The 144,179-nt window shown below is 41.3% G+C and overlaps 1 protein-coding gene across 2 annotated transcripts; it reads right to left on the reverse strand.

Annotated features, from left to right (window-relative positions):
• Nucleotides 1-11,971: 11,971 nt before the first annotated feature.
• On the reverse strand, nucleotides 11,972-107,443 carry UBE2H (ubiquitin conjugating enzyme E2 H). Of its 2 annotated transcripts, XM_065884021.1 has the most exons (7): nucleotides 106,955-107,443; nucleotides 50,995-51,071; nucleotides 50,336-50,410; nucleotides 33,355-33,394; nucleotides 32,002-32,054; nucleotides 17,158-17,286; nucleotides 11,972-12,217 (listed from the first exon to the last, which is right to left on the reverse strand). In XM_065884021.1, the coding sequence occupies exons 1-7, from the start codon at nucleotides 107,005-107,007 to the stop codon at nucleotides 12,093-12,095; spliced, it is 552 nt and encodes a 183-aa protein (XP_065740093.1). In that variant the 5' UTR covers nucleotides 107,008-107,443; the 3' UTR covers nucleotides 11,972-12,092. The 2 variants fall into 2 exon arrangements, with proteins under 2 accessions (XP_065740093.1, XP_065740094.1); XM_065884022.1 differs by lacking the exons at nucleotides 32,002-32,054; nucleotides 33,355-33,394 and having other exon boundaries at nucleotides 12,093-12,217; nucleotides 106,955-107,007.
• Nucleotides 107,444-144,179: the final 36,736 nt, after the last annotated feature.

Raw genomic sequence — 144,179 nt, forward strand, 5'->3', positions numbered from 1 at the left:
TGGGATATCGCCCCCATCCTCCACCTCCCCAGCTGCCACTCAGCTCGGAAGATGCAGCTCATGTCTCCTCCTCCAAGGAGCCTTCCCTGAGCACCACGGCCCCATGCCGCCCTGCCTGTGTCTCCATCACAGCCCTTTCCGCAGAGTTTATAACTGTCCAGTCCCGTGTCTGTCTTTTCCACCAGGGTATGGAATATAAATATCTACCTTTCCTTAGGTGTTTATCAGGTATTCTACCCTTTCTTTCTTTTTCTTTTACATTTTTCATTTACACCCCTTTTTTTGGTTAAGATACACATAACATAAAATGTACCATTTGAACTGGTTTGTTCTAACTGAAGTGTACTCTTCAGTGGTATTAAGCATATTCACAGTGTTGTACAACCATCACCGCTATCCATTTCCAGATCTCATGCTCCTCTGGTCAGATGGGACTCCTCTCCTTATCAAGTCAGGTCAAGGCCCAGTTCATCCCCGCATCCTCCTCCATGCAGCCCTCCTGCACACCTTGGCCTCACCCTTCTTGCTGAAGGAACACACATGGAAAAATCTGCCACTTATTTATCTCCTACCTCGGAGTGACTACGTGGAATGTGGGTGTCGTTGCATTGGCACTGTCTGCTCAAATAAATTACAAACTGTTTGAGACGAGGGCCTAGGTCTCATACGCCTTCAGTTACACCCCCTTCCTCCCTGACCCATAATGCAAATCTGGGCACACAGAAGGATCCAGTAAATACCAGCCAATAGAAGTGTCTAGCTGGTATCATGGCCTGGAGGGACATCAGATCATAGGACATTTGTGCCATCTCTGCCAGGTAGGAATTGAACTAAGCTGCTAGAACTGGCAGAGACTGCCAGTGTGTCCCCGGAGCTACTCCTTACTAATAGAACTCCAGCGTTTTAGAACCCAAATTTTTAAAATATAAATCACAATACTTTTACCTAATAGCAGAACTTTAAAAAACTTCTATAATGAAACATTTATTATCTACTCAAAAGTAGAGAGGATGGATAATGAACTCCCATGTACCCATCACTCAGCTTCAGCAATTGTTAATACATGGCTAATCCTGTTTCATTTATTACATCCCCACCCACTACTGGGTTATTCTGAAACAAATCCAAACATCATATTATTTCATCCATAAATTCAATATGTATTTTTAAAAGGTAGTCTTTGAACATGTGTATACACACACAATATAAAACAATACCTTTCTCACCTATAAAAAATAAGAATAATTTCTTAATATCATCACATACCACTAATTGTTCAAATTTCCGCAATTGTCTCACAATTTTTTAAATAACTGACTGTTCCAACAGATTCCCAAAACACGAGGTCCACATATTGCATTAGTAGAACCCCAGTTTTATTCAAGGGGGCAATGTGCCCAGCTGAAGAAGTACATTTCCCCCACTTCCCTGTGCCTCAGTTTGGCCAAGGAGGTATAAGTGGAAGCGTGGAAGAGGCTTCCAAGAAGACTCCTTAAAAGGAGTTGTCAGGTGGGAGATAAAGACCTTTTATTCTTCCCTCCTTCCTTCTTCTTGCCTAGAATTTGGAATATGATTTCTGAACCTCTAGCAGCTCTCCTGGACTGTGAGGGGACATGTGCAAAGTGGAAGCCAAAACTAGGATGACAGACAGAGAGTAGGAACCTAACTTCCCACTCCACTGTTATTTCTAGTCTATACTATTGAGTAATTTAATATTAGGTTCAGTTGTAATAAATAGAAAACAAAACAAAAAATTTAAAGCAGTGGCTTAAATATGATAGAAATTATTTTTCTCTCTCCTATAATGTAAGTGTTGAGATTAAGCAGTCTAGGGCTAATATAGTGGTTCCACAAGGTCACAGAGTATTAGATATCTATGGTTGTGTAACTACACCCCAAACTTAGAGGCTTAAAACTACAAACACTGCTTCTCTGTTTCAGTTTCTGAGGGTCGGGAATCTGGGATCCGTGAGGCCTGGGCTGCAGTCTTTCCTAGCTTGACTGGGTCTGGAGAAGCCACTAGTTTAGGGCTTCAATTCCCAGTCATGTGGGTCTCTCCAAAGGGCAGCTCAAAACCCATCAGCTGACTCCCACCCCCTATAGCGAGAGGCCCAAGACAGAAAGAAGGAGCAAGACAGAGGGCGCTCAAGGTGGAGGCTGTGGTCTTCCACTGGGTCTCAGAAGCAATACCCCCTAAGCCTCTCTTATCCTTCCTGCCCCTTTCTCCTGCCCTTGTGCTCCAGACCCCCATTGCTCCTGCCCTGCTGCCCTGCCCCACCTGCCCCTGCATCCTGTGCCATTGTCCCTCCTTGCCCAACCCTCTCACTTCTGCAGAACACTTTGGGCCCCTGTCCACTACTGTCTCTCTCTCTCCTTTTCTGTATTTTTGTTTTGTGCCTCTGATGCCTGACTTGGCCCCAAGCCACCATTCAATCTCCTTTCCCTGCATACCTCCAGGCCAGCTAGAACCCTGAGACTGCCCACCCCCTTCATCTCCCCCCCAGACCCACTCGCACCTCCTTGCACATCCCTGGCCACTCCCTTACCTGGGCTGCCCTGTGCCTTTCTCTCTATATACAACCCCTGCCCTTCCAGCCAGGCCGTGAGCAAACCCCTTCTTCCAGGAAGCCCCCTCGTTGTGGTTTGTGGTTCTTTTGAGAACTTTATTCCTCCCTGCCCAAAAGGTCAGTTGGGGAGGCCAGGTCAGGCGGGGTAAGTTGCCTTTCCCCTTCCGGGAGTAACAGAGGGTTTGTAGAGCGGCGGCCACAGTGGTAGTACGCACATCAACTTTGGCGCCTATATGCTGAATTCCCTTTCTGCTCTGGGGGCTCTTTCCCTAGAGGGAAACCTCACGTTGTAGCGAGGGTCTACATCCCTCGCCTCCGGGTCCCCACCCACTTGCACAGCGTCCTGGCTGCTGCCGCAGGGACTTTTCTGTCTTCAGCACTTGAAGCAGAGAGGAGGGATGGTTAGATTCAGTGGGTGGCCGGGCAGCCTGAGGGGTGGACTTGTTCTGGCCGGGTTGCTCCCGAGGCCGGACTCCGAAGTTCCTCAGCTCCTTTCATTTTCCAAGTCTGGTCTTAGAGCCTTCCAGGAATTCTGGGGCCCCGCCTTGACCTTCCAACAAGCCGCTGCTTACTTAAGCACTGTCATCTGTCGCTGGCCACCAGGAGCCACGGCCAAAGGGGCAGACAGGCTGGGAGGCTCTGGATCCTACTGAGACGGGCAAGGAGGGTCAAGGCCAGGGGAAGGGGGGGCGGGGGGCGGCCTCTGCGGCACTAATGGGGGACCCCGGGTGGGGCCCATGTCTCAGGCTTGTGTTTGCGTGACCTCGTTGGTTTTCCTTCTGGCAACTGCAGGGCACCTCGGCAGGTCCAAGTGGGGTCTCCCGCGTGCGAGACGCCCGGTGGCCTCCGGGTCCCACCCGCGTCGGCTGGGCGGGCGCAGGGGCTGAAGGGCGGGGCCTCCCGGGAGCCAGGGCCGCAGCGCGAGACCCGCGCGCCCCCTGGTGGCGGAGGGGGGGCGCGCTAAGATGGCTGGGGCTGGGCCGCGCCCCTCCGCGCCCGCCCCGGGCCCTTCGCCGCAGCCGGCTCGAGGAAGAGTCCCCAGACTCGTGGAGGAGCCACTTCCGTCCCCACAGGGGACACCTGCGAGCCCCCGGAGGGACTGTAGCGTGAGACCGCGGGCTCTAGCCAGCAGCCCGCGACTGGGCGCACGGTCCAGGTTGCCCTCGCGTCCTGGAAGCCACGCCCCCGGGCCGGGGGGCGTGGCTTGCGGGGCGCACGGGCGGGGTTGCCCTCGCGTCCTGGAAGCCACGCCCCCGGGCCGGGGGGCTGCGGCGGCCGGACCTAGAGGGTGCCCCCCCGCAACCCCGGCCCCGATTCGCCCGCGGCCTGTGGGCTCTGCACGACCCCAGAACATTCCCTGCGGAGGGTGAGGTTATGGGTTCTGCGCCAGATCCCCCATAGAAGTCGCTTTTGTGGTTTATTTGCGTGTCCTAAAAATTCCTGCTCTACCTGGAGGCTTCCAGGGCTGTACCGTCCAGTAGGTGGCCACAACGAGCCACTTGTGGCTCTTGACCCGTGCCAGGTGGTGACTGAGGGACTGAATTTTTCATCTTATTTAATTATAATTAACTTAAAATTTAAAACAAGCAGTGTACATTTTTCTGTAACCCAACTTTGTTTTGGTAGGACTACGTGTTACCTTTAACGTTGAAAATGTAAGCGTCCAAATTGAGATGTGCTGTGTAAAATACACACTGGATTTCAAAGTTAGTACAAAATTGAGAATGCAAAATATCTCATTCATTTTTAAATAGTAATTACACACTGAAATAATATTTTGGATGGATTGAGTTAAATAAAACATTAATTTTGTTTTAAAAGAAACGTAGCTATTAGAAAGTTTTAATTATTTATGTAGATGGCATTCTATTTTTATATTTCTGCTCTAGGGTTCAGTCTTTTATTTTCTGACTCCACTGCAGGGCCCAGAGGGTGGGGTCACTGCTATCAGTGGAAATGGGGATGTGTGTAGGGAAAGGCCCTGACCCTCAAGGACCAAGCCCATAGGGCCTCTAGGCAGGTCAGCCAGGCTCACCCGGTCAACCAGGAGGCATCTCGTAGGAGCCCCAGGTGGCAGGATGAGGCTCACACAGACACAGGTGCCTACAGCCCCAGTTGAGCATGGAAAGAACACTCACCTGTGGTCTGAAGATGTGGGTTCAGCATTGGCTGTGCCACAAACTCTGTGTGCCCAGGTGTATTGGCACCTCACAAGGAGTTAATGTGAAGGGGCCAAGTCCTGGTCCACTTCCAGAGGGGCTCGCAGGGCCAGTGTGAGGATCACAAGGGGAAGGCCTCTCCGGCCACTGCTGATGCTGGTTGTCTGCGGAGGAGGGCACTGTGGAAGACTTGTGATCACAAGTTTCTGGAATGCTGATTTGTTACCAGCACATAATTTTTTGAAATCTGTAGAAGAGCACCTTTTTTTTTTTTTTTTTTTTTGCGGTATGCGGGCCTCTCACGTTGCGGAGCACAGGCTCCGGACGCGCAGGCTCAGCGGCCATGGCTCACGGGCTCAGCCGCTCCGCAGCATGTGGGATCTTCCCGGACCGGGGCACGAACCCGTGTCCCCTGCATCAGCAGGCGGACTCTCAACCACTGCGCCACCAGGGAAGCCCGAAGAGCATCCTTTAAACGCTTTGTTCCACACTTTTACATGCACGTTAGTAGACTGTGGCAGGCACCTGATCCACTGTTTATAGAGCTGGAGAGAACAGAACTTAGGCTGAAGCTTCTCAAAGGGAGCTGCTAGCTCTGTACTGGCTGATTTAGGTGGTAGGAGCCAAGGGAAGGGGAGCTGAGAGAGACCTGAAGGCCAAACCCTACCGGCTGTCCAGCAGCCCCCTCCCAGGTTAATTGTCAATGATGGGGCAGCCAGAAGGGCCAAGTTTGTCTTTTAGGGAGCCCAGGTCTGTTCCTGCCACCCCCGTCATTTGACACCAGAAGCCAAGTTTGAGCCCCAAATAGCTCTGAGGAGCCCTGAGGAGCCCTGGCCCTTTTTCAAAATTAAACATCCTTCATTATAGACATATATGCGTCTACCCCGCCCACCCCCCAACACACACACACAAAGTGAGAGGGGAAACGCCCCTGTGTCTTTTACCTTCAAACATTAAATCCCTAGTAAGGGTAACTCTGCAGTTCTAAGAAGTTCTGGGGGCACAAACCCTACCATGAGGCACTGGAGAGCAGGGTTGGCCCAAGGCAGACTGTCCCAGGCTCACTCGGGCATCTGAGTCCCTGAGAAACCTGTGGGCTCCGCATAAGCAAAGCTGCTCAGTCTGCCAGGTGGCCCCCAGGCCTCCGCAGGTCCAAGGATTGTGGGAGCCAAACAAATCCTCTTTGCCCTCGTTCTAGGTAGGGAGCAGAAAACACCAGGGCCCACTGTCATAGAAATTTATTCCCTGGGGTAGAGAGCAGCCTTCAGAGATAAGAAAAGCTTAAAGTAAGTAAAAGTTCTGGGGCTCTGAGCCCATAACTTTCTGTTCCAGGACAATATGTTTCAGAAACCCTGCATCCCCCTCCTCAGGAAAGGGGCAGTGCCTCAGGCAGGCGGTGGAGAGCCACCTGCTGCTTGGGAAGCAGCTGGACTGAGGCTGAGAGGTAAGAGTGATGTTGGGAGAAATTACTGGTGGGGGAGGGACCCAAGCCCCACTGGATGCACTGAGATTCCTCATGGAATGTTTTTTTTTTTTTAATGAATTTATTTATTTATTTATGGCTTTGTTGGGTGTTCATTGCTGTGCGCAGGCTTTCTCCAGTTGCGGCGAGCAGGGGCTACTCTTCGTTGCGGTGCGCGGGCATCTCATTGCTGTGGCTCCTCTTGTTGCAGAGCATGGACTCTAGGCGCACAGGCTTCAGTAGTTGTGGCGCTCAGGCTCAGTAGTTGTGGTGCACGGGCTTAGTTGCTCCGCAGCATGTGGGATCTTCTCGGAACAGGGCTCGAATCCATGTCCTCTGCATTGGCAGGTGGATTCCCAACCACTGCGCCACCAGGGAAGTCCCCCTCACGGGGTTTTTAAAAGCAGCTGCCTGCGTGAGATCAATAGGATGACTATTCATGTGACCCATAGATCTAATTCTTTCAGCTGGAAAATGGGTGCTCTAAATTCCCAAAGCTCTTTGGGTCCTAAAACTCTAACCTCTGGTCTTGAAACCTTGGTGTTTTTCAGGTTGATATAATATCCTCTCTCAGTATCTCTCAGGATACTGAGTCCTATGGTATGGTTTCATTTCAGAGCCTGTATGGAGTTCTGAGTCACAAAGTGTCAGTCAGAACCTACTAGTTTAGGGACCACATGTTAGAGATGAACCTGAGGCCCACAGAGCTCAAGGCCGTACAGCTCGTTATCAGAAGAGATGGCACCAGGACTCACAGCACTGGTTCCGTCGTTTGGTCCACTGTGACCATGGCTGAGGAGTTAGTGAAGACCAACAGCAAAGCCTTCTGTTGACTGTTTCGCTTCTGAGCATTGGAGGCAGCCAGGGGCGCTTGAGATGTCTGTTGGCAGGATTCCTGGGTGGCCTTATCCTCCTCCTCTCTGGTAGATACAAAGCTGTGCCTACAGTCAACTACATCGGGATGCAGTGAGGAAAAAAAGGAGTGTGGGGGAAATGAATAAGGAGAAGAAAACAGTGGAAGAGAGTTGGGGGAATGAGGGCATGTGACCAAAGGACAACTTTTCCCTTTGTCTAAAGGGTCTTCTAACTAAATCCAGCAAAAGTAAATAGACTAATGAGGCAACATCGCCACCTGGTGGCAGATGAGGACACATGCTTTTAGAAAGGAACTGAAATGTTGGGCTAATGCAGTGATCAGCTTCAGAAGCAACACCCACGGCTTTCCCCCTTCCTTGTTGAGGCAGACCAGCCCCAGCAGGAAGCTGTACTGTCTGTGAACTCCAGACCAAGTGGGTACGCTTTGCTCAGCATTAGTTAACAGGGTCTAGAGGTTTGGGCTGAACGGCAACACAGGAGCCATACCTGTTGATCCACATGGGGAAAGGCGGGGTCCTCCAGGCTACAGGACTTCACAGAACAGATGGCTTTTCAAGGCTCTGGTAGAGAAGCCTCAGAGCCAGCCCTGTTTATAGCCAGCAGTCACCTGCCACTCCAGGCATAGGGGTAGGGCTCTTGTAGGCAGGGCCTCTCAGTTACTACTGCCTACATATGACAATCCCTTCCCAAACTAACCCAGTCACCTGCCTCGTAAGAGAGTCTCAGTTAAAAAAAAAAAAGAAAAAAGGCAAGCCATCGTCTGCTGCTCAGAGGAGCCGGATGAGTAGGGAGGGTGTTCTAAAATATCGGGCTTAGTAATCATGGGGGCTATTATTGATCAAGGTCCAGCCATTTGCCAAGGTATATACACATTTTATTTAAAAAAGTTTACAGTTTTCATTATACACAACTATTAAGAGGTTATAGTCAGAGGAGGCATTTGTCCTGTTGACAGAAGTGCCCACTAGATCATCACAATGCAAGGTAAAAGGTGGAAGGGAGGAGAGGGGGCAAGGAAAAAATAAGTGATAAAAAGCTTAGATTTCAATTAAGGGCTGGTAAGTCCCTTTTATCTCTTCAAGTATCACACAATATGTACCAAATACAATCAGTAAATAATGGCCATTTCTTCCCAAGCCCACGGCCAAGATGAGTATTTGCTGAATTAAGAGTCCTGGCCCTTCCTCAGGTGAGTGGAGAAACTGCATACCTGAGGGTTTACTCTCCCTTCCCCCCAAGGGGCCTCCACTCCATTCAGTCCCTAATGGAATCACCAAGGTGTTCAGTGGCCAGAGAAAATATGAACATGGATTCAGAAGTCCAAAGAAATGCAGGTCTTTGAGCTCAATCAGAAATGATTTCAGTCAACAAGGCTGTGAACCCAGTCAGGAAGTTGGTGAGATGAATAAAACTCTAACTTCTGTTAATGGCTTTCACTTTTCTAATTGAGTCCCTAGAACACAGAAGGGTCACATGCCATTTAAAGTCAAACACTAGTTCCCAGAAAGTTGGTATCTAACAACTTCACCACGGGGCTAGCAGAGGATCTGTCTTTCATGATTCTCAGCCATCCCAACAGGAGGCCTAATAAAAAGCAAGTGTCAGGCCAAGGCCAACTAGGGCTTCAGGGAGCCTTGTGAGGGAAAAAATTCCTTCGAGGGGAGACACTCTTCTGGAGCTTAGATCAGCCAGTTGGCAATTAGAACAGCTTTTGGAGTGGAAGAAAAACGTTAGGTACTGGAGAGATATATGGCAACTTCTGATAATTATCTCACTAGTATAAAACGCTGGTTGAAACTGCACAGCAACCTCAAGGAGCGCGATACGACTGAAGACAAAAGAGCTAACACGCCAGTGTCTAGGTTGGCTACCTTAAAACGCAACCCACGAGGCCCCGGTGCTGGGGCGGCTGGAGGGTAGCGGATTGCAGGCTGCTGTGGTGCAGCCATCTTGCTTGTTGGTGTTTGGCGAGAGCTGGAGCTCAGTCATTTGAACAGGGGCAAAGAATGGCTTGCGCTGGTAAACCACAAAGCAGGATTTCAAAAATGATGGGTACTAAAGAAGGGAAGGGAAGGGAAGGGAAACTGCCAGAAGCAGCTCTGACCTACCACCACCACCTTTAAAAGCAATAATGTGCAGCCTTTCTGAGGGGCTCTGAATGCTTCTCTGAGTGTTATGATGGGACAACGTAGAAAAAGCTTTTGGTGTCATACCACCCCCTGCTCCAGACTCACTCTACCAACTACTACTGGGGGCCCAGAGTCCTCAGAATCACAGCCAGGCCCTCTTCCAGCTTCCTCTCCTACTCCTACCTCTCCCAGGCACAGGGAAGGGACGAAAAGTTAGTGTAAGAAGGGATACTGTTCAACATATCAAAAGTCAATTTCCAAGTGGAGAGGAAAAGCTCCACACAGAGCCAAAAACATGCATGGGATCAAGGTTAGTGCCCAAAAAGGATAGACTTGCACAGAATGAGAGGGTACAGTGTGATCTGGGCAGCAATTTCCAGGAGCTTCCAGTGCTAGCAGAGAAGCCTAGTTACACCTTTATCACACAGACTTGGATGGGCGCGCACACACGTGCATACACACTGTAGCCACACTCAGATCTGCTTCTTAACCCCTGCAACCTCCAACAAATCTTCATTTGGAAATTCTGCACCAACAGATTCCTAGTGCTGGAGTTCTCGATCACAGGCAAGCTGATGTCTTTTGGTTAGAGAAACATGGATTTAGTCAGGGAGCAGAGCTGTGGCACTGCTCCCATACCATCCCTAAACTTGGTTCTACTAGTTTTTGTTTTTGTTTTTTGACAAGATTAAAAGCAATTATTATCTGGACATTATTTTCTTTGAAAGGTAATTAGAACACTATTGTTTATACAATATTGAAAAAATACAGTTTTTTATTGTTTGAACTCAAATCACCACCCAGCACTTTAAGCCTACCCTAAGTCGCACCTACAAATAACGGTTATAGCACAAGCAAACTGCTAATTCAGCAGGTAAGCAAGTTAGACAGTGCCAGCAGAGACCCTCCCTCCCCCAAAGTAATGAGAAGACAACGTGCTAGATAAGAGTTAAAGTACTCCATTACATGTTAAATAGTTAATACTACCCTTCCAACAAGCCACAAATGCTAGATAGATAACTCAGTACGGTTAACTAACCACAGCCCTACATAACTGCACTTTTAATTTTTTTTTTAAAAAGAAAACCTTTTGCTTCATGCCCGTAATTAACATAAAATAAGTAAATTCTTTGTTTTTTATTTAGGAAAATAATCATGCTAAAAACAAGTTGTACTTTATATAGATTTTCAAAGAAAAGATTGTGCTTTTTGAATAAAAAAGATAGGGTATCTTCAATCTCATTGACTCAAATTTTGTGGAATATAGCACTTATAAACTAAAAACACACAGAGAGAAGGATTAAATTATCCCAGTAGGACATTCAAAAATCATCTTGAGAAGATTTCAGGATTGGCTAATTTTGCTATTGTCCTACTGGTTGTGTCAACCACCCCCCACCCCCCTCCACCAGCTAATGTCTGAAGTTCTCCAAATTCAGCAGGCAACACTCAGATCTGAAAGAAACTCTGCCAGCAACCTAGACATATGGTTAGCTGAGTAAACATTTGATTAGCAGGCATTTAAACTGATTTCCTCTTAACACATACAGGAGAGAAAATTCTCTTCCTTCAAAACCTGTTCTACATCGTATTTCTGAATCCTTTCCTCCTATTCAGTCTCACTCTGAAAAAAAAAAAAAAAAGCTGTTTGTTTTTCCCATGTAGAGTCACTTTGGGTACAAGAACCTTTATTTGTTCCAATTATTACTCATTTTAAATTTAGAATGTGAGTTGGGTCTAAAATACCTATTTCCCACTCCCACGAGCAGACGATGATCAGGCTGCTGCCAAGAGCAGCAGCAGAAGGGAAAACAAAATCAAAACCTGAATGAGAGTACCCAGGAGTCACAGCCACCAGAAGGGTCTTCTTCCCAAGTCTAATGGTCCACTGAGTGGCTGTCCAAGGAGGAGGCCATCTCTTGGTAGGTGAAGATTAAATTTGCAACCTAAGCACAATGCACACACACCAAAAAGAAAAGAAAAAAAAAAACCAAACCCCACAACCATCCTCAAATATAAAGCTCTGAGTCCAGGGTAGCAGTCTCACAGTGGCCAACAATAGGATGAGGATGTGACTCTGCACGTGTTGGATGAGAGGAAACATCTTCCCAGTCACTTTTCTCCTCCTGTCCTGTCCTCTCAAAAAACAGGTCTGGATTACAAATTCTACCCCCAAGAAAAAGAATCAGATTCAGAAAACATTTCCAAAAGGTTCTCCAAAGCAAAACACTTGTGGCTGCAGGGCCTGGTAGCGAGAAGGGCAGGAATCTACATATAAAAATGTACTTAAAATCCAAGTCAAAAAAATTGTTTTAAGTTTCAATACTCCAATTAGCTCCCTGTTTTATACTGTTACTCCACAGAAATGGGGCCACCTAGGATGCACAGGAAGAAGCAGCTCTGATTCTGACATGGCTGGCTCTAAATGCTCCCAAGCAGGGCTTTTCCTCCCCAATTTCTTCCTTTCCAGTTTGAAAAAGTACTATTCTATCTTCACATCCAAGAGCTGGTTGGTTTGGTTTGTTTCTTTGGAACCATCAATAAAAGAAGCAACTTTTTCCTGTTATTTTTCCTCATGTCTATCTATCAGAGCGGCTGTTTCTTTTGACAGTTCAGTAGCACACAGGCTGACTTGGCTAAATGGACTTATGAATGCATGCATTCGGACCGCATATTGCTACCAAAATGGAATGTGGGAATATGCTATGCACCTCAGGTTGAGAAATGACCAAGAAATCAAGATCTAAAGGGTGATATATAATATATATATATCAATGCTATTATTCATAAAAACCTTGTTTAGTAATAAAAAAAATTGCTTTGTTTAAATATGAATATTATAGTCTGCTTCTCATGGTTAGGAAATAATAGTCTTTCTGAAAAGCAGGTGCTTTTTCTACTACAACTCCATATCCTGGGCCTCATCTTCCGAAAAGTCAGACATAGAACTCTCCGATGAGCTGTCTCCGGTGCCCTCTTCCTGTTCTTTCAGTGCCTCCTCTGTTGCATATTTCTGGATGTACTCTGCACAGGGGGTTGGGATAAAGAAAACACAAGGATAGTGAGCAGGCAGGCATGTGCTTCAGCGATCCCAAAGCTGGCAAGTCCCAGGGAGGTTCAAGCTTTCCCTATTCGGTTTGGGAAGTAGGGAACAGACAATGACAAAGATGACAGTTATTATAGTCACTGAAGCTAAGGGGAAAATTGTGCAGGGAGGTGTCTTTGGAGTTTATGCATTTCACCCCCTTAGTAAGAGAGGCAAATCTGAACACTTGATTTGCAGGGGAACAGATACACTGCACCGCCATGCTAGATCTTCTTTGGGCCATTATCTCCCACGTGGATGTGTACAAGACAGCCGACCACCCTGGGCCTCGCCTGCAAGGCTCAGGAAGGTCGGCAGACGTCCAGGACAGTGTCTGGGGTTAACCAGGCCCCAGTTTTCCAGCCAGGGCACTCTCACTCTCTCCTTGTTGCCTACTGACATGGCTGCACTCCTCCAAACTTGATGGACTGGGGAAATGTAAACCTCACATTTTCTTTTACTTTCTATGTTAATAAAACTATTCACCCCCCAGATAGAACAAGACTAGTTATGATTCCATAGTAACTTATAAGGAAATCCTCCATCATTTTTAGATTTGCAGTTATGTAATTACAGTCAGCCCAAATCTATTATTTTAGAAATAGATTTTAGTCTAAACAGATCCTGCCTGTCAGGTTTTTGAAGCAGCTGGTGAAGACAGTCTCTCAATCTGCTCAGGAATGAGCTGCTACCTGGGGACCCAGCTAGCCTGAGTGACTTTACCACCTATTAATTTATTTACCTGAAGATTTATGATGCTATAGCCTAGGCTGTATCTGCTAGCTGAAAAAAATGTTAAGAACTGCTGAATACACAATTAAACGTTTTCCTAAAACTCTAGGTGCAGATGGTTTTTCAAGTAAGTAGCCTACACACAATATGAAACGACAGGACAGAATCCTATCCAGAAAAATACATCCTCACGTCTGAATGCTTTGTTTTTCCTCCTATGGAGTTGCAGGGACTAGAAGAGAAGGTATATGGGCCAAGTCTGAATGATGCAGTGCAGGGCCAGCTAAGATTATTTTCTATATTTTCAAAGGGCTGTTAAAAAGGAAGAAAGAAATAAAGAATGAGTATGTGACAGAGACCATATGTGGCCAAATCTGGGCCTTTACAGAAAAAGTTTGCAGGCTTCTGACTTACACCCCTGCAGATTGATTGGAGCAAAATTTTATGCTGAGATAATGAGATTTCAAAAGCCCCTGGCTAGGTAGGAACTTGCCTTCATTTTTTTGAGAGTGAGAGAAATGTTTACTAAAGTCTTAGAAATTGTATTTTTATTCTCTATTGGGTTGGCTACTTTTTCTTCCTTTGTAGAAAGAAGTTGCTGCACTTTGGCACTGCTCTTGGACACTGTAAGTCGATACTATCAGCCTTCTTCAGTATATTCAAGGAGACCAATGTGTCTTAAGTGCTTACTGGGACAAGGCCTTTCAGGAGATAGAAAAATGAAGAGCAAGGTCACTAATGAGCAGGAAACACGGACAAAGATAAAAGCAGTTAGGGGGTTAAGTGCCATCAATGGGAAGCAGAAGGAAGGGACTGTGGCCCCTGAGAGCCAGGAAGGCAGTGTCTGCACTGACCCTTGAAGCAGCTCTGGCAGCTGCAGCATAGGAGACGCCACTCCAGGGGAAAGGCATAGACAGCCTCGCCAAAGCACAGGGGAGAAGGAAGTGGCTGGGATATTAAAACACATTAGGAGAGAACTACATTTGTTGTCTTTCTTTTAAAAAATCTGAAGCAAGTAAGGCAAAATGTACAGGTTTTGCTACAGTTGGATAGTGGATATGTAGTTAAGTCACTCTGTTTTTGTTGAAAACTCTCCCTGAAGAACTAAGGAAGCAGATACAGTTGGGTATCTGAAATTCATCCAATTTGTGTGTTATTGATACATTTAGAGGAGTAAAGGCAAAGATGTAGATCACACACAGTAACAGAGAGCCCTGAATGGCAGGCTAAGATGCCACTCAGGGAAGGTTTTTGAGAAGTGACATATCTTTAGACAGCTCCAACGGTGCCCCATCCTACAGACGGTCCAATATTTTCTTTTTCTTTTTTTTTTTTTTTGCAGTACGCGGGCCTCTCACTGTTGTGGCCTCTCCCATTGCGGAGCACAGGCTCCGGACACTCAGGCTCAGCGGCCATGGCTCACGGGCCCAGCCACTCCGTGGCATGTGGGATCTCCCCGGACCGGGGCACGAACCCGTGTCCCCTGCATCAGCAGGCGGACTCTCAACCACTGCGCCACCAGGGAAGCCCAGACAGTCCAATAATTTACAAGATAAAATAGCACCAACTAAATATGAATCATGTTCACGGTAAGAAAGGTTACATACACTGACCTCAGATGTCAGGCGTGGAAACTGACTACCTGGAGGGGATTATCTAAAGCGGTAAGGGGTGAATTAGCTCCCTAATGGGTGGGGGAGGGAGAGAGGGGCCGAAGGACCCAAATCTTAAGAGAATGATCACGTTTAGGAATGGAACGAGAAAAGTTTTCAGAAAGGTAAGGGGTAAAATACCAAAGCTGCAGAGAGGAAAATGGGTCATGAGAAAAATCCAAATGATTAAGAAGAGAGGAGGACTTTCCTGGTGGTGCAGTCGTTAAGAATCCTCCTGCCGATGCAGGGGACACAGGTTCGAGCCCTGGTCCGGGAAGATCCCACATGCTGCGGAGCAACTAAGCCCCTGCGCCACAACTACTGAGCCTGCGCTCTAGAGCCTGTGAGCCACAACTACTGAGCCCGCACGCCTAGAGCCCGTGCTCCGCAACAGGAGAAGCCCCTGCTCGCCGCAACTAGAGAAAGCCTGCATACAGCAGTGAAAACCCAATGCAGCCACAAAAAAAAAAAAAAAAAAAAAAAAGAGGAGAGAGGAGGGGAAACAAACAGCAGGACTCCTAAAGGAGTCCACAGAAACAGATAAAGGCTTCTGACATGGGGATACCTTTGAGTATGGGGGTGGTGGGTAACCAGGAGGAGAAGGAAGACCAACAGTGCTAGGAGGAAGGATAAATGGAGAACGAGATCATGTTGGTGGGGGGACTGGGTCCGAGAAATAAGATCTCTTATTTCCTGTAGGAAGAAACAAAGAAAAGATTGGCGGGGGCGGGGGGGGGGGGCGGATATATATAAAGGTAGGAAGCTGGGGTGAGCTCAGGTCTGATAGTCATGATCTTCTCAGATTACTAAGGAAGTGATAGCCAACACTAATGTTTCAGAAATCTAGAGCCCCCTAAGCTAGAGCTTGCTGTTCAAAGATAAAAACGTAGTTTAGGTTCCTTTTGTAACTGGGACTATAACAGATATGTACTAAAACAGGAATAGTGTTAAATAGAGGCATAATGAATACAAGAGCTATAGAAATATGCTCTGCACAGAGATATCTGTGGGTTGCAGACACTGTTAAGTGATTCTGATGTCAAAGTAAGACAGTCTCATAACAGAATTTTATCTGGTTAAAAATGAAATACATATTTTCTTGAATTATGTTTCTTTGGCTATGTCTGGTTACATAAATTAGATATTAATTTGCAAAGCACCTGAGACCTAAGTAAGTTAATTAGAGTAGATTTATTTTTACTTTATCTCAACAAAAAGTACCAAACAATACCCTAAGAGACCACACTACTGAGCCTGCGCTCTAGAGCCTGTGAGCCACAACTACTGAGCCCGCACGCCTAGAGAAATGAGAAAAACTACTGTTCAACAAATAGGCCCAGATGCTCCCATCCTGTCTCATACTTTCATATTTAAGAGTGAAGACCTATGCATTCTGGGCCCTTATAAATTATTTCTACTGCCATCTCCTGCAAATGTACTCAGAGGGGCTATACACTTTGCAGAAGCTCATGTTCTGAGCTGCTGGGCAGATGAACGAGTCAAGCTAAAAATTGGGTAAATACCAATGCCTGCCATTTGTTAAAAAGAGCAGGCCTATTTTCATGGACTTTGAACTCCTCTCCTTTCTGGTGGAACTTTATGTATCTAGACTTTCACTATGAAAGTTCTCAAACATACACAGAGGTAAAAGGACAACGTGGTGAATGCTGGTAACCTTGTGTGTAGCTTTAGTTGTTCTTTCACAACCACATTTTCATTTTAATGAAATTCGTGTCCCATTAGCCTGTAAACTGAGAATGGGAAAACAGGATCCTAAATCTTAAAGGATGAGCTAACTAGTGCTACTAACCATTTGCACATTTCTAAACTTTAATAGCACATTTTAAGTTTTAATAGAAAAATCCATAGCACCAGGGCACTGGGGCCAGGTATCTGCAGTAGAAATGTGCCTTAGATGTAAACTTCCCAAAATGTAAGCAAATCAGTATAGGACCAAGAAAAGAAGCCAGTTGGGTAATTTTTATTCAACAGGTAAAATGATATAATAAAACAAAGTCTAAAGATGAATTTGGTAATTATTTCCCAACTCCCAAAGTTAACTGCTGTCCTGAAGGGCCAGGATGATTCCATTTACAAACCAATATGAGACTATGCCTTTCAATTAATACTTTACTCTCCAGTCCAATTTTCTAATTTTCTAAGACAAGAGGAAGCAAATGAAAGCAAAGGTTCTTTCATATAGGGGGTCACAGGGATTTCTGGCAGGGTTATGTCTACTTACCACCCAACTAATAAGTCACCCATTTCCTCATCTTTCCTTTTTTGCTTTCTCTCTCTTCTTTCTTGCTGAAACCTCCAGCTTTCTAAAGGTGTCTCTGACCCTTGAACCTACAGAGGCTAGTGAGCTCTGCTCCGGCCCACAGCTGTCTCTTTTTAGGCCTGAGAAAAATTACGAGTAACTAAGAAGGGCTTTTGATGATCAAAACCTAACAGACTTAAGTTCTTCTGTCTCCAGGCTAAGCTATTTGCCTTACCTTTAATTTTCTGCTTGTATTCTTCTGGTCGATGGAGGTACATAGCTGCAGCGTCACCGTTGAGAGGATCTATGGGGTTGGGATAGGCCAACAACTGGGGCAGGAAGGACTCAAATATATTGGTAAGATCTGAAAAACAAGCAAGAAATATATCATGCATGGAACAAACAAGTTCACCTAAAATTCACTTGAATTCAGTAGTCAACATATTTAACTACACTGATATTTTTTCATAAAACAGTGGTCCATTACATGTGACTTATATATTCCTTTCAATGCCAATTTTTAAATTTAATTTTAATTTGAAGAACCAGGTACACTTGGTATTCTCTTTGAAAGGCAACTGTCCCAATTCGAATTCACTCCACTCTGTAAACTGAGATTTTAGAAATACTACATGGTTTATTAAAACTTGTACCCCAATACTGTACAGCACTCTACATTCTTACAAAGCAAGCAGTTAATTTCTTAACATCGCCATTTTCTACAGCTTTGAAAATCCCCACTCTGAAAGTATTCAAGCACCAGATCTTAAAAGAACTGAATACAATTATATAAGCCTTGACATTTAATTCAATTCTCCTAACTTCTAATGGAGGTAAATATAACCAGTTTTTCAATTATTCTAGGTAATGAGGGTATGAACCACTTAAAATCATAAACAATCATAAGACAGATAAGTACCAATTTACTGCTTTCATTAATAATCATTTTAATAAACATTAACAACTCCCTTCTTACTAGATTCAGCACAAGGTGCTGGGTGTACATCTACATACACAGCAAAAACAACAAAAACCCTGCAGTTACCTAGTGTTTTATAAAGGAAGTAGGGCTTGAAAACCTGTAAAATAAACCACACATCCACATAACTTCAGAGATGCTCTAACTTCCATTCTATTTGCTGCTCAGTTAGCAGACAGTGAACTGTGGAACCTTAGCGCTTCCATCTCTCTGCCCACTCTAGTTACTCATCATGTTTTATAAAAAACATTTCTGTTTCAAGAGGGAATGCTAAAGTATAGTAGCATAGAAACTACTCTTCAATTTATTCTGCTTTTTAATGGATTTTGTTTTAGAGTGAGCGCTCTCATGCAGTATTGTAAGTGAATGTTTTGTCAAGCCATGTCACTTTAGATTAATGATTCTCAGCCAGGGGTGATGTTGCTTCCCAGCGGCCACTTGGCAATGTGTAGAGAAATTTCTGGTTGTCACAACCGGGTGGGGGAAGGTGCAGGGGTGCCACTAGCATCTACTGGACAGAGGCCAGGGATGCTGCTAAACATCCTACAATACAATGCACAGGATAGCCCTTCACAACAAATAATTATCTGGGACCAAAATGTCAATAGTGCTGAGGTTGAGAAAACCTGGTCTAGATAAAAGGGGTCAGCAAACTTTTTCGTAAAGGGCCAGAGTAAATACTAGTTTAGGCTTGGTGGGCCACATTTGGTCTGTCACAGCTACTCAACATTCAGCCCTGTCACTAGCACAGAAGCAGCCACAGATAATAGATAAACAGATGGGTGTGGCTGTGTTCCAATAAAACTATATACAAAATCAGGCAGCCAACGTTTGCTGACCTCTGCTCTAGAAAATCCTATGAGAAGCAGATCATCCTTGTCACTATAAGGTAAAAAAACTGAGCAGTCAAAAAAAACCTAGAGCTGCACTATTCAATAGAACTTTCTGCAATGATGATAATGATCTGTATCTGCTACCAATATGGTAGCCATGTGGCTACTGAGCACGTGAAATATAGCTGGTTTGACTGTGAGGACTAAATCTTTCATCTTTAATTCTAATTAATTTAAATTTAAATAACTACATGTGGCTAGTAGATCCCATATTGGACCACTCAGGTCTACAGAGTGATATATGGACTGTGCTGGCTGTACTTCATGACAGCCAGCACAGTCCTATCCTCATGCACCAGATACTAACACAGAGCAGGTTTACCTTCAACCCCAAGTTAGGGACTTGGTATTACTGATAAGGCCAACTTTCCAAAGAACCACATTAAAGTAAAATTCCCACGTACCAGGAAACAAATGCAGAGATCCTTAATCAAAAAAAGCAAAACAAAAATGATCTTCCAACATAACCCCAACCATCTGTGGCAGGATTTTCACTGCTGTTTTACATATATATTTTAAAGGAAGCAACATGTTTAACAAACCAATAACTATTCATGGTACAAAATCATTGAAACTATTCGTAAAGGCTAAGGGACAGAGAAAAATGCTTATGTTCTAATGCTGAATAGAGAAAGTCTGTAAAATATTATGTTCTCTAGAATTACAATGATGTACACAGTATGATGCATAAAAATATTTTAAAAGTTATGCATAAGAATATTTTAAAAGTTATGTTGGACTTCCCTGGTGCTCCAGTGGTAAAGAATCTGCCTTCCAATGCAGGGAACACAGGTTCAATCCCTGGTCAGGGAACTAAGATCCCACATGCCGTGGGGCAACTAAGCCCGTGCACTGCAACTATCGAGCTTGAATGCCTCAACGAGAGAGCCCGTGTGCTGCAAACTACAGAGCCCATGTGCTCTGGAGCCCACACGCCACAACTAGAGAGAGAAAACCCGCAGGCCACAACTAGAGAGAAGCTCGAGTGCCACAACGAAGAGACCACACACTGTAATGAAGGATCTCACAGGCCTCAATAAAGATCCTGTGTGCCCCAGCTAAGACCTGACATAGTCAAAAAAAAAAAAAAAAGGAAAATAAAAAATTAAAAGTAAATAAAAATTTTTAAAAAGTTATGTCAAAGCAAAAGGCTTGTATTTTCACACTTCAAATGACACTTTACTTTTTTTGCCTTTAAAAATAGCATTTGCATATAAATGTGTCCTTTCTACTTTTGCATATGTTTGAAACATTTAATAAAACATGGAAGTCTGAAAAAACTTTTCCTCTCTTTATCCTTAAGTGGGTGGGTTATCAAGGCAATGGTAGAAAATGCTAAAAGGTAAGCAAATTAAGAAGAAAAAACAAGGGGTGTGAACCCCAAGTTTTACAAACTGAACATGATCCCAAAGCAGAGTTACAGTAACATTAATAATAGTAATAGTAATGGCAGCAAGAGTTTACACTTACACAGCCCTTACTACAAGCCAGGCCCTGTAAACACTTTACATATACACTCTTTTTTTTTTTTTTTTTTTTTTCCGGTACGTGGGCCTCTCCCGTTGCGGAGCACAGGCTCCAGACGCGCAGGCCCAGCGGCCATGGCTCACGGGCCCAGCCGCTCTGCAGCACATGGGATCCTCCTGGACCGGGGCACGAACCCGCGCCCACTGCATCGGCAGGCGGACTCCCAACCACTGCGCCACCAGGGAAGCCCCTATATACACTCTTAATTTCACTACAGCCAATGGGGTAGGTACCATTACTATCTCCATTTTGCATATGGGGAAAATGAGGCACAGAGAGGTTAGGTAACTTGTCCAAGGGGCTGGGTTTCAAACCTGGGCTTATGCACTACACTGCTTCTGTTAGTGGATAAAAGGAACACTGTCTCAACCATGATGGCAAAAGCTCCCCACATCTCTGCATCAAACTGTATACCCTCAGAAATGGCCACCCTCCTCCCCAAAGTTTTTCTTTCTCACATGTTCAAGGCCAACAGGATGGTCTCTAAGCAGAGAATGTTCAGGAGTAAACTGGGGGCCTCTCCTGCCACATCAGCATTATTGGTGCTGCCCCCAAAAGATTAACAGCTGAATGTTCCTATCAAACAACAAAAAACTTGAAAAAAAAAATAAAGTGCAGGTTTTAAGTTCAGAAGCACTTTAGGACTTGAGAAATATTGCAGACAACATGTCTCATAACTAGGTGTTTCATGTGTTCCAGGAAAAGATTTTATACCCCTCACCATTACTTTTAAGTTTTTCAAGCTACCAATAAGTGGCTTTGCCTATGTATTTGTTCCAAACAAATAAAAGAACCCTCAATTAAAAAAAAAAAAAAAAAAACCCTCAATTATTGGTTTCTCCTTCCTGTGTCTACTGTCTTCCGACATCAACATACTTTTGATCCATTTTACAGATGTGCTGAGTCACACCTCTAAAACAGAAGAGCAGGAAAGGAAAAGTACGCAGCCCAGTTTTGGGTAAAGATGACAGCTTTTGAAGGCCAGGATGCTGTTGCCATGGCCATTTTAAAGCAGTAAAGTATTCCTGAAAGTGGCTAACAGAATGACTACCATTGAGAGGTTCCTCCCCAAAGAAATATCTCTCAAACATGCAGATGTGCACAAAATCTTCTTTCAAGATAAATATTCTAGCAGAAGAGACATAAATCATAAACCAAGAATGAAATAAAGATACTCATCTTTGGAAAAATCCATCATAATAAAATTTTTTCCCCCTAGAATTGTTAATAATATAAAACATCTATCAGTTCCAAAGTCTTTTAAAAAACACTGACCTTCCACTTTTCGGAAGGGAGAGAACCAGACACGGATCGCACAATCTAGAGATTACAGTCAGGTGCCCCCATTACTGGATACCTTAATTTTTTTTTTTTTTTTTGCGGTACGCGGGCCTCTCACTGTTGTGGCCTCTCCCGTTGCAGAGCACAGGCTCCGGACGAGCAGGCTCAGCGGCCATGGCTCACGGGCCCAGCCGCTCCGCGGCACGTGGGATCTTCCTGGACCGGGGCACGAACCCGTGTCCCCTGCATCGGCAGGCGGACTCTCAACCACTGCACCACCAGGGAAGCCCCGGATACCTTAATTTTTAAAGAAAGTCCCAAGAACTCTGATAAGTATGGTTTACCATGAGCAAACAGCTCTTACTTTTGCCTTGGACTAAATCAGCACTTAACCAAAATGCAGTCCATTAGGACTGATTCTTCAACCTGATCTTACAGTATTAATGTTAACAATATTACAACACTCATAGTTCAGCTTAGGCACATAAACTAATGATTTATATCCATATTTAATTTTTAAAAACACTCAAATTATACTTATCTCTCATCAAAAGCAGCATTTACCCCACTCAGTCTACAGCAATGGTTCTTGGGCAAGTCTAGGTCCTGGTTGTTCGTCCATTAAAATTACCCACCGGGTTTTTTCAAAATATGCATACCTACCCCAGGGATTCTGATTTAGGATTGGTTAGCATCTGCATGTTTGTGATACGTGTGCAGAAATGTACTACCTACTCTACACACTCCTAACCCCAGAGACCAAATGGGAAGAGCTATGTGCTTGTGGGTTCTCTAGCTCAAGAAAATGTTTAGGTCTTGGCAGCTAAGCTGCTGAAGAGGCTCTAATTTAGTAGCCCTCCCTGACCCTTTCACTGTCCTTTTTCTGCACACTGCTGTCACCATCATTCCCTCCAGGTGGAGGTATTCCAAACTATAGGTAGGAAAGCAGGTCTCTTCCTCTCTGCATCTCAGTTTCTTCATCTGCAAAAAGAGAATACTGCAGCTCCTTACAAGAAGAAATACACATTTCTAAAAATGACTATAAAATAGGCTTCAAACTACATCAAAGGACTAAAATATTAATACAAATATGCCATCTTCTCAGAAGAAATTTCAGCTACCTGTATCCCTCAAGGAATACTTATTAATAATTAAAATGAGTCACCCACACAAAAATGCACCAATTCTTTTTTTTTTTCTTTTTTTGGTCTGTGTCGGGTCTTCGTTGCTGTGCGCGGGCTTTCTCTAGTTGTGGCAAGCGGGGGTCTACTCTTCATTGCAGCGCGCGGGCTTCTCACTGCAGTGGCTTCTCTCATTGTGGAGCATGGGCTCTAGGCATGTGGGCTTCAGTAGTTGTGGCACTCGGGCTCAGTAGTTGTGGCTTGTGGGCTCTAGAACGCAGGCTCAGTAGTTGTGGCGCACGGGCTTAGTTGCTCCGTGGCATGTGGGATCTTCCCGGACCAGGGATCGAACCTGTGTCCCCTGCACTGGCAGGCAGATTCTCAACCACTGCGCCACAAAGGACGCCCCGCACCAATTCCTAAAGTAAAGCCACCCTACTCCAGGTGACTCACAAAAAGATGGGTACATGGCTTAAAAGAGAAGACACTCAGGAAGGGATGAATCACATATCTCATGTTTTATTCTTGGCTGTTTATGAACCAGTGACCATAAGTTATTTCTTCTTCCTCTATTTCCTTTGAACATTAAAATGGAAACCTTTGTAAAGCATACTGCTATCTTCAGGTTAAAACCCTGTGGATGCCAAAGCGTGACTTGGTCAGCCTCATCAGGAACCACAATTACCAAGCCGGCAGTCCTCTCAGAGACTTGAACTTGCATAATCTTTGTTTGTTTTTCAGATTTAATACCCCAAATGCTGTGACTCAGAAAACACCACCATGGTACAGCACAGTCACGGCCAGGTAGCATCTGCATGTTTGTGATACGTGTGCAGAAATGTACTACCTACTCTACACACTCCTAACCCCAGAGACCAAATGGGAAGAGCTATGTGCTTGTGGGTTCTCTAGCTCAAGAAAATGTTTAGGTCTTGGCAGCCATCATAGCCCTCCTCCCTTCTCCAATGCCACCTATCCTTCCCCCTTTTCTCACCCTACTCCTTGTTCCCCAGATGTCCGAGGCCCTGGGTTCCTTCTTTTTAAAGCCAAACAAACAAAAAACATACAGAAAAACTTGTTTGGAAAGACATCAGCCACTTGCTCAGCAATGTGAATTCTGTGGTCTTTGTATTAATACAAAGAGTGTATTTTATGCTCTTACTCCAGGAAGCTCATCATCTCACAATTTTAAAGAAATAAGTCTATGCTGATAATTAGCAAATCCTTCTAATTGGTCCTTTACATTTCTGGTCTTAAACATGCCTAAAATTATTTCCCTGAAAACCTATTCCTTTCTCCTAAAACCTAGATCGACGGCTCCAAACCTCCGGAAGGACCTTGGTTAGGCCTTCCTCCTTTATTCCATGTACTCAGTCAATTTCCCAGACTCACTATTAATCCTAGTGAAATGCCTCTAGTTCCTCTTCTGTTTCCACTGGCATGTAACTACATCAAGCCCAATGTATCTTTCTAGACCTGGATTAGGACAACCATCTCTGGATGGCCTTCCAGCCTCCAAACTCTTACCGTTGGAAGCAGAGAACACGTCCTTAAAACACTCAGGTCATTTCCCATCAAGAGCAAGTTCCTTTTCTTTTCCTACAAAACTTCATACTCCAGAAGCATGCTATCCAAACAAACTTACATTTTACTGACCTTCTCCCTCCTGGAGGACTCCTGGCTTCCAAAGCTCAGAATCACTGAGTTAGCCACGACTCCTTAAGGTATTTAACTGTTTTGTAATTCAATAGGGAGCAGGGCTAAAAGGAGAGGAAGAAAGGAAAAGTCCTGCTCACAATCAGAGAGGTAAAAAGCTGGGTAAAAACCCACAAGAAGTAGATTCTAGTGAACCAGAACCAATGACTGCGACCTCCTCTTTCCATGGCTTTTGGCCATTATAGTTGAAGCTGATGGCTAAATAAGTTGAGATCACCTGGGAATTAAAACCATGTTATCCAGGGCTTCCCTGGTGGTACAGTGGTTGAGAATCCGCCTGCCAATGCAGGGGACACAGGTTTGATCCCTAGTCCAGGAAGATCCCACATGCCGCGGAGCAACTCAGCTTGTGCGCCACAACTACTGAGCCTGTGCTCTAGAGCCCGTGAACCACAACTACTGAGCCCACGTGACGCAACTACTGAAGCCTGCGCGCCTAGAGCCCGTGCTCCATAACAAGAGAAGCCACCGCAATGAGAAGCCCGCGCACCGCAACAAAGAGTGGCCCCTGCTCACCGCAACTAGAGAAAGCCCGCGCGCAGCAACCAAGACTCAACTCAGCCAAAAATACAATAATTTTAAAAAACCAAACAAACCCATGCTATCCTTGATTTGCTAGAGAAAATCATCAGCTGACCTTTCAAAATCCCATTGATTGACTTTGCTCATCTTATAAGGAACTGTAATTAATTCATCATATTGCTAAGCAAGCCATGAATTTATAGTTACATGTTCAAAATAAAAACAATCATAAAATTCCATTTCATTTGCTCAGTTTTTTTTTTTTGTCCTTTTTTTTGGGGGGGTGGTATCTAACTATATGTATGAAAACACACTGACATATATGTGGTCAAAGTTTACAAGACTGAAAGAGGACAAATAAAAATTCCAGATTTCTTCAGGTTATCTAAGAATTTTGGGTTAATTAATAGATCTTAACTTTTCTACTCTTGTCAGCTCTTAAGAAGTTGCACTATTAATGATGAATTTGAGTCTTTTACTTTAATTTTCTTCTGCTTGTAGTCTGTGAATACTAAAAACAGTGAAATTCTACCCCCTAAAAGGAGGAGGAGCCAGAAACCTATACCTCTCTTCAGCTGGAGGATCAGCATTGCATATAGTCAAGCAGCTGTTATGTATGAAAGACTGAGTAAGCAGTGGGCCCTAAAAGGTGACAGACATCCCCTAGAGGAAAACCTCAATAAAGCCAATTAGGAGGAATGCCTTCAGACAGGCAGGTAGATTTGAAAAAAGAAATGGCCTTGAGATTAAATATTCTCTTACTAGCTGCTTGAGGGCACACATGTGGCAAGCTGAAGCAGACCACCACAAAGACTTGTGTGGTGCTGTGACACAGAACCAGCTGGCCACTGAATGCTAACATGCTTTAATGGAATAATACATACAGCAAACCAGTATCCCAGATGATATATTCAAGAATGTGTCCAATCACTTAACTGAGAGGGTCTTCTGTGTGGATAAAATATACAAAGGGTGTGAAACTCATTAGATGTACACGTGATCTCATGTTAGTCCATGCGGATCTTTTAAAGATAGAACAAAGTCTCATGAAGAGGGTCATGCATGCAAAAAACAAAACTCTTCTCTCCTCACACCTCTTAAAAAAGAGAGGGAGCAATCAGCAGGAATTAATAAGAATCAGCAAACACTTGAAGAATTTTTGCAATATTCCTGAGAGATATACTTAATCTCACTACACTACCATTACACTTTTTTAAGTATTCCAAGCTAAAAACAGGTATTCCTGTTATATGTGGGAAAGAGCAATGTCAAAGACATAGGGTACTAATTAAAACTTGGTGGAATACCAGATATATCCTGCTAAGTGCCAGATCACCAGGTCACCAACCAGAGGTGTGTAGTTTTATAACATGGAACGTTTTAAAGCATTCCACTGTCTTAGAAAATCATCTTCCATCCATTGCCTAATTCCAACTCCTTCTCCACAATGTATTTAAACCGTAGAGATCTGCAGAAGGAAATGAGTGCTACTACATAGATCAGAATGAAGAAAACATACTTTTGTTCACCAAAAAACATTCCCCTTGTTGCCATGTCGATCTCAAAACACTTCCCACCTTACTTAGGTGTTCTTGAGAGGTCAGTTCATCCTGGTTTAAACCTGGTATGACCCTGCTTACCTTAAAAGATTGCAAGCTAAAACACGGTAGTAGGATTTCTTATTACCCTTCTAGAAATGAGGGCAGTTAATGTATAATTAGCTAGTTGGGTATTCTTACAGTCATACTAAAACTCATTATTAAAGTTTTAAATTACTAGACAATAATTTAGTTTGTCTTTAATGTCAGAAAAGAACAAGATAACTTCATGCAATTATAAGATAAATGACCATGCATGGGGAAAGACTTTACCTAGACACAGTGATCACAAGCAAATGAAGAGAAAACAAATCCATAAAATCACAATGGAGCCCTGAAGCTACAGCCCCAAAGAAAGAAAAACATGGCTGTGGCTGTCTTTCAGGACCATAGCCTGGCTCATATCCCACGATCCACAAAGCCTGGACCACTCCATGGTTCTAATGCTGACTGTCAGTGAATGTGAACGTGGTGTTTTTAATGAATTTCTGCTAGGTTATTCAACCCAAGAAAGCCCCATTTTTCTATGTATAGCTAATTAAACTCTTGGGGCACATGCCAACACCAAATCTAAATATTTACAAGCAGACAAAGGAGGTGGATCATGGAGCTAGCATTGTGGAAACCATCAAATCCAGAACTCAGCATATTTCTTCTTTATCTACTATAGCTGACCTTTCTCCATAGTACTAGAAAGAAACTACTCTACCTGGGTCTGTCTAGGAGACTCATAATGACATCCAGCTGTTCCAAAAGCAGGATGATGTTTGTGATTCTAACATGGATGGATCAATACTGAGTTCTCAAGCCTGTTGAAACAGTGGTTGCTGGCCACTCAATTATCCATGCAGATAGATAAATGTATCTCTTATCTCTGCAACTATACTAAAATGTCTAGAAACATAGCTAGCAAACACTCATGCAGCATAAAGCATTATTTTAAGATAAAGTTACCCTCAGCCAAAATCTGAATTGTTTGGAAAGACTCACAGGCTACCTGACTGAAAAGAGGTATGTAATAACAATGTATTTCCAACATGAAAAGGCTTAAATTCATTTAGCCGCTTAAAATCATTAGGTTACAGCATAGTACTATTAAGTAAATTTATGATTTAAAAATTTTCTAAATGCCTAGCAAAAGAAGCACTGTTTCTCCTAATTCTAATCCCAAAGTTCCTGAAGCATTCCTTTTGTTGTAGTCAAACTCATTTGTCTGTTATTGACCACCCCCCCAAATGACTCTAGGGGAAATAATTTCCCAAATGTTGATTTTTCTCACCAGCAAAATAAGAGGACTATCCAGTCCATTGGCTAGCAACCCTAAAGGTGAGAATAAAATTATAAACTGCCCAATTTTATATGAAAATTGTCTTCTACATTACTTTGTCCACAACTTAATCCACAAATAAGTAATTTACCAAGTCAGTCGAGAAATGAGTAAAACGAAAGTCGGAGAGAGAAACACAATTTACGAGGATCAAGTATGCATGGCTCAGAATGGCGGGAGGGAAACTGAAGCTGTACCGCAGTGAAGGTACCTGAGCTTCCAGGAGTGTGGGGTGAAAACACAACTATGGATAAAATATATTTGAGTAAAAAGGAAAACAGAAAACAAGCTACCTATGGCTTAATGAACTTTCCTTTCATCAGTCTTTAAAATTACAGTTGTTTTTGAAATTGAAATCCAGATCCCCTTGGCTGAATTTTAAGTTTTCCAGAGCTTTTATCATTCCTGTCTGGAAGAGCACGAAGGGATGTAAAAAAAAAAAAAGATGCCATCATACAGGAAGTCAAAATGAATCAATTTTGTGATGGCATCTGCTACTTTCCTTTTAATGTCACAAAGAGTAACAATAGTAACTTCAAACTCAATAGATAGCTTCATATTGATGACAAGCTTCTTTACAAAATTAACCACTATAATATGCTCTTTCAAGATTAAATATAAAATTTTAAATTACTGGGTGATTAAGCTACAATTATACCAATTTTGAGCTTCTGAATGAACAAACTGCATGTACACTTGGCAAAGGAAAACAGGAGGAGAACAGAGGCAAGGAGTCAAGGCTGCCAGAAATCAATTTTCTTTTGTGGAGTTGGTGAGGGGTGGTGGAGGAATAAACATAAACATTGTTTATTATCAGGTTATGATGAGTATAAATCTGAATTTCATCTGGGAATTGCTGTTATAATAAAAATACGTATATCTACTGCACAGTACGTGCATGCCCTGGGGCAAAGTTAATTGCAGGAAATTTCACAAGTAACTCCCTGCTCCTTACCATATTATACAGTAGAGTTGAAACAAGTTTTGGTTACCAAGCTAAGCCTTTTGCTTTTCAGTTGAATATCTGTGTTAACTTGCCAACTTTCTCCTATTAGTTGTTTCGTACTAAGTTAGATTTGCTTTTGTCCTTTGAACTAAAATTCAAGAATCACAGCAGGAAATTGAGTGATTCAAAATTCACCAATGACGAAACTAACCTTCAATGCCGGAGGGTTTAGCAGCTTGTAATAAAAATTCAGTTTAGATCTCAAGATCAGATAAGTCTAAAAGAAACTTCAAGGTCATCTAAACCAACCCTTTCTACCAGTACTTTCATATAGATTGTATTTACCTGCTCCTAAATCTTTCCATGAAAGAAATGTTGAATTTTCTTGAGGAATAGTTTGGACTTGAGAAAAATGTCAAAACAGTTTTCCCGTGCTGAGTATAATTTTGACTATACTATAAAAATATTTTCTTCCTGCTTTCCTACACTTACCTTTTAGTGTGTTCATGTTCTTGTATTATGGAACACTTAATGGTAACTTGTACACATGTAATACAGAAATCGAAATTCACTTTCATCAATGTGGTTTAATTCTTGTTACTTACTAAATGTTTTGCAAGGTAATACAAGAACATATTCTAACATTTTATAGATGTGATGAAACCTTAGTCATGTTGGCCTGTTGCTTGAAAGTCTATTCTGAACTTCATACACCTGCTGGCAGGAATGTTAACATGGTACCACCTGGGAAAATAGTTCCTCAAATGGTTAAACAAAGTCACCATATCTCCGAGCAATTCTACCCCCAGGTACATACCCAAGAGAAATGAAAAACGTATGTCCACAGAGAAACCTGTGCACAAATATTTATAGAGGCATTATTCATAATAGCTAAAAGGTGTAAACAACCCAAATGTCTATCATCTGACAAATAAAAATGATATCTGTAGACTAGAGTATTATTTGGCCATAAAATGGAATGAAGTACCGATACATGCTACAACATAGATGAATCTTGAAAACATTATATGAAGTAAAAAAGTTAGTTACAAAACACCACATATCGTATAATTCCATTTACAAGAAATGTCCAGAATAGGCAAATCTATACAAACAAGAAGGTTGGTTATTGCCTAGGGCTGGGGGCTGGGGCTGGGAAATGAGGGGATGATAGCTAAAGGGTACAGGGTTTCCTTTTGAGGTGATAAAAATATTCTATGATAAAAATGTGGGAATGGTTGTAAATAACTGTGAATATACTAAAAACTATCATCAAATTACACTTTTTAAATGGGTGTATTTTATGTATGTGAGTTATAATTCAATAAAACTTATTTTAAAAAAATCTGTTCTGAGATGTGAGGTACTTGACAATCAGCAAACCTCTTCCACAAAACTCTTCTGGTCAGTAGTAAAAGAATTAGTTAAACTAAAGTCCAATTTACTTTATTGTCATTGGAACCAGCTTGCAGCATTTAGTTATGTATATTTCTACAATGTGAATGCAGTTTAAGAAAATACATTATTACATCAGATATTCCAGGCAACCTGCCACAAGACATTTTTACTGAAAAACCATCTTAAAAGGAATCCCTTTAACCAACCTCAGTATATATGTCCTTTCTTGTTGCCTCATCTCCTTATAAGCTGCTGTTTCCCTAAAACTCTCATGTCAAACAGTACTGGGCATGATTAATTCACTTATTAATTCAACAAATATGTGAACCCTCATTGTACACGGACTACTGCTTTAGGCACTTGTATATATGTACACGCACACATGCACACACATGAGACAAAGTCCCTGATCTTGTGGAGCTTACAATCTGACAGGACAAGATAAACAATAAATAAATTTTAAGGTTTTTAAAAGAGGGTGCTGTGCTATGGAGGGGCGTTATTTCAGATCAAGTGGCCAGAAAATGAGGCTTCTCTAAGGAAGCATGTTTGAGATGATAAAAGAAGGTGCCAGCTACACAAAGATCAGGGAGGATAACTCCAGGCAGAGGAAGTAACTCTTGAAGGAATTAGGAGGAGGAAAAAAAAAGGATTAACTGTGTGCTGCTGGTGACCAACCTCTGTGATTCTTATCACCATTCTAGTGCAAACAAGGTGACTTGCAGATGGTGGCTGGAATAAGGGGTCTTATGTACCTTAAGACCACTAAAAGGTCTCACAACCCTCCAACAAGGGGAGGCCGTCTCTAGGTAACCCCAGCCTGAAGTGATCTTTCCCGCTCTGCACCTCTCAGCAAGTGTTTGTTGTCTGTACCACTCATTCTCACAAACACATTGGTATGAGGCACCGTGCTAGGAGTGCCAGGACTTAAACACAAATCAGACCAGCACCCTGAAAGCCCTTAGGGCAGGAAATAATCCAGTAGCACAGAAAATGTAGGCACGGACAACAAACACAAGGTAGAAAGTAAAAGCAGGCCACAAAAAAAGAGCTATAAAATTTAGGCATGTCCAGAGATTACTTCCAGCTGGAGCATCAGGGGAAGCTTCACAAGGTGGGTGCACGAGAAGAGGGAGAGTCTGTGAAGCCTGAGAACTTGGACATGTGGGGAGAACAGACTGATTTGTTGTATCCCTAATAAACTTTAAATATATTTAGAAATACTTTTAGCTCCCCAAGCAAGTTACAAGGCCTGATAAGGCTTCTCTCTCTCTGCGATCTCAATTTACATGCTGATTCACTGTAAGAGATCATATGTCAATTTCAGCACTGAAGGTAAGGCTAAATTATTCTTTGCTTCATAACAAAGTTTTCACCTTTGAAACAGATGATGATCCCCCAAACCTCTTAATACACCATCTCATTTCAAAGGGACATTCCTAAGAGTTTTTCCAAAACAGATAAACATGTATACAATGTGCTTCAGAATAACACATACATAAAATGTCTGTGTTAAGTATTTGTGTGGCTGCATATGTGTAACACTGTACATTAATTTCAGAATCTTACAAGATAATTTCAAACTTCCACTGCTAAACCAAAGTCTGTACTCATGAGAAAACGTTTTTTTCACTGATTAAACTTTCCCACCGGCTTTCAAAATCCTTTCCCATTCCCAACAAAACATTTCAAACCAGAGAAGAAAATCCAAACAACATTTTTTTAGGCAGTGTCTCAACATCTCTAAAAAATATTCCATGGCCAAACTCACCATACAGAGCTGTCCAAGTTTGATTAATTACATCTAGACACACAGTTCCTGACCTGAAACAGATGGAAAGAATGGCATTTTTTAAAAAATTAGAAAGTTAGCTGCATGTATTTGGCAACTAGTTTAATCATCAGGAAAAATATTTTTAATAGATTAAAAAAAAAAAACCAAAGAATCCCAATTGGGGAAAACATGATGAGGAGCAGAATATACACAGTCTTGTGTCTACTTACAGACTGAAAGGGAAAACCAGTAACTATACAATGGAGAAACCAGACAACACCTTAACCATGTGATGAGAATTACCATTGGTTATCAGGGCAGACAAACTTGTGTGCCTCCAAAAAGGATACCCTGAGGAGGACACAATCTCACTTTTTGGTTTTCTGGCCTTAAGAGCATACTCTGAACCTAATTATAAGGAAAAATCAGACAAACCCAAACTAAGGGACAGTATGAAATAACTGGTCTTTATTCCTTAAAAATGTCAATTTTATAAAAAGCTAAGGAATGATTTCAGATTGAAGTAGTTTAAAGAAACATGACAACTAAATGCAGTAGATGATACTGGACTGGATCCTTTAATGAATAAAAAAAAAAAGTGCTAAAAAGTCCATTACCAGAATATGGCAGTAGATGAAAAAGTACTGCATTAATATGCAATTCCCGAATCTGACAACTATACTGCAGTTACATAAGAGAACATCCTTGTTAAGATGACTGATACATGAAAGCATTAAAGGACCATGGGGCATGATGTATATATATATACATACAACCTCTCAGAGTTCAGAATACTTCATATGTATGCACGTGTGTGTAATATCAAAATTTAGTGCCATGACAAGGAAAAACTGCAGGACAAACAGTATTCTAAATAGCACTGGAAGTATAAAATAGGAGGCACTGATATCACATTTTAAAATATCACTAATAAAATATTAGAAGGAAAGAAAGGGATAATTAAGATTCATTAACTGTTTGTTTTACTCTCAAGGACTGAGAAATACTTTAAGGGCTGAAAATAATATAATCTGTACACTGAAGACAGATCTCTGGACAGTGTCTATACAAAGAGAACAGAGATATGGAATATTACAAATGTTAGCTGGATATCAAGGGAAATGAAAGACCCATTCATGACAGTGGAAAAAACCAAGCAGTCCAATAGTGGACCCTGAACTAAGGTGGAATATCATAGTCCTGGATTCTATAATGGAAGTGACCATTCTTACAGTCCGATCTGTTGTTAAAATCCAAAAAGATAATTGAGGTTTTTTTAATAACAGAGAGATGAACTCTAACCAAGAGCAGCTGCTGCTAAGATTTAAACATTTTTAAACAGTTACTTACGCTTCATCAATGTTGGGATGGAAAATTTTATTCATGAATCCTGTAAAAAGAGATGTTAATTAGCAGCAAAAAGTATCCAGAGAACAATTAGTTTAAAAGTATTTCAGTACTGGAAACAATTTCAGTATTAGGATAACTCATTACTTTCAATCTTAGATCTTTGGTTACTGGTAAGACTATATTCTCCTGACTGTGTCAATTACTTAAAATACATCAGAGTTCTACTAATCAAATGAGCAAACTTTGAGAGCAATGCAGCTTCTATACAAAATAATCATTACAAGAAATTATTTTCTGAGCTATGAAGGTACTTGCCAAGAAAATTTATAGTACTAAATGGTTTATTAACTAGTGCCATGATAAAAGTTAAGAAAGCTACTCTGACTTTCCTCCCCAAAGTTTTATTGTTCAATCACTAAATGTGGAGGTTCTGCATTTGAACTTCTCCTTCCGAAGCTCAGTTACTCGTATCATTGTGCTACACCGTGTGCGGAACGTGAATGAAGCTGCTGAAATGCTAAAGGAGTACTGCTTCCAAACCGCAAAGGATTTCATAAGAACAGTGACCAAAGTATTTCCTTTAACTTTAGTCTACTCATTCCAGGAAACCCAGTTTTGATTAAAATTGGGGCAACCAAGAAATTAGGCAAGGTGTTTAAAAAAATTCTGTAAGATGGCTGTATCTGTCAGGGATTCAAATTTTTTGATTTATTCCTAGAAAAACAAGTTTGTATAGACTTTTAAACAAATATATTGATATTTAAATTCCAAAAAGAAATTATTTTCTAACTCAAAACCAGTGAGTTAATCAGTTTGTATACAAGCAAATGACAGTATTCTAAAGCAGAGATCCACTGTCAAAGCCCTCATTTTGTCATCCTTATCGCCTTACTTCCTTTTTTAAATTTAATTTTATTTATTTATTTTTTGGCCATGCCACACGGCATGCGGGATCTTAGTTCCCTGACTAGGGACTGAACCCGTGCCCTCTGCGATGCAAGCACGGAGTCTTAAGCACTGGACCGCCAGGGAAGTCCCCTTACTTCCTTTTTAGACTTCCTTATTCCGTACCCTCCTCTCAATAAATTGAAGTACCTTATTAAGTGGCTATCACCACGTCCCAATCCCACCCTCCCTCACCCCAACCCCACCTTACATGTTCTCTTTCATTCATTCAAAATATATTTGGTCAACGTCTATGTGTCAGGCACTGTGCTTAGTTAGGGTACAAAACCAAATAAAGACAGTACTCTATTCTCAAGGAGGTCACTGGAGCAATGGGACAAGACACACAAAGAAATAACTGCAGTGTGCAAAAAGGTGACAGGGGGCTTCCCTGGTGGCGCAGTGGTTGAGAATCTTGCCTGCTAATGCAGGGGACACGGGTTCGAGCCCTGGCCTGGGAAGATCCCACATGCCGCGGGGCAACTAGGCCCGTGAGCCACAACTACTGAGCCTGCGCGTCTGGAGCCTGTGCTCCGCAAGAAGAGAGGCCGCAACAGTGAGAGGCCTGCGCACCACGATGAAGAGTGGCCCCCGCTTGCCACAACGAGAGAAAGCCCTCGCACGGAAATGAAGACCCAACACAGCCAAAAAAAAAAGCCAAGCATTTGAAGCCCTTTAAAAAAAAAAAAGAGGTGACAGGGGAAGCATGTATAAGGAGAGGAAGATGTCAGGAAAGATGCAGACAAGTGACATCAAAGGAAGATCCTCAAGGATGAGGTGTGACAGAGGTCATCTCCGAAAAGCTAAGAAACTTCTCTAGATTTAGAAAACGGGGATGAGACTATATGAAATCCCAGACATTCCAATCCTCACGTGCTCTAGCCACTCCAAGTACTAATCATGCTTCCAATTTTTGTTTTTTAATCTTTTGTGTTGAAATAGCTTAATGTTTTATTTATTACTATCAAGAGAGCCCATGCAATGTTTAAATTACTCTGACGCAAAAAGATTTGTGTCCAATTACCATTTCACATTCATTTTTCATTCAAGATGTTTCAAAGTCTAGATGTACAAGGTATGTGTTTATGAGGCGATTATACTAAGCCAATGGAAATGTTCATGCCTTAATGTTAAGAGAAGGAAAAGCAGAATAAAAATTCTATCGAACCTCAGAAAAACACTAATACATGTGTCCAAGAAGGCCTAAGAGGATATCTGTTGCAGCAGTGTTTATAAAAGCCAAGAACCAAGTTCAACCCCATCAACGAGGGATGGGAGAGACTGTAGTACATCCTTATACTGGGAGTCCTATACAGCCAAGGTAGTGAACTAGGTCAGTATGTATAGAGCCAAAGCTGAGGGGAAACAAAAAAGTTGCAGGATGATATAGTTACAGCATGATACCATTTACATAAACTAAAACAAAGCAACACTACATATTCTCTATGGTAACGAGTACAGAAAACTGTATTGGACCAACATATACCAAATTTATAAGAGTATTTTAGTGAGGGTGCAGGGCCAAGGTCATGGTGGGAATAGGTAACAGAATGAGGAATGGTGATTAAAGATGAATTTATCTGTAAAACTATATTCCTTTAAAAAGAGCTAGCTCTTGCTTTGGCAGCACACATACTAAAAAGATATATGTGCTTGTATATTATTTGCATATTATTTGCCCTGGTATTTTAAAAAGTGTGCACATAGATAAAAAACTGGAAACAAATATGTACAAATATCAACTGTGCTTAGTTCTTAGTGGTGGGGATATTTTCTCCGTTATCCTTTTTAAACCACCCCCACCCCACACCAGAAGTAGGATTGCAGCAATGGAAAAGGGTTAGAAGGAATGAAGCTTCAGAAAACTAAAAAGAGAATCACCATATGATCCAGCAATCCCACTCCTGAGCATACACCCAGACAAAACTATACTTCAAAACGATACATGCACCCCTATGTTCACAGCAGCACTATTCACAAGTCAAGACATGGCAACAACCTAAATGTCCACCGACAGATGAATGAATAAAGATGTAGTACATGTATACAATAGAATACTACTCAGCCATAAAAAAGAACAAAATAATGCCATTTGCATCAACGTGAATCCAACTAGAGATTATCATACTAAGTGAAGTAAGTCTGAAAGAAAGAATACAATACAAATGAACCCATCTACGAAGCAGAAACAGAATCATGGATGTAGAGAACAAGCTGGTGGCTGCCGAGGGGGTTGGGGAAGGGATGGAGTGGGAGGTTGGGGTGAGCAGATGTAAGCTATTACATACAGGATGGATAAACAACAAGGTCCTACTGTATAGCACAGGTAACTATAGTCAATATCCTATGATAAACCATAATGGAAAAGAATATGAAAAAAGAATGTATATACGTATAACTCAATCACTTTGCTGTAGAGCAGAAATTAACACAACACTGTAAATCAACTATACTTCAACAAAAATTAAAAAAATAAAAGAATGAAGCTTCAATAATTTGATGTCACAGGGAACCTCAAAGGTATAAGTCAAGGAAAAAGCTATGGTGAAAAAAGCTTTAAATGTTTATCAAAACTGTCTCTGAAAGATTAAGGTTCCTGCCTCCCTCCTTGTACAAGGTCTGGAGATTACATTTGGAATCAATATAGTTTCCACACTGTTTTCAATTTAATCTAGATTTTGGCTTGGTTGAGTCCAAGACTATATAAGAAAGAGGGCCAAAAAGGGCTTAGTAAACATATTCTTTAGTAATAAATGGGTTGGAGCCCAGTCCCCAGTGCCCCTGATAAATATAAAACCCCATCTGAGCTCTGAGGTGGAGAGCAGAATCGGACTGGAAAGAGAAAAGTACTAATAGGGATTTGGCTTCTAGTCCCAACTCTGCTATTAACTGCAGGCCTTGATCAGGTCACTATACTTCTGTGGGTCTGCTTCTTTACCTGCAAAGAGAAACAGCTGGGCTACATGATCTCCAAAACCTCCACTCTTATTCTGTTTGTAAAAGGACCATCAGCTCTAAAATCTGGGATTTAATAACAATGGCCAGCCCTCTGAGAACAGAGGACTTAAGGGGAAATGGCCAATGGTTAAGTCCATAAAGGAAATTAATTCTGTGAGGCACATTTTTAGGTACATAAGTGTTCTGGAGAATGTAATACAAAGTTACTAACATGCTAAAATACCACAAAGAGACACAAAATCCACTGACTATTCCAAAGTAGGCAGAAATGGAGTTTATAAACTTGCCATTGAGCAACAAGCACAACCAGACCATTTCTACTAAAAAACAATTTCCACACTACAATCGTCTCTTCCTATACCAGGCTTTTTCTATTGTTAGAAAAATACCCAAGCAAATAAATGGAAAGGGGTAATTTATCTATATCTGTGTGTGTGTGTATATATATATCCTTTACATTTGTCCTTGGACAAGCTGTGGGCAGCATTTCTGGCAAAGCTATTTACATTCTGGATAATGATGGCAACAATGGAACTTCTGCACAAGGAGGGGAGGAGAAAGAACAGGCTAGGAATTCAGAGAAGGAACATTCTCAGGACTGAGTGTGTTTGCCCTGGCATGTTTTCCTTCCTTTTGGCAATGCTATCACCACATTAATGAATTTGTCTGCAACAAGAGAATTTTCCCAACACTTGTTTCCATTTGACCAGGAACTATTTTGAAGATATTTTAAGAGAACATATTTTGAAAACTGCTTTTATGGAAACATGATAAGTGGAAGCAGCAAGTCACATTTAATCCATATGATTTAAGATTTTATTCACTACCAGGCATTTTCTAATGATAACATTTCAGTGATTTGATCAGATAAAATTCAGAACTCCTTTGTTTAAATTTTTTGGACAATTATTCTCTGGCATGGCTCAAGCATTTATAAAAAAGGGGACAACAGGTACAAAGGTTTGGCTAAAAATCTTACCACCTCTGTCCTCTGTCTTTTATCAGAAGGGAATCAGGAGATTTATAATTCTGGAGAAGGAATCCAAACCATGCTTAGTTGATGAAAAACTACATATCTTAGAAAACAAAAGCACAGATTATTAAAATAGAAAAATATGCCATGCTTTTGCTTGTTCCACTCCAATACTCAATTGCTCTAGAATAACAAATCTCTTGACCCATAGGCTAATAAAGAGAGAAAGTAAATAACACTGTGCCGAGTCATGCTGAAAACTGTTTTTTATTTCAGACTGTTTCTGTGTCCAATCCCAGGAGGGGATCTATACAAAGTTGTACACGTTCGAATAACTGATATTGGGGTCAATATGTACATGAAAGAGACAAAAATTAATTATACTTCCGTCTTTGTTCCATTTACAAGTGGGGATATTTTTAGTGATCAAATTTGTGGATAGAATGAAATACCTAAGGGCCAGTCATCTATCCAGAAATTTCATCCAGAATAATCTTGAAGAAATCAGGTCAAACAAGGTGACTCATGAAACAAGGTAAATCCACCCTAAGGTAATAGGGTGAAAAGCACAAAAGGCAAAAATGAAAACTTTATCCCAGAGATAAAATGAACCTGGACTGCAGATGGTTGAGGCAGCTATGGCTGATATGATTTAATTATAAGCTTATGAATTCCTGTGAGAAAACAGTAAATAAATATATTTAATTACTCTGATATTCTATCTTCAGGACAAATACCCACATAAAGTAGACCATTCAGAATGAAACTGATTAATTCTCTATTTTTAAAGTAGATATAATTATTTAAAATATATTTATTAAAGATTAAATCCTATCTCCCCTAGAAGTATCTCACACTATAAATTTTTTAAGGGCAATAACTTGGATCTCCATTCCAAGCATGCAGGAGGTGATCAGAGTTAGGGTGTTCCAGATAAAAAAGGGGTGGGGATGCTGCCAGCTTCACTGGTGACAGCTATACTGCCAGCTTTGTGCATTAGTGCACCCTCAGACAGATTTTCATCTTACCTCAGACAGCCAGGCCCAGCCCGTGGCAGCCTGCACCCAGGCAGAAGTCTCTTCCGAGAGCTGAGCCTTTCCTACTCAGGAGAGATGGACCTGGGCCGGTCTCTTCTTGGGTGAGGAACCAAGCAAGGAGCTCACTCTCATTGCCCTGTGTCATGGGAACTTCTGAACTGATCCTGTGTGTGTTCAGGAGATCTAAACTCAACAAGGGGTCCTCTTTTCTGTTTCTTCCTTTCTCTCTGATAATATGGAGTCTGAGGAATGGGCTGGATGGATAAGAAAAGTTCATTTATTCATTTATAACTAAGAAAAGGTGAAGTGTTATCCTTCAACAGCGTAACTCTTCTACCAACCTAGCAGATTACCAAAGCCTGCAGCCTTAAATCTACTCTCCTGCACATCCAGTTTTGGAAGACTGTAATCTCTTTCCTATCTCCATAGTTTATCTTTCACTCTCCTGGTCATTCATATAACCACACTGTCTGAATCAGGCAGGATTTATTTTCATGGTCAGAGGCAGCAGAGTATGGACAGAACACACTGGACTTGAAATTTCGAGACCTAATTTCAAGTCTCTGCCACTGTTACTACACAAAGTCGTGGTTAAAAGATCAGGCTCCAGTCAGACTGCCTAAGTTCCACTTAGACCTACTGTATCTCTTTGCCTTTCTGTCTCCTTATTCATAAAGCTGGGTTAAATAATGGTATCCACATATCACAGGACTGTCACCAAGTTTTAATGAATATATGCACAGCATGTGACCAGTAACTCATGAGCTCAGGCAAGTAATTTCATCTCACTTTTCTCATCCTAAAAATGAAAATATCCCCTACATACCCATCTCTTAATCCTTTAGCAATTGTCAAGAGCATTAGAAGGTATTTTGGTTATGGGATATTAGGGTTTTTTTTATAACCCTATCACACTGGAAATGGCAAATACAGTTACTCTAATATTTACTATTAAAAAGATTGTTCTGATTGTATTTGGCATATGGAAAAAACACTGGACTGGAAGCTAGAAGGCAGACTCTGCAACTAATTAGTAGTAATATATCTCCGCCTTCCTGAGTCTCATTTTTACAATCCTTCAAATAACGGAACAGGATGATATAATCTCCAAAGTTCCTTCTAGCAATATGGTTTTCACCAACACCAAGAATATGAACAAATCTTGAACTGTGTGAACAAGTTTTTCCAAGGGAACTAAGATATTACTCTTACTTGTTTTTAAAAGAATTTCAGTTTAACTAAAGAAAAATGAAGCTAAGAATATATGTTTTCATTATAACACCAATCCTAAAGGGAAAATGAATTTTATGCCCAGAAGATGTCAGAATAACCAACCAGCTCAAAAGCTAGAGGAACTAAAGTTCAAGTAGGAACTAACCTAAACAGCAAGTTAGGTGGAACTTTTATACAGCAAATGGAAAGATTATATAATAATGAATTGCCAAAGGCAGAATTAAAACTGATATAAGCCAGCTTCAAGAAGGAAATGCACAAACCTTCTCACAGAAGCAAGCATGTGCAAAAGCAAGGTTACCCCTTAGAGGTGGCCTGGGGAAGGGAAATCAAAGCCGACTATTATTTTTACTCTGGCTATACAGCAAGATGAAGCTGAATAAATTTAGATATTACAAACTGCTAACAACAGGTTTTTCATTGACAGGGCCAATTTGACTACTGACTTCTTCCATCATTGAGAACTTCAGCACCTAAGCCAAGTCTCTCCCCCACCAACTCCTGTCATTTTTAGTGACATTATTACCTACACAGACCACCCTCCTCACACCCTGGGGCCTCTCAGTTATCTAATTTTCTTCTTAATGATCTTTCCTTGGCTCTATCTCATTCACACTCCCAGGACATGCCTTGAAGTCTGGCATCCCTACAAGTAGCTTCACTTCCAAAATCACAAATTCAGACATCCCCTCTCCCACTACGGTCTCCTATCCTTGTCAAAGAGCTTCCCACCCCATGGACAATTCTTTCACCTGTGAACTCTAATCCACTCACCCTCCCTCTTTATTCCTACCTACCACACTCTTATTTTCATGTCTTCCCCTAACTAGGTTTAAGAGCTATCACCATCATCACTCTCTGGCAATTCTCTGCAAATCCCCTGCCCTCTCCCCTCCAAAATACTCATCTACAACTGGAGAAAACCAATCATTCACAATTCTTACTTGGACTTGAGGATGTCTCTAAATAGGCATTCACTCATTATTCACTAACTCACTCAACAGATATTCTTCTGCAGAACAGGCAATGTATAAAGCCTAGAGGTGGGGAGACGGATTTTTAGTAAAACAGACCCAGGAACTGCCTTCATGGAGTTTATATCTATTGGGTTGGCAGGGAGGAGAGATGTAAGTAAACAAATGTATCAATTTTAAAAAGTATGCTCTATAACAACTTTTGTGGATTCAACATCCCCTATAATTTTCCTCTCTTCTTTCTCTAGTAGCTTGCTCCCCCATTCTCCAATGACTTGGACATTTTACCATTATTCTGCAAATCTCCCATTCCCTTTGCCCCTCCATTTCTCACTTTGACTTAATAGCCCTGCCCATTTTTTTTGGAAAACAGGTGCCAATTGGCAGGATCCCTCATCATCCCCAACAAAATCCACCCCCCCACATGCTAAGTTTTCCTGCCTCAACAGCTTGCTCAAATGTTCATGTTCACGGTCTTCTCAAGTACCAGTCTTCTATTTGTGTTCTGATCTTGTCCCTTCCTACAGTGTCAAAGGCATTGCTCCTTTAATTCTCCTCCTGACGTCCAACATCACCAAGCTTTCCCTCTCTTCTAGACAACTCCCTGCAAGGAGCAAAATCTCCTATTCAAGAAATAAAAAGTAAAGCCTTCCTTTTATCTTCCTCTAGGTAACAGCCTCATTTGTATGCTTTCCTCTATATAGATAGATTTCTTCAAGTAATGTGTATCTATTGGGTTGGCCAAAAAGTTCATTCGGTTAGTGAATAATTGTTCAATAAAATTATTGGTGAAAATAAAAAATGTGTCTTTTATTTTTACTTAAAACCGAACAAATTTTTTGGCCAACCCAATACACCAGAGTTTTCAACCTTGGCACCTTGATCCAAACCACCAGTATCTCTACTCTTTCCCCACAACAGCAGAGTGATCACTGAACCTGTTTAAAACGCTGCAATGATTTTTTTCCATTACATTAAGAATATAACTCAACCATTTAACCTGGCCAGCAAAGCTCTACAGGACCTTGCCCTGCCTACCACTTGGACCGCTTCTCATATCTCACACTCTCGACCCAGCCTCCCAGCCTCATCTCTCTTCCCTGAGCATGCAAAGCTCCTGCCTCAGGGTCTTTGTCTTCACAATTTCTTCTGCCTAAAATGCTCTCAATCCCTGACCTTGGAGGATCAGGGCTGGCTTTTTTCCCCTTTTCATTTAAACCTCAGCTTAAATTTCCTTTGTCAGAGAAGCCCTTCCTGAATACCTAATATAGGATAGCTATCATGTCAATTCTATCACATCAGTTCTCTGCATAAAGCTATCAGACATTTAAAATTTTATCTCCCCCTCCCATCATCACAAAAGGATTTAAGGGTGAAGGGAGCAATTTGTTCACTTCTGTATCCCTAGCACCTAGAATAATGCCCTGCACACAACTGGTATCTGATAAATTTGTGGAGCTGATTAGAAGACATGATGCAAGATGTATCCATTTTATGAGAAAGTAGGTTCTGCCTCAGCTGCTAGACATAATCTTTTCAAAAATCTATCCTGAAAAATTTCATTTTCAGAACTCCAGTAAAAGGAGAGCTTTTAACAATGGCTTACATTCTCATAGCATTATCTAAAAAAATTTTTTTAGGAAACTTCTACTAGAATGTAACTGAAACAGGAACTAAATTCAAACCCAAGGTTGCAAAAGTAGAGAAGTATATAGGTGATCTTAATGGAATTTGCTTCCTCAGTCTAAGAATTCATTCTATTTGTGGAAATATAGTGGTTCAAGTAGTCTTTGTTAAATGACTGACCCCAAACCTCTCATGCATGACACACTCCTCTCTACTCCCAATCCTGGTCTACTCCTGACTAAGCAGGGCTCAGTTAAGTTACTCACAATAGTTCCTGAGGGAGTAATTGTACAATGTTTCCAGCTAGGAAGACACAAAGTAAATGGTAAATATTCTAAACTCTACAGTTAGTCATACCATATGTTATAAAACTCCATTCCAAAAATACTGTGAGGTAATTTCTGGCCATAGTGAAATAAAAAATGTATTATGCCAGAAGAGTCTGTGAATCTGCCAATGAAAAAGGTGAAAACATTTCCTTTAATCACTGGCACAAGTAAAAAGAATATGGTGCACTGAATATCAGAATATCTTTTAATTAAAAACTGGTGGCAGATTGGGAAATTTAGAAGGAACTCAGACAGGCTACCTAGTCTAGTTTCCTTTGGAAAAGAATGACCTAAAACCATTCTATTTAGATGACAGTCTGACCTAATTGTAAAGGCCACTGGTATAGCTCAAAATAGCATTCTAATTTTTGTTATTGTCCATGACTCTTTCATTTTGTTTCTATTTACTCAAATGGACTTGGCTAGCTCTTGCCATATGCTATTGACATCAATTACACTGAAGAATGAGCTTGGGTTTTTCCCTGGCCATTCTATCAACATTCGGCAAACACATTACGTGGTCTCTCCAGAATCTTGTTCTCAACCATTCCTCTTACACAGTCAGCTTTGGTATCATCAAATTACAGTTCAGACACACATAGCATATAGCCTGCTCCTGAGAGGGTCCTCCTCACTGTTAATATGGAGATACACACAGGTAGTATTTCAAAAGTGAGTTTCTAGACTTGTTAGCTGGCTCTTACAAAAGAGTTTTCTATTTTAAAAAAGTATAAATGGTGACAGAGTTCCCAGGCTGGTCTTAAGGCTATCTACAGAAGATTCTAAAATACTCTATAGTTCTATCTGAAATTAGTAGAATACATGTCTATTAATATACTAGTCAGTAGACATTTAAAATTAAGATTAAATGACAACTTTAAAATTTTCTGTTGAATGCTAGTGTTTAAGTAAAATAGGTAGATCTGATGGAGACTACTGTAGATCTTGAAGGGAACTTTTCAAGGTACTTTCAAGACCTTTAGAGCAGGGGTCCCCAACACCCCTGCCATGGACTGCTAGTGGCCTGTTAGGAACTGGGCCATACAGCAAGAGGTGAGCGGCGGGCGAGTGAGCGAAGCTTCAGCTGCCACTCCCCATCGCCTGCGTTACCGCCTGAACCACCCAAGCCCCCACGCCCCCCGCGGAAAAATTGTCTTCCACAGATCCAGTCCCTGGTGCCAAAAACGTTGGGGACCGCTGCTTTAGAGGCTGAAAAGCTTAAATTTAATATTGTATGTTGTATTTTATCAGAAGACATAATTTTGCCCTCTTGGGTGAGGTTTATCCAAAGTATTACTGTTATTGGACTTCCCTGGTGGTGCAGTGGTTAAGCATCCACCTGCCAATGCAGGGGACACAGGTTCGATCCCTGGTCCGGGAAGATCCCACATGCCACGGAGCAACTAAGCCTGTGCGCCACAACTACTGACCCTGCGCTCTAGAGCCCGCGAGCCACAACTATTGGAGCCCGTGAGCCACAACTACTGAAGCCCGTGTGCCTAGAGCCCGTGCTCCACAACAAGAGAAGCCACTGCAATGAGAAGCCCACGCACCACAATGAAGAGCAGCCCCTGCGTGCCTCAATGAAGACCCAACGCAGCCAAAAAATAAATAAAATTTAAAAAATAAAAATAAATAAAAATAAGAGGCTTAATTCTGCCTGTTGAAAATAAGAGAACAGATTCTCCCCTCCCCTTCTGTTAAAAAAAAAAAGTATTACTGTTATTATTAGCTGTAAACGGGAGCCTTCTTGGTTCATATGAAGAGAAAAATGGAACAAAGGGAAACACAAGTGGAGGAGTCAGACTGAAAAAAGAAGCAGATAAGAATTGCTCAAGTAACAAGGGAAGGGAAAAGGGAAAGGAAGAAAAGGAGTGTAGAATAGCTATACTTAAAGGTTTATTCCAAGATGGAGTAAACTAAACTGTAAGCAGAGAAACAAAGGAAATAGTAGGTACACTTACACGCACAAATAATTAAAACTGAAGGTAAAAAAGAAAGGAGGGTGGTGGGAAACATGGGGGCCAGCAGGCCCTTAGCAAGCTACCAGGTAAGAATTCTGGCCAAGGATTGCTTGGTGGCTTACTAGAACAAAACACAGGAAAAGCATAGACTCAGACAAAGATGTAGACAGAACACTCAAAAGACATGCACTTGCCATATGTTTTTAAATATTTACTTTTATAATAAAAGGGAACTTACTGTAGAATATTTGGGAATTACAGAAAAATGGTTTTAATTCCCTTAACAGCCATGGATAACTATAAGCAGTATTTGGCATTCATACTTGGAATTTGCATGGAAAAAATTATTGTTACACTATATAATGTTATACATTTTCCTGTGTGTTCCATTATTTATTTATTTATTCATTCATTCATTCACTCATTTATTTTTGGCCGCACTGCACGTGTGACTTACAAAATCTTAGTTCCCTGACCAGGGATTGAACCCAGGTCCCTAGAAGCGACAGTGCCAAGTCCTAACCACTGGTTGGCCAGGGAATTCCCTCCTATGTGTTCCTTTAAAGATGGTGTTAAAATATGAGTAATGGTTGTGAAACATTTTGTCCATTAAAATGTACCACAATTTAACTACTTTATTATCAACTGGGTGATTTAGGTTGCTTCCAACTTTTAAGTTTTAGAAATAACACTGCAATTTACATACTCTTGTATATTAATCTTAGTGTACACCTCTGGGTATTTCCTTATTTTAAGTAAAATCACTCAAAGGATACAAAATTTTATCAATATATACTGTTAGGTTGGCTACATCATAATAACTTTGCCAACAATGTTTAACCTGCCAATTTGATAAGTCATATATTCTCTTATTTTTTTAATCTGCATTCTTTGGATTAGACACAAAACCATTTGTATCCTATGCTTATCGATTATTTTTAATTTTTATAAAAAATTGCTCCATGTGACCTCTGTATATATGAGATCACTCATTTTTATTTCCCCACACAGCAACTGCAAGTCTTATCTTTGACGGATAAAAGCTCTTCCTTAGTAGATGAGCACACGTGTAACGACTGAAAACTGTGAATCTGGAGAAGTATGGAATATGGCAGTCTCTGTAGAAACTCCTCTGCATATAACATAATCTTCATGGGCCGGGCATTACTTCGGTTTTGAAAGAGTATTTGTAAAGTCCTTACGTTCACCTTCACATCTCTGAAGCTTTGTAAAGACTATTCTCAATATGTGAAATACAATTCTTGTAAAAGCCTATCTCCTCCATATACTCTTTCTTCCTCAACTGAGCTGCTAATTCACACTTCTCCTAAAAAGCAAGGAAATGCTGTCACTAAAGCAAATGCAGTATTTTATATGTGTTGACTTTTTCCTCCCAACTAGTGAAAGCCTTACACAGCCTTCCTAACTATTGGGTAGAATGCCATATATCATGTATTCTGAGTATTTAATACATTGGTCAATATCAAACATGCAGAGTTCATTTAATTCCATTATCTCATTTTCTAGAAGAGGAAACAACAGTTCTGATAAGTATCATTCTCACAGTCAAGGAGAATCAGGGCCAGAACCATTCTTTCCCACTCTTTCCTGAACCAGTCCACTGACCAATCACATTCGCCTAACTACACAGTGACACACCCAGCAGCACTGCTAGCATTCTAGGAATGTTTCTGAATGAAAAAGATAAAAGTCTGTACTTTCAAATAAATCAGAACTTAAAGATTCAAATATAATTTACATCAAAGCAGTCTCTCTGGAAAACGATGCAAATATTTCTATGACATTACAATTGATTAAAGGAGTTTTATAAGTTCCTTTTGAAAGAGCCCATAGGGCCAGTTTAAAAGAAAATCATAATCCTTAAACTTAAGTCACTTTCACAACCATATATCATTTTAGATTTCAACTGATGTTACTTTGTTTTTCAATTCATCTTATTCTCTAGAATTAAATGACCTTTAGCCATTTCAAAAATTTATATCCAGCTTCAAAGCATCAAGATTTGCCATCACTCATGATATTCAAAGAGAATGTAAAATTCCAAAAGATGAGCTTAAGATGTTTGGAACAATGATGGCATTGTAAGAGTAACCTCATAACTTCCCCAGGAGTCTGTTTATATTCCTTCTCTTTCCACAGAGGAGTTGAGGGAGTTTATTGCTATTTGGGGGTAAAAACTTAAAGACGTAAACTGTTTCTGAAAGGACTTTTGTGTAGTTATACCTCATGCAATCATGTAACTACTGAAAACTCTCTAAAACTGTATTTGGAGTATATACCAAAGATGAGTCTGTCAAATTACATTGCATATACACTTATATATGCATAGAAAAATGTTTTAAAGTACATTTTTATGCACTTTATTCAAATAATGATATCTATTGAGGGATAGGATTATAAGACATTTTAATTTTTCTTTACTTTTGCTCACCTGGACCTTCTTACATTCCTACTATGGATATGGAGCATTTATACAATTTAAAAAATACATAGTAATATTAAACAAAAAAGTATATACATATACATTTTAAAATTCCAAGAGCTAAACATTAAAATACTTAATCTAAATTTGCACATCTCAAAATTTGGCTCAGAAAGAAGGGTATGCCTGCCTAGATACTATAGAGGCAGGGTTTAAAAAGAGCAGTGAAGTTGGATTTATCTTATCTCCTTACCCTTCTGTATAATTCTGCAACTATCTATACAATTCAAAAAGGAATCTTTGCCTATTCTACATGAGCCACTACCTCTCAAATGTTTAACGCACATTCTAACAGTAATTACATTGTTGACCTGAAAATGGGTCACCCCACACAACTGATTAAAACTCTCTTATGCAATCTTCCTTTGGAGGAAACAAGGACAGCTTGTACAAATATTTCAACTAGATCTACTTCCCTAAGAGAATATGGTACACATTTGTAGGTATTACCAAGTTCTAAAAGCACACAGAAAGGCAAAGGAAAAATTATAAAGAAGTTAAATTTGCCTAGTCATTTGTCCTAACCAATTTCATGTTACATCATTAATTTAAGAAAGTACAGAGGTTTCTGTTGTGTCATTAGTTAATAAACAATGTCTGAAGTTTAGATATTTACACTTTGAAAGTTATGATGAAATAATTATATTACCTGGAAATATATGTTAAGACAAGACTTGAGAAAAAAACTACATTTCTACAGGATATGTAATTGCATTTCTATAGGTTCATTGTTAGTTTCAACAAGCTATACTGTTTCCTTTCTGACTAGGAATCTAGGGTAACAAAACTAGATTTACCAAGCCAATTTTTAGTCTTTAAGTAAATAGGTATGTATGAAATATATTTGAATGAATTTACATGGTTTGGACATTCTGTTTGTAAAGGTTTAAAGATCATACCACTCAACTACATAAAAGTTTAAATGCCTATATAGAAAGAAACACCCTAAAGTTAAAAGACAAATGGGGGATAGGGAACCAATGTGACACAAAAGCCCTCCCGAACTGAGTGAAACCTACATTCCACCACACTGGAATGGAACTGAGAAAGGGCTGGTGTCCCAAGTATGCTAAGGTATTAAGTCAGATACATTCAGGGATTGTCTCAAAGATTCAGCACCTCACAGCACTCTTCCTATATCACCAGCTGATAACTCTAAAACTTGGAGGCCCTTATAGTAATTCAATTATCCATAAAGTATCTTCTCAATTACTGAGTTTAAAAACTCAACTTTAAGGCCCTTAAGAGGAAATCACCAGTTTATTCTTAAAATGAGCACTAAGAATCCCAGCCTAAGAAGAGATTATAGATGCTCTGTAGTGTTTTTATAGCATGAAATTCTAAAACATATAAAGTAGCTAGATGTCAGGGGGCTAGGCCATTGCTTCTGACTGGGAATTAGCCTGTGACTATTCTAATGTTCCTGCATTATTTATCTGAGACAGAAATGTGGGGGCCTAGAATCAAAACATATAGCTCAGAATGTCTTTGGTCCACCTCTTTAAAAAAACCCTTTTGGGGTGGTGGGGCAGTCTAAAATTCCAAGAGTTCTGGCATTAGCTCTGAAGACAAGCCCACAGCAGTAGCAAGATATCTGAAACTAACAATTCTGAACATGCGGTTCAGTGTGACAGAGAATGCTCTAATCTATTCCAATTTTATTTTCTTCTTCCTTCTTAAAATTGGTCAATATTTTATAACATTTTAAAATCATCTACAGAATGAAATTTTTAAAAGTGGGCTTAAGTTAGCTAAGTTACTACCATTCTACAGTCTCAAAATATTTAAAGGTTATCAATCTTCAATCAAATATACCTCTATAGCATCTGATGCTAAAATACCTAAACTGTCACTAAATGCCTTAATAGGGGTAATAGGTTAATACCAACAATTAGGGCAGAAGATGAAGGTGAGGAAAAAAATACCCTTTATACAACCCCACTGAGGTTTCTTCTCTACTTTCTTTAGCTGTTTAGAGGGCTAAAAAGATTAGGAATGTAGAGAATGGAAAAGGGTACCCAGAGTTGGAGTGAACAAAAGTAAAGTAGGATATACACAGGATTTTTAAATGGCAGAATTAGAATAGGCACTGTAAAATATTAATTCCAACAATCTGGCATTTAAAATGAGATTTAAGATGTTTATTATTTTACTGCTAATAGCCTGAATGGACAGTGGGTCTTAAAATTGTTTAATCTGACCCTAACAGACAGAAAAATCTAGAGCTATAGTCATTACAAGCATGCAAAGGGTATATTTAAACATCTTCTATCACACTATGGAAGTACCCCCCCCAAATTACTAATTAACCTAAGCCAAAAAAGGAAAAAATTCAGTTAAGTTAATATTTCTGGAATTAATGATCTCCCATAAAACGTAGGATTTTTTTTTTTTTCCACGTCAAAACTCTCTAAGGAGAGAAACTGGGTAGTTACATACCTATAGATGGAGATTTGAAAGGGTATTTATCAGGAAGATCCACTCTAACTTTCCATACTCCACCTTCATATGGTGCTGAAATAAAAGCAAAAAAGTTAAACTTAGGATTGTGCCTCCAAATCAGAAGATAAATCTGAATGTAAGTTAAACATTAAATCCTAACCTGTTTTGAGAACCTTGCAAATTAATTCCTTCAAGAGTCAGGGAACTCTTATAACTAACTAACTACTATAACTAGTAGGTACTCTATGTTCAATTATAATACTCTTCTTTAAAAAATCTAGAGTTAGCAAAGGTTCATTTTCTCCCCCAAATTTACTTGATTCTTTAAAGTATCAAACACTGTTCAGTTATTTGGTAAGTAATAGCCTACTGTCTCAATCTATACCATGCTCACCCCACCCCCAAAAAACAACAAAAAACATTTCCACAAAACCCAGAATTCACAATTCATGTTTAATACTGTCACACAGAGGTAAAAGAGAAAAGCATATAAAGTAATTATGATAAGAGCAAGATTTCCTCACTGCTTCTAGAATTAAATTAAATTTACTTTTCAAAAACTACACATATCACCATCTCCCTTGATATTCTCACTGTCTATTAAGGAATAGAGTAAAAGATTGTAATAAAAAACACATACCAACACATATACTTACTTCCTTGTGGTCCATAAAACTTCACTACAAATTCATTGAGTCCTCCTAGGATCGTAACCTCATGCTTACTCTCGATGCTAAGGTGGAAGGTAAAGGAAATTACACAGGCTTTATATTACCCAGAAGAACTAAAGATGGCTTCCTCAAGATACGCCATTTTAAGTGTTACCAACATTTTATAATGAAAGCAATGAAATATAAAACATGAATAATAATTCTTGTAATTTAAAAGGCAATATACGCTCTTGTGAAAAGAATATGAATGAGCTTTAGATTCAGAGAAGCTGGGGTTCAAATCCTAGAACTGCCATATACTGAATTTGAGCCTAGACAAAATAATGTAAACTCACTCCCTGAGCCTTTTGTTCTCCTTTGCAAATCAGGAAAACACCACTTTACAGACCTCTGTGAAGATTAAATGGGTTAAGTATGTAAAATGTGTAAGACCACATTGTATATATAAGTAAATGAAAAATAGGCACTTAATTTTAGTTTTTCTCCCCTCTGTACTGTCCCCACCCCATCCTATCCCCAATGACCCTTTAACATAGATCCAGCATTCCCTTTAGTCAAATTCAAGCACTCAGCAAAACACAGATTCTCCTGAACTGGAAATGCTGTGCTCCTAAAATTACACATTTACTAAAGAAGTCCCCATAATTTTCTCCCTGGCTTAGAGAATAATCAAAATAACTACTGATATAACCTTGCTATAAGTAGCATTGTCAAATGCAAAAGACAAGCAAAAAAAAAAAAATTTTTTTTTAAAATCTTATCTGTAGTATTTATTTTCACCTACTCTTTTCCTCCCTCTTTTCCATCCCCTTGAGACTGGCCTCTAGGTTCTTATGTGCTCGGGGTTGGAATCACAGAGCGCTAACACTTCTGTGTTCCCTTCCTCAAAAATTTACTTGTCCCGAGACCCACCCCTTTAAGGTACTAAGATTCGATTATAGAAACCAAACCAACCCACATCAGCAGAAGAGAGGGCTACTGGCTTAATATCTGTTTTGTCTCTGCTTTGTGGTCTAACCCAATAATGACTCTACTGAGAAAAATTTTAGATGGTGGGGGCTTTCGGGAGCTCCCAAATCCCACTGTAACCTTAAAAAAAACCACCACCAACAACCAGATATGACAGACTGGTCTCATCTTTCTCAACCACCAGTGCAAATTACATTTTAATTATGTGTACTATTATACAAAAGAAAAAAAGCCAAAGAAATTTTAAGTGATCTTTTTTTTTTTTTAAGTGATCTCTTAAATAGAGAAAAATGTTAGTTTTAAAGGCTTGAAATTAAGTATTTGGCATTTGGCTCTCCAATCCTTTGTCCTGTAGGCCACAGAACAGAGGCCAGGTGTATTTTTGGCAAAGTCCTTGCTCAAGAGCAATGAACAGTATCCACTAGAGATATTAAATAATAAGATAATTCAGCCTATTTGATCTCATTCTTTTTGAAAACTATCTTAATAACATGAACACTGAAAGGATTCAAATAGTATCCACATTGGAAAATTGCCTTCATTTCTCATGGTCAAATAAAACATGCATGCATGCTTTGGTGTACTAAATTCTTCCTGGCACCTCCTTACAAAATATTCCAAAGCTAATGCTAATGTAATAAATTAAAGTACATGTTTAAATTGTTTTAAAACAAAAACAACCAAAAAAGCTCCCTTGTGTTAGTAAAAGTCAAATCTAGTTACAATAAACAAAGTTAATTACAAATAACTAAGTTCTCAAAAAAACAAACAAAAAAAACCTTGGGGATAAAAGGCTTTCTTAAGAATGACACCAAAGCCAGAAACCACAGAGGGAAAAATCAGCAGATGCAAGCACACACACATATTTAAAACTTCTATATTATAAAAAATAAAGTTAGGACAAAGGACAAACTAAAAAGAAAAGACCAGGAGAGCCAAGTTGAGAAAACTGAAATTAAGCCATAAAAAGTCCAACTCATTAGTTTAAAAATGAGATATTTCCCACTATTAATTGATAAAGATGAAAGAGCTACATAAAACCCAGTGTTCAGTGGAGTATAAATTGGTATTCCTGAAGACAAATTTAGCACTATACTCTACTACTTAAAATGAATTTACTCTTTTACTCAAATTTCACTTCTTTCAAGTTATTTTAAAAAAAAACAAAAGACAGACACTGCTGGTGGGAGTGTGATACGGTTTCAACCACTTTGGAAAACTGTTGGCATGGTAAAGCTGCACACATGCATGTCCCACACTCATCAGCACTATTCCCAGTAGACAGGAATAACTATGTTCACCAAAACACATTTAAGAATGTTCGTATAGCACTACTTGTAATATCCAAAAATTAGGTTACAACCCAAAAGTTCATCAACAGTAAAAAGGATAAATTATGGTACAGTCACCCAACAGAATATTACACAGCAATAAAAAATTAACTGTACATGTAAATGGATGAGTGTCAGAGATACTACAGTAAGTGAAAGAAAGCAGATACCAAAGACCACATACAATATGATTCCATCTACACACATTTCAAACAGGCTAAATGAATCAAGGCGTTAGAAATCAGGATAGTGGTCACCCTCTAGTGGGGCCTGGTCATTGGAAAGGGGTTTGAGAGGGACTTCTAGAGTGCCAATTACACTTTTATTTACAGTTCCATTTATCAATGAGCTACAAAAATGATTTGTGCACTTTTTGTACATGTTACTATTTAATAAAAGAAGTTTACTAAATATAAGACTATCTGATACATGTACAGATATTTTTTATTTAAATTTTTAAAATGAAAATAATTTAAGTATTTATCAATAGGAAAAAGAATTATAAGCCATTTATGCAACAGGCTGCTACTAGTGTCTATTATTGTTTACTAGCGTCTTCTCCCCACCCAGAGCTCCTCTAATGTATGTTTCTGCTTAACTTGGGGTATCCAGAAGTAGTCAAAATGAATACACTGTAGTACCACATATAAAGATATCTCAGATATTAAACTAAATAAATTTGCAAGGATAATAATGAAGTAAGGTAGAGGATTAAATGAGTTTAACAAAAGAAGTCAAACTAATTTTACAATATAAGAATCTGTAAAAGCAGCATTCCCTATCAATCAGACCTAACTTGCTATGAATGACACTAATCTACAGCAATTACTCTTAATTAATCATTTAAAATTATAAGTTATCCACATGAATGTCCCCTCTAGAAAACTGAAGATATCTTTTCTATCTTTTATGTAGATGCAGTTAAGTCTGGGTTTCTTCCATTTTGTGATGTTTGGGATTTAGTCCATGCTGTTACCTACTTTTCAAAGAAGATTCTCCTTTCGAAAAGGTCATGTGAAAATGAGATTAGAAATTAATGCTCCAAACCTCCTCTTTCCCATGATCCCTGGTATAACCCACATTCCAGATACACTGTGTCTGTCTTAAATTACACATTATACTGTAAATTAAAGTGTTATTATAGTCCATTTCACATGAAAAGCTAAAAGTAAACTGAATGAAACCTTTAAAAACTTCTACCAAGTTGGTAAAATGAAGAAGCTGTACTAAATTTATGCTGCCTTGGAGTGGTACAGACACTAAATCAGATGGAAAAAAAAGAATTTAAGTTTAGTTGAAAGAAAAACACTGCATTAAAAATAAGCCATTCCATCATCATGAATGAATGACTTACCCACAAAAAATATAAAATTACTTGACTACTGTTACCATGTATATTTATGGTAGAGGCCATGAGTTTCTTTCTGCTCCCTGCTGCAAAGTCAAGGGCAAGGAAGGCAAATGAGAAGGCAGGTTACAATGACAGGTTACAATGATCTATTTCTGAGATGTGCTGGTCAGGCTAGTAGCCTGGTGGGAACTCACTAGAAGGTTCCTTCATTACTTTCTCACTTTCAAAGCTTGAAAATATAAAATATCCTTCAGATACCGTTCTGGTAAAAATATGTTAAATAAACCCATAAAAATCACATTTTACTCACCTCTAAGTTATTTGTAAAATACTGCTTTTTACTTACTTAGCATTTCACTATTAAGGAATGTCAGCATTTTCAGTAGAATAATGATTAACATTCCCAGGAACCCAAGTTCATTTCACTTTTAAAATGCCAGCCACCCACCAACTTATTTTCCCTGAATGGCATTATGATTACACAACGTAATATTTAAAGTTAATGCCAAGCCGTCAAGAGATAACTGACATTCTTGGCAAAACGTGTCTGTCGGGATTTTAGAAATGATTTTTATATACTTCTGGGATTTTCCAGAAAGGGAGCCAAGGGCTAAGCCTGTTAACAGGTCAAGGATTCAGACAGCATCGTTTCCTAAATTTGCTGATAGTGAGTTTGTAAGATAAAGGAAGGTGGCCTCCCTGAGCTGTGCCCATGGCAGTAAGGGACTAGGATAAAGAACGGTTGCTTCTGTGCAGAAGGTAAAAGCAATTTGCGTGGGCTTTCTATCCACATGTTCAGACCAGTCCGCTTAAACTCTCCTTGAGATTAATCACATCACGAAAGTTGAAGAAACTGGGCAACCTTCACTACCTAGTTTTGATAAAAATATGGTATGTCTACTAATCCACTAATGAACAAAATATCACAAAAATAATACTGTGAGGGTTATGTTTATAAAGAATCCTTCTCCTTTAGAGATATAAATTGAAACATTTACTAATTAAAATGTATGTCCAGGATTTACTTCAAAATAATCCAGTGTGGGAAGAGTTAGGAGAGAGAGGTACAGAAGATAGGACAGTGGCCATGAGTCAACAATTACTGAATCTGAGTGATGGGTACATGGGGTTTTCATTATATTTTTCTCTCTAGTTTGAATTTTTTCATAATAAAAGTTCTGAAAAATTAATGTAGTCAGTTATCAGAACTTTAGCATTTAACAAGCATGACAATTTAGAAGAACTTAGCTACTGCAGCTCTCTTAAGAGCTTATGAGGAAAAAAAAAAAAAAAAAGCTTATGAGGGACCTTCTCTGGTGGCACAGTGGTTAAGAATCCACCTGCCAATGTAGGGCACGCAGGTTTCAGCCCTGGTCCGGGAAGATCCCACATGCGGCATGCAACTAAGCCCATGCACCACAACTACCGAGCCTGTGCTCTAGAGCCGGCGAGCCACAACTACTGAAGCCCGCGCGCCAATAGGATTGTCTATTTTGTTCACTGCCATTTCCTATTGCCTAGAAGAATACCTGGCACACAGTCGGCACCCAATCAATATGTATAAAATGAACATATGAATGAAGCTGTAAGGCAGGCATAGACTGAAGCTGCCAGTCTGAGATCTAAGGATAGATTTAGGCTTGTCAGAGAGATGAGGTGATACTATTAAGGGCAAAGTGGAACAAAGATGCTAAGTTCAGTTCTGAACATGCTAAATCTGAAGTATAAATGGACGAACCAAGAGGCAATAGACTGTAAGCAGCTTGGGAAACTTGCGATTTAAAAGGAGTCACCTTGTAAACTGCTTAACTCGGAGTTTGTTTCTTAATCTCTAAAAAAAGGGGGGCTTTACTTTGGGGAGGGGTTACTACCTCACAAACAGAATTGTTGAAGATGAAATGAACTATCTACAAAGGTATCTACCTGGCTCAGCGTCAGACAGAACCAGGAGTTCAATTTTTTTAACATAAAATAAATATACAAACTGACTAATTTCCACGTGACTAAAATTTACTTAAGCAACACTTTTTTTTTTTACAATATCTAAAAAAATTAAGTTTCCTTCTATATCCTTAAGCCTTTCTTTTCTTTTCTTTTCTTTTGTGGTACACGGGCCTCTCACTGCTGTGGCCTCTCCCGTTGCGGAGCACAGGCTCCGGAAGCGCAGGCTCAGCGGCCATGGCTCATGGGCCCAGCCACTCCGCGGCATGTGGGATCTTCCTGGACCGGGGCACGAACCCACGTCCCCTGCATCGGCAGGCGGACTCTCAACCACTGCGCCACGAGGGAAGCCCCTTAAGCCTTTGTTGATGTTAAGTCATCATTATGAATAATAGTTGCTATACAGTACTACAAAATACAATGATGCCCTTAGGAACCGTAAGGGATATACTTATTTCCTGAAGTAGAAATTTCCCATACTGTTAGGCTGAAGGGATTGGCAGGTTCTTTTCCTAGTTTCTCTTCCTTCTTTAGCTGCGTTTGAGAGCCGTCACTGGGCTACCATTCCTTCAAATGTATCTATGGTAGGATGCAAAAATCAGATAACCAAAGTTCATGGAATTTTTTTTTTTAAAAGGGTAAATAATTCTAAGCAAGACATTCTCCAGTAAATAAAATACATAATTTTTAGCTGTATGTTTTCAGGTTTACAACTAAACTAAACAACTTGAGAGTGAGGAAGTTATCACTTATTTAAAAATAGCCTCTTCAAAATAAATATGTATTGTCCAGAAGTAAGTAAAGCAAACAATTTGACAACTTACTATGATATACTGAACACTTAAGACTCACTAAGGGGTAAAAAGTAGCATGCACGTATTTCTTAAATTTTACAAAGATAGTGCAAGAATCAAGTTAAACAGCAAGCATGTTCATTACCACCCAGCAGACTGTAAATCATACTAGACTTTGGAGTTTGGGGGCTTTTTTTTTTTTCTCTTCTCAAGTTTATGCTTTCATTTAAAGCTTCCATGTCAGAAACCAAAGTAAACACTGACAAGATCTAAGTAAATGTTAAATGGGAAAATCATTATAACTTAGCTCTTCCCTAGATGCATTAATCTGCTACCAGATTCCCAAATAATAAAGTAAAAAACTCAAAAGAAAAATTAAGAGTCATAAGTTATGGAAAATAATTTTTTCAAATAGGTTTTAGAAAAAAGAAGTGTATCAGAGAGATACATAAGAAATCTAAGCCCCATTCGACCCCAACAAAATGTTTTATACAGCAGATTTACAAAGTCAGATAGTCAGAAATGACCCAGTTGCAGAAGAAGTGAGAGAGAGAGAGAAAAGCAAAGGGAAATATGGAAAAACAATGAGGCCATCTTGAGACCAAGAAAATACAGTCAAAACAGAAATAAGATTTACATTTTCTAAAAAGTTCAAATTCCTATTAAACACCTCAAAATATTTAGAAGGCTATTGATAAAATAGAAACATACAAACTTTTCTTTTTTTTTGATCTTTATTTCAAGTTGGACAACTGCAGCCCAGGACCTCCTTTTTTCATTTTAGTTATTTATTTTTGGCTGCATTGGGTCTTTTTTGCTGCATGTGGGCTTTCTCTAGTTGCGGCAAGAGGAGGCTACTCTTTGTTGCGGTGCGCGGGCTTCTTACTGCAGTGGCTTCTCTTGTTGTGGAGCACGGGCTCTAGAGCACAGGCTCAGTAGCTGTGGTGCACGGGCTTAGTTGCTCCGCAGCATGTGGGATCTTCCTGGACCAGGGCTCGAACCCGTGTTCCCTGCATCGGCAGGCAATTCCTAACCACTGCACCACCAGGGATGTCCCTAATATACTCTGATGCTTTGCTATTTTATGGCAACAAAGCATTGCTTATTTTTAACTAAAAATGTACAAATCCATGTACATAAATTAACAGTGTATTACTTAAACAGTATTATTACTCTTAAATAACTCATAAAAGGTTAATGAAAAGCTTATTTTTCAGAATTCGGTTTGTTACAGCTTGATTCACAGTACGTTAAAAATAAATCACCTTCCCCCAAAACTGCTTATTTTCTTTTTTTTTTTTTTTTTTTTTTTCCGGTATGCGGGCCTCTCACTGTTGTGGCCTCTCCCGTTGCGGAGCACAGGCTCCGGACCGCAGGCTCAGCGGCCACGGCTCACGGGCCCAGCTGCTCCGCGGCATGTGGGATCTTCCCGGACTGGGGCACGAACCCGTGTCCCCTGCATCGGCAGGCGGACTCTCAACCACTGCGCCACCAGGGAAGCCCTAAAACTGCTTATTTTCTTAAGTGTGATAATGTCATTATATTTATTTAAGAAAACGTTCACATTTTTAAGAGGGGCCTACTGATATATGTAGGTGTTAAATGACAAAAATGTCTGGGATTTGCCCTAAAATATTTCATAAAGAAGATAAACAGATGTGAGAGAAAATACTGATAACTGCAAAATTTTAATTTGGATAATGGGGATTCATTAATTTTTTTTTTTTTTTTTTTGCGGTACATTGGCGTCTCACTGTTGTGTCCTCTCCCGTTGCGGAGCACAGGCTCCGGACACGCAGGCTCAACGGCCATGGCTCACGAGCCTAGCTGCTCCGCGGCATGTGGGATCTTCCCGGACCGGGGCACGAACCCGTGTCCCCTGCATTGGCAGGTGGACTCTCAACCACTGCGCCACCAGGGAAGCCCTAAAGTAATCTTTAATCTTGTGTACACTTGAAAATTTTAATGACATTATTTCTTTTTATTTAATTTCCAATACTTATCATTTCTTTTTTTTAAAATCAGAAGACTGTATATATTTAACTACACTCTACTTATGTGGATAGGGGACACTCACTGCTAAAGAACTATCAGCTGGTCAAACACCCAGTTTAAATCTGTAAACTTGGAATACAACTTTGAACTGCAGAGAAAAAATAAAGACTTGCAAAATTCTCAAGATGCAGGATACCCCAGAGACATCAAGTTGACAATGAAAATCAAACCAATGATCTAGAAAATCTGTTAAAAATTTTTTTAGAAGATAGGACATATTAAAAGAAAGAACGCTGTCATTCCAAAGGCAGACTACCTAATCACAGAAGGCTGGAGAAGAAAAACACATGAATCACAACCTTATAGATGACAATAGCACTTGAAAACTTCGAAGTCCCAGGCAACGTATAATTTCCCCAGAGATGAATTCCCCACAGTCAGGTGGCCATCTGCAAAATCCTAACGGAAATGTCTATTTAAAACACATTCTACCTCCCCTTCTGGGCTACTTCACCAAGCCATCCACAGTGCAGAGCAAAGTGCATCATGAAGCAGCTTCTCAGTAAGAAGCTAATACTGCTTTATGGAATATCTATGCAGTGTATTTGTAATCATGTTTCCAGTGTTCTTCTCTTCCCAGAAAATCCTTGAGAACTTTACTTCTTTTATTCATTTTAAATATAGCAGACCAGTTTTTACCCTAACACCTGACATGCAGACTACAATGCCACTCAATGAAAATAGAATTAAGCTAAGTGTTTGATAATCCCTATCCACAGATATTCTAATCAAGGCATATGTGAGTCTTTCACAGTAAGCAGTGACATTTTAAAGGAAATATTTTCTTTGGCAGTCTCCAAGTGAAATATAGTACATTACAAATGCAAGGTGATGTATGAAAATTAATAAATACCATGAAAATTAACAAATACCAAGCAGTGGTACCCATTTAGTAGATGAAGATTATGGAAGAGTAAAAAACAGTGGATCACAGAAATGAGAAGGAGATCTTAGATACATGGTCATACTCTTAAAAAAAAAAAAAAAAAAGAACAATCAACACACCTTGAAGTCATGGAACTACTGATGCAAAGACCCAGGTCTGCAACCCAGGCCATGGCTCTTCTTCCTTTCCTTCTCTGCACTGGCTAATTACGAGTTTGTGTCTCTAGAGACCAATGATTCCTCATCGTAATTTTATGACTTCAATAATCTCAAGGAAAATTTCTTAAAGCAAGCTCTTTAAAATTCAAATATAAATGCCTGTAAACCCAGAACAAAGGGGGAAAGATAACAATTGGCTTGCCCTTATAAATCACTGCTCTATAAGCCCTGGTCTCAGTGCCTCCTCACTCCCTAGTTCTTTCCCAGAACATGAATGACCAATGCCTGCCGTTCCCTTTACTACTCCATGTTCATTAGGCAGAGTAGATGTCAAATGTTAATAACAACCCTGATTTCATAAAAAGTATAAGGGGGAAGTGAGCAGCACAGACTCAGGCTTTTTTAAAGCAATACATGTCCAAAGGAATAAGTGGCAGGTTCAAGATCACTGTCAAGATTTTATACTGAAAAAAGCACAACTACAGATGAATACACTGGATAGGTTGCTAAATTAAAGCACAATCCACCATGTAGAGAACTCTGCATTCCACAACAAACAAATATGCTTTTATTCAATTGGGCCCAGTTTCTATTACCCATTTGGAAGACTTATGAGAGGTAACATAGCAAGTATCTGTTGGAAATTTAATAAAGGCTTGGCTAAACAGTATAAAAAAAGGATTAAAAAGTAATCTAAAGTGATACAGAAAATAGCAGTGTCTTCTTGACTGAAATTCTGCTTAAAAACTATATCCAAGGGTAGTTGGTAGGCAAATACTCTATCTGATATGTTCAAGTAGCCATTATAAGCTGCCTTCATTTATTACCTTTATAAATAATTAGGATAAAAAAATGGGATAAAAAATTACCAGAAACTTTAAATGTTGCTTAAAAAAAAAAAAGTCCATAAGGAAAATAAGCGAAAGAAATAAAATTTTAAAATAGAAAAAAAAAGTTTCTTTTAAAGAAACAGCCTACCCTAAGAAAAAGAACCCCAATGTGACTGAGTTAAGTAGAAAACCCTGGAAAGTCAAGAGATGTGGGGTGAAAGTGGACTGTAAACTAGGTGTGCAATGTGATACAACAAGGGAGGTTGCAGCTATTTTAAGCATCATACAAGTTAACAGGTGACAGAGCTGAGAAAGGAAGCTTTCTTTCTATGTTAGTAAACTTGCTAGCTCAAGACCAACAGAAATGATGAATACATACTAAGAAATGGGTTGTCAGGTACAATTAAGAGACATGGGAGTGATAAATATGTGATAAGCTAGCCTAATAATTTAAAGTAAACAGAAGTCTGAGGTTTAAATATACACACACAATAAAGTGAATAAAGGCTGTATTGTTATGAGTTATGGTTAAGAAGTTAAAAAATCAAGGTTCTCACTAGGAGTATTTCCTGAATAATTAAACAATGAGGGGAAAAAAACTGGTTATTTAGCAAAACAAGAGAATATAAACCTAGACATACACAACAGTGGGTATATATATAGTAAGAAAATTTGGCATTGAAAAGGTGACAAAACTATTAGGTTTCCCTCTCCCATGTCTGTACCACGGGGAGAAGTGGGATTGATAGGCTCAGGTGCCACTAAGTGAGACAAACAGTTTGCTGGCGGCACAGTCACAGGGCAAGAGTGCAGTTCTGAGAACGCCTTACAGTACAGCTAAATAACCTCATCTGGTGAAGCACTGAGTTCTAGGTTTTTAAAAAATTGTCTTTTAAAATGTGTGTGGGGCATAAAGCAGCCTCCCCATTCCCTTAACGCTCTAATCCCACTGCCCAGATATTACTATTGTCTATATTAATGTTTATATATACACACATTAACATCATCATGTACACCCAGACACACAGGTGTAAACTCTTCTGTAAACACCTTTCTTCAGGTTATATATGGAGGACCTCTTTATTAGCACACATAGATCTAAGCTCCCGTTAAAAAAAAATGCCTGTGCAATATCCATGTACCATAAGTTAAATAACTAAGCATCCATTAGTGAGCAGGTAGGTTGCTGTTACATGGTTACAATGAACATCTCAGTATGTGTATCTTGCTGTACTTTTTTTTTTTTTTTTTTTTGCGCGGTACGCGGGCCTCTCACTGTTGTGGCCTCTCCCGTTGCGGAGCACAGGCTCCGGACGCGCAGGCTCAGCGGCCATGGCTCACGGGCCCAGCCGCTCCACGGCATGTGGGATCCTCCCAGACCAGGGCATTGGCAGGCGGACTCTCTACCACTGCGCCACCAGGGAAGCCCCTTGCTGTACTTTTGATAGTGCCTAAATGTCTTTCAAAAAGGGTGCATACAGTCACTTTCTAACCACTGTCATATGAGCCAATCTGTTTTCCTCATACTCTCAACAATATTGGCATTAAAGCTTTTCCACTCTGCTGACCTTCCTTCTTGCCTCTCCAACACACCACCTGATTGTGAAGGTGGCCCTCCAAGATTCATGAACAAAAACACACTAGGATATGAAGCACCTTTCACTAACTATCTGAAAGACAAAGCTAGCCAATTAAATCTCACTTAACTCATCGAATAGGTTAACTCCAGAACCTGGACAGAAAAAGCTGAAAACAAGGAAAGTTTAGTCTGACATGGCATCACTCAATTAAATGACAGGAGTAGTATCTTACCTACTTCTCTAAATGCTTAAATCTTTTATACGTCTAAACTTATGCCCCAACTAGGATGTGAAGTTAATTTCTTATTTCTTGGGTGAATCTGATATTTTAAATAGTTCTCTTTAGACCAAACTACTTTTGCTGTTACAGCATACAAAATAATGAATTCTCACAAAAGAGTTAGATTTGAATACTTCAACAACAGATATTTAACATTTAAAGAAATACATTAGTCTCCAACTTACTAAAAGCCACACAGTTTACCCCTGACTATTTAAAACAAATGAGAGATCTTGTAGTAATGACCATGTAAATATTATTCACTGCCGAGCCATACAGTACTATAAGATTTTTTCTTTTCAGTATTTTTTCTCAAGGAAATAATCACTGCCTTAAATAACTAAGCAAACAAGAAACCAATGTATCTATCATTATTTGTCCCTCAACTCTGACAGAACTGTCTCTTGATGTTTAAACCCATCAAGATGAATATCTGTATTTGAATGTTTCCCCTCGTAAATTTACCTGCCTCACTCTTTGGCTTGATCAGGTACCGTGCATTCCCCAAGCTGACACTGGCTGGACAGCCAAGGAAGGTGACTCATGAACATCCCAGCTGACAGAAGGAAGCCAGACAGGGATCAATACCTGACCACACTCTGCCCAAGAGTAATTAAGAATTTTTCTGCTAAAACCACTAACATCACTTTAAAAGAAACAGAATATCCAACATCAGCATTATTTACAGAGTAAAATCCAGGACTGCAGGGGCACATGCTGGAGACTGACAGGACGGCAAAGAAGTCCTACCTACCTCTGCCACTCAGTTTTACCAGATCACCCAGTTGCAGAGTACCACTTCCCCAAAGGAAGACGGCTCTTTCCCAGGAACAGAGATCTCACAGTAAGTCTGGAATTCTAGTGGTTAGAGAGTGGGCTCATTAGGTTGAATCTCAAGATGCCATATGGGTCTTGGGCAGACCATTTAACCTCTCTGTGCCTTGGTTTTCCTCAATGTATAAAGGGAGTAATAGTAAATACATCATAGATTAAGGAAAGGCTCAGTATTTGCTATTATCATTAATACTTCCAAAACAATAACCTCAGATTTAACAAGGTACATCTATTAGTCTAATCTACCTTAGTTACTAACCTACAAAGCTGAAATTACAGCTCTTCAATTTTGAGAAGAGTTAAGTACACAATGACTTTTTACCTTTAATATGCCTAGGTCCTTAATATATTGACGTTAGCAATTGCCAATGAGGGGATTATTAACCTATAATTTGTTCCAAAGATAGCATTCAGCCCAACTTCTATGCTGGTGCAGCCCCTTCCCAATTTTAAAAATTGCTACTTCCCCTTTAGTCACCAATATTAACAACAGCTACCCTTTCAGCAGTTACAATGCACTGAACACCATTCTAAGCCTTCTGTACTAACTTATAACCCTTACAACAGCCCAGGGAGACATGCTATTATTACAAAGACAGGCTAAGTAACCTGCTCAGGCTCACACAGCCAGTAAGTTGTAGAGCTAGGGATGAAACCCAGGCAGGCTAGTTCAAGTCTGTGCTTTTAGCCATCCAGCACTGTCTACAGAGACCAGAGCTTTTGGAGAGGGGTGTAGCATGCTCAGACTTGTCTTGATTTAGGAAGACTAACTCCAGAGAGACTGCGGAACAGTCTGGGAGACCATGATGGGAGGAAGGCCAGCTGGGACCTGATGAGCAAGAACAGGTAAGAGCTGACAGGGAGCAGGGGGCTGGAGAGGAAGCCACATTTCAACAAGATTCTGAGAACTGAAAGAACTTCATGACTAATTATACGTGAGGGGAGAGAGGACTCAAGAGTATCTGTTGAGGTAGATGACACTGTTCTAACAAAAATAAAAGGGAAGGCAGGAAGAGGAGCAGATTGGGGGTGGGGTAAGAGCAATATGGGACATTTAAGTGTAAGGTGATGAGACACCAAATAATTGTCCAATAGACAATATGAAGTAATATTTCCCCATTTTTAATCTAGCCCTACACTTCTTTAAAAAGGGGATACAGCACATTAAACATTCTAAGTAAATGCTGAACTCATGAATAAAATACAACTTCAGATTCTCACTAGTCTAAGAAATTATTAAATAACCAACTTACAGGTCCCTCAATAAAACTCTTGTTCCACTGGTGAGAGACTTAGGGAAGTTCTCTGGATGGTGGAAGGCTTTGGAATAGAGCAAACCTGGGTTTCAGGCCCAGCTCCACCACTTTCCAGGTAAGTAGCCTAGGGTCTAACTACTCAAACTTGTTAGAAATGCAGAAACTGGGTCCCATTCCAGACTAACTGAACTGGTATCTGCACTTTTAAAATATTTGCCATTAATTTGTGTGCACATAAAAGTTTGAGAAGCACCAGCCTAGAGCAAGTGAATGTTCTCTAAGGCTTGCTTTTCCCGCCTGTACAAAAGTGGAGATAATCATATTTATGCACAGGGTAGTTGAAGATTCATAGGTGCCAAATACTTACCAAGCCTCTACCAAGAGATGTTAGCGTCATACATATATTACTTCATTTAATCCTCTCAATGCCTATCATGCAGGTACTTCTTCCACTATAAAGATGAAGGTATGTCCAGTCTGTGACGCCTTCCAACGTAAGATTGTTGGTGAGTGGTAGAGCTGCTACTCATTGTCTATCTACTCAGGATTCTGCTCCCCATTAAGCCCAATAATGCTTAAGCAATCTGGGCAGAGAAAGGCACAAAATGGATGAGAAGGGAAGGAAAGTAGTCTTGCACCTACCAAAAATCCAAACAATAGTTTTTAAAAATATATAGTTTTTAAAAATATAGATTTATTTGTTTATGGCTGCACTGGGTCTTTGTTGCTGTGTGTGGGCTTTCTCAGGCTGCGGCGAGCCGGGGCTACTCTTCGTCACGGTGCACGGGCTTCTCATTGTGGTGGCTTCTCTTGTTGCAGAGCATGGGCTCTAGACATGCGGGTTTCAGTAGTTGTGGCACGTGGGCTCAGTAGTTGTGGCACGTGGGCTCAAGAGCGCAGGCTCAGCAGTTGTGACGCACGGGCTTAGTTCTTCCGTGGCATGTGGGATCTTCCCGGACCAGGGCTCAAACCCATATCCCCTGCATTGGCAGGCAGATTCTTAACCACTGCGCCACCAGGGAAGCCCCAAAATATAGTTTTTTAAATAGTATTTTAAAGTGACCTCAATCATTATAATTCAAAATTCATGAGTACAAAACAAAATGTACTCATACAAGTTTAAATCAGCTATGCTTATCCTGAATTGGTTTTCAGATGAGGATATCATATTAAATTAATAATATTTATCTCAAGAGTTGTGCTGAAATAGCAGATCAACCAGCAGAAAATAATGATAGTAAGACTAAGTGAAAATGCTCAGTATGATATAGAAGGCTGATCTGGCTGCACTATAGGTTCCCTAGGGATAGAAAGTTAGGCATTAAAAGGAACTTCCTATGAGTGTTTGGCCAATTGTAGGCTATGTTTCACAGAAGACTGAAATTCTCAGTTCTCTTTCAATCATTATTTGTGAAAATTCACTTTCCAGAAAGGAATATGCAAAAAGAAAACTTAGAATCACAAGTTCTAACAAATAACCAAGTTCTAGATCCAAACAAATCTTGACCTATGTGAATCACTGTATCAACAGTTGTCTTATTCCACTCATCCGAGCCCATAATATGACCGACACAGTACATTCATGGCCCATTCTTCCTCTGTTTCTAGCTACACTGGTCTTTCATTTCCTGAAACACAAGCTCTTGCCCTCCTCAGGGCCTTTGCAATGGCTACTTCTGGCTAGCCCTGACTTCTCTACTTCTACAAATAGCTTGCTTCTTCTTATCCTTTATGGTGTGTCTTAAATGCCACTTCCTCAGCAATCTTTCTTATCACCTGAAGTACATACCCCAACAGACCCCCAACTAGTCTCTACTTCAGCCCACTGTCTGTTTCCTTGTATGTCTTACCACAGTACTATTTTGTCTGTTTACATCCTCCCTCACCTCCAGAAAATCTAAGTTCCAAGATGGCAGGGAACCTTATCTGACTTATTCTTTGTCTGGCTTATGGTCGGTGCTCAACAAACACTGGTTAAAGTGAATTATGTAAATGGGTGCCAGGCACCACGCTAGACAGTGGGATCGGCCCTCGGACAGCTCAAGTTCTTATGGGGAAACAGACAGGCAACCAACTACCAAACGGTGAAATAAATGAGTGTTATGATAAGGGCTACCCAGAGGTGCTAAGGAGGTATACAGAGGATGCTCCAAACCCAGGAGGGTGGGGAAGGGAGAGGGTGTTTTCAGGAGGTAACGTTGCCAGCTGAACCCAAGGGGAGATTAGCCTTTTGCTCTCAGCAGCTACAATGAAGTTTTTCTCCAAACACAAGAAATAAGAAGGCCCTCAAACTTCAACTGAAGATCAACACATAATGACTAGTAAGAGAGGGGTGCAAGCCATCTAAAAGAGAAAGCCTGGTTTGCCACAAAACAAGATTCAAGCAGAGCCAGAAAGAATGTATTCATACATGTAAAGAAACAAGGTATTCAACAGCAATGGTCTCCCCTGCAAGCACTGAAGAAGAATTAAAAAAGAGAAAGGCTGGCAGGGGCCAGTGAAGCAACTAGGCAGGAGAGGAGGAGCCTTTGCTCATAGATGAGTTTTTTTGGTCACAAGGGATCTCCCTGTTATGAGACGGTGGTATCATCTGATCGTGACAAGCCATTAAACATTTGATTTAGCTTTTGTTCTGATTCCTTCTCAGATAACCTTCTCTAATTATGGTATGGGCTCCTGGCTATGTCTAGGAGAGAACACACTGAAAATTATATACTAGCTTTCCAATTTCAGACTCATGAGCTTGGTTAATCTGAAGCCAGGGAAGTGGATCTGCTCTTAGTTCACCAATTAAAGACTTGGGGGGTGGGGAAGTCACCCTCCCAACAAAGTATGAGGTTAGCCTGACTTCAAACAGAGTTAAGGAAAAGGATTTAAGGGAAATGTTTGAGGTGAATCTGACTGATACGGAAGGTGAGGGAAGAGGGACATGCCAAGGATGATTCCAAGGTTTTAGGCTTCAGTTATTTGGGGATGGTGATACCATTCAGCAAGAGAGCATCAGCAGTAAGAGAGGGCATTAGACTTGTAGAAGATGTCCCATTTAGGACATGTTGAATCTGTGGTCTCTGAAGGCCAGGTAATTGGAGATATCCAGTAGGCATCTGCCTATCCAAGACTGGAACTCAAGAGATATGAAATTTTTAAAATTTGGAGACACTTGTATTTGGGCACTAATAGATGAAATCACCCAAGAAAGGCATGGCAGCTACCAAAAGATGAGGAACCTGAGTAAATCCATTATTTAAAGGATGGAAGAAAAGAAACCGGCAAGGTAGGCTGTGAAATAGAGAAAGGCACCTATAATTGTCCTAAATATTTGTTAGGTTATCTTTCAATGTCAGATTTCTACAAAGCACATCTGCACAGAGAAAGTAAAAGAAAAAGAAAAACAATCTTATAGTAAAGTTACTGAAAAAGACACAAAAGTTCTTTCAGAATACCATAATATGGCTTCCTGGAACAGGAAGGAAATCAATGAGATACACCCTACTGACTTCTTACTAGGACTCCAAAAAGTGAAATAAAGCTGGTTGAAAGGAACAAAGAATTTTCTTTTGGGATCTACTTTAAATGTTTAAATCTTGCCAAAAGTTCAAAGTCCATGATGCTAACCACCTTTGGATGAATGTTCAAGGCAGATATAAAAGCTCCATTGTGCATTTTAATGACTAACACTGGTTTTGAGAGACTTTACTGGCCATTTATAAATTTATCCTCTGTGACAAACCAAACTTTCATCCCCTAAGAGATCTATGATATAGCACAGTACTCTTCTCCCCAACAGTGTCACTGAGTTGGTAGCTGATTTGGAAGAGCCACTGAAAAGGTTACTGTCATCAAGAACCATTTATTGGGCTTCCCTGGTGGCACAGTGGTTAAGAATCCACCCTGCCAAAGCAGGGAACACAGGTTCGAGCCCTGGTCTGGGAAGATCCCACACGCCGCGGAGCAACTAAGCCCGTGCACCACAACCACTGGGCCTGCGCTCTAGAGCCCGCGTGCCACAACAATTGAAGCCGGCGCGCCTAGAGCGCATGCTCTGCAACAAAGAGAAGCCACCACAATGAGAAGCCTGCACACCACAACACAGCCACAACTAGAGAAAGCCTGCGTGCAGTAACGAAGACCCAACACAGCCAAAAATAAATAAATTAAAAAAAGAACCGCTTATTAAGTCTTTTTTTTTTTAAACAAAGCCACGTGCTAAAAATTGAGCTATACGACATTTTCTACCAAAGTTTACAACTTTGCTAGGGAAGACCAAATTACTCCATAAAAAACCTGGAACTTCAATATAAGTTGCAAAGTTAAGTGCCGAACAGTGGTACAATAGGTCAGATGAGGGAGTAATCACTAAAAACTTGATTGTATAAGAAGAAAATGGGATGTGAGCCAGATCTGCGGAAAGGCAAGACAGTCAAGAGAAGAAGCAATGTGAGGTTACAGTAGTGTTGCAAGCAGGGTACAGATACGAGCAGAGGGACAGATACAGGAACTGTGTCAGAAACCAGCTGAACAGTTTTTGTTTTGTTTTGTTTTTTAATAAGAGATTCACATAGCCAAGCCGTAGCAAACAAGGCCAGAGAAGCCAACAAGAGGCAAGACGGTTGAGCGCCAGGCTACGGAATTCTGCACTTTATCGTATGAACAGTATATGGCACAGGTGAGCGGTGGATGCAAAGCAAGATCTGGGGAAATCCATCTGGCGACTGCACGCAGAAGAGGCAATAGGTGTCAAGACTGTGGCAGGGCACACATTCGTCAAAACTCATCAAGCTGTACATCTGAAACTGCTACATTTTGTTGTGCGTAAGTTATACATCCATAAGGCTAGTTTTTAGAAAATAAAGGACAAAAGTACAGTCAGGAATGAGACAAGTATTAAAAGTACAGGCTGTAAGATTTTAAACATTTAGTGGCTGAGGTGAATTCAGCAGTGCGCTGAAGCCAACTGATTATATGCATCTCTTCCCAACTTCAAGTTCAGTGACCTCACCATCTGTAGTCTGAAATCAGGCATGGTGGAGTATTTATACCTCAAAAATCAGTAAATGCTACAAATCAGGGCTTTATCCCCCCATAGGTGGTTGTTCAGCATTCACCAGCACACCACTGTGTCATTTCTACACAAGGTCTCGTATGAATATGGCACTAAATGAAGTGACAACATTTTCTTCTAATTCAAAATAATGACATAGTTCTGAAGCACCAATTCTTAATCTTAACCATCGACAGATGGTTACTAAAAAAGTATAAGATTTAAGAGCCTAACATTTACTTCGTTTCAAGAACTAAAGCATGCCTATGAATAAGAAACCTTTGTCTGCATCTCTCAATCAAGGTTTTCTAGCTATTATGCGGTTCCCCTGGGACTAACATCAATTGATGATAATAATACACAAAAAAATTCCAGCATCCACTCCATTATAGTAAAGGCTAATTGCATGGGCCTATTATTGGAATATGCTTTCCTAGTTCAAACTAGCTGCATTTCAATAGAGTAAAGAGGGTTTTCTGGAGAAACCCTACTGTGAAAAGATGAACTTTGTCTTAACAACTTTAGTTTCAAAAACTATTCACTTATAGATGCCTATTTCACATCTCTGAAGCAAAATGGCTCATTTGTTATGTAGATTACTAAGCAGTCACTTAAGAATAAAGAGCTTTCTTCTTTAGAGGCTCCAGCTAACTATCTGCATAAACTCAATCTCAAAACCAGTAAAGTGTACTCTAAATATGACAGCAAATAATTGTTTGAACCTTTCTGATTTGACTGCAGAGAAATACAAATGTGCACCTCCTCCCCATTTTCCAACCCACCTTCCAGAGGGGCCAACTTGGAGTTCCTCCCAAGAAATGCTGCCTTTATAGAACTTCTAGGTCACTATCTGCAAAGCTAAGAAATCGGGGTACTAAAGGAGGGGGGGGTACAGCAAAGGGTACAAGATGATGTTAACTTCACCACAGCAGGTAAGCCCTTAGCTAACAGACTTAAGTTTTGTTTCAAAATTTCTTAAAACTCAGAATGTAATTTCTCACAAATAAAAGCCAATTTAACTCATATCTGAAGTACACTATTTTATTTGGATTGTTAATCCTCATCTATATCAATATTTCTATTAGAAAGTACCAATGCATCCAGAGTTGTACACTGAGATGCTAACATCATCATCATTTGAACTTCGCTGCATCTAGAGCCCCTCTCTCAGAAGAAGGGAAATAAGACATTAGAAGAATCATCATGAAGAACTCTGAAATGGAAGGAGCAGGGAGAAAATGTCAGTGGGAGAAATGACTGGAAATGCAAAGAAGAAATATACATGTAGAAGAATCAACAGGACATGAACATCCGCTGCCCCTACTGCTAACTGGGTGGGGATAGTGGGCAGTAGGTATTCATCAGACATGCATACATTCTTTGAAGCACCACTGCTCTAGGGAGTGAGCTGGCAGGCCATGAAGAACATGTAAGGGGACAGTTCTAAGCTCCAGGCCTGTCCACTGTGCATTCTTTGTACCACAGACCCTAGCCCAAGGATCTTTTCCTTTTGCCACTTTCCTTAGGCTTCTTAATTCTCCTGGAAGAGCAGAAATAAGAACCCCCCCCAAAAGGAAAGAAAAATGTACATGTGTCCCCACCTCTTTATTAATGAATATTTACCACTCTTCAAAATGTCCAAACCCAGATGTACAAGAAGCTAGGGGCAAAGGCATAAAAGATTCAGGATCTATCCTCCAAGGGGCAGCTTGAAAGAGGTGGGAGTTGGAGCCACAAGCACAGCTGATAATAAAGTGGTAATGGCTCATCTGAGGGGAAAATAAAGGGTGCTATTAAAATAGGTAGAAGGCAGGAAAAGCATCTAAGGCAAATATGGAGATGGGGTGTTTCACCTTCAGCCTAAGGTGAAAACTAAAGAATAAACCAAAGCTAGCCAGAAGAAGAGAAAGGAACTATGTAGAACAGTTAGGAACTGTCCTCTGAGAAGGCTGGCGTACTGCAGGGTGGGTGCAGCACCACATCTCAGACTGTCAAGTAAGGAAGCAATACCTCTCTATTGAACTGACTTTTATACTAAGGTTAGGCTTTAAACCACAGAGACTAAAGAACAACTGAGGGGTTTTAAGCAGGAAGTGGCATGATCAAATGTACTAAAAACAGGATCACTCTAGCAGCAAAATGAGAGGCAGACTGGAAGGAGACAGAGGCTAGACATAGGGAGCTCTGAAGTTGTGAGATGATTTGCAACAGTCCACGTATATGATGAGTGCCTGAATAAAGAAGTGGTGGTAGGGATGTAGAGAAGGGGAGAGAGTAGAGATTTCAAGGGGGCAGAATAAAGAGGATGAGGGAGGAGTTAAGGGAATATCTATGTTTCCCACTTGGGTAACAGATGAGTGAACACATAAAAAGACTACAGTCTGATTTTGAAGGCTACAGTACTAAAATCAGTATCAGACATGTTAAGGGGCTTGTTGGGATATTCTTGGAGAGAAGTTGGAAGGCAGGCAGCTATACTAATTTAGAGATTGGGAAACAATTCAACTGAAGATGTGTACATATGAATCATTTTATGGTAAAGGAAGTGTTATGTGAAAAGAAGAATGAGGATAAAGCCCATGGGAAAACCAACCTTTAATAAATCTACATTAGCCTACAGAGAGAGATGTAGGACCAAGGTAGGGCTTTACAATGATATAGAACTGAATATGTTTCTTTAGTGCAGGGGTGCACAAACTATGGCCCATCGTCTGTTATTATAAATACAATTTTATTGTACCATGCCAAGCCCGTCCATTTGTGAATTGTTGATGGTGGCTTCTGTGCTGCAATAGCAGAGTTGGGCAGAGCTGCAAAAAAGACTGTGTGGCCCACAAAGCCTAAAATATTTACTTTTTGGTCCTTGGACAAAAGTCCATCCCTACTTCCTACCTCAGTTTCTCCACTTGAAAAACAAAAAGTCCATTTTATTTATATTTAAATGCAACAAAAACTTAAAAGGCTCATGAAAGTTGTTAGTATCAAAGCCTTTCATCAACCAATGTATTTCCAATGAAAATCAAGGTTTTAAAGTATACAAAAATTTACAACATATAATTTGAGAACACTGTAGTATTTAAATTACGAGGCAATTTACTGATTTACATGACTACAAAATAAAGGGAATCCCAAACTTTACCTTATACCCAATTCAGAATGTTACACCACAGTCTACTCCAGAAAGTATTCACCACTACAAAAACCTTTGGTAACAGAAGAGATGGCCCATGAAGGAGAATAAATCATCACCATCTCCGTCACCGCTGCCATCATTTCCAGAACACCTTCCATGTCCAGATACTATGCTGAGCACCTAATGCTTTGTCTCATTCTAGCCCTACAATTACAGTACTCATCCATTTTACAGATGAGGAAACTCAGCCTTAGAAAGGTTAAGGCTTATCTCAGGTCACCTAGTAGAGAGTGGGTGGGAGAACCAGTAACTAGTGCAGTCACAATCAGAACCAGGTCTGACCTCAGAGGCTCCACACTTATCCTCAACCCCATACTTTATAGTTTGTTACCTACACCAAGGGAGATAACATCTGTAAAGGGACAAACGGAACCTGGAAACAACTAGGAACACATATCTGCTTCTCTTACTCCCTTGGAACTCAAAGCAGGTCTTAGAACCCAGGTTGGTATCACAGCGTAAAGAAGGTGAAGCATATCGATTGTCCCAAGGGGCTCTGGCCTTGGAACCATAACCAGATACAACACTTGTTGCCAGCAGACAATGTATTCTGAGTTCCAAACCACCACCTCACAAATGAACTTTTTAAACAACTCCCTCTCTAAACTGAGGGCAGCCAACACAAGAAATAAAAAGATCTTAGTAAATCAGATATTACAGTAATGTACTCTAAGAGGTAATACAATACACTTAGTGGAAAGAACACGGGTGTTCACTTCAAACCGACCCAGGTTTGAATTCTGGTTTCAACACCAGCCTTATGACAGTAAATTGCGTATCTTCTCTGAGTCCACTCCCTCCGGGAAATAAGACCACCCCCTCCTTGCCACGTGGTCTGGGGAAATACCAGTACTACAGTGTGAGCTTAGTGGCTCAGAGTCAGAGAGCCTGAGTTTATCACCCAGCTCTGCAACTTAGTTGGCATGAGACTGGAGCCTAAACCTCAGGTTTCTCATCTGTGAAACAGGAAAAATGACAATAGGATCTACTTATTGGGGTTTTTTGAGGATTAAGCAAGATATCCAAAGTGCCAAAAGCACAAGGCCTGGCACACAGTAAACACTCAAAAAACCTTTTTATCAGTTTAAGTTACAGACCAAATGACAAGTCAGCTTCCAACCCTCCTAGAACAGATCTTTAAGGGAAGCAACATCTTTCCCTGAGGATATGAAATTAACTTTTACAGCTTTACAGGAGTAGTAGTAGAAAAACATTCCCTCCACCCGGAAAAAAAAAAATGGTGGCTTGGCTCCATTTTGTTAAATGTCGGGAAGTTTTCTTCATCTCTTGCCTCAAACCTTAAAATAAATATTAAATAATACTATTGGTGCTTTCAGGCAGGCAACGCCCTTAACCTTTAAACAGAACAAGACTCTTTCCCCCCACATATGGTTTTCAGAAAGCCAGGAAGAAACACTGGAAAGGCATCTGTTTAGAAGCAGAACTTTAACTCTTTGTAAAACAGCCTGCCTGAACCTGTGGCCAAAGCAGAAGCAAACAGGCTAAGTGGCCCACGACCCAAGTCTGCCTGTCTTTCAAAAGAACTCCCCCTGCCCCCAACACGCAGTCACCTTTAAGTCCCACCCCCAACTCAAAAGCCATAATAGTACTGAGTTCCACAGATTTTTCTTTCAATCATTAGCTCAAGATACAGAAATAGATCACAGGCAATGCAAAGACATTCTATAATAAAAAAAATTCCTTGTCCTTTACAAGCCTTGTAAGTCCATCCAACTAAAATGTGTCTTTCACACCAAGTTCAATTATTAATGACAAGAAATCCATAAAACACTGACTCTCAGAAAGCTTTCTCAAATGCACTTTACATTTTCAAATGGCTTATATTCCTGCACCTGTTCATTTTTCTTCAAATGACTTTAGCGATTCTTTTATAGGCAGATAATCACATTTATTTAGTCCAGAACTCTCATACTCTAAACACAAAGTTTCGATGGGCACTATAGCTGGCTTAACATAGAAATCCTCTGCCATTAAATATATCCAGTTCCAAAGGGATCTAAAAAAAACAGGAAAACAGTCTTCAGATATGACACTGGCTTTATCTACTACAGAAATCAACATGCTCAGCTTGGGCTTCCCTGGTGGCGCAGTGGTTGAGAATCCACCTGCCAATGCAGGGGACACGGGTTCGAGCCCTGGTCCGGGAAGATCCCATATGCTGCAGAGCAACTAAGCCCACGCGCCACAACTACTGAGCCTCTGCTCTAGAGCTCGCAAGCCACAACTACTGAGCCTGCATGCCACAACTACTGAGCCTGCATGCCACAACTACTGAAGCCCGCGTGCCTAGAGCCTGCGCACCACAACAAGAGAAGCCACTGCAACGAGAAGCCCGCGCACCACAACGAAGAGCAGCCCCCGCTCACCGCAACTAGAGAAAGCCCGCGTGCAACAATGAAGACCAAATGCAGCCATAAATAAATAAACAAATTTATTAAAAAAAGAAAATGCTCAGCTTATACAGACCTCAACAGATTTGGTTTAAATTTCTCAGCCATCTGCTATAGAATATGCACAGTGATCAATGTCCTGGGCTTTCCTCTCATTTTTTCAAAACCATTTATCTATGTTCAGCTTCTAACAGAATTTTTTAAAAAGGGAAATCCTCACCAAAAATCAAACCCAGGAACAGAGCCATCCTCTCCAGCACTATGCAAAAGTCTAGTTCAGATTATAAACTTCACTTTTGTTTTGAAAGCTAAGGAGAAGTAGCTTTTCTGTTTTAGATTTCATTCCTGGGGAAATGGAAATAGATGCAAGTCTTCAAGGTTATACAGTACACACAGAGAACATCCTATCCACTTGCCTAACATACTCCTAGCATGCTCACAGTTAATGGCCAAACCACCTGCAAAAGTCTCATTTGCTCAGTCTCACATGTTGCCCACGAATTCAAGATTATGCTGTTTCATTTTGTTTATTTTAGAACAGTCACCTTGTATCCAAATGACCCAGCCTACTTCTGCTGCCAAGATGTTAACATGTATTACATTTGCTAAAGGCGGTAAGTAAATACAACAGACCTAGCTCCTACCTCGAGGACAGACCCTCATATCCCTACTCCTTCCCCACCTGTAACTGTGTGTGTATGTGTGTTGGAGGCTGGGTGGGTGATTAAGAGATGATGAGGCTGAGAGAATCAACACTGCGGGAGGTTCTGAGAGGAAAGGACACAGGCAGGATGACTGGGCAACACAAACTTCTAGTTCTTTTAATCCCAGGCATGGTCCTCTCCATTAGAGCTCTCCCTGGATTAAGTCCTATACTAATAAAAAGCCCATTTAGAGATCTCATGGAGGGAACTGGGTATTTTTAGGGTATCAAGCAGCTAGGAAAGACAACTAAGACTTTGAACTGTAAGGCTTAGAAAAGTTCGTTTAAGAATCTACTTGCAAATGATTTTCCTAAATTAAAAATAATATCTATGCAGTACTCAGTGTTGCCCCAGCAACTCAATGAACATACCTCTGAACACTCTCCTTAAAACTAACACAAGTGTGAGATCTGTTACAAGTGCTGACTGTTCTGTGCTAGATGTTTAACATTTATTCTTTTAAGGCAGGGAGTTTTTCAAAATACTGTAACTCTCTCCAACCTGGTCTCTAAAATCGCTTCCATTTAAATTAGGTGCTGGGAGGCCTCAACTTCCATGCCTGAAAGCAAGACAAATACTCCCATGAAAAAGAACTGGCAGCCAAGGAATGCCAAAAGCGGCAAGGACCCCCAAAAGACCTCTCGGATCACCTATACACACACACACACACACACAGAGCTGGCTGACAAAAAGCATTCAAGCTTCCTAAAGAAGTTCTTTCAACTATATAATATTTGCTATGATGTAGCGAGAGACATGAAGACTGAAAATTCCTTACAAAAGGCATTGTCCAAAACCACAAATTCTTAAAATTACCATCTCTGTGCAAACCTATACCTATTTGATAACAGAAATAAAATACTGTGAAGACCATCTGCTGTCCCACTTAAAACCAAGGAGCATGGATGAGAGCAAATGCATCATGTGCTACGCTATAATTATTTCTATTTTGGAAGCAAGTGACCAACTCCAGTTCGAAGGAAAAAATATCAATTTCTATCATCTTTCTGTTTCAAATGGGCAATAATAAATAAGAGACAAGCTAGAGCATGAGGGGGTGGAGCCTCAGGCACTCCAGGATCATGACGAGTTGCAGCAGGGACAGGGGAGGATGGGGGCGTCGGTTGCTTCTTCTAGACACTAGGGAATGCAGCTGGACCTGGATCCAAAGCAGGCTCTCCATATCGACTAGGGCTGGAGGACAACACCTGGCTGGAAGACTGAGCAGAGTGCAGAAGGCTGGCCACCCTGTGTCGTTGGATTGGAGAATTTAACCCATTTACACATAAGCCACGTGGCTGACAGGGTCTTGGTGCTCCAGCCGGGTGTGAGGCCTGAGCCTCTGAGGTGGGAGAGCCAAGTTCAGGACACTGGACCACCAGAGACCTCCTGGCCCCATGTAATATCAATCGATGGGAACTTTCCCAGAGATCTCTGTCTCAATGCTAAGACCCAGTGCCACTCACTGACCAGCAAGTCCACTGCTGGACACCTCATGACAAACAACTAGCAAGACAGGCACACAACCGCACCCATTAGCAGAGAGGCTGCCTAAAATCATAATAAGTTCACAGACACCCCAAAACACACCACCAGACGCAGTCCTGCCCACCACAAAGATCCAGGCTCAACCACCAGAACACAGGCACCAGTCCCCTCCACCAGGAAGCCTACACAACCCGGTGAAGCAACCTTACCCACTGGGGGCGGACACCAAAAACAACAGAACTACGAACCTGCAGCCTGCAAAAAGGAGACCCCAAACACAGTAAGTTAAGCAAAATGAGAAGACAGAGAAATACACAGCAGATGAAGGAGCAAGGTAAAAACCCACCAGACCAAACAAATGAAGAGGAAATAGGCAGTCTACCTGAAAAAGAATTCAGAGTAATGATAGTAAAGATGATCCAAAATCTTGGAAATAGAATGGAGAAAATACAAGAAACGTTTAACAAGGACCTAGAAGAACTCAGGAGCAAACAAACAATGATGAACAACACAATAAATGAAATTAAAAATTCTCCAGAAGCAGTCAACAGCAGAATAACTAAGGCAGAAGAATGGATAAATGACCTGGAAGATAAAATATGGAAATAACTACCACAGAGCAGAATAAAGAAAAAAGAATGAAAAGAAATGAGGACAGTCCCAGAGACCTCTGGGAAAACATTAAATGCACCAACATTCCAATTATAGGGGTCCCAGAAGAAGAAGAGAAAAAGAAAGGGATTGAGAAAATATTTGAAGAGATTATACTTGAAAACTTCCCTAATACAGGAAAGGAAATAGTCAGTCAAGTCCAGAAAGCACAGAGAGCCCCACACAGGATAAATCCAAGGAGAAACACGCCAAGACACATATTAATCAAACTATCAAAAATTAAATACAAAGAAAAAATATTAAAAGCAGCAAGGGAAAAGCAACAAATAACATACAAGGGAATCCCCATAAGGTTAACAGCTGATCTTTCAGCAGAAACTCTGCAAGCCAGAAGGGAGTGGCAGGACATATTTAAAGTGATGAAAGGGAAAAACCTACATCAAAGATTACTCTACCCAGCAAGGATCTCATTCAGATTCGATGGAGAAATTGAAACCTTTAGAGACAAGCAAAAGCTAAGAGAATCCAGCACCACCAAACCAGCTTTACAACAAATGCTAAAGCAACTTCTCTAGGCAGGAAACACAAGAGAAGGAAAAGACCTACAATAACAAACCCAAAACAATTAAGAAAATGGTAATAGGAACATACATATCGATAATTACCTTAAATGTAAAAGGATTAAACGCTCCAAACAAAGGACACAGACTGGCTGAATGGATACAAAAACAAAACCTGTGTATATGCTGTCTACAAGAGACCCACTTCAGACCTAGGGACACATAAAGATTCAAAGTGAGGGGATGGAAAAAGATATTCCATGCAAATGGAAATCAAAAGAAAGCTGGAGTAGCAATTCTCATATCAAACACAATAGACTTTAAAATAAAGACTATTACAAGAGACAAAGAAGAACACTACATAATGATCAATCCAAGAAGAAGATATAACAATTGGAAATATTTATGCGCCAACATAGGAGCACCTCAATACATAAGGCAAATGCTAACAACCATAAAAGGGGAAATCAACAGTAACACAATAGTAGGGGACTTTAACACCCCACTTTCACCAATGGACAGATCATCCAAAATGAAAATAAATAAGGAAACACAAGCTTTAAATGACACATTAAACAACATGGACTTGACTGATATTTATAGGACATTCCATCCCAAAACAACAGAATACACTTTCTTCTCAAGTGCTCATGGGAACATTCCCCAGGACAGATCATATCCTGGGTCACAAATCAAGCCTTGGTAAATTTAAGAAAACTGAAATCATATCAAGCATCTTTTCCAACCACGACACTATGAGACTAGAAATCAATTACAGGAAAAAAACTGTAAAAGATACAAACACATGGAGGCTAAACAATACACTACTAAATAACCAGGAGATCACTGAAGAAATCAAAGAGGAAATCAAAAAATACCTAGAAACAAATGACAATGAAAACACAACACAAAACCTATGGGATGCAGCAAAAGCAGTTCTAAGTGGGAAGTTTATAGCAATACAATCCTACCTCAAGAAACAAGAAAAATCTCAAATAAACAACCTAAACTTACACCTAAAGCAATCAGAGAAAGAAGAACCAAAAAACCCCAAAGTTAGCAGAAGGAAAGAAATCATAAAGATCAGATCAGAAATAAATGAAAAAGAAATGAAGGAAACAATAGCAAAGATCAAGAAAACTAAAAGCTGGTTCTTTGAGAAGATAAACAAAATTGATAAACCATTAGCCAGACTCACCAAGAAAAAAAGGGAGAAGACTCAAATCAACAGAATTAGAAATGAAAAAGGAGAAGTAACAAATGACACTGCAGAAATACAAAGGATCATGACATTACTACAAGCAACTATATGCCAATAAAATGGACAACCTGGAAGAAATGGACAAATTCTTAGAAAAGCACAACCTTCCAAGACCGAACCAGGAAGAAATAGAAAATATAAACAGACCAATCACAAGCACTGAAATTGAAACTGTGATTAAAAATCTTCCAACAAACAAAAGCCTCAGACCAGATGGCTTCACAGGTGAACTCTATCAAACATTTAGAGAAGAGTTAACACTTAATCCTTCTCAAACTCTTCCAAAATACAGCAGAGGGAGGAACACTCCCAAACTCATTCTACGAGGCGACCATCACCCTGGTATCAAAACCAGACCAAGACGCCACAAAAAAAGAAAACTACAGGCCAATATCACTGATGAACACAGATGCAAAAATCCTCAACAAAATACTAGCAAACAGAATCCAACAGCACATTAAAAGGACCATACACCGTGATAAAGTGGGGTTTATCCCAGGAATGCAAGGATTCTTCAATATATACAAATCAATCAACGTAATACACCACATTAACAAACTGAAGGAGAAAAACCATATGATCATCTCAACAGATGCAGAAAAATCTTTTGACAAAATTCAACACCCATTTATGATAAAAAACCCTCCAGAAAGCAGGCATAGAGGGAACTTTCCTCAACATAATAAAGGCCACATATGACAAACCCACAGCTAACATCGTTCTCAATGGTGAAAAACTGAAACCATTTCTGCTAAGATCAGGAACAAGACAAGGTTGCCCACTCTCACCACTCTTATTCAACATAGTTTTAGACGTTTTAGCCACAGCAATCAAAGAAGAAAAAGAAATAAAAGGAATCCAAATCGGAAAAGAAGTAAAGCTGTCACTGTTTGCAGATGACATGATACTATATACATAGAGAATCCTAAAGATGCTACCAGAAAACTACTAGAGCTAATCAATGAATTTGGTAAAGAAGCAGGATACAAAATTAATGCACAGAAATCTCTTGCATTCCTATACACTAAGGATGAAAAATCTCAAAGAGAAACTAAGGAAACACTCCCATTTACCACTGCAACAAAAAGAATAAAATACCTAGGAATAAACCTACCTAAGGAGACAAAAGACCTGTATGCAGAAAACTATAAGACACTGATGAAAGAAATCAAAGATGATACAAACAGATGGAGAGATATACCATGTTCTTGGATTGGAAGAATCAACACTGTGAAAATGACTCTACTACCCAAAGCAATCTACATATTCAATGCAATCCCTATCAAACTACCACTGGCATTTTTCACAGAACTAGAGCAAAAAATTTCACAATTTGTATGGAAACACAAAAGACCCCAAATAGCCAAAGCAATCCTGAGAAAGAAAAACGGAGCTGGAGGAATCAGGCTCCCTGACTTCAGACTATACTACAAAGCTACAGTAATCAAGACAGTATGGTACTGGCACAAAAACAGAAATATAGATCAATGGAACAGGAGAGAAAGCCCAGAGATAAACCCACACACATATGGTCACCTTATCTTTGAGAAAGGAGGCAAGAATATACAATGAAGAAAAGATAGCCTCTTCAGTAAGTGGTGCTGCGAAAACTGGACAGCTACATGTAAAAGAAATGAAATTAGAACACTCCCTAACACCATACACAAAAATAAACTCAAAATGGATTAAAGACCTAAATGTAAGGCCAGACACTTTCAAACTCTTAGAGGAAAACATAGGCAGAACACCCCATGACATAAATCACAGCAAGATCCTTTCTGACCCACCTCCTAGAGAAATGGAAATAAAAACAAAATCAAACAAATGGGACCTAATGAAACTAAAAGCTTTTGCACAGCAAAGGAAACCATAAATAAGACAAAAAGACAACCCTCAGAATGGGAGAAAATATTTGCAAACGAAGCAACTGACAAAGGATTAATCTCCAAAACATACAAGCAGCTCATGCAGCTCAGTATCCAAAAAAAAAAAAAACCCAATCCAAAAACAGGTAGAAGACCTAAACAGACATTTCTCCAAAGAAGACATACAGATTGCCAACAAACACATGAAAGGATGCTCAACATCACTCATCATTAGAGAAATGCAAACCAAAACTACAATGAGATTATCACCTCACACCGGTCAGAATGGCCATCATCAAAAAAATCTACAAACAATAAATGCTGGAGAGGGTGTGGAGAAAAGGGAACCCTCTTGCACTGTGGGTGGGAATGTAAATTGATACAGCCACTATGGAGAACAGCATGCAAGTTCCTTAAAAAACTAAAAATAGAACTACCATATGACCCAGCAATCCCACTACTGGGCATATACCCTGAGAAAACCATAATTCAAAAGGAGTCATGTACCACAATGTTCATTGCAGCACTATTTACAATAGCCAGGACATGGAAGCAACCTAAGTGTCCATCGACACATGAATGGATAAAGAAGGTGGGGCACAAATATATACAATGGAACTTTACTCAGCCATAAAAAGAAACGAAATTGAGTTATCTGTAGTGAGATGGATGGACCTAGAGTCTGTCATACAGAATGAAGTAAGTCAGAAAGAGAAAAACAAATACCGTATGCTTACACATATATATGGAATCTAAAAAAAAAATGTGGTTCTGGAGAACCTAAGGGCAGGACAGGAGAACCCAAAGGGCAGGACAGGAATAAAGGCACAGACGTAGAGAATGGACTTGAGGACACAGGGAGGGGGAAGGGTAAGCTGGGAAGAAGTAAGAGAGTGGCATAGACATATATACACCACCAAATGTAAAATAGATAGCTAGTGGGAAGCAGCCACATAGCACAGGGAGATCAGCTCCGTGCTCTGTGACCACCTAGAGGGGTAGGATAAGGAGGGTGGGAGGGAGACGCAAGAGGGAGGGGTTATGGGGATATATGTATACATATTGCTGATTCATTTTGTTATACAGCAGAAACTAACACAACATTGTAAAGCAAGTATACTCCAATAAAGATCTTAAAAAAAGAGACAAGCTAATGAGTTTGAAACTGAAATTAAAACAAAAACTAGATTAACTTTTAAAATACACAACTTCATTTCTAGACTTAAAAAAATCTCCTGCTAATACCCTACGCTTAAAACTTTCACCAGTGACTGTGGATGCCTGCAGTACTCAACTCCTTCAGCCTGCCCATACGTCTGCAGATTCTCCTCTGCCTCTCCCTTGGCCTCCCAATGCTGGGACTCTACGCACAGTCATTAACACTAAGTTCTTTGAATGATGTGGTTTTACAGCTCTGTGCCTTTGCCTAGTTCCCTCCTCTCCACGTGTAATGTCCTTCAACTGTTATGTGCTGTCTGAAAATGCCTACTCACCTTTCAAGACCAAGGTCAAGCTTCATCTCTCGCAACAAAAATACCCAAGTGGGCTGCAAACTGCCCCTTCCTCTGTGTCCCTCTGCTACTCATAGATTGACAAAGTTCACCTCTCTCTCCTAGAACAGAGAAGCCATGTCTCACTTGTCTTGGTAGCATCTTTCCTGCTTTGCAGAAGGTCTGACAGAGAAAAGGCACTCAAAATATTTGATTAGAAACAGGTTGAGAAAACATTAGGATACCATATCACATTCATTAGACTGGCAAACATTAGAAAGCTAGACAAGTGCTGGTGTGGATATGAGTAAACACAAAGTCTCACATGCTGCTGAAACGTAAAGCCTGGTACGACCACTTCGAAGAGTAATTTTTTCATCTCTAGCAAAGCTGAAGATATGCACCATTAAGACCAGCAATTCTACTTCAGGTTAAATACACTGGGCGATTATTTGTCAAAAGTAGAGCATGATTAGCATTTTTTCAGAGAGATATCTCAAGGGTGTATGCCTAAACATTTTTTCAGAGTAAATATTATTATAAAAGTAAAATTTCTGTGTGTGTGTATATATATATATATATGGTGTGTTGTGTGTGTGTGTATATATATATATATATATATATATATATATGCTGTGTCTCACTGTAAAGTATATTTCTTATTGTGTCCAATGAACAAAAAAGCCTAAAAACACTGTCGTAGAGAAACACATATGCGCTCAAAAAGACATTCATAAATGTTCTTTACAGCACTATATATAATGGTGAAAATCAGGAAATAACCTAAATGAAAATTAACAAAATGGATAAGTAAAATATGGTATATGCATGTAACTTTTACAAACGAATTAAAAATGAGTTACAAATGGAGACCACCAGAGATGCATGGCTCCCCTGGACCATCACGACAGCAATAAGAGTACCAACGAGAATGATGACTAGTAATAAATGGTATAATGGAAAAAAAAATGAGTTACAAATGAAGTAGATCTACTTCTATCAACATCAAATCTCAAAAGTAATACTGAACTAAAATGTATGCTATCATTTATTTAAACATGCAAAACAATGCTACATATTTATGTATATGTACATATATAAGAAAGTCTTTTAAAATGATTGGGAAGATAACTCAACATAGTAGCTACCTCTATTTCATAAGAGAGGGAGGGAAGTAGAATCTGGGAGTATTTCACAGGGGGATTCAATGTAACTTCAGGTCTTACTTCTTTTTAAAAATGAATTCTCTGAAGCAAATAAGGCAAAATGTTAAGACCTGACAAAACCTCTTTTACTATCATTATCTTATTCCTCATATTTGTTGTGGTGCTCAAAATAATTCGTCATTTTAAAAACAGTCTAAATGAGCAAATAACTAGAATAAATCAAAAGAAAAACAAAGTAATCTTGCAAATGTCCTGGTGTCTATAGCTCCAAATCAATATGTACACATTTTTCTTTAAAGCTAACATTTGAAATGCTTACATATCAGACACTGTGTTAAGCTCTAGGCACACAGTCTCACTTAATTGATTCAACAGCCTCTGTGGCAGCCACTATCATTTTTCTATTAGGATGACTATATCACTGCCTCTGGTCTTTAATCTTGAGGGTCCAATTGTATTTACCATTCCACATTTTCTGAGGGCAGAAAAATGGATTAATCTCTTTTTAAAAGATTTTAATATAAATTCAAATCAAAAGGGTTTCTTCTGCTCAATTTTCAGTTAATCCAAAGAATCTATTCCAAAATAACATCCAGCTGAAATTTTACTAAAACGTATCCTACCTTTGCAGTTTGTGTGAAAAATAAATACATATACAATGAATGCTAATCTAGGCTCCATTTGGTCACCTTGCTTTAAAAAATCAATTCAATGAATATGGGGGTACACTTCAAGTTAATTCTATGTAAACTGCTAAATTTTTTTTTTAATTTATTTATTTTACTTTTGGCTGTGTTGGGTCTTCATTGCTGCATGCGGGCTTTCTCTAGTTGTGGCGAGCAGGGGCTACTCTTTGCTGAGGTGCGCGGGCTTCTCATTGCAGTGGCTTCTCTTGTTGCAGAGCCTGGGCTCTAGGCATGTAGGCTTCAGTAGTTGTGGCGCACGGGCTTAGCTGCTCTGCGGCATGTGGGATCTTCCCGGACCAGGGCTCGAACTCGCGTCCCCTGCATCGGCAGATGGATTCTTAACCACTGCGCCACCAGGGAAGCCCTAAGTGCTAAATTTTTAAAAGATGTGCAGCTGTAACAGCTAATTTAAACTCTAATTTAAAAGCTGAGCTTAGGGGCTTCCCTGGTGGCGCAGTGGTTGAGAGTCCACCTGCCGATGCAGGGGACACGAGCTCATGCCTCGATCTGGGAAGATCCCACATGCCACGGAGCGGCTAGGCCCGTGAGCCATGGCCGCTGAGCCTGCGCATCCGGAGCCTGTGCTCCACAACGGGAGAGGCCACAACAGTGAGAGGCCTGCGTACCACGAAAAGAAAAAAAAAAAGTATATGCATTTCAAAATACTATCTTAATCATTCTTATATAACTTGCCATAAAATCCATGTATTCCCTTCTACTAACACCATTAAAATCCTGCCAATCCACAACCAGATTTCAACAACCTATATGAGTAAATTCTTTACCAAGAGTCCTTCTTTGGTTGACTAAAGATGAGAGATCATACCTCCAGCAAGTAACAGGTGTGGCCCTACTGGTTCCAGAGTGTCCATTAGATGATAAAAAGCAACAAGACTCAGCCTGTTCACCTTACAGCAACCCACATAATCATGGTCACACACACTGCACTCTAGTACATACATACTTACAGTGACAAATAATTTACAACCTCTGATCCTTTCATCAGTCTAAGCCACCAACCACCTGCCATCCCCACAGATACCTTTTTGCTTACTTACCTCCTGTCTCTATGAAATTCAGCTTCCTCCAGAAGCCTTCTTGAATAGACTCAACTCCTTACTTTTCCAAGCTCCTACCCTCTTTTTAAACTTTTTTTTTTTAAATTAATTTATTTTTGGCTGCATTGGGTCTTCGTTGCTACGTGCAGGCCTTCTCTAGTTGCAGTGAGTGAGGGCTGCTCTTCGTTGTGGTGCGTGGGCTTCTCATTGTGGTGGCTTCTCTTGTTGAGGAGCATGGGCTCTAGGCACGTAGGTTTCAGTAGCTGTGGCACGCGGGCTCAGTAGTTGTGGCTTGCGGGCTCTAGAGCGCAGGCTCAGTAGTTGTGGTGCATGGGCTTAGTTGCTCCGTGGCACGTGGGATCTTCCCGGACCAGGGCTCGAACCCGTGTCCCCTGCACTGGCAGGCGGATTCTTAACCACTGCACCATCAGGGAAGCCTTAAACTTATTTTTAAGGATGGCTTTGTTATTTATTTGTACAGTATCTTTTAATCTTCGTATTATGGTCCTATTCTTTTTTTATAGAATTAAACAGAGGCACAAGGTTAATAATAGAACCCAGTAACTTATCATTTACTAGACCTATTCAAGAGAACAGAAAAAGCTCTAAAGATGAAGAAATGAGCATCTGTACCTCCCAGGTCCTGATAAAACCATGCAGAATAAATATTAACAGCGTTCAGATTCAGAATAACAGACGCCAAAAGTGAACTTGTGAATTCCTCAAGCTTCAGTAAAGTATTAATAGATTAAAAATTTTTTTAATCAAAAGAATTAAAAAAAATTTAATTCTGCTACTCTTCTTCATTCATTTTCTAAGAGCTACACAGTAAAACCTTCCAAAGCCTGCTTTACAACAGAAATGGGAATAACTCAATACTCACCATTATGGTCCATCAACAATATGATTAAATAGAAAAACAAAAAACTTTACATATAAAAAAACCCAAAATTTATATCATGTTCTACGTTTTATCTTAAAAGCCTGAATTCCAGCATTAGAGTCTAGTCTTCCAGCTTGGAATAAAGATAACTGCTTTATGAATGGAATATCCTGACAATGGGCCCACTGTCAACTGCCCATAGTCAACTCAGTGCCTGACAAAAACATTTAATGCAGCATATACTGTAGCCCAAGAAGTAAACTGCTATCCAATGTGTTTCCTCCTCATCTCCACACAAGAAGCACTACCTCATTTCATCACATCTACGACACACCAAGAAAGAAAACAGCTGATATTCAAACCGACTCACGACCAATTCTAAGACTTCTCAGTTTCGAAGACGTTGCGGGAAAAAATGTCTTAGAATCTGTGAAATACAATGTAAACCTGACATTCTTTACTAACATAAAATCACTTGCCATCTTCACACATCAATTTTCCTTCTTGGCTAAATACGTATTTACATGGTTTACTGTACAATTCAATCTGATTCAAATATGTTATTAGAGAACCTACTATTTTGCCAACACTATGCTATATACAAATAAAGCGCATCCTAGACTTCATAACAACATGACAACATCTCAACTGACACACATTTGTTAGAGTAGCAGTTCTCGAACTTTTTGGTCTTAGCACCCTTTTCACTTATAAAATTGATGACCCCAAAGAGCTTCTTTATGTGGAAATATCTATTGATATTTACCACTTAAAAATTTTTAAACATTAATTCACTTAAAAGTACTAATAAGGGACTTCCCTGGTGGTCCAGCGGTTAAGAATCTGCACTCCCAATGCAGGGGGCCCAGGTTTGACCCCTGGTCAGGGAACTAGATCCCGCATGCCGTGACTAAAAGATCCTGTGCGGGCTTCCCTGGTGGTGCAGTGGTTGAGAGTCCGCCTGCCGATGCATGGGACGCGGGTTCGTGCCCCGGTCCGGGAAGATCCCACATGCCGCGGAGCGGCTGGGCCCGTGAGCCATGGCCGCTGAGCCTGTGCGTCCGGAGCCTGCGCTCCGCAACGGGAGAGGCCACAACAGTGAGAGGCCCACGTACCGCTAAAAAAAAAAAAAAAAAAAAAGATCCTGTGCGCCGCAACAAAGATCCTTCCTGCCACAACTACGAATCGGCAGAGCCAAATAAGTAAAGAAATAAATATTTTTACAAAGTACTAATAAATCTTACGCATGTTAACATATCATCTTTATGAAAAAAATAACTAATTTCCAAAAGAAAAAACAGTTTCACAAATCTCTTTGATGTCTGGCTTAATAGAAGTGAGCTGGATTCTCAAATTTGCTTCTGCATTCAATCTGGTACAATATGTTTTGAATGTAGTTAGGAAAGAGAAGAGTACTTCAATAGACTTTTCAGAAAATTCTGGACGTTCTTCACTGATATTACACCAAAACTTGGCAAGTGGTAGATTCCTAAAAGCTAACTGCAGTGTGGCATCTGAAATAGTACCAATGAAATTTTCATATTGTTACATTAAAATCCACTAGTCCACCTTGTATTTTAAACAGATCTTTTACCCAAGCATGATTTTTCTATCATGCATTAGCTGTTCAGAAAATACTGGTTCACTGACTTATACAGATCTTCCAAACATTGGCACATTTCATCACACAATATCAAAAAGTTATGTTAATATTACCACTGATCTCATCAGAAATGTCTAAGTATTAGACAACTGTCAAGCATGTGGTGGCAGATACAAGTTTTCCCAAATTCTGACTTTCACTTTAAAGTCTCTATATTATCATCAGCAACACACACTATCAGTTTTCCTTAAAGTGATGGGCTCACTTTGTTCCCTTCTGAGAAAATGTCTGACAAACATCCAAGTCTGAATAACCATAGTTTGTCAGTCAGTCATACTTTCAAGTTCAAATGGCATTCAATTAAAAACAAACAAACAGCTGGTCGCCCTAAGTGCTTTTTCTGGAAACCACCACCATACTTTCAGTATGCAGGAAAGGTGCGCCCCATTTCAACACACAGAAGAGTAAAGAGACGCACTTGAGGGTCAAAAGTTATTAATTGTCATTACTCCTTATCAAGAGCATGTTCAAGTGAAACTGCCTTTTTAAAAAACTCTACATGTGTTGTGATGAAGAATGACTATTAATAAGGTTTTGGTGTGCTAAGGCTTTGAGAGTTCTGTGTGTGTGTGGTTTTTTTTTTTCTGGCCACAAGGCATGCAGGATCTTAGTTCCTTGCCCCCTGCAGTAGAAGTGTGGAGTCTTAACTACTGGACCGCCAGAGAACTCCCAAAGCTTTGATAGTTTTATCCATTGTTGGTTTTGGCCTTTGCACCATCAGTACAAATGTCACTACAGAATAAACAAAAAAGGCAAAAAAATTAATTAATGTAGCTATGAAACAAGTTTTGACCTTACCGTCTCCCTGAAAGTATCCTGGGGATCCCCAGTGGTCTGCAGGCAACTTTGGAACCTCTGTGTTAGAGGGTTCAAATGACTGAAGAACTTACCAAAAACCTAAGGAGCAAAAATTTGTTCTTCCCTAAGAGCCTGTGCACGCACACAGAAAGAAAAAAAGTATACTCATGTGTCTATACAGTTTAAATATATCACTAAACCTCAAGTTTTGCATCTGTAAAATGAGATTTTAAATATCTCACTGTTACAAAGACATGGAAGCAACCTAAATGTCCAATGACAGATGAATGGATAAAGAGGATGTGGTACATATATACAATAGAATACTACTCAGCCATTAAAAAGAATGAAATAATGCCATCTGCAACAACATGGATGGACCTAGAGATTATACTAAGTGAAGTAAGTCAGAAAGACAAATACATGATATCACTTATATGTGGGATCTAAAATGTGACACAAATGAATTTATCTACAAAACAGAAACAGACTCACAGACATAGAAAACAAGGTTACCAAAGGGGAAAGGGGGTGGGGAAGGGATAAATTAGGAGTTGGGGATTAGCTATTATATATAGAATGGATAAACAACAAGGTCCTGTATAGCAACTGGGAACTGTATTCAATATCCTATAACAAACCATAATGGAAAAGAATCTGAAAAAGAATATACATATATACATATATATGTGTGTGTGTATATATATATATGTAACTGAATCACTTTGCTGTATACCAGAAAATAACACAACATTGTAAATCAACTATACTTCAATTAAAAAAAATTATTTTTAAATATCTGGCTATTACATTTCCCCCATTATTCTGAGTAACTAAAAATAGACTGCATATAATTTTTATAGCAGGTGTGAGCTGTTAAAGCATTTCTTAAATCTCCTTTCCTCACAGAGTATGGGTAAAAGGTAAAAATAAACACAAAATAAAGTAAGGTCCTCAATAAAATCCTATACAAACCAAGAAGTTCATAGTATCAAATATTAAGCTAGTAAAAGTCACCTTTAGAACCACTAATTTGTAAGGGGGAACCTGAGACACTTTACAAAGTACAAAATAGAGTACTAGTAAGCTAAATGATTTGATGAGTTTAAGGTATTCTATTTTACAAGTGAAGTAACAAAAGTTTCAGCTGTTTCTTTCCCCAATCCCCAATCTTAATAATTTCCTTTGATCTTAAAACCAGCAATCAAGGAATCTTTAAAAAGAACTCCTCTGAAAATGGCATTTGATAAACTGAAGTATTAGCATTTAGGACAAGTTCAGAACACAAATACACGTCACATGTGGAAAAATGAACAGGGTATATGAAATGGCAAATGGCATCTGCACATAAAAGAACTGAAGTTCTTATAAGGAAGATCTGCCTCTCTCCTGTGAGGTTTCCATATTGTTTCTATACAGAAACAAAGTTCAGTCTAAAACTGATCCAAAGACTTGGTGGAAACCTGTGGTATATTATTTATCAAAATTCATTTAACAGGTGTTTCCTGAACACCTACTTCATATGCAAAGATAAATATGTGCTAGAAGGGACAAAAGCATGAGAAACTCTCATAGGCTCCAGACCCATCACAAGGAGGACTTAACTCTGTGATCTCAGCACTTTCAACCAATCTCTGTAACTCAGGTTTCTTATTTACATAAAGTGAGTCGTAATATCTCAAAGCAAGGATTGTACCAGAATAAATGTGAAATATATTAGAATGAGAAGTAGCACATTACAGAACAAGTATAATGGGATAAGAAAGGTAGAATTGACGACAGAATGGGGCAGCAGTATAAAATTCAGCTACTTGCTACTAAGAGATTTTTTTTTTAAGTACAAAGGCTAATCTGGAAAAATGAGAAACCATTAAAAGAGTTATTAGCTCTGTTCACAAAAAAATGGCTCACCAAGGTGAATGGATAAACAAACTGTGGTACATCCAGACAATGGAGTATTATTCACCTCTAAAAAGAAATGAGCCAAAAAAAAAGACAGGAAGGAAATTTAAATGCAAATTACTAAGTGAAAGAAGCCAATCTGAAAAGGTCACAAACTGTATGATTCTGAAAAGGTAAAACTATGGAGACAGTAAAAAGATCAGTACTTGCCAGGGGGTGGGGTGAGGAGGAATGAATAGGTAGAGCACAGAGAATTTTTAGGGCAGTGAAAATACTCTGTATGATACCATAATGATGGACACATGTCATTACACATATGTCCAAACCCACAGATGTACAACACTAAGAGTGCATCCTAATGTGAACTGTGGACTCTGGGTGATAATGATGTGTCAGTGTAGGTCCATCATCTGTAACAAACACCCTACTCTGGTGGGGGATACTGATAATGGGGGAGGCTGTTCATGAGTGGGGCAAGGGGATATAGGAAATCTTTGTACCTTTCCTTCAATTTTGCTGTGAACCTAAAACTGCTCTAAAAAAACAGTCTTAATTTTAAAAAAGCCATCCAGGGCACTCAAACTTAAGAAAGTGAGCAAAGGAAACAGGGGTACAAAAGAACCAGCTGAACATCTGCAAGATGGCACTAAGTGCCACACTATTGACTCTTAGCACTGACATGACATCCAGGTGCTGGCATTATTTAAGGTCAAAGGTCTAAAAATGCACCACCAGGGTCACTAAACCAGTAAACAGCTGGTTACAAACACTTGACTCACATACCACACAAAAACCCAGGTGTCCCCATGAGTTGATAAATACTGAACTATTCATAAATTCTGAACTATTCTCTACAGTCTTAAAGAATATATTACTACTAGCAAGATAGTAATTCTTGCTACCACAATTTCCTCACTATTTTCAAGGACTCCCCGAGACATAAATACTTTGGCTTAAGTTTTTAGCCTAGAAACCAAATGGGTTTGGCCAAATTTTAATCTCTCACTAATATTTTTTCAGAGGTCACTTACCCAATAACCTCAACTATAAATATACTCTGCTCAAGAAAACAATGTTTTATATATACTTTAAGACTTTCATCATATGAAAATCAGTTAGTGTTATCCCAGGGAGAAAGGAGAAAAAAATCAGCCAAAATAAAAACACACCAAAAACTGTCAAAGTAAACAAGTTTTCTCATTTAAAGGAGTAAGCTTCAATTGCTTAGAAAATTCTGAAGAAAAAGTGAAGTTCTACACAGTTAATCTTCCCATAATAATTGAATTTCTGGTTAATATCGCCAACTACAATTATGTCAAGGTTTTCACTGAAACTACAAACAGAACTGCAAAAAACAAACAAAAAACAACCAGATATCAAAATGGTGAAAAATATGCTCCTTTAAGATAGAATAAAACGTGTCTATGGGCCAAAATAATGACCCTTTGCTAAAATTCACAGCTAATAACATATTCTTCTAAGTCAACCATATAACTAGTTAAGAAGGCATACAGAACGTAATGGCATTTTATCACTACCCCATTGCCAAATTCTTTCTGATCTAAAACTCTTCAAGATGATAGAATTCCTTGAGTTATAAGGCTTTTAACTAATATTTTTGCAACTCATCCTCAGTTTATCTTCATTTTCACATGTTATTATAGATCTAAAAACAGCCAAATGCTGAAAGTTAAATTTGCATGCAAACTGCTAAATAAACAAACCCATCAAATCTGTGTGCTCCTAGACCACATCCTCATATTTTTACATCCCATTTTATTTCAAAAAAGGCAGTACCAATTTACACTTCATTCAAAATCAAGTGTAAGTTCTGTACAAAATCCATTAATAACTAAGATTAATGCACTATTACGTTATGATCAGAAGTCAAAAACAATTACTCCCTCCAGGAGGTGGAGCCTAACTCCTCTGGCCCCCTTGAGTGTCAGGTACACTTAGTGACTACCTTCCAAAGAATAGAATACAGAAGGGAAAAATAGTAACTTTACAGTGGAGAAACTTGGCAAGTGCCACCTAAACCAAGTGGATCAAAGTTAACATCACCAGTAACGTCATGAGGACACAGGTACCCCCCCACACACACACCCGACTTGTGATAAGAAGAGCGCCTCACCTCTGCAGTATTCTTTCCAAAACCCACAATGAGTCTGGCTAAATTTTTTTTGGCTGCGTTGGGTCTTCGTTGCCGCGCACAGGCTTTTCTCTAGTTGCAGCGAGCAGGGGCTACTGTTCGTTGCGGTGCGCGGGCTTCTCACTGCGGTGGCTTCTCTTGTTGAGGAGCACAGGCTCTAGGTGCACAGGCTTCAGCAGCTGTGGCACGCAGGCTCAGTAGTTGTGGCTCACAGGCTCTAGAGCACAGGCTCAGTAGTTGTGGCGCACGGGCTTAGTTGCTCCGTGGCATGTGGGATCTTCCCGGACCAGGGCTCGAACCTGTGTCTCCTGCAGGCAGATTCGTAACCACTGCACTACCAGGGAAGTCCCTTGGCTAAATTTTAATACCTCACTATTATGAGGTCTAATCATGAGGGGAAAAAAATCAGATAAACTGAAACTGAACACTCCAAAAAATACCCGACCAGTACTCCAAAACTGTCAATGTCATGCAAAACAAGGAAAGAGTGAGACACTGACACAGACTAGAGAAAGCTAAGGAGACATGACCACTAACTAATGTGTTATCCTACATGGAAGCCTGGAACAGAAAAAAAAACACATTCATGGAAAAACTGGTGAAACCTGAACAAAGCCTGGAGTTTAGTTTATAGTAACATACCAATGTTGGTTTCTTAGTTTTGAAACACGTGTCAGTAATATAAATAACAGGGGTGACCAGAACTGGGTGGGGTACAAGAACTCTATCGTCTTTGCAACGTCTCTGTAAATCTAAAATTAAAAGTTTACCTAAAAAAAGTAAAAAGCTATCAAAATATTAAGGTAAAAACAGTAGAAAAAAGGCAGGGCAGCTTATATCCCAAGCCTTCTGTTATAAAAATCATCCCAACTTTTAAGAAACTAAGCATCTAAAGTACATGTTTGGCTGTCTTGAGACTAATAATTAAAATTACCATAACACAAAGCAAAACTGATCCACTAGAGACACTCAGTTTAAATATCAATAAAAATGTAGGCAACTAAATTTTCTTCAAAAGATATATTTTAAATATCTGGAGAGTATTAAAAGATATAAGGTATCTATAAGCACTATTATTTCCACTTCATGACTTTGCAGAATGCAAGATATTTTAGTAATGCATTTGTGGCATTATAACAGAAATATCTCTATGTCAAAATTTAAAATATGATCTGGGGGAAAAAAAGGACAAAGGTAAAAAATATTTAGATGCTTAAGTACCAAACTGTTTCAAACTCTGATGGGATCCTTCCCTGGTTCTGGGCATATTCTTTTACTCAATTATACTCACATTCCCTAACTTTACCTTTTAAAAACCAAAATATAATTTAGGTAATTAAATACATAAAATTTTGAAAGAACAGCATGCTGCCATTCTATCCTGATAAAAGCTTTCATAAATCAGGCACTTTTACAAGGCTTACTTTATTTAAAAATTATTGACAGGGCATATATAATTCAGACATCTCAAGAATACCAAATGCAATGCCATCTAATCTACTGTTGTAAAGAGATAACGTAACATTTATATTAAAACCTATTAAAGTCATTTTTATTTTTTCTTTATGACACATTCATAAATAGAATTAACTAAAGCATTAGGCTATATACTGCTTTTATTCTATTTTTCACATAACAAATGTGATTACTAAGAAGTAAAACTGATTTTATAAGTCACAGATGAAAAGCAGACTCCTTATTTCAACTTTGGCTTCTATTTTTTCTATCAATAATGAAAACAAAGTTACCAGAGTTTACTCTCCTAATCTGAAGCAGCACAGCCAAGCATTAGTATTTCTCAAACTGTTACTTAAGGCCACAAACGATATTGCCTAAAAAGAATACAATTATTAATTTCAACTCAAGGAGCCCTTATATTCAGAAAGCAACCATTGCTTTATAATACTATTATCTGCATTCCAGGTTTTCTCCAAGTAGAAAAACATGCTAAAAATCTATGAAAGTGTAATACCTACTAAAATTTAACTTCAAATAATAAATTGTCATCAGAACTTCAACAGAGCTGACAAAACACTATAGGAATGACATTTAAGAAATAAACTAGCCAGAACTGACAGACTAAAGCCATTACGCTTTACCCAATTCTTTCAAATGAGTAAGAAGCCCTGATTTAAAAGCATAAATCATACACTAACTTTGGATTCTATAAAAAATAGGATTTCTAACTCTATTTTTCACTAAGCAAATAGAAAGATAAGACATGTATCTCTGTCAATTAAGATAATCTAGTTCAAAGGCTTGAGCATATATACCAGATCACCCCGCAAAATGGAGAGTAAGCACAAGTAGATGTGGTATTTCGTTAGTCATTCTTTGAATTACAAGATGCAAAGGGGGGGACTCCCTGGCGGTCCATTGGTTGGGACTCCACACTTCCACTGCAGAGGGCACGGGCTTGATCTCTGTTTGGGCAAATAAGGTCCTGCATGCCATGCAGCGCGGCCAAAAGAAAAGAAAAAGAGGCAAAGGGGCTACAACTTAATCCCAGGAATAAGCTCCCATGGGGCAGGGGACTGCTCCTATCTACCTTGCCTGAAGAGCACAGGAGAATGCTGAGCGAGAGAGACCTCTAGATTTCCTACCTTGAAGACTTAAATACAGTCAGTTAGCAGCTCCTGAATCTCAGAAACACTGGCTAGACTGTATAAATTTAGCTTAGAAAAACATAATTCTTCGGAGGCAATGAGAGACAAGGGCCTTTAAAGTGTAAGAATGCAAGATTCAGGTGCCAAGTTCCATCACTTCAGTGAAGTCTCACTTCACTGAACAGAGAGTTAAGACAAATCTAAGGTATAGCCTATTTTTACATTCAGAGAATGGATACCAAAGTTGTAAGCTACTATACATTTTTAGCATAAGTAAGTTCAAGTTTGATATATAATTGCCAAATTGCACAAAGTGAAATAGGCCAAGTATAGTCTGATTTTCAAACTTCTAGGAAAAAGAACCGGACCTCACTACTACTTTTAATTAAGGAAACACTTTCTCTCCAAAGGTTTATTTGTGTACTTTCCTGCCAGTAATTTTAACTCTCTTGTTTGATTTCTACAAATTAGTCAAAGTATAAGCTAGGCACACTAATAGAAAAAAGACATACAGACTGAAATATATGAAAAGAAATTAGTCTTTATGAGCCACCAATATAGTCTTCCTGATATATAACTGTTAACATGTTACAAAACTCTTAGCTAAGTCTCAAAGGAAAAGCCACATTAATTACTCAAAGACAGATAGAATCTGGTACCTAATAACTATTCTAACCCAAGAGCCTGTAGAAAGAGAAAAGCAAGTTAAGTATTCACAAAAAGGTGAATGACTCAATATAGGTATACTCAAATATATGTCATTTGATAATCAAAGACAGCATTCAAGAGCAGCAATCCAGATAATGAGACTAAAGAACACACACACTACCAAATGTAAAACAGATAGCTAGTGGGAAGCAGCTGCATAGCACAGGGAGATCAGTCGGTGCTTTGTGACCACCTGGAGGGGTGGGATAGGGAGGGTGGGAGGAAGGCACAAGAGGGAGGGGATATGGGGATATATGTATACGTATAGCTGATTCACTTTGTTATACAGCACTGTAAAGCAATTATACTCCAATAAAGTTGTTAAAAAAAAAAAAACACACTCAAAGGTGTACTTCCTCTCCTTCTTCCACTCATAAAACAAACCTGATTTAAAAGTACTTTGTTTTTGTTTTTTTTTAGTCTCTAAGGATACAAATGAATAGAAAGGCAAAATGCAGGGTTTTTTGGTTTTTTTTTTCTTATTATCATCAAGATGGCAGCTCTGGTGAATTGAATGAATTAGTTGGCAAAATCAACAGATGCTAATAATGTCAAAATTGTGTTGCCAAGATCAGTAATTCTGTGATCAAATATACATTATGTTCTATATTTTAATATACTTACTTAAATATACTCTAAAGCAACATTGAGATCAGCGACCAAATTAAGATAAACAGTTAAAACTCCTCTTGTCAGAAAATGCCACAAGCATTTAAAATGCATTTCCCTCCTGTGTTCATCCATTTCAATGTGAATATAATTTGTAATAAAGATCCAAAATGTCCAAGAAATCATCATGGGATGATTTCATTGTAGGAGCCTTAGTTTCGATTAGTGAACTGACCAAGTACCAATTCCCAGCTGTGAGACTCTTAAGGTGACCATTTGTTAATGAAAAAAAGCCAATCCAGTTTCTTTCCTTTGGAGTGAAACAAAAAGTGTGATCTAGTTTCAAGCTTTGTTGCCAAGGAGACTTACTAATTTATTTACAGATTTAGATAAATAGATTAGCAAAAGGGTACTAAACATTCAGTAGTCTATAAGACCATAAAACAATATATCTAACTATATTACGCCTGGTGATCTCTTATGAACACAATTCTAACCGACTCAACGTTCTACAGATAGACACTACAATGGAAATGTTTACCCGAATTTTTGAATTAATCAACCTTTCAAAACTGTCTACACAGTAGAAAGTCAACTGATTAAAAAGCAATATTCAGATAACCAAAGTTATACTGGACCATTTGAACAAAACAACTAAATCTATATTCACTAAGCTGAGTAGTAACCCAATTGCTTATGAAGTAACAAGAACCAGGCACACACTGTATCTAATTTTCTATTTATATTACATCAACTAAGATTTCATAATCCAAGAAACCTTGAAAAGTGTGCATGATAAAAACATAATACATGAAAAAAGAAATACTTTGCCTAAGACTAAAAAGAAAATGCATAATTTACAACATTAATAACAATTTCACATGTAGGGAATATCTCTTACTTTGATACATAATGCCTCCATGAATCTGAACAAAAGACATAAAGATTCCATTCCCTGATCCCTAAATATGGTCCCTCCAAGTGCTACAGCCCAGGTACCTTTTGTGAACCCAAAGACAGACCCACCAGCCATGCCTGTCCTGATGATGACAAAGTCCAGTCAAGCCTCTCCACTTCACATGGGTTTCCTACTCCTCCCTGACTTCACTGCAGGTCCAGGTCAAAAGAGCAGTTGCACCTATTCAAACCACCTACCCAATGCCCTAGACACCTAAAATGCACCGGAAGGCGGAAAGGATCCTTCACCCCTCATGTGCACAGAACTGCCCTGTGGGGCTTTCCACAGGCTCTTGAGGATTTGGGTTCTGCCAGGCTTGGGCAGGTGCCCCCACAAGCACCAGTCTGCAAACAACCAGCCACCTTTCCCAAGCATCTGATGAGGTACAAGAAGAAACTTTAATAACCTTAGCACCCCCATAAAAGTATAACAATTCTTCTCATACCCCACCTGAGAATCACTAAAGTGACAACAGCCTCTCAAAAGTACATAGTGACTTCTCTGTGTTTTCAAAGACTTCTACATTGCACTTGAATTACACTTCGGCAATCTGGAAATAATACACTCTAATATATATATGCTCAGAGCACCATCCTCGTGTTTGAGGACTGAACCAAAGTCTACCCACCGAATAAACTGTCACTGACTCCAACATTAAACAGGTTGTCTTTCTTCTTGTTAGCCAAGCTAAAAATTCCAGTTGTCAGTAATAAGATGTTAACTTTTTAAGCAACATGCATGTAAACTCCTAACTTTTTAAGCAACATGTATGTAAACTCCTATATCTAAATTCAAATGTTTGTAATTTATAAGAATGTGACAGTAACAAGTTTTACAAAGCAATGTCTAATTTTTCATTATGGCAATGTCTAATAATTAACTTATAAAATAATTTACATAGGATGCCAAAAAGTAAAAAAGCAAAACAAAAAGCCCCACCATTTTGTTAAATATTAACTTTAAAAAAGATTCCAGGAAAACATATTAAGGGATGCCCTCTTAGAATCTGTTTCCAGTTCTGCCACTGAGTTGCGGTGGGTTCCTTTTACCTGAGTTTAGTCCACATGGAAATTGAAGATACTATTCAGACCTTAACAGAGTCCTATGTAAATATTTGTAAACTGCTGCAAATGTAACTAGAGGTGCTAAGTAAAACTAATGTTAAAAAAGTCTTATCAATACTCTACAAAAAGCAAGAAAAGGGTACCATCAACAAAAAGTGTGCTTACCTTTCCATGAAAGTATAGTCTTACTAGCAAATGCAAAAATAAAAGTTATTTGTGACCATAATTCTTGAAGTACTACTTCAAAGGGCCACAAAACAAAAATATTTCACAATGAAAATTTAATTCAGTAATTTTGAATGGGGGAAATGGAAGAGCATCCACAAAACTAGCTTTGACAGTTAGGTTAGAAATCAGTGCTTAGGATCATGCTATTTAATGGGATTCCTTTAAAACACACAATTGAAACAGGAATTCAATGTCACAACATAATTGTGCTTGAAATAGAGGCCATCATCAGTAAAAGTTAAATTCAAGCTACCTGTTAAAAAGTTAAACCTATACCTATCACATGATCCAGCTATTCCACTCCTATATATTTACCCAAAAGAAAAGAAAGCATATATCCACAGCAGCTTTATTTGTAATAGCCCCAAACAGAAAATAACCCAAATGTCCACAGAAGTGAATGTATAAACAAATCGTGGTACAGCCATACAATGAAATACTACTCAGCAGTAAAATAGGAAAGAACTACATGGTAACAACATGGGTGGATCTAAAAAATTCACACAAAGGAAAGAATTCACACACAAAGAGTATATACTGTATGATTCCATTTATATAAAATTCTAGAAAATGCAAAATAATCTACAGTGACAAAAATCAGATCACTGATCTGATGGGGGCGGGTGTAGGGAAAGACTACCTAGGGGCAAGAGAAACTTCGGGAAAATGAATATGTTCACTATCTTGATTGTAGTGATAGGCTTCATGGGTGCTACTTATGTCAAAACGTACCAAATTATACTTCAATAAAAGACAAAAGCAAAAAAAAAAAAAAAAAATCAAGTCACCAAAACTAATTCTACAGCTCTTGCCAGTCAGATCTATCTGCTTATGAATGCATTATGTCTAACCTACCAACTCACAGTAGGCACTCTGAGAAGTACAAAAGTATCCCTAATTCAAAAATCACTATTATCACAAAAAAACATGAAAATTTAAATAGAGATCAGAACTCATCTTTCATCACCATGCCAGGCTGACTGCTTCAGTGTTGAAATGACCAACTAAAACACAAGAGAACAAAGTGAGAGCCCATTGAGTGTGGGGCCCCAAGATTTTTAATTAAATATTTTAATTCAAAGGCTTACCTTCTTTGATCTAGAATCCCATTTCTGGGAAATAGAAATAATCCAAAAAGACAAGAAAAGCCTTATGCACAAGATGTTAATTTCAATCTTATTTATCACAGAAAAATGGCAAAGAATTAAATCAATGGCACAGGCATGGAATGGCATATTACATGAGCTATTTATTAAATCTGATATTTTTAAATGGGAAAAATAGTTGCAAAAATATTAAGCAAAAACAGGGCACATACAGTATGATTAACAGGTTGACAATAATACATCCTGGGGGGAACCTATATTTGTAACTTATATTTTCCTCAATTATCTTACTGCTTGTATAATCCAATTAAGTTTTTCATTAAAGTACTTTACTAAAATGTACACTGTAGGTCTACAGTTAAAAAGCTATTACACTGTAAGCACTTTTGCAGGTCTGAATTGCATGCCTAAAACTCCAATGATTCTTGGAACCATCAAATCCGGTAAGACTGAGTTAAGATAAATTATATATATAATTATATATACATTTAATATATAGATATAACATGCAGGTCAAGGTGCTGGGGAAACTGCACAATACTAGAAAACCAACAAATCCAGGTTCTTCTAAAACACACACACACAAACAGGGTAAGGGATTTTTATGGGTCACATCTGCAAAGATTGTTTTCCCCTAAAAGCTGAATTTTTAGGCTTGTGTGTAATTTACTAGAACTGTACTGCAGGAATCAGATGTTCTGAACCTGTGAACGCTTACTCATGTAGGTTCCTGCTTAACCAAAATAAGTACCAGTATGTTATATTTGTCACCAAAATCTAGGCAGAGAAGACAAATTCAGAACACTGGGAGTTGCCAAAGCTTTAACTTTTAGCTTGAAGACCATAAAACTGTTCTACCTTCCATCTCATCATCTCAGTAAAACAGAGACCACAGGAAATAAAAGGCAAACCACAGGTTCCCAATTGACACTGGAGCTAGTTAAAAGATAACAGAACAGTCTACACTTTGAGCACAAATTAAAGAGCAACAAAGACTACTAATTTAGGGGTAGTTACTAAACTACTGATTAACAGCAAAATACCAAAGCTGAAGTCAAAGACAAATGGCTACACTTTTTAATGTTTGTTTTTGTTTCAGTTTTTAACATCAATCTTTTAAATAACAGAAATATAGATCCCCATACATCCCATCAACATAAAAGTCACTTGAAACTTTCTATTTCTTGAAGTCAATTCTGAAAGTAAATACAAGTTATTCAAAAGGCAAGGTGATACATACAGTGCTCACCTGCTGTAAACACAGTCTGTACTCTGATTTTTTCAAAAATTGTTTAACTAGTTACATAAGCACACACCAAATTTTTCACTACTAAACTCCCAGCATCTAGCCCCAAGCCTGGCACAAAGAGGGCACGGAAACGTCTGAGGGGATGAACTTACTACTGAAAGCTTCTGAAACCCTAAGGCAGACAACCAGCATTCTGTAAGATTCACTAACGCTGTTAATGAATTTAGTATAAGACACTGCCCTTTCCTGACCATTAAAGCCTTTGTAAGGGAAGCTGACATTTCTACCATACTTTTGAATCCCTCCAGGAGTCAGTTAAATAAATTTAAATTGGTAGCCATCCAGGTTTAAGTTACCACACTCCCTCTGAAAAAGGGACTCTTTGAAAACTCTTGGTATTATAAAAATAAGTTCCAATATCTCACACCAATAACAAATACAGTGTATGCCAAGTCCCCATTACTATCAGATCCACTTTTCTGATTTAACCTCGAACATTTCTTGTACTCTAACAGGTCAGGTTTTCCCCTCCTCTTTTTACCCCTTGAAAACACACTTGATCCTGTAACACCACTCACAAGGCCTCCCCAGCCCCTGCTTCTTTTGTATATAAACACACTCTGGTCACACACTCCATCAGCTGTTTGGTAGCTCCGCCCCTCCTCCTTTTCCGGGTAGTAACAGAGCAGCCAATGAGCTGTGAGGAGCTGTGCCTGCGGCCTTTTGCCTGCATACGCTTTTCCAAAACAAGCAGCTCCAGCCTTCAGCAGGGGCCACTGGTTCACAGATAAAAGGATCACCAGGCTGTGCAACAGGGTGAGACGAGTAACCCCCACCAACAAGGAAACCCGTGTAATCTGAGCTGTTTGTTCCTCCACCCCGGAGAACTTAAACCGATATTCCTTTAGGGCAAATCACGCTTTAAGGTCACCAGAGTCCCAGTTCTCAGACAATCTAAATAATCAGCCTGGTTCTAGATGGAAACCCCAAAGCTTGCCAGGGTGGGAACAGCACAGTTATCACCAATCTACCTCACTCTGCAAACAAATGGCAACACTATTCAACCACCATTCCACAGGATTTGGGCTCACTGCAAGTTTCTTGATTGGGACACATTCCTGCAGGGCCCAAGTCATGTACATCAGTTTGAGGTTTGCACAACCCTCAGCAAAGGATCAGAAGAGAAACAATGAATGAGTCAGAGTTTCAGAACATATTCGCCCAGCAGATTATTAAGTGCATCGGTGCAAAACACTCCCTCCCTCCATAACTTGGAAGTCAGCTCTCCTCCTACCAACCCGTCACAAAAGAAATATCACCGACTCCAAACAACAACCAGAGACCAAAAGAACCTAACGAGGTGGTGGAAGGCGCTGGCCAATTAGTTACACATCCTCTTTTCTCCCTACCCCCCACACCACTACCTTCCTACTATACAGGTTCCCTGCCAGGCTGTAAATCGTGGTGGCATAATTACACTCAGGAGACATCCAAAAATGGGCTGAAACAGGAGACTGCAAGGAAACCAGCTATCAGCCTCCACACCAAAGAAATCAAGGGGCACTGAGGGGCAAAAAGCAGGTACATTCCTTCAGACCTTTCCTACTTCCTCTACACCTTCCTTCATTTTCAACCCTCAGCCCTTTCACACCATTGTATTCATTTTAGTAGCGTGTTGCTTAAATTCTGTGGTAAGTGTACCTTGCTCAAAAATTGTTGTCTCCATTTGGGCCTACTAATGTGAATTCAACAGAGAAAGGAGGCCAGAAAATCTCTCACGCCCACAACACACATGCACACACAAAAGGAAATACAAAAAATTGAACTTAGACAAGAAAATAACAAACACGAAACAAAGATAACCCCTGGCTTTTAAATCCCGAGACTGTTGCCCTCCTACCTCAGACATCTATGATTTTAAAGCGCCTCTGCTTTCTTTTGTCAGAAAGGAGGAAGGTGGGGAAAGCACAGAAGGCCAATGCATCTATGCCTTTCTTCATCTTCTACTAAAAATAAGCTATGAAATAAGCCACTTAGGGAAAGAAAAAAAAGAGAGACACCCTGCTGTTCTTTGTCTGTTTTCCTCTCCCTCTCCACCCCCCCCACCCCGACTCCTAAATACGGTAATCATTCTAGATGCCTCAACTACAAAATGAACAAAAGGCACTGTATGGAAAAGGCATCAGGTCAAGTTAGGCCTCACCCTTTATCCTCAGTCTTCTAAAAAATATATAGGTCTACAATTTGAGAACCTGACATTGATCAAAGACAGCTGGAATTCTCTCCCAGCCCCATCCCAATTAAACATTAGATAGAAATTTGCATTAGGTGTGACAGCAAGTCTCAATTCAAGATAAAAATAACTCAGATTCTGCCACCATGTCATTTCCTAGTTTCTAAACAAAAATAAAACCCGATATTGCTTTGTGTAAACTATACACACAGCCATAGTTACAAGTTATCCTGCCACCTTTATGAAAAGCCAACGTTACTGGTATCATTCACACATTGACAAAACTCAATCACAGCCACAAACAGCTCATAAAGAGTCAATTTCACTTGTGCCTAGACATATATTTGGTACATAATATATACTTTATTACTTGCTCCTCTCTCTAATCCCCACTCCCACCTCCCCAAAATTCTCAACTTCAAACCCTAAAACTTAGAAGTTCATCTACTGTTCCTAATTTCTAATCAAGTTTTGCTGAGTGAGGAGAAAAACACCTTATTCCTGAAAAGATTATGGTGGGAAAAAAAAAAAAAAAATCACTTGCCCAGGCAACTTCCCTCCCATCCCCCACTTCCAAACCAAATGCAAAATCTACTTTTTAAAAACTTCAGCGAATTCCATAACTGAGTATCTAACAATAATCACTGATCTCTACAAACAGGTAAAACATCCAATCAAAAACAGCAACAATAAAAGGAATAAAGAAGGAATTCACCTGAAGAATCTAGCCAAACAACTTGAGTTATATAAACAAAACCCTGCAACAGGGGGAAATGGTGGGGGGATGGGGGTGAGGGAGAGACAGAAGCAGGAGACAGGACTTTTTAACTGAGTTTCACACACTACCACTCCCCACCCCCGGGTCCACCTCTCCCCGGGGATTAGTTGTTCAGAACACTGGGCTCATTTCCTCTCTCCCCCCACTCTCTAAATTACCCCTCCAAAAATGTCTCGATTTGTCACAGGAACCTTCGCGAATTTCTCAAGCTGGTCATGAAATAATCAGCCTGGACTCCAACCAAAACCACTGCCTGACGGACTCTTATCAGTTATAGCTTTCCCACTGCTACCTTCAAAGTACATAAAGTTGGGGAGGGGGGGCGGGGGAGGAGTAGAAAAATAGAGGGTGTCACTTGGCAAGATCAGGGCAATTATTCCCCAAGAACCTTATTCTCATATGGCGAGTTTGCTTAAGTGGCCAGTACAGGGGCTATATGGTCAAGGAGATCCTCTTTCTCTCCTTCCCCCTCAGCTGTCATAGCCACAATATGGAGGGTGGCTTGCTGGAGGGACTGGGGGTCCTCACCATATACAACTATGGGTGGGATAGGCTTTGTCGGTAGGAAGAAAAACAGTGGGGTTCTTCTAAGGACCAGAAAGCTTAATAGGGGTCTCTGGTTTAAAACATTCAGAGCTCTTTATTACAAGAGGGGGCACTGAGCAGACTACTCTCTTCCTAATATAGAAAGGAATTAGGGATAAAGGAGGTCACTTGAGTTACCCCAGTTCAAGAAGCATTGTGAGTGGAGGGAGTGGAGGCATCTCAAGAAAAGGAGAAAGGGAATTCTTCGCTCTCGGGAATTTCTACCTCGAGTCCCTAAATCCAGAGCGAGCAAACAGGAAAAAGAAGGTGGGCTCGGTGGTGAAGAGAGGCGGCTGGTCCTGGGGGGTGGGGGGGGGGTGGGGAAAGGCCTACTTGGGAGTCCAAACGTCGTGAAGAAAAGTCACGGGCACTGGGGGTGAGGAAAGAGCGTGGAACAACGCACATTTCGGGGTGCTGCAGATAAAGGGGGAGCTGAGAAGGCTCTCGGCTCCTGGGAGGTGCCAAGGAGCCTCCGTAGGCACTAGGGGGAGGGAGATGGGGGAGGGAGCCTCGGACAGTGGCCTGGAGTGCCCCTGGGCCCCTGCTTAGGTTTCAGGGGGTGCCCTGGGCATCCCCAAACCGCCCCCCACGTACAGCCCGAATTCCCAGTCCACGAAGGATACAGCTTGACCACGTCCGTGTCCATCCGCCTCTTTCCCGGACTAGGGGATGACATGGTTTCGCCGCTGCCTCCCCGTCGCCTGCGCCGCCGCCGCCTCTCTCCCTTCCTCGGCCCGTCTGTCACGGGCCCCGGGCCCCGGCTCTGAGGAGCCCGCGGCCGCGCCGGCTCCTCGGTGGAGGTGGCAACACCCCCGCGGTCCTGTCCGGTCCCGTCAGCCGCCGCCGCCGCCGCCCCCCGCACGGGGGAACACCGGGCACCGTCCGGCCGAGTGGGGGTGGGGACCCCGCGGCGCCCGGCTCGGGCTGCCCCTCTTTGGCTGTGAGTCTCCGCTGCCCGGCCCCGGCGCTCCTCTGCGCCGCGCGACTCTCCCTCCTGCCTGCGCTAGTTCACTCCCCTGCTCGCCCGCTCACCCTCTCGCCGGCTCCCTAGCAGCCCCCACGACAAGCGGACGACTCCAGCTCAGTCGGCCTCTCTACCCCAGCCTCGCTCTGGGCGCCGTGACGTCACCTCTGTGACGTCATCGGAGGGGCGGGCCCAGCTGTCGAAAGGGGTGGGCCGCCGCGGCCGTAGCGTGGGCTTTTCTCGAGGGATTCTGGGAGTTGTAGTTCCTCTTTCTCCTGCCCTCCCAGCTCTCTGCCCCCGCCTCCAACTCCCCCACTCATTTAATAGCTCAACTGCCAGTGTTGTTATCATCATCATAAACGATAATGGTTAAAGAATGGAAGTATTATTATATTCATGTGTTTTAGGGTAGGAGATTCTGATTCAGAAGGTCTGGGGTGGGCCTTGGACATCCAAGTCTTTAACAAGCTCCCCAGATGATTCTGATGCAGGCCAAAGTTTGAGAACCACTGCTGGAAGATTCCAGTAGGCATCAGCACTTTCAAAACACCTGCCTGACCGCTCCAGGTGGGTCCTGTGCTTCCATAATGTCCTATGAAAATAAGGACGTTTCCTCCCCACCTGAGACCAAGGTAGCAAACTTAAAGGATCTGAAGCTATTTTTTCCAGAACAGAAAGAGCTGGTCAAGGATGGGACACTTGAGAAAGAAGGGCATAGGGTGGATATAGAGATTTTCCCGTGATGCTTTAATCTTCACAGATGTTATGATGCTGTGGTGTAAGTACTAAGCAAAAATCATCAGAGGAGTGTTTAGTTAGAGAGACTTCTTCTGGACCACACTGGGGAAGGTGAGGCTGCTTTATTTAAGAATGCCATGGTGATTTAGCCTCTGAGCAGTCATTGAAAAGGAATCACCCTTCCTAGTAAGTATCTTAGCCCTGGGTTACTTAGGACAAACCTGCCCCTCCCCAGCTCTTAATTATGCCTCAGTTAATTGCTTATATCCTCCCAAGCCTCAGTTTTCTCATCTGTAAAATGTGGCTTATAATGCCCTACCCACTCGAGTGGGTTGATGGAATAAATGGAAAAGATGAATGTGAAAGCCCCTTGTAAACTATAAATTGCTTTTTATGAAGACAACGTGAAGTGTTGATTACAAGGTGTGATGATATTACTGATGGTATTATTAATATTAATCCCCCATTTGCCCCACCCCTTATACACTATATGTCATTTAAGAAGAAGAGCATTCACTTTTTTGGGGGAGGGTATTTTTAATTTAATTTTTTTTTTTTGGCTGCACCACACGACATGCAGGATCTCAGTTCCCCCAACCAGTGATCGAACCTGTGCCCCCTGCAGTGGAAGCGCAGAGTCCTAACCACTGGACCACCAGGGAATTCCCATTTTTGGTATTTTTTTAAAGACGTCACAGTGTCGATCTTTGTGGTGAAGGTATGTTCACATTTTTACCAGACACTTTTCCCTCTGGGCATTTCGACATCTGCTCCTTCATAAATCCACCTCCCTTATTATGACTTCCTACCCCTTTCCTCCTCTTTCCAGAGTTTCAGAGGACTCCTGAACCTGCCCTTGACCAGGTAGGTTCAAAAAGTGGCTCCAAAGTGGTGCCAAATGACAGTCTTGGTTTGACTTATTTTTTGCTTATGGACCTGGAGCTTCCCTTGAGCAGAGTCAGTTTGTGCTCACCTTTCCCCCCAGTGTCTCAGCCACTCAGTATGTCAATAATTTGCTCTAAAACAACACCGGGACCTGGGAGTGTCTGTTTATATGTGTGCACACAAGGCAGTACCCTGGAATGAGCCATGTTCTTCCTTATCGGGGACAACCAGGGGCGCTGTGAGGGAACAGCTGTCCAGCCTTGCCTGACGTGTCAGTGTTGCAATCTGGGAAATGTATTCGGGCCTGTTTATCTCTCCCCAGGGCAGGGCCAAGCTTGACCAATGGAGCCTCTGATCTCAGGAGCAGCTTCTCAAAGGCAAGAAAACAAGTTTGCAGAGAATATATTGCTTTGAGCAAGGCACTAAGAGGGAGTAAGATGAAACCCATCATTCGGTGGAGTGAGTCGAAGAGCCCAGCCCAGAAGCTGCTCTATCTCTGAAAGGTCCCTATTAACCCAATGGCTCTAAAACTAAAGTGAATTTATCAGTATCCCCGCCAAATGTGAAAGTCCCCCAAATAAGGCTTCCTGATTCCATTTGACTATTTCTGTTGAGAAATAGGTTCATTTTAAATCCGGAGCTCTTGGTATCTGAGATCACAGGTCCAGACCCCTCAAGAGGGCAATAATATCAACAGTTTCCTTGCTGCCAAGAAATAAAAGCTTAAAACTCATTTCAAGTCATCTCCATGTAACCCGGTTATAATTTTTCCCCATAGAAGCAGTCAGTGGGGCGCAAGAACAGCCAGCAGCAGAAAGGATGGAAAGATTGTACAGAAAGGATGGAAAGATTGTATCTCCCTCACTGCTACCATTCCCATGGGATTCTTTGTTTGCTCCCTCTGGCAGCTGGCCCCCTGGGGAAGCACCAACCTCCCCCAAACAAGTGTGATTCAATGAGAGTGTGGAACTTAGAGACAGATGCCCCCTCATAGTCCCTGATCTGCTACCTGTTATTGTTGTAACTTGGGCAAGTAACCTAACCTTTGTGTCCCAGTTTACTCATCTGTAAAATGGGATGATAGCACCTACATTACCCTTGCTTAGATCAAATAGGAGAAGAGATGTTGCAATTTCTAAAGATCTAGTCATGGATAAGATATTATCATGTCCCCCTTACACACGTGCATGCACACACACACACACACACACACACACACATACCCTAATGCCAAGGCTCAAGGAGAGAGCAAGGCTGGGGAAATTTTTCACACCTACATTATTCGTCGGGGCCAGCACCCCTGTTTGGAACCCTTGTTTTGCCAGTCGTGGTTTCCTGCTTCCTCATTTCCGTGATCTGGAAATGCTAGAGGCTCCAGGCTCAGTCTCCAGGCCTCTGTTCTTCTTTATCTACATTTAATTCCTAAGTGATCTCATCCAGTCTCAGAGCTTTAACTGCCCTCTATGCTCTGACTCCCTAATATACATTGCTGACTGGGGCCTTGCTCCTGAACTCCAGACACGTATATACAGCTGACTATTCAACATCTTCTCGTGACCAAAAATAAACTTCTGATAATCTCCCCACCTCTTCCTCACATAGTTTTCCCCTTCTCAGAAAATGGCCACTATTAAGTTAGAATATATGAAATAACCTTTTTTTTTTTTTTTTTTTTTAAGGTCAAGAACAGTCAAGTATCAGCAACATCATTTGGTTCAACCAAATACATCCTTCCAGCTGCTCAGGCCAAAGGCCTTAGACTTTACAATCCTTGACCTCTCTCTCTAATTCTGTACCTTGAATCTATCAGGAAATCCTGTTGGCTCTACTATCAAATATATCCACAATCATTTCCCCACCACCTCTACTAAGCCATTATCATTACTATATACAATCACTTTCCAACAGGCCTCCTCTCTTTAATCCTTGAATTCACTCAGATAGAAACCAGTGATCCTTTTAAACCATAAATCAGATCCCCACTATTCAAAACTCTCTAAGGACTTCCCATTTCACTCTATGTTAAAGCCAAAGCCATTGCGGGCTTCCCAGGCCCTATAGGAGCTGCCCCTACCCTCTTCCCTGACTCACAGCTTTCTAGCCACACTGGCCTTCTAGCTGTTCCTCAGATATACCAAGTACGCTCCTGCCCCAGGGCCTTTGTACTTGCCACTCAGTCTGAAACATTCTTCACTTAGATTAAAAACATGGCTTCCTCCCTTCTCTCCTTTAGGTCTTTGCAGAGATGTCACCTTCTCTGTAGAGCCTTCTCTGGGCACCCGATTTAAAATTGAAATCCCAGGGACTTCCCTGGTGGTCCAATGGGTAAGACTCCGCACTCCCAATGCACGGGGACTGGGTTCGATCCCTGGTCGGGGAGCTAGATCCCACATGCATGCCACAACTAAGAGTCCACATGCCACGACTAAAAGATCCCGCATGCCGTAACGAAGACCCAGCGCAGCCAAAATAAATAATAAATAAATAAATATTTTTTAAAAATTGCAGTCCCGGCTCCACCGCAGTGCCTCCTCTTCCCCTCCCCTGTTTTGCTTTTCTCCCTAAGACTTATCACCATCTCATATATTACATGCTGTATATTACTTAGCTATGTTTGTCTTCTCCCTTCACCAGAATGTAAACACTATGAAGGCAGAGGTTTTGTCTGTTTCATTCACTGCAATACATCCAATGCCTAGAACTGCACGTGGTACACAGTAAATGCTCAAATACCATACGACTAAAAGGAAGAAAGGACGACTCTAGCTGAAAAGGCAACAAAAGATAAACAGCTTAAAGCAGTACTTTGGATGCTCAGAAAGTTAACCCACATGAAAACCTTAATTTGTTGACACTGATGAACTTATTTTGAAGGCCCAACCCCAATTCCAGCTCCTCCATGACCACAAAGACTTCCAGGCCATTCTAAACCAAACTAATGTTCCTCTGGAAAGGAAAAGCCTGTGCCTCCCCTCCAGAGTTCCCTGTCTCAGCAAATGGCGCCACCATTTGGCCAGATGCTCAGACTGTCCTTGGAGTCTCCTTTGACTGTTTTTTCCCCTCATTCCCACACCCAGTCCATCAACAAACTCCGTGAGAACTCCCCTTCTGGGACATATTTGCCAAAACTAAGCCCTTCTCCCTGTGCCATCACCTAATCTGTGACGCCACGCTCTCTGCAATAAATCCTATTTATCAGCCTCTCTGTTTCCACTCTTGTCCACTATGACTCCCACCCTCACCTCACAGCCTATTCTCTACCCAGGAACCAGAGAGATGTTTTAAAATATAATTTGACCCAAGTAACTCTCCACTCATGGTCCTTTAGTAGGTCATCCTTAAACTAAAATCTTAATTCTATGATGCTGTGTAATCTGGATTTAGGCTACCTTTTCAACCTCATCTCCTGCCTCCCTCACATCACCTCAGCCTCTCTCAGTGCTTGTGTCCAGGGATACACCAAGCCCATTTCCACTTCAGGGCCCCTGAGATGGCTGTTCCCTCTTCCTGGAATGCCCTTCCCCTGGGTCCTCATGGCCAACTCCCTCCTTCCTGCATTTATTCAAATGTCCTGCCTTCAGAGGCCTTCCCCGACTACCTTGTTTTAAAAGATACGCCACTTACTTTTATGTCCTTACCTTGCTTTGTAATTTTTTTAGATTTTTATTTTGGAAATGTTCAAATATGCTGAAAATTTGAGAAAATAGTACAATGACCACCCAAATACCCACCATCCAGATTTAACAACTGTTAACGTTTTGCCATATTTGTTTTACTTGCATGTAGTCAAGTGTGTACCTTTTTTTTTTTTTTTTGCTAAATTTTTGAAAATAACCTTCAGACACCATGACACTTCAACCCTACATACTTCTTCAGCATGCATACCCTGCAAATCAGGACATTTTCCTTTATAACCATATCATTAGCACACGTATGAAAATGAGCAATGATTCCCTAATGTCATCTAATTTCCAGTCCACAATCAGATGTTTTAACTGTCCCCTCTACAGCTTTTTTTTTTGAGCCAGAATCCACTGAAGATTCACCTAATGTATTTTGATTTTATATCTCTTCAGTCAGAGGACAGTTGGTGAATTATATTTATAGTTCTTTGGGTCTCGGCCCTCCTACATCCTTTCCCTCACCCCTACACCTATCACTGTGCTATATACACAAGAGGCAGTTAATAAATAATTGATAAGGACTAACTGGAAAGTCCTACTCCTCCATATAAAAACTTGTACACGAACGTTTATAAGCACCATTATTCATGATGCCAAGTGGAAACAACCCAAATGTCCATCAACTGATGAATGGATAAATAAAATGTGGTGTAACCGTACAGTGAGATATTATTTAGCAGTGAAGAGAAATGAAATATTGATTCACCCTGGGTGAACCTTGAAAATATTATGCAAAGAGAAATAAGCCAGTCACAAAAGACCACATTGTATGATTTCTTTTATGTCAAATGTGCAGAATAGAACTATGTATAGAGACAGAAAGTAAATCGGTAGTAGTTGTCTAGGGCTGGGGGAATAGGCAGAGTGGGGGGCGGGGTTACCACTAAGGGGCACAGGTGTCTTTTCAAGGTGATGGAAATGTTCTAAAATTGTGGTGATGGTTGCACAACTCTGTGAATATACTAAAAAACATTGAATTGTGCACTTAGAGTGGATTGTATGGTATATGAATTATAGCTCAATAAAGGTATTATTAAAAAAAAAGTCCTACTCTTCCTTGTTGCTCCGAGTCACAGCAGGAACAACTGTTGACCAAACATCCTCTTCCCTCCTCTCCCATCTTTTCGCACCCTCTGTTCTCTCCTCTCCTTGAAGAGCCACAACTTTTCTTTTCACTAAATGTCTTACTTTACCCTCTCTGGGGCAGACACCCCATTTTGCCCCAACAAATGTGGGGCTAGCCCTTTCCTCCAGCTTGTGGGGCTGTAGCACGTCCAGGTCCCCTTCAAGGGCAGACGCAGCTGCCCATCTGAGGCCACCTGCTGGAGTCACAGGCAGGCTTGCCAGGGCCCATGTGTACCCAGCACTTCTATTTCACGTGTGTCACGTGGTTGGAGTGGCTACTTGTTTCTGGGGCAGCTTCCCTACTGCCCTGTGGGTAGGAGCTGTCTTATTCCTCTTTGATTTTTCTGTGCCTAAAACAGACATTTGCTCTTAAAAAAGGCAGAATGTGTGGAGTCAAGGCTTCCACACTCAGCGCCCCGATCTGGCTCTCTGGGAAGGGAGGGAGAGGCTCTGGCCCTAAGGCAGATGGCCTCAAAATCTGGGGTTCTGAATTCCAATCCCAGCTCTCATGGGGCACCTGGGGAACTCATCAGCTCGCCCCCAATAGACTGTGGGGAAAACTGCCTGATACCAGGAAGGTTACACATGGGATACTTTACATTGAGTCAGGACCTTAAAAAATTTTTGGTTAAGTCTGAAAAGACTTAGCCATTTTTTTCTTATTCCTCTCAATGCCTGCCAAGTCTCTTTTGCTATGCAGGGGGAGAAATGAAGAAGTTGCATTAGGGGAAAGTGAGGTGTATGAATTTGCTTAGTTGAGCAAAGAAAAAGAAAAAAGTGAGCAAATGGGACTCCTGTTCCCTTTTCCTTTCTAAATATCCCTCCTCTGACTTTCTCCCAATGTCTCAGGAAGCAGTTTGGTTTTCCCTAGGGCGCTCTGGCTGCCTTGGCCTTACTCCAGTGGTCAAATGGCAAAGGGTCCAGGAAATGTGCCCTCAGCTGACTGGCCCACAATGGCAGAAGGTGGGGAGGGATGTTACCAAACTCTACCATGATAGCTTTGATTCAATCACATTCTTCTTGGTTAAAATGAACATTTCAAAATATATACATATATCAAATCACTATGTTGTACATCTGAAGTGAATATAGTGCTATGTCAATTATAACTCAGTTTTAAACAGTACACATTGATATATACATACATAAAGTAATAAAAAGATATGCATCGACATATGTTTTTTGATTTAAAAGTTTTGTACTTCAAAGGACATATCAAGAAAGCGAAAGGACAACCCAGAGAGTGGAGAAAGTATTTGCAAACATATCTGACATAAACACTATCCAGAATATATAAATAATTCTTACAATTCAACAATACATAGACAAATAACCCAATTTAAGAATGGGAAAATGATTTTTTTTAACTTTTTGTTTTATACTGGAGTATAGTTGATTAACAATGTTGTGTTAGTTTCAGGTGTACAGCAAAAAATGGGAAAATGATTTGAACAGAAATTTCTCCATGGCCACTAAGCACGTGAAGAGATGTTCGATATTGTTTGTCATTAAGAAAATGCAAATCAAAACCACAGTGCGGTATCACTTCTCACACACTTGGGTGGCTATCATCAAAAAGACAGGCAAGGGCTTCCCTGGTGGCACAGTGGTTGAGAGTCTGCCTGCCGATGCAGGGGACACGGGTTCGTGCCCCGGTCCGGGAAGATCCCACATGCCGCGGAGCAGCTAGGCCAGTGAGTCATGGCCGCTGAGCCTGCGCATCCGGAGCCTGTGCTCCGCAACGGGAGAGGTCACAACAGTGAGAGGCCCGCGTACTGCAAAAAAAAAGACAACCAATAAGTATTGGTGAGGATATGTAGAAATTAGAAGCCTCAGAGATTGCCGGTTGGAAAGTAAAATGGTACAACCACTTGGAAAACAGTCTGGCAGTTCCTCAAAAAGTTCAACATGTAGTTAATGTATGACCCAGCAATTCCATTTTTAGGTATGTACCCATGAGAAATTAAAACACAAAAAGCTTGTGTATGCATGTTCATAGCAGCATTACTCATAACAGCCAAAAAGTGTAAACAACCTAAAGGTCCATTAATTGAAAAGCGGAAAAATAAATGTGACATATCCATACAGTGGACTATTAATCAGCCATCAAAAAGGACTGAAGTTCTGATACATGCCACAACATGGATGAACCTTGAAAACAGGCTGAACAAAAGAGGCCAGTCACAACAGGCCACATATTGTGTGATTCCACTCATATGAAACATACAGAATAGGCAAATTCACAGAGAAAGAAAGTCAGTTAGTGATTTCCTGCGGGAAATGGGAAATGGAAAGTGACTGCTAATGGGTATGGGATTTCTTTTGGGGTTAATGGTAATGTTCTAAAATTAATTGTGCTGCTGGTTGCAAAATCTTGTGAATGATCTAAAACCACTGAACTGTATATTTTAAAAGAATTAATTTTAGGGGCTTCCCTGGTGGCGCAGTGGTTAAGAATCCGTCTGCCAATGCAGGGGACATGGGTTCGAGCCCTGGTCCAGGAAGATCCCACATGCTGTGGAGCAACTCAGCCTATGCGCCACAACTACTGAGCCCGTGTGCCACAACTACTGAGCCCGTGTGCCACAACTACTGAGCCCATGTGCCACAACTACTGAAGCCCACACATCTAGAGCCCGTGCTCTGCAACAAGAGAAGCCACTGCAATGAGAAGCCTGCGCACTGCAACCAAGAGTAGCCCCTGCTCGCTGCAACTAGAGAAAACCCGCGTGCAGCAGCAAAGAACCAACGCAGCCAAAAAATAAACAAACAAACAAAAAGTCTCCCAACATCATTAAAAAAAAGAATTAATTTTAAAGTACGTGAATTATATCTAAAAATATAATAAAACCATATATAGCTTGAGAAAAATAAGTAAGTTAAAATTGATGCTGCTCCATCCCACATGCCACGGAGCAACTAAGACTGTGTACCACACAACTACTGAAGCCCGCGTGCCTAGAGCCCGTGCTCTGCAGCAAGAGAAGCCACTGCAGTGAGAAGCCTGTGCACCGCAGCGAAGAGTAGCCCCGCTTGCCGCAGCTAGAGAAAGCCCACGCACAGCAACGAAGACACAACACACATAAAAAAATAAAACTGATGCTGTTCCAATGCCATGTTTTTGGCTGTCAGGTCAGCGATTAGAACAATGGTCCAGGCTTCTCTGGGGTTGCAGGCCCAGCTCAAATTTGCAAGGCCTCTGGGCCCTTGCAGACAGTTGCATCATTTCATCATGAGGAGAGAGCACATCCTTTTTTTCAACCAGCGCTTACCAAAGCTGCAGTCAAAAGACATCTGACTGCCCAGAGCATCAAGGGCCTGAGCAATTTCAGAATCAAAGACAGTTTTTTCCTAAGTTACTGTCTGGACCCAGTTTATATACCTTCCTAGATTGGCTAAGTCCCACCTTTTCTTCAGTCTCATCTTGCCTCGTCTTGCCCTGCCTCCCAGCTAGAGAGGTGCTGGCTTCTTTCTGCGGCCCTGCAGTCACAGCTGCTGTCCTTGTGCTGTCCTGTCAGGTGTGACCTCAACTGCCCCAAGGGAGCCAGGGCACAGCATCCAAGTCCAACCCAGCTGGCTTCCAGGAACCTCTGGCTTCCCAGCAGCTGCTTAGAGGGGCTCACACGGCCCAGACATGGGGAGTTAACCCCCAGGGGGTAAACTTTGACCAAAAAGGGAGATGAGACTGGGAGGGGCCGACAGTTGCTCACTCTGCTTCTTTCTCTCCAACTGACTCTTCCAATCCCTGGAGACATCCCAAGTGAGTGAGTGAGCAACTCTGTGTATTTTCTTGTGGGCCCGTAGCCAGTTTGATAATGCACAACCTTGTGTTTGCTTCCCCTCCTTCCCAGCCTCACCTCTTTTCCTCACTCTTGCTGCTCTGGGCTTGCAACCTCTCCACAGAAACATTAACCCTTAGGCTTTGTCCCAAGCTCTGTTTTCCAGGAAGCCTAGTCAAACTCTGCATTTACTTGAGGGTAAAGTGTTTATAAACCCTCAAAGGCTCTTTGAGCTGTTTTCATCAGCCTGCATTCCTACCTTGCCCCATTAAATAGAAACTTCTGCTGGCTTCTCTGGGAGGGAATGGTACTGGAAAAATAACTTGAATTCTCGAGACCTCCCGCACTCCATGGGGTAAGCAGCCAGTCTTGGCAGGAAGGATGGGGGTGTTTGCCCTGCAGTAATCCAGCTGCTTTGCTGAAGACTGTGTGGGTAAGTTTAAATCTGGGTAGAAAAAATAGGAAGCCCGTTTGGATGTAGGTACCAGCCACATTTTCCAATCCAGCTTTATCAGAAATAAAGCTATGTTTTCATCTCAATTTTTCTCATTCCTCAGCCTTGTTCTCATTTGGTTCAGAACCTGTCGTGGTTGGAAAGGATATTCCTATGAATATTACAGTAATGATAATGAGCCCTCATACTTCCCCCCATGTTAGAGCAGACATCTAGAGACCACCCGGGCTCTTTCCAGCTCTCTCCAGGGACTTCAACATCATATTACAATGTCCTTGGGACTTCCCTGGTAGTCCAGTGGGTAAGACCCTGCGTTTCCAATGCAGGGGGCACGGGTTTGATCCCTGGTCTGGGAACTAGATCCCACACGCATGCCACAGCTAAGAGTCCCCATGCCGCGGCTAAACACGCTGCAACGAAGATCCCGTGCGCTGCAATGAAGACCCAGCGCAGCCAAAATAAATACATAAATAAATATTTTTTAAATAAAATGTCCTTGTTTTGCTTTGGGCATAAATTTAAAATGTGCTCACAATACTTAAGACATGTAGTTTAGGTCTTTGCAGTGTCGCTGACAGACATGACTTCCATTTATTAATTCTAAGCGTTTTTGTTTTTTAGTGGCTGGGCTCCAAGTGTCAGATTGGGGGTTCCCAATAGTGTGGCAACATGTGGGTTACAGGTGTGTGGAGGAGATGAACCCTCACAACCCTGGAGCAGCTGGCGCCTGGTGACAGCGTCCAGCCTCACACAGTTTATCCTTCATGTCACATAAATATTACAGTTTACCGTGATGTGTGCCATGATGTGAAAAAGTCTGGCAAGCACTGAGATACATCACGCTTTAATAAGGGCTGTTTTGCCTTTCCTGAAGTGGCCTGCTAATTGGAAATGTTTGGGAATTATTGATGGAAGAAGCAGGTCAGAGAAATACGTGTTGAATGAATCTGAGAGTCAGTGACACAACATGAAGACAACTTGTGTCTTCTCATGGTCCCTTCTGGGGAAATAAACCCAATTTACCTGCACGGGGAGATCATTTGGCAAAGGGCAACAAGGGAGAATGAGAGCACATGCTAGAGGAAGGACAGCAGGGTGTCCAGAGTTTCCCCTTCAGGCCTTTCCACTCCAGCCCCTAAGAGATCTTTCTCCTTCCCTTCATTATTTGCATCTCCTTGATGTATAAGTAACTCTGTCTCCCGTGAAGTTAGTGGTAGACTTTCTGGTCCCCTGAGGCCAGTTTCCTTTTCCTCCCACCTCTAAATAGAATATCCCAGTTTTCCCAGGAGGCCCCAGTCCTCACCTTCCTCCTCCTGCCCTCAGTTGTTGTCTGTGCCTTTGTTTGCAGCCCTGTTCATCCCTGGGCTACTTGAATTTTGAACTCCTGAAAAGGAAACCTTCTGATATTCACTGGCACTGATTAAAGACAGGAAACATTCTTGTACTGTGGAAGGATCCTAGTATGTGCTACATTGTCTAAACTGTCTCCTGGCCCAGGATTTTTGACCAGTACTAAAACAGGGGTTAAACCTCCTACATCCTTTACCCAGGAGCTTCTAAAACACACTAAAGGTCTCAGAACCACAGGCCTGGCCTCTTCCTAACAATGAGGCTGGTTACCAGTTACCAGTGATTACCAGTTGGGTACAACACTTCACCCAGCCCAGACTCAGCCAGGGTTTATCTATCATCCTTGATATTTCCCTTGTTCCATTCCTGATTTCTAGGTTACCCCAAATTAGCAAATACTCCTTCCCTACCTTGAAAGGGAGGAAAAGGAGCACAGTCAGTAGCTGGTGGGAATGCCTGTCTTTAGCACAGGGAAGGTGCCAGGCAAAGTCCCCAGAGCCACCTCTGCTTCTCCCACCCCAGAGACTTCATTGCCCTGCCTCAGCTAACCTCCCTCTCCCCCTCCCCTTCCCTCTCCCCATCCCCTTCCTTCTCCCCCTCCCCTTCCCTCTCCCCCTCCCCTTCCCTCTCCCTCTTCCCCTTCCCTCTCCCCCTCCCCTCCCCTTCCCTCTCCCTCTTCCCCTTTCCTCTCCCCCTCCCCTTCCCTCTCCCTCTTCCCCTTCCCTCTCCCTCTTCCCCTCCCCTTCCCTCTCCCTCTTCCCCTCCCCTTCCCTCTCCCTCTTCCCCTTCCCTCTCCCTGTCCCCTTCCTTCTCCCCCTCCCCTTTCCTCTCCCCCTCCCCTTCCCTCTCCCCCTCCCCTTCCTTCTCCCCCTCCCCTTCCCTCTCCCAATCCCCCTCCCTCTCCCCTTCCCCTTCCCTCTCCCCCTCCCCTTCCCTTCCCTCTCCCTCTTCCCCTTTCCTCTCCCCCTCCCCTTCCCTCTCCCCCTTCCCCTGCTAGTCACAGAACTATTTGCCCCGCCCCTGTGGTGTATGGAGTCACCTGCTCTCCTCCCTGGGAGGGAAGCCAAGACCTGGGGATTGCTATTTTCAAGGAGTGCCAGGAGGCCCCTCAAAACTTACTGAACCAAATGCTCACCCGCACCTTGCCAGCCCTTAGTTCCTTAAATGGAAACAAAGGGAAGAGGGAGGAAGCAGGAAAATGGAAGAAAAACTTAGAATTCAAAACTCAGCCTCAGCTGCTTATAGGCCTGAAATTATTGTTTTTCATTTGTAATAACCCTTTTCTGATTTTAAAAGTGATTTTTTCCCAGTGGGAAAAGCTTAGAACGTGTAAAAAAAAGTAACAGTCATCCCAATCTGATTTCCCAGAGCAAGCTGCCTTAATATTTGGCATATTTTTGTTTCTATGTTCACATATTTTTACACAGTTGAAGTATCTTGTATATATGAGTTTGTATCAACTTTTTTTCACTTACTACATCATGAGTACCTGCTCCTATTGTTTTTAGCTGTTGCAAACTTTTCCATCATAAGGATGTGTTTAACTGTTGATAGGTTCATGGATACTCATATCCCTTTTTCTTGTCGTTGTTATAATTAACACTGCAAGCTTGTGCAACTAATTTTTAAGAATTTCTTAGGTTATATTCCAAATAAAGTGGAACTCCTGGGAAAAACTCTGTAAGATTCTTTTTTTTTTTTTTTTTTTTTTTTATTTATTTTTGGCTGCGTTGGGTCTTCCTTGCTGCTTGCGGGCTTTCTCTAGTTGCGGCGAGCGGGGGCTACTCTTCGTTGCGGTGCGCAAGCTTCTCATTGTGGTGGCTTCTCTTGTTGCGGAGCATGGGCTCTAGGCACACAGGCTTCAGTAGTTGTGGCATGCAGGCTCAGTAGTTGTGGCTTGCAGGCTCAGTAGCTGTGGCTCGTGGGCTTAGTTGCTCTGCAGCATGTGGGATCTTCCCGGACCAGGGCTCGAACCCATGTCACCTGCATTGGCAGGCGGATTCTTAAACACTGCGCCACCAGGGAAGCCCTGTAAGATTCTTGATTTTCAGAAAGGTTGGACAGCCAACTGCCAGAATATTTAAATAAATAATGACACCCCCTTCCATCCCAAATGAGCTTAATTTTGTTCATTAACAGTTTGCCTCTGTAGGACGTTGAGGTAAGAAAGATATCCTCTGAGATCTACAGGATGTTGTGTTCGAGCTGAATATGTCTTTGGCCGTAGCTGGAGAATACAGCTGGTGTGACAAAGGCAAGGCCCTGGTCAGTACCAGGAGACTAGAATATTTGTGAAATGCCAAAGTTCATGATTGTCGTCGTGGAATTAATTGACTGATGTCCATCTCTCTCACAGTACTAGAAGCTCCATGAGGGTGAAAACCAGATCTCTCTTACAATACATTCCTGGTGCCCAGCAGAGTCACTGGCATATATAATCAGGTGCTCAATAATGATTTGGTTTTTTAAAAATATCTTTTATTTTATTTTTTTCTATTTGTATTTATTTATTTTTTAAACATCTTTATTGGAGTATAATTGCTTACAATGGTGTGTTAGTTTCTGCTTTATAACAAAGTGAATCAGTTATACATATACATATGTTCCCATATCTCTTCCCTCTTGCGTCTCGCTCCCACACTCCCTATCCCACCCCTCTAAGTGGTCACAAAGCACCTAGTTGATCTCCCTGTGCTATGCGGCTGCTTCCCACTAGCTATCTATTTTACGTTTGGTAGTGTATATATGTCCATGCCACTCTCTCACTTTGTCACAGCTTACCCTTTTCCCTCCCCATGTCCTCAAGTCCATTCTCTAGTAGGTCTGTCTTTATTCCCATCTTGCCCTTAGGTACTTCAAGACCTTTTTTTTTTTTAGATTCCATATATATGTGTTAGTTAGTATTTGTTTTTCTCTTTCTGACTTACTTCACCCTGTATGACAGACTCTAGGTCCATCCACCTCACTACAAATAACTCTGTTTCATTCCTTTTTATGGCTGAGTAATATTCCATTGTATATATGTGCCACATCTTCTTTATCCATTCATCTGTCGATGGACATTTAGGTTGCTTCCATGTCCTGGCTATTGTAAATAGAGCTGCAATGAACATTTTGGTACATAACTCTTTTTGAATTATGGTTTTCTCAGGGTATATGCCCAGTAGTGGGATTGCTGGGTCGTATGGTAGTTCTATATTTAGTTTTTTAAGGAACCTCCATACTGTTCCCCATAGTGGCAGTATCAATTTACATTCCCACCAACAGTGCAGGAGGGTTCCCTTTTTTCCACACCCTCTCCAGCATTTATTGTTTGTAGATTTTTTGATGATGGCCATTCTGACTGGTGTGAGATGATATCTCATGGTAGTTTTGATGTGCATTTCTCTAGTGATTATGATGTTGAGTATTCTTTCATGTGTTTGTTGGCATTCTGTATATCTTCTTTGGAGAAATGTCTATTTAGGTCTTCTGCCCATTTTTGGATTGGGTTGTTTGTTTTTTTGATATTGAGCTGCATGTGTTGCTTGTATGCTTTGGAGATTAAGCCTTTGTCAGTTGCTTCATTGGCAAATATTTTCTCCCATTCTGAGGGTTGTCTTTTTGTCTTGTTTATGGTTTCCTTTGCCGTGAAAAAGCTTTTAAGTTTCATTAGGTCCCATTTGTTTATTTTTGTTTTTCTTTTCATTTCTCTAGGAGGTGGGTCAGAAAGGATCTTGCTGTGATTTATGCCATAGAGTGTTCTGCCTGTGTTTTCCTCTAAGAGTTTGATGGTGTCTGGCCTTACATTTAGGTCTTTAATCATTTTGAGTTTATTTTTGTGTATGGTGTTAGGGAGTGTTCTAATTTCATTCTTTTACATGTAGTTGTCCAGTTTTCCCAGCACCACTTATTGAAGAGGCTGTCGATAAGGTGACCATATGTGCGTGGGTTTATCTATGGGCTTTCTCTCCTGTTTCATTGATCTATATTTCTGTTTTTGTGCCAGTACCATACTGTCTTGATTACTGTAGCTTTGTAGTATAGTCTGAAGTCAGGGAGCCTGATTCCTCCAGCTCCGTTTTTCATTCTCAAGTTTGCTTTGGCTATTCGGGGTCTTTTGTGTTTCCATACAAATTGTGAAATTTTTTGTTCTAGTTCTGTGAAAAATGCCATTGGTAGTTTGATAGGGATTGCATTGAATCTGTAGATTGCTTTGGGTAGTAGAGTCATTTTCACAATGTTGCTTCTTCGAATCCAAGGACATGGTATATCTCTCCATCTATTTGTATCATCTTTAATTTCTTTCATCAGTGTCTTATAATTTTCTGCATACAGGTCTTTTGTCTCCTTAGGTAGGTTTATTCCTAGGTATTTTATTCTTTTTGTTGCAGTGGTAAATGGGAGTGTTTCTTAATTTCACTTTCAGATTTTTCATCATTAGTATATAGGAATGCTAGAGATTTCTGTGCATTAATTTTGTATCCTGCTACTTTACCAAATTCATTGATTAGCTCTAGTAGTTTCCTGGTAGTATCTTTAGGATTTTCTATGTATAGTATCATGTCATCTGCAAACAGTGACAGCTTTACTTCTTCTTTTCTGATTTGGATTCCTTTTATTTCTTTTTCCTCTTTGATTGCTGTGGCTAAAACTTCCAAAACTATGTTGAATAATAGTGGTGAGAGTGGGCAACCTTGTCTTGTTCCTGATCTTTGTGGAAATGGTTTCAATTTTTCACCATTGAGGACGATGTTGGCTGTGGGTTTGTCACACGTGGCCTTTATTATGTTGAGGAAAGTTCCCTCTATGCCTATTTTCTGGAGGGTTCTTATCATAAATGTGTGTTGAATTTTGTCAAAAGCTTTCTCTGCATCTATTGAGATGATCATATGGTTTTTCTCCTTCAATTTGTTAATATGGTGTATCACATTGATTGATTTGCATGTATTGAAGAATCCTTGCATTCCTGGGATAAACCCCACTTGATCATGGTGTATGATCCTTTTAATGTGCTGTTGGATTCTGTTTGCTAGTATTTTGTGGAGGATTTTTGCATCTATGTTCATCAGTGATATTGGCCTGTAACTTTCTTTTTTTGTGACATCTTTGTCTGGTTTGGGTATCAGGGTGATGGTGGCCTCGTAGAATGAGTTTGGGAGTGTTCCTCCCTCTGCTGTATTTTGGAAGAGTTTGAGAAGGATAGTTGTTAGCTCTTCTCTAAATGTTTGATAGAATTCTCCTGTGAAGCCATCTGGTCCTAGGCTTTTGTTTGCTGGAAGATTTTTAATCACAGTTTCAATTTCAGTGCTTGTGATTGGTATTTTTAAAAAACATTTATTTATTTATTTAATTTATTTTGGCTGCACCAGGTCTTAGTTGTGGCACGTGAGATCTTTAGTTGCAGCATGCAGACTCCTAGTTGCGGCATTTGAACTCTTAGTTGTGGCATGCATGTGGGATCTAGTTCCTGGACCAGGGATCAAACCCAGGCCCCCTGCATTGGGGGTGCAGAGTCTACCCACTGGACCACCAGGGAAGTCCCAAGTGCTCAATAGTGATTTGTTTATCGTTGCTTAGATGGAGTCCTTTACCTCCTTTTTTTTATTTCACCAGGCCCCTTTCTCCAGTTCCATCTCAGGTGGCCATTGCGCAGGTTTATGTAGAGAATTTTTCTCCCGGACTTCCTTGCCTTCTAAGGAAGCCCTTGGGGATTCCTGTGGCAGAGCGGCATTCAATCCTCCAATATTCCCATCCTCTTTCCACTTCCCCATTCTGCTCTGTGCCCTCCTCATTGGATTCTGTGTGTGGCAGATACGTAGTGTGCTGGTTTCCCCTGTTGCCCCTCCTGTGGGGAGGCCTCCATTTGCCCCTACTGGTGCTCATCCTCCCTCTGCCCAAGTCACTATGGTAGGACAACCTCACGTCTAACCTGAGTGTGGCTGCCTTAGCATCGAGGGGAGTATTTTCGATTATAGTCAGAGGGCTTGCTTCCCACTGCATTCCAGCTGTATACCAGATCAGTAATTAAGTCGGGGGAAAAAAGAAAAGAATCTATAAATGTGTTTGGTATGATTTGCTTTGGAGAAATAAGTGTTTGTTAGTTATTAGATACCTTACTCTCAAATCCTGCTGTGTTTTGATTGGTATCCCTTGAGCTCCCACACACAGATCTCTGGAATTAAATTCCTCTCACTGAGGGATAACAATCTGTCTGTTACTGAGATAACTAAGTGCCTTTCCGAGCCCTTCTCTGTTTCTAGGGGAAGGGAAGGAGATCTTGAGTCACAAGTACTAAAAAGAATATGCCAAGGAGCCCTCCTTTGGCTGCGTGCCTTCTGGGATGGAATAACCCTACTTGCCGTGGTCATTTGGGCTAATAATGTTCATTTTCAGCACAGGTGGAAACATTTCATCCCATGGCACCTCGGTTTCTGGGGCAGTGTGCTGATTCAGCTGTTTATTATTTGGTCAGTTTTATTAACACCCTGAAGCCAAGGTTTTGGTGGAGCAAGCCCAAAACAAAACAAAGCACAACAAAAACAAGACAAGCCCCCCCACACACACTAACACAAACAAATGAAGAAACAAAAGGCCTGCCCAACCACATGAATTGTCTTCCAATGTTTTCCTCAGGTGAAAATATTCTCGAGTCTGTATTTGCTAAATTATTAACACCTTGGCCCTTAACTGCCTGGAATCAGGAAGGTCAAGTCTATTGACTGACCATGGAACTGATGTTCACAAGTTGGCAAAGACTTGGCCACATAGGATAGAAAATTCCAGTACAAACATTCTGCCTCATTCAAACGTGTCCCCAGTCTAGAAGACAAGCTGCTATCACACTCTGAAAAGCAGGAGTTCTTTGTTAGTAAAAGGGACTGCCAAGCAGGCCTTGGTATTTAATCCTTGTAACATAGCTGGTAAGTACAATATTGTACTGAGTTCTGAATTCCACAGGCAATTCATTTATTCATCCAACATTTATTAAGCACTCATCATGGGAATACAGAGGTTTGTAATATGGGGTATCTCTCCTCAAGACCGGCCTAAGGCTATTTATTAGGGAGACTGAAACATACATAATTACAGCTCAGGTGAACGTTCTTTTTCTTTTTCTTTTTGGTTAGGGTGAGATGTAAATGTGCGACATGAAGCAGATTAATAATCTATTAAGAATCAGCTTTTGCTGCTGTGGATGCCGTAGGAGGGAATAGAAGGCATTTTTCCCCTTTCAGGATGGTGAGCAGGCCTCTATTCAGAGTCCTGAGAAATCTTTACCTTCAGAAGGTGATAACAGGATGGGGTGAGGGTCATTTGTGTAATCGCCTATCAGTGAAATTAGATTTTATTATCTAAGAAAGGGGTGGGAGGTTCAGGGGGTAGGAAAGGGGCAGCAGCCAGACCCCAGGGGAGTCTCAAGGACTAGGAAGAAGAACTGGGTTGGGAGAGCTTTTGGAGCCTAGGGGAGCGGGGGAGATGCTGTGGAGCCGGCCTCCATGGGGAAAATCCTTAAGCTCTGAGCAGGGAGCTGGACCAGGAGGCTGCAGGATCCATGGAACAATAATGACAAAGAGGCGGTCGTGAACGGGTCCTGAAGCAACACAGCCAACCAGGGCCTCTTCCGACTGGAGGACGGGGAGCCTGGGGGGCCCCTTCTAAGAACTCCAGGGTTGACTGATGATCCAAGGAAGTGGAATCCATCTCTGGAACAACTGGTGTCGAACTTCTCTCCAATCTAGGTGGGTGGGCTTGAGGTGGTTCTAGTTAATGTCAAGAACATGTTTTAAGTAATATAATTGGTGTCCTCGTTGTCGTTGAACAGTTCATACCTGCTACATATGTGGGAGGCTTAGTCTGGACACCTACCCCAAAGTGAGGACTTCAGGGAGGGCTTCCTGGAGGAGGCGACCCTTTAGTAGAGACCTAAGAACAGATAAGTGAGCCAGGTTAAGGCATGATTTGGGGCATGGGAAGTGGTATTCAGGAAGAAGGAGAAGAAGAAGCACAATTAAAGTGCAGGGGGGAGAGGGATAAATTGGGAGATTGGGATTGACATATACTCACTGCTATATATAAAACAGATAACTAATGGGGACCTACTGTATAGCACAGGGAACTCTACTCAATACTCTGTAATGACCTATATGGGAAAAGAATCCAAAAAAGAGTAGATACATGTATATGTATAACTGATTCACTTTACTGTACAGCAGAAACTAACACAACATTGTAAATCAACTACACTCCAAAACATTAATTTTAAAAATATATATACACATTAAAAAAGGTGGGGGGGCAGGAGGGAGACCTAAAGAGCACAGCATGTTAGATGAATTCCTGATAGTTTAATGCGGCTGGAGTACAGGGAAGGAGGGGAGAGGAGGTTCCGCATCCCATATTCCAGCGTCTGCATGTAGGTCAGGTGACCTCAGGACTGCTGCCATAAGAGTATCTCAAAGTTCACTATGAGCTCTCTCTGTGAACTCAGACCCAAACCCTGACAGTCATTCTTTGTTGAATGAAGAAGGGTAAGAAAGTCCTCTGGACTTTTCCACCCTGGAAAATCCCAGCCCTGAAGCCAGGTGAGGTCTGCCCATGTATCTCTGCTTCCGTCCCTCATTCTTCCTGTCTCTCTGTTTCTGTCTCTCTTAGGCTCCAGCCAAACAGTAGACAAGCTGGTACGGCTTTGGATCACTAGCAAGCTGAGAAAATAGGCAAACAGACACTCTGGACAGAGTCAGGAGCTAAGTCACACAGAGTAGCCATATAATCTTATCTATTTAGAACCCCTTTATCTATCTGTAGAACTCTTGCCTTTCCAGTGCCCCAGATAATAATCACAATATCTCATGTTGTATAGGATTTTTCACACTTTACAAAGGGCTTTTACAAGTGTTTCCATATTTAATTTTCACAGGAATCCTGTAAAAAAAATGCAGGACAGGTGTTATTTATTCTAATTTTTTAGAGGAGAGAAAGTGGATTGCCCACCACATACAGTGAGTGGGAGAGCTGATCTGAACCTCTATCTTCTCACTGTAGACCACCCTTGCTCAGCAAGGCAAGCAAGGCCATGACCCCAGATTTCCATCCACTTAGATGTTGAGATTCCCAGAGAGAGATGACTGTGTACCAGGCTCTTGAAATGTGTTTTATTTAGACATATTACCTGTGTTCAAGGAGTTTCCAATCTAGTGATGACCAATCAAAGGAAGGCAGGTCATTATATGGTTTTAGAAACATGTGCAGAGATAAAATTCTGAAGTAGAATGTGACAGCGTCAAAAATATTAGAGCACTAGTATCTGGAACCCTACTCTTCTCCCATGCTCAATCTAAGAGCCTGTGTGCTAGGAGCTGAATGTTTGTTTTCACCCCCAATTCATGTTGAAAACCTAACCCCCAACGTGATGGTGTTTGGAGGTGGGACCATTGGGTGGTAACTAGGTTTAGATGAGGTCATGAGAGTAAAGCCCCCATGCTGGGATTAGTGCCCTTATAAGAAGATAAAGAGACCAGGGCCTTTTCTCCCCATCATGTGAGGACACAGCAAGAAGGGACCAGGAAGAGTGCCCTCACCGACGCCTAATATGCCAGTGCCTTGATCTTGGACTTCCCAGCCTCCAAAATTGTGAGAAATGAATGTAGTTTAAACCACCTAGTCTATGGTATCTTGTTATAGCAGCCTGAGCTGACTAAGACACCCAACCTCTTCAGTTGTGTGGGATGGAGCTCTAGGGCCGGAAGAAGCTTAGAGAAGGCATGGAAAGAGGGGAGGATTAGGGAGGTGATGGGGGGAGGGGCGGTATCAGCCACAGGGAGGCACCAAAGGTAGAAGCAATAGAAGCAGAGACTTAATAGTTAGCGGGGGGTGGGGGGGTGGGGGTGGGGGTGGAAGTGGAGGTGGGGGGGTGGGGGGGTGGGGGGTGGAGGTGGAGGTGGGGGTGTGTGAGAGCAATGCTTGTTTCCATCTCCCAAACTTGACGGGAGAACCTGATCTAAGCGCCGCTATAACCTCTTTCCAGGTCCTGTGTGTGTGTGTGTGTGTGTGTGTGTGTGTGTGTGTGTGTGAAATTCTTGGGGGCAGGGGAGGTGGTAGAGTAAAGCTTTCCAAGGTGGAACTTCTACCCAAGCATCAGAGACATCCCCACTATGGGCCTAAGGAAGGCAAGGGAATCCACATACAGGTTTCAAGACCAGCTAGAGGGAGAGTAAATTAAAGCCGTGGCCACTCCCACTGCTACCCTCTACACCTGCTCCTTCCTTTCCTTTCTCCAGAGGGCTGAGAGAAACTCACCCTCTGGGTTCTTCACCCAGGCTGCAGGACTGTTACTGAAGAAAAGGGTCACAGAAAGGAGAGGCACTCAGGTAATTTGGAAGGATAAGAGGAAGTGCTATGAGTTGACTGAACAGAGAAAACTCAAATGTTGGGGTAGATTGTGAAGGATAAGATACAGAATCACAATCCCTCCTGGGCAGAGACCACAGTTCCAGATCCAGACATCAGCTTGAGTGAAGGATCTGAAGGACATCAAAACCAGCTGTGGAAAGAAAAAAAAAAAAAAAAAAAAAAACCAGCTGTGGTTATATTGATGGAGCACATAACTTTAACATGTTTGCTGAACACGTAGAATAGATTGAAGTGGGGATGGGGTGTGTAAAGGTGAAGACTTTTCTCTTGAATTCCAGGTCCAGATTTCCAACTGCCCGTTAGAAATCTCCGGACAACATTCTCAAAACCTCATCCAACATCTTCCTCCCAAGCCTGCTCGTTCTCCAGGGTCCCCTGTGTGTGTTCTGGTACCCTTCTCTTCCCACTCACCCAGGTTAGATGCCTCTTCTCTCTGCCTCACCCTCCCCTCAGCAGTGCCAGGGGTCCCACCTGGAGAATGTCTCTCATGCCACACTCTCTCTCCTGCTAGCCTGGGTTACGTCTTCCTTACCTATTGGTTGGATCTCACCAATTAGAGCAGCTGCCTAACTGACCCCTCTTTTTCCAAGCTCCCCTCTAATCTAACCTTTACACTGCTACCGAGCTTACTGTCTTCTTAAATATGGGGTGCCCATCCTTGGGTCAAAAGCCCCATGAAACTCCTGGATATCTAGAACCCCACTCACAATTGGAGACATGTATAGATATTTCTGGTGGGTTTGGGAGTGGGGGGACAGAAGGCCCCCATCACAAAAGAAAGACCATTCCCCCATGGGATAAGGAGCCCAGTGCAGTAGCCTTGATGTTGTATCAGAGCCCAACCATGGCAGGAAGTGGTGATCTTATGAGCAATGTGGAACCTACTTCCAGAAAACAATGCATCATGTTACCTCCCTGCTTAATAAACATACACTGGCTCCCATTGCCTATGGGATAAAACCCCAACTCCCTAGCTCAGTGTACATACAAAGTCATTTGCAGTCTGATCCCACCTGTCTTCCCAGCTTCGCTCCCATTTTTGCCACCCACTCTCACTCCAGTCTCCCTGCACTTGCCTCCGTGCTCTGAACAGGTCACGACCTTTGACAACAGCTTCCATTTGCCCATACATTCCTCCATCTGGAACACCCTCCTTTCCATATTTCTCTGGCAAACCCCTGCTCTTCCTTCACATGATCTTTTCCTCTGCAAAGCTTTCCCTGACTCTCAGGCCCGGGTTCACCTAGGCCTCGGCTCATTGCTTGGCACCAACTATAGTCTACTATAATTTATGTGTTTACTCGTTTACGTCTACACTTGGTATATTTGAAGGACCCACCCTTCCATGGGTCCTGGGAAGACGCCTATTCTCATAGGCACTGAAGGAGCCATAATTCGTTCTTTTTTTTTTTAATTGAAGTATAGTTGATTTACAATGTTGTGTTAGTTTCTTGTGTACAACAAAGTGATTCAATTATATATATATATATTCTTTTTCATTATGGTTTATTACAGGATATTGAATATAGTTCCCTGTGCTTTACAGTAGGACCTTGTTGTTTATCCATTCTATATTTAATAGTTTGTATCTGCTAATCCCAAACTCTTTTTTTTTAAATTTATTTATTTTATTTATTTATGTTTGGCTACATTGGGTCTTTGTTGCTGTGTGCAGGCTTTCTCTAGCTGCGGCAAGCGGGGGCTAGTCTTCATTTCAGTGCATGGGCTTCTCATTGCAGTGGCTTCTCTTGTGGAGCATGGGCTCTAGGCACACAGGCTTCAGTAGTTGTGGCATGCAGGCTCAGTAGTTGTGGCTCCCGGGCTTAGTTGCTCCACGGCATGTGGGATCTTCCCAGACCACGGCTTGAACCCGTGTCCCCTGCATTGGCAAGCGGATTCTTAACCACTGCGCCACCAGGGAAACCCCTAATCCCAAACTCTTAATTTATCCCTCCCCCTACCCTTTTCCCCTTTGGTAACCATAAGTTTGTTTTCTATGTCTGTGAGTTGGTTTCTGTTTTGTAAATAAGTTCATTTGTATCATATTTTAGATTCCAGATGTAAGTGATATAATATAATATTTGTCTTTCTAACTTCACATGGTATGATAATCTCTAGGTCCATCCATGTTGCTGCAAATGGCATTATTTTCATACATATATATGGTGTATATATATATATATGTATATACACACATGTGCCACATGTTCTTTATCCATTCATCTGTCGATGGACATTTAGGTCGCTTCCTAAATGTCCTAAGACATGGAAGACATATGCTTCCATGTCTTAGCTATTGTAAATAGTGCTGCTGTGCTGCATGGCACAGGGATATCGGCTCGGTGCTTTGTGACAGCCTGGAGGGGTGGGATAGGGAGGGTGGGAGGGAGGGAGACGCAAGAGGGAAGACATATGGGAACATATGTATATGTATAACTGATTCACTTTGTTATAAAGCAGAAACTAACACACCATTGTAAAGCAATTATACCCCAATAAAGATGTTAAAAAAAAATAGTGCTGCTGTGAACATTGGGGTGCATGTATCTTTTTGAATTAGAGTTTCTAAGAAGCCATATTTCGGACAAGACTCTGCTACCCGTGCCCACAATTAATTGGACTGGAGCTGCCTCAAAAAGGTAAACTGAGCCGCTCTGATTTCTTTGTTGGAAATTGGAAGTTGGAAAATTGAGAGACTGAGGCAGTTAGCGGCAGGGACAGAGATGAGACATGAAGACTGTGCCAAGAACTGCTGTCACGTAGAGCAGCTGTGCAGTGGGAGGGCCACTGCGGTCATGTTCAAGCTGGGACTGTGCAAAGGTGCAGGGCACTGGGCTGCGGGTGTGGCAAGAAAGAGCAGGCTGGCCGAGACACAGGGATGCCATGAGATCTAGGAGAAAAAAAGAGGGCTCCGTCAGTTTCTGGCCTGGTCCAGTTTCTCCTGGGTTCCTCTTTCAGCAACACCCCACCTTTCCTCTCTCTTGAAAGAATCTCTGTCTCTTGTAACCAAAAGAACCTGGAACATTCTCCTCTGCAGACTGTGAGAGCATCAGTTTTTTCTGCAGCACTGCACTGGAGTAGCGGTTATTATCTGGCGAGTTTTCTGTCTTGCTGGGCTGTCCCTTTCCTGGTCTTTTGGCTAGGGAGAGCAGGGTGTGCTGGGGCTTTTTTTGTCTGTGCCCATTCACAGTTCTGGTTGCTGGCTCCTTTAGCTGTGCCTCTGGGGTACAGGAGGCAACAGAAGATCCAGGGAGCACACGAGTGTGTCCTTCTTGGAGGTCTGACATCTCCAACTGGCTGGGCTTTTTCCCTCCACCGTTCAAAGTCTTCTTATATTTCTCTTAATTTAATGTCCAGGCCTTTTAGTTATAGTGGTGGGAGGATAGGGAAAAGTTTGTCTACTCCATCTTTACAGAAGCAGAAGTTCCTTAAATAACAATTTTACAAAATGACCACCAATGCACCTTCCATCCCACCTAATGAAGGGCACACCACCAATACCTTTGTGCTCCTTTTCCTCCAACCAATGGGAACTTCTTCCCTCCACTTTCTTTAGTTTCCCATATATGTATGTATGCTTAAACATTACTTGATTTTTTTTTTTTTTTTTTTTTGCGGTATGTGGGCCTCTCACTGTGTGGCCTCTCCCGTTGCGGAACACAGGCTCCGGACGCACAGACTCAGTGGCCATGGTTCACGGGTCCAGCCACTCCGCGGCATGTGGGATCCTCCCGGACCGGGGCACGAACCTGCGTCCCCTGCATCGGCAGGCGTACTCTCAACCACTGCGCCACCAGGGAAGCCCTACTTGGTTGTTTTTGAAGTTTATACAATTAGAACCATTGGAATCATGATGTATTTTCGGACTAGTTTTATCACTCAATAGTGTTGTAAGTTTCACCCATGTTGACGAGTGCAGCTATCATTCATTCATTTTACTGAGGTATCGTAAACTTGGATATACCACCATTTACAGAGGTATTCTATTTTGGATGGCCTTTGCATGGTTGCCGGTTTTGCACTCCTACCAACAATGCCACCAAGAGCATCCTTGCACCCATCTTCTGGTGCAAGCACATGAGTTTCTCTGGGTATGTACCTAGGAGTGAGATTGCTGGGCCACGGGATATGAGCCTGCCCAACTTGACGAGGTAAGGTTAATTCCAAAGTGGCTGTATCGATGTGCCAGTGGGACTTTATCTTTTTGACTCTATTTATGACTGCTTTCTGCTCACTGTTTAAGAATGAGAATATAAAAACATATTATTAAGTGAAAAAAGAAAAATAGTAGATGAAGCAGGCAGACAGATAATCCCGGACATCCCTTCCAGCCTGACATCCGGTGAGACCATACCTTTTCCCTGATGCTGGATGCACACTCCTGAGTTCTGAGAGACTGGGATCTGCTCTCTACACTCTCCCCGCCTCTCCCTGCCCGGGCAGAAGTGATGTGAATGAGTTGGAGGGGGACGTGGACAGTTGGCATGTGAAATTTACTTTCTCGGAGGACCTGCACAAACGTTTCTCAAAGGATATGTCTTTTTCTTCATCAAACTGCAAATTTTCCCCCTGAAGGAAAGCTCAAAGCTCCAGGTACTTGCTCACCAGGACCCCTGGACTGGCTTCCATTTGGAGTTTTCCCATCCTTCTTGGAAGAGAACGCCTGCTTGGTTGTTCCAAGGCTTTCTGCTCTTGTGACATTGTTGTGGAAGCAGCCAGACTGGTGTCCACCCTGGTGATGACTCAGGCACATGGAGATGCCTGACAACCTTCATTAAACCCCCCTTTCAGGTAGGTAGACTGAGGCAGAGAGGGAGGAGAGGAGGGAAGGGAAGGTCTTGCTGGAGGTAGTATAGTTCTACTTCTTTCTGATGCTGGGATACAACGAGCTTGTTTCTACCTCCAGGCCTTTGCAGTTCCACTGCCTGGAATGTTTTGAGCCCCAGTTTTTGCTTGCTGTCTCCTTCCTGTCAATCGGGGATCAGCTGAAACGTCATCTCAGAGAGGCCTTGCCCGACCTCCTGGTCTAACCCTGTCAACTTCACCCCGCCTCTATCGCTCTTTATCACATCAGTCTGCATTTATTTTCTGCAGAACACTTCATGGCAGACACTGTTAGCTGCCTCACCAAAGCCCGTTTCCCCTTCTGCCTTGCCCACAGAACTCTAATTTTGTTCAGGTGATGTTTCCTACACCCCCATTCATCTCAGGAGTGAATCCTAATTCATCTAAGGTGCTTCCAGTCCCATTGCCAGTGCTTGGTTTGGGACTAAACACAGGATGACATTCTGGCAAATGAAATATAAGGGGAATCTATTGGGGGCCTGCTGGAAAAGGCTTTATTTTTCTGCAGAGGAGATACATGGCATGGAATGGTGCCTCTTTCCTTCCAGGGAAAGTGTTGTCCTGTCTGAGTTTGATGCCTGGAACTTTACCGGACAACTTACAGCCAAGTGAGGAGCTGAGGGCCAGGCAGAGGATGGCAGAGCAGAAGGGTGGAAGGAATGAAAGGGATGAAGTCCCTGAGCCCCTGAATTTCTCAAGCCCAGAGCCGTCTGACCTCAGCAGGTGTATTAGTCTGTCAGGGCTGCCATTACAAAGTAGCACAGATTGGATGGCTTAAACAACAGAAATTTATTTGCTCACGCTTCTGGAGGCTTGAAGCCTGAGATCAAAGTGTCAGCAAGGTTGCTTCCTTCTTAGGCCTCTCTCCTTGACTTGCAGATGATGTCTTCTCCCTGTGTCCTCACATGGTCTTCCCTCTGCACTTGTCTGTGTCATAACCTCCTCTTCTGATAGGGACCCCAGTCACATTGGATCAGGGCCCACCCTGAAGATCTCATTTTAACTCAGTCACCTCTTTAAAGGCCCTGTCTCCAAATATAGTCATATTCTGAGGTACTGGGTGTTCGGACCTCAACGTAAGGATTTGGGGCAGGGGCCAATTCAGTCCATAATGTAAGGTAAGAAATCACCCTTATCATTTAAGCCTGGTGAGTTGGGATCTTCTGTTACTTGTGCTGGAGATCAACCTGATTCAACTGCAGCCTGACATTATCTTATTTACTTCTTTGCTCATTTATTGACTGTCTCTCTCACTAGGATGTCAGCTTCATGAGGGTAGGGACCTGGTCTGGCCTGTTCAATGCTGGACCCCTAGTGCCTAGAATCATGTCTGGCTTACAATAACTGCTCAAGCAATACTTCTTGTATAAATGAACAAGATCAAGCCACCTCTCCTGACTCTGTTACTCTTGCTAATAACCCTCACGTTTTATATTTAAAAAGCAGAGTCTGATATTCAGAAAAAGCCAATCCTAGGCAGTTAGGAAGTTCTTCATGTTGGGGATCTGGTGTCTGCATAATTTCAACAGAAAACTTCACTTTTTAGAGAGGCAGAAATTACATGTGGCTCCAGTCCGGGCCTCAGGGGTTTCCAGTTTCAATCAAACAAGGAAGTGAGGATCAAAGAGAACCTGACTGATGAGGGCATTGACTCTGAGTCTGGTGTGAATCAGAATCACCTGGAACTTTGTTTAAGTAATTCAGACACCTGCCTCCACCACAGAGACTCTGATCTAATGGGTTTAACATGGGGCCCAGGCATCTGGATTGTTAACAAGCTGCCCAGGTGATTGATTTTAACAAGCCACCTGTGTTTTGAGAACGGCGTGACCAGGGCCTGCAGGAGGAATCTGAATTGAGGAAGGCCGGGAAGGGCCAGACTCAGCTGCTCTGAGGCCTGGACCTGTGAGGGGCAGAGGCTTGGGAGACTGTGGCCACTTCTCTGTTTGGGTATAGTTGGGCCAGATCAAGCATGAAGAGAAAGCAGTCACCACAAGTCAAGACCTGTGCCCTCCAAGAGGCAGCTGGACATTTGACCTTCCACCCTGTACCTTTTTGATTTCTGGTCATTTCTGGGAAAGAGACAGACATGGCCTGAGTTGCGGTAAGTTCTGCTGTGCCTTGGGAGTCTGTTCAGGACTGGAGATAATCCAACCTACTGTAAGTGTCTAAAAATAGAACCAAGCCAGTGAGAAGCCAGCTGGTTAGGGATCCGGAGGCCCTCCGGGGTGATGGAGAGGCCTCTGAGGCATTGCAGCTCTCTGGGAGCCACAGCCTTCTTTCTAGCTCTGCCCCTGGCAGCTTCCACCGTGGCAGGTAGCTATGCCACCTGACCCCAAAACAAAGCCACTCTTCTTCGGAGCAGCTAGTCAGGCCGGCAGGATGCAGGGTTCTGCCTCACTGCCATGATGGGTCAGTTGGGCCCCAGTGGGCCTTGAGAGCCTGCCCTGGCCACCTGGAGGGCCGTATTTTAAATTGTGATAGGATGGTCCCCTTGGAACAGCTGAAGCAAGTGCTTAAAATAGAGGGCCCTGTTTCCTGCTCCCACCCCACCCCTGGCTCACCCTGCTTCCAGCCCCCCACTGCTGTCCAGCTGCCAGGGAGCAGACAACTGACTGCACCTAGGCAGAAGGGGAGACATCACAGGGAAAGTACCCAAGATGAAGGGAGCTTAAACAGATGTGTGTATCAGGACACGGAGCTCTTGGAAGTGTGTGTGTGTGTGTGTGTGTGTGTGTGTGTGCACTTTATCCTGGAATAAGTTTTTACTGAGCATGTACCATATTGATAGCTCCATGCTAGGAACAGTGAGACCCAAAGAGCATGCCTGGTCCCTGCTCCCGAAGAACTAACATCGTTGGAAATCACTCATTCACTTACTGAGCCTGACCATGTGCCAAGCACTGTTCTCGATGCCTTACAATGTCCTAACTCATTTCATTTTCACAACTATCTTATGCAATGGTTACAAGGCAGTCCCAAATTTTTTTTAAATTTTATTTATTTTTGGCTGTGCTGGGTCTTCATTGCTGTGCATGGGCTTTCTCTAGTTGAGGTGAGCAGGGGTTACTCTTCGTTGCAGTGCACAGGCTTCTCACTGCGGTGGCTTCTCTTATTGTGGAGCACGGGCTCTAGGGTGCGTGGGCTTCAGTAGTTGTGGCACGGGGGCTTCAGTAGTTGCGGTGCGCGGGCTTCAGTAGTTGCGGCACACGGGCTTCAGTAGTTGTGGCACGTGGGCTCAGTAGTTGTGGCTCGCAGGCTCTAGAGCGCCGGCTCAGTAGTTGTGACCCATGGGCTTAGTTGCTCCGTGACATGTGGGATCATCCCTGACCAGGGACTGAACCCGTGTCCCCTGCATTGGCAGGCAGATTCTTAACCACTGAGCCACCAGGGAAACCCGGTCCCAATTATTATTATTACTATTCTAAAGATGACACTGGGGCAGAGAGAGGCTAAGCTATTTGCCTTAAGTTGCAACTAGCAAGGGACTGAGCTGAGATTTGAATCTGGCACCTGAGGCTGGGCCATCACCCTGGCACTAAACTGTCCTCAATGTGCTTGGCACAGACTGGGGGCTGGGAAGATGCTGCTTAAGGTCCCTTCCTCCTCCTGGGAGTTCATAACAACAAAATAATGAGATTGTTTTTGATACAAAAATAGAGCCATAGGCACTCAACTTTAAAAAGAACTCAAAGGTTGTGGAGTGAACAACCCAGCCATTCTCTGGAACTTCATATACAAATAACTGTCGCCCTTTTCACCTTTGTGGGGCCGAACAGTGATGCCATTGTGGCTCCAAACATGCTTGGCTTTCCAGCTTTGGAGATGCTTCCAGAGGCAGTTTTTGAGCATGACAAGAATCAGTCACCAGAGAGTTACATTTAAAACAAATTTTTTTCTACCCACAATGTTATTACCTACTTTATCACACAAATTATTTGCCAGACTTAACTCTTCATGCCTTTTAACTATTTCTGAAAGTCAGATCTGCTGTAAACCATTTAGGCCTTTGCCACCACTGAGGTTATTCAAAAGAATACACCAGAGGTTCTAAAAGCTATTTCATGGGAAAAGCTAGACAAAACAAAACAAAACCAACCAACCCTTCTGAGCAGTGGCAGCTTTGTTAGAGGTGCGTGGGAGGGGGCTCATCTCCTGCTGGGGCAGTTGGAAGAGAGCTGATGTCTCAATTCTGCATGTTGGTTAGAAAGTCAGTCTCACAGCCTTATGGTCATCTTTTGTCCAGTAGGTTGTCTGCTCTGGAGGGCACATGTCTGTTTTGCCAACTATTGTATTTCCAGCACCTAGCACAGTGCCTGACGCATAGTAGATGCTCAATAAATGCTTGTTAAATGAATGAATGAAATGATACACCAAGTAATAATAGGAGCTGTAACGAGTAAAGGAAGATCGTAGGCAGTGTATGTCTGTGGGGTATCCTCAGAATTTGGAGATGGTTACCTACCCAGAGAAATGAAAATGAACACATTCCCCAGATGCAAAAGTATTTCCCTTCAAAATGGGTTGTATTGCTGATGAAGACTTGGAAAACCCGCAAGGCCATTTAGAGGTGTCAGATCTAGAACTAAAAGGGCTTGTAAGTGCGTTAATGGTTTTGTAAACTTGGCTAAAGACAGACTGTCCTATCAGGGTGTAGGTGTGGGGAAATCTACCTGCAGTTTGGAAAAAAGGAAGTTGAAGGGCAAAAACACTATTTGGTGTGATCTCTAGTGACAGGTCCCAGGGAGAGGGTGCCCTGAGCAATATGACTGGCAGCAAAGCCATCGCTGCAGAGGGTGATGGAACCCTAAGCAACCAGCCCCTAATGCCACCAGTGGTTAAATGCTCCTGACCCCTGATCTCTGATTCCACATGGTAAGGAATTTTTAGACAACAGATTGTTTTTCTAGGAAGCTTTCCTAGAATGTGCCTCTGAAGATCTAGTTGATCAGTTTCTAGGGAATTGACTTAACGAGTCAATTTTCCTGAGCCTGATCAACCCCAGAGGCACTGACAATGTCATACTTTTGGATCTGTGTGGTCCAGCCTTGGACGACTGTGATCTCCAAACCACTCTCTTTGACATCTATTAAGCTTTAACAAAGGCAGTAATATGAGAGATGATGATAATAGCTTACAACTATTAAACACTTATATATGCCAAGTATTGTTCTAAGCACTTTGTGGGGGGGGGGTTAAATTGTGGTAAAATATGCATAACATAAAATTTTCTGGGACTTCCCTGGTGGCGCAGTGGTTAAGAATCCATCTGCCAGTGCAGGGGGACGTGGGTTCGAGCCCTGGTCCGGGAAGATCCCACATGCCAGGGAGCAACTAAGCCCGAGCACCACAACTACTGAGTCTGCGCTCTAGAGCCCGCAAGCCACAGCTACTGAAGCCCACGCACCTAGATCCCGTGCCCCGCAACAAGAGAAGCCACCGCGATGAGAAGCCCACGCACCGCAATGAAGAGTAGCCCCCGCTCGCCGCAACTAGAGAAAGCCCACACGCAGCAACAAAGACCCAAGGCAGCCAAAAATGAATAAATAAAATAAATTTATAAAAAGAAATAAATAAAGGACATCATTGAGACTACTGACAAAATTAGGCTATGGACTGTAGCTTAAATAAAAGTATTGCATCAATGTAAACTTTTCTGAATTTGATAACTGGACCGTAGCTATGTAAGGGAATATCCTTGTTCTTAGGAAATACACTGAAGAAGTACAGGTCTAATGTATAAAGGGACACAAGACATGTAGTTCACTCTAGTATAGTTCAGAAAACAAGTGTGTGTGTACACTCACACACACAATATTAAAAATTGGTGACTCTGGGCTTCCCTGGTGGCGCAGTGGTTGAGAGTCCGCCTGCCGATGCAGGGGACATGGGTTCGTGCACGGGTCCGGGAAGATCCCACATGCCGCGGAGCGGCTGGGCCCATGAGCCATGGCCGCTGAGCCTGCACGTCTGGAGCCTGTGCTCTGCAACGGGAGAGGCCACAACAGTGAGAGGCCCGCGTACTGCAAAAAAAAAAAAAAATTGGTGACTCTGGGGAAAGTATATGGGTGTTTTCTTTACTAATATTGCAACTTTTCTCTAAGTAATATTATCACAAAATAAAGTTAAAACAACAACCACCACCTGACTTGAGCCCGCTTAAACAATGAGGTCGTTTACCATCTCATGTGACAGCAGGTCCTGGGGCAGGGCAAACTGCAGGTTAGTGGTCCAGGGACCCCTCCACATGAGAGCATTTCAGTTCTTTTTATCTCTCTGGTCTCCAGTCTTCAGCACGGACTTCATCCTCAGGCAGCCGCAAATGGTCCCAGCAGCTCTAGGGCTCACAAGCAGACCCGAGCTCCGTGAAGGAAGGGGAGAGCCGCTTGCCCCCTGATGCTCTCTTTTGCTTGGACGCTGTTCCCTCCTTTCTACTCAAGCACCTTGCTCCAGCACTTAACTCTCTCCCTTTTGTAGCAGCACTTTTCATCGTCAGTTTTTCCACCCCTACTGGATCGTTCCTATCAGCATAAAGACATTTGGTAATGTCTTAATCTTGCAACAAAAAGCAAGCAGAGTCCTCTTCTGGCTACCGCTCCACTTCTCTTTACAGCAAAACCCCATCATGGTGTTACCTATACCTGTCTCCCTTTCTCACCTCCCCCCATTGGTCTTTCTAATGCTTTCCAGTCAGGACTTTGTCCCCATCACTCTGCTTGCCTAGGCCATGGCCAATTCTCAGTCCTCATCTTATTCAAATAGTCAGGAGCATTCGATATTGTTGATCATTCCCTCCTTAAGACTCCTTCGTCACCTGTCTTTCAGGACATACCCTCTTCATGTCTGTGTCCGTCCATCTCTTATCTTCTTGACTTTTAAATATCAGAGTTCCCAGGGCTCGATTCCTTAATTCTTCTAGGTGTCTTCCTGCAGGCCCATGATTAAATACTAAGTGTATTCAGATGACCTCCAAGTTTACATCGTCTTGTAAGAAGTTTCCAGCTCTTCCTGGAGTTCCAGACTCATATGCTGAACTGTTTTCTTTTTTATTGTTATGGAAAAATGCAAATATATAGAAAAGTAAGGAGAACAGAATGATGAACCCCATGGTCCTAAGTGCTCTCATGCTGTCTTGCCATGGATTTCTAATGAGCATCTCAAAGTTATCTATGGTCAAATTAAAACTCTTGACTCCCCCTCAGATATGCTCGTTTCTCAGTCTTCTCCTCTCTGAGCTCAGACCCAAACTCTGATTGTCATCTTTGTTGAATGAAGGGTAAGCAAGGCCCAGACCATAAAGATCCTCAGAGACCCACCTTGCAAAATCCCAGCCCTGAAGCCAACAAGGTCTGCACATTCAGCTCTGCCCACAGGGTAAGTACACACCCTTAAAAGACATGAGGCTGTAGAGCCCTTACCTTCCAATGCTGGGGGGTAGATACACAAGCCAACCCCTGGATCCAAGAAAAGCTGAGTCCTTTTAGGAAGGAAGAAAGGGAAATGTGTTCTGGGTGGATGATGACTAGTCCACTATCCTGGAATACTAAGGGGAAATATGCACATCCCCAGCACCCCCTCCCCCATAAAACAAAATAAGATCAAAAGGCAAAAAACAGTTGTAGTTTTTATATCTATCTATATCTATAGATATATAGATATATGCATACATATACATACATACTGGGACAAGTCTTTCCTCATCTGTAAAACAACATTCCTGTAGTATCTTAACTCACTTAAATCTCATAATACTGTGATAAAGGTAACAGCATAATTAATATCTAAGTTTTATAGATGTGGAAACTGAAGTTCAGCGAGGCAAAATGACCTGTTTACTGTTGCAAAGCTAATAGGGGAAGAATTGGAACTAAACCCCCAGAGTCTGCGACTTCACATCCGTTACTACCTTCCCCTATACCCCAAAGATACACCATGTACTGCCGGGCAGGTTGTTCATCATACAAACAGCTCATACTCTGCTAGAAAGACTTCATATGGACCAGCAGTAGCCCTGATCATATGCTGTATTACAACTAAAAAAACATTTTGTGTATACATAAAGGTTTGTTTTACAAGGAGTTTTCAAAAAGATCTTTTTGTTTAATTGCCTTTCGTAGAGTTGTAACGCAATCAGTACAAAGTAAAATACATATAGTAGAAAGAGGACAGGCCTCTGAGTTAGAGAGACCCTTTACTGACTGCAATTCTCACTTTTCTCATCTGTAAAAGGAAGGTGAGTAGCATATATTAGGTGAGTAGCATAATATATGCTTACCTAATTCTATGAAGTTTTTGTAGGGTCAGATGAGACAATTGTATGGGTTAGGGTTTTGTGAAAGGTAAAGGTTCATTGCAAGGTTAGTTACCCTTATTTTAATTAAAACAAACAAACAAACAAAAACCCAAGCACTTGCACGTCAGTTCTCTCATTTACCTGTGCCATTTTGAACCTAGTAAATGAGACGGTGAGGAGCTATAGAAGTGCACGTTGCGTCAAATTTTTCCTAATGTTATCAAAGTCAGGCTGTGTACTTGGTGGTGCACATGGTTCCCCTCTTCATTTCTCAGCCTAAACATAGCCCCGAATTTCCCCTTTCCAGCCCTTGGGTAATTTCCCCTCCCACTTCGTAGACCAGTCTGACTTCTTCTCATCAGGAGGAGGGCAAATCATGTCTTCCAGACCCCTTTCAAAGTAGCTTCTTCGAGGGACCAGAATGGGACCCCTCAACCCACACCAGGGTTGCAATACAAAGTTCTGCCTTCAAATACCTACACCAACTATAAACGTTCATTTATGCAAAAAGTCCTTCCTGAGCACTTTCTCTGTGCCAATCACTGGGAAGATAGCAACTGGGGAAGATCCACGCGGCAGAGGGTGGATGAAACAGCTGAGAATTTCTGAGAGATCAGCATGATCTTACACACGGTTTCACATCTTTCAACACTCAGTGCGTGCCTCATCTTGTTTGTTCCTCCTACCATTATGTAATGTTGTGCCCTGCTGAAACTCAGTCCTGAGATTTCAGAGCCCAGGGGAACAATCCAAACCAATTTCTCATTGGAAAGCTGTTCTTGTATACATTGAGGGCACCCAGTTTTTTGTTTCAGGAAAAAGCACTAAAATCAATCTTGTAGATACAGAAACATAAAGAACAGCTTCTTCTGAAATGGAGCTGTTTTTGTGTCCTGGCTCTAAGAAGCGACAACAGCCTTGGGGTGCCAAAGGAAGAGGGCAGAGGGAGGATCTCGGTGGAGAGAAGGAGGGCTGACCAGGTAGGTGTCCCCTCCCCGTCAGACCCTTGGTCTCGGATTAGGACCTCATGTTTGGGGGGTAAGAGCCAGAAGCTAACCAAACCGATAACAAAGGGCTTTGAGATTGGACCGTGCACTGCAGCTTTGGGGTGCACTGACAATGTTGGCGCTGAATTGGGGAGGGGGTTATCGCCCCCACAAAACAGGGAACTCAACTTCTTGGGGTGCCCGAAGCGTGGCAGCTTTGGCTCCCTCAAGTGGCTTAGGGGTCTGTGAGGTTGGCCAGTGGGAGCTGAAGCCAGAGACAAAGATCTTGACGGAAGATGCCCCGTGACAGACTGGCTTGTGGACACGTGTGAAGCACCCCTTCGGGAGTCCCCA

This window comes from Phocoena phocoena, chromosome 9, assembly GCF_963924675.1.
Source record: "Phocoena phocoena chromosome 9, mPhoPho1.1, whole genome shotgun sequence".
Classification (NCBI taxonomy): domain Eukaryota; kingdom Metazoa; phylum Chordata; class Mammalia; order Artiodactyla; family Phocoenidae; genus Phocoena; species Phocoena phocoena.

Excerpts from the sequence above, each read along its gene's own strand:
- UBE2H (XM_065884021.1), bottom strand. The coding sequence starts at position 107,007 with ATGTCATCCCCTAGTCCGGGAAAGAGGCGGATGGACACGGACGTGGTC. Across the intron at positions 51,072-106,954 it reads GACACGGACGTGGTCAAGCT|CATCGAGAGTAAGCATGAGG; the intron begins GTATCCTTCGTG and ends CTTCCACCTTAG. Across the intron at positions 12,218-17,157 it reads ATACAAGCAGAAAATTAAAG|AGTACATCCAGAAATATGCA; the intron begins GTAAGGCAAATA and ends CCCCCTGTGCAG.